Raw genomic sequence first — 144,179 nt, 5'->3', positions numbered from 1 at the left:
AGTGCAAGGTTGAGGGACATGTCGTTGGACATGCTGAGGTGAAGTGTCGTTCAGTGCAGAGGAACGTGAATTGCCAATTGAGTAGTGAAAGACAATTGCAGTCCGTAGTGGAAAGGTTAACAATGTGTTGGTGAAGAATGCATGTCACCAACTGTATCAACACTGGCATGTTGTCAAACACAGGATAAAGGAAAATCAGTGCTCATGTGGCATGGGCTGGTGCTGCCGGATACCCCTACAGGTAAAGATGATCTGTTCCACATCTTCATCCTCTGATGTGTGTGTCGTCTCCTCTGCCCTTGATGGTGGTGCTGGTGGGTTTGAGGGGGCCACACACACTTCAGTGGTTAGAGAAGTAGACACCAAATTCCCGGCAGCTGCCATCTGTGGAACTACATATGGCATCACTGCAGCAAGGAGGAGCTGCTGATTATTGAGTATGGCAGCAACATCCATGTGGTAGGCAGCCATGTCTTCCCCGAGGGAGGCCAGTTCCCGGTGCATGGAGTCCAGCTTGTTGTCATGCATGCAGCAGCAAGATTGGGAGGGCAGGTGTTGTGGCAACTCCCTCACAGCAGTGGGGATTGGTTACTTGTTTGGCTGCTGTCTGTTCTGCGGATGTCATCATGCACATGCGCATCCCCTCAAGGCTGGTTGCCATAGTTTGCATCCCCACCCGCACCTCATTGGCCAGCTCCCACTGTACTCCCACTACTGTCCTCTCAAAGGTGGCCCCTGTGTCATCAGAGTCCTCAGCTGTGTTTGAGCTGACAGGTTGTACTATTGGGGTGGTGGGTGGGTTCTCTAGGATACCTGCTACATGAATGCTCCTCCTTGCGACTGGAGGTGGTGTCTGGAGGGTTCCCAGGACAACTTAGAGGGTTTCCTGGCTGATGGTTGTCAACTGGTCATCCAGGCCTTCAGGGAAGTCCAGGACAGGCATATCCACAGGGGAGCCATCGTCCTCTGCTATGAGATATTGTACAATTAGTGTGTCTGTGTTGTGAGAGTTGTAATGTGACGTCACTGACTTCCTATTGGTGGTACATTGTCATCTTGGTTCCCATGCATTGTTCCTGTCATTAATGTTTGCAGTCTCTCAGCCCTATGCCCCACCTGCATGTCACTTGTAGTGTGGGCAGTTTGGGAAATTGTCTGCGTCACATCTTCTAGGTTTGGGTTCTGTCCAAATTGTAGGTTGCCACCTTCTGTCCTCATTAACCCTCCCTCTGCTTCCATTTGCATGGTGAGGCCTTGCAATGATTGTTCATGTGCTGATGCTACAGCACCACACATAATATGGCCCAGTCCCAGTCTATCATTTTTCACATACACCTATGTGGTGCTGAGACCTAGCACCACACCATGCATGGCATTCCCATGAGACAATACAGGTGTTACCATTGGTAGTTTCTCATGCTGATGTTTGCACGTGTCCTACATTGCATTGCACTGATGGACCTGGCAGAGTTCCATTTCCTCTTGTGACTGTGCGGGTGTGTTTGCCTTCCTACACACATATGTGGTGCAGTGTTGCATGGTGGCATTGAAGCTATTGTGACACAGGCACAGGAGTAAACCCAGCGATGGGCAGCATGGGTATGAGATTACTTCTGTGTACACCATTATGTATGTGACAGTGCCTGATGGTTATTGAGTCAATGGACATGACCAGTTTACAGGAGTTGCACTTGGAAAGGAATTGATGGGGATTGATCACGTAGTCATACTGAACCCTCATTTCGAGTGTGTTTGTTCCATAGGCACCTAACTGCCTTTATCTAATTGATCAGCGCACACAGAACAGGTAGTTGTGGTAAATGTTGTCACTGGTGAATGCCACTTGAGCCAATGGCCTGAGACTGGGCATTGTCCTCTAGTTTACATTCTGGCAATACCAGCTGTCCTGTGACACCAGACCAGTTTTAGGTTCTACACTACTCTCTTGGTCTGCTTCAGCATTTCCACCAGCCTTGGCATGGTGGTGTACCCCCATGCAAAGGTTGTTAGTGTCGTGTTGTGTTGTGCTGTGCCCCTGGATGCCCCTGCACAGCCCATCCACCTGGCATGGGTAGTGCAGAGAGTCCCGTGCCGAGCCCCCTTGCCCTTTCCACTGCCTGATTTGCAGGGCTGACATACATTGTGTAGTAGGTATGTGCCTCCCCCTTCTTGCACTTGACATTTAGCCATTTTGGACCCCCTGCCAACGTACCCTGCATATGTGTTGTTTCCTGATAGTCTGCGCTGTCCTGTCCTGCATTACCAGTGACGATTTCCTCTGGGATGACGGCTGCAACCATCTCCTCCATGTCGTCCGAGTCCTCTTGTGGTGCTGGACTCCCACTTCCGGTCTACAGTGCTGCCTTCCTGTTCCTTTCCGTTTTTTCCTTTGTCCTCCACTTGCAGTCATGCCAGTGTTTCTTGCACTCAGTGACAGCTCTCCTGACCTCTGCCACACTGTTAATCTTGTCCACAATCTGTTGCCAAATTGCCTCTCTCCTCCCAATTGGCAATTTAGAGGTAATGAAGAGTTGATGCTCGTGCTCCATTACCTCTCTCACCAGTATTTCATGCTCCTCTGCTGAAGCGACACTTCCTCTTCTTCTTGTCTCTCCCCGATGTCTTGGCTGTGTCCTCCTGGCTGGTTCCTGGTTGTCTGGGGTCTCCCTGGGGTCTCTCCTGGCTTCTGGGATCCATTTTGGGGCTCCTTAGCACTGTTTGCTCCGTTTGCGTCACTTTTTGACGCTATTGCTGTGAAAAATGGCGCATATCAGTCTGCGACATGTTTCCATGTCGTAAACTGGATTAGAGTAATTTTTCTTGTGTTAACGTCATTTTGCCTTATGACAAGGCGCAATGGTTAGCGTCATGAAAAATGACTCTAACCTATTCTTAGCGCCACCCAGCTTCAAAGTATAAATATGATGCAAGGGTGGCATTAAGAAATGGTGCTAGCCAGCGCTAAACTTTGTGACGCAAAACTGCGTTAGTGCAGTTTTGCGTCAAAAGGTATAAATCTGGCTCTTTGTGTGCTAAAATTGATCGTCCATTTTGTTTGCGTTGCTTAGCTTCATGCAGCACAGCTGAGCATGGTGCACAAGGTCGCACAAAATGTAAGTAAACCCCACACTAAATATTCCTCGTTGTAAAATGCTTGCAATTCCCTGCTCACAAAACTATTATTTACCACAATTCAGGTGATTGTGATTACATCCTTCAAGGAGATCAGATCCATTCTGGTATGAACCATGAATAAATTATAAAAACTTTACTGGTGTGATTTTGCATGCTACTGTGATGTCAAGAGAGGTCACTTAGTCTGCATTATTTTATGTAAGTATCTTAACTATAATATTTCAAAAGCATTGCATAAAATATCTCTGAAGGTCAAGGCTTAATGGTGCCCTGCGCTTCATCCTAACTAAGGGGGTACAAGGAGCAGTATTGTATACTTTTGTCACGTGATGCCCCCTCCTAATGAGCTAAAGCAGATCCGTATAAGTAGTTAAGGGAAGGGTTTCCTGTTCAGTAAACAACTTTGCAACCTCATTGTTTATTAAGAACCACACATACAGAACTGAACATTAGTCAACTGTATCACAAAGCAATACGATCGATGTATGAAGCGCTATAGAATTAAAACGTTATCATTGTTCATAGATCAAATAGTTTGTTATCAATGAAATGTTCTACTTTCTTTTAGCTTTGGTTGCCTCTATAAAACATATTTGTGACACTGAGAGACAAAATGTTCGGCATTGCTGACCTCTAGTGGATCCTAGAAGCAACAGCAGTCCAGGAGAGAAGGCTGGTAACCGAATGGATTCTTGTAAATTTACTGCATAAAGAATCAGGATTTTATTAAAGACAAGGAGGCTAGAATTATGCATTAACTTTTATTTACTCATTCTGAGCAGCAAACATCATTCAAAGCTTCCAATAGAACTTTACCAACATCATAATAGAAAAATAATTTTCAGTCTCATAAAAGCTGTGTGCCCTCCATTTTCTCCCTCTTTTGTTTGATCTCCTTGTCTCATGGTATATTCATTCTTGCACCAAGATCATCCTATTTTAAGACTTTGCAAAATAAAACATAATTTGTAATCTTCTCTTTAAACTCCTATTCCTAAAACATGAACCGTTTTTTCAATTTGCTATCTTGTTTCCATTACATAAACCACTATTGCTGGACATCGTTAACAAAGGTGATTTTACCCTTCCGAATCACTTCCCAGGGAAGGGTGGGCGGGATAGTGCTAGCCTCCTTGTCTTTAATAAAATCCTGATTCTTTATGCAGTAAACATATAAGACTCCCCATTCTATGTGAAGACAGGAGGCTAGCATTATGCATGTTTAAAGTCCTTCAAAACACATTTTGTAACATGATCTATAGACTTGAAATAACATTTCCTAAATGTTTCTGTGGAAGACCAATTGGCAGCTTTCATAAAATCTTCCAAACGTCCTCCCATCATACAAGCCTTACTCGCCATGGCTCCACTTACAGAATGTGCTGTACACTTTGACATATCCACACTAGCTTCTTTAATAGCAGCCTTCACCCATCTTGAAATAGTAGCATTAGCTACATCTTTAAAAGTTTCCACTTATGAAATGAATAAGTGGTCAACCCCTGCCACTCTCTTTTCCAGCATCATATTCTTGTACTCTTTTAAACATCGTACCACACAAAGTTTAGGGAATTCATCAAAGAATGTGTAAAATATAATTTCAGACATGGTCTTTGTGTGTTTACACACTTCGAACAACACACCTTTCAGTTGATAAAACCTATGTGACACCTCTAAAGCCTTCACATCTGATACTCTTCTGAAAGATATGAGACAAAGCTAAGTGGCTAACTTCTATGAAAGCTCCCTTACCTGTAAATATTTATTGGTTGGCCAGGTCTAAAACAACCCACGTACCAAGTCCACATTCCATAATATCTGATATTTCGAATTCGGTGGTCTCTTCAAACAAATCCCTTTCATTACCCTGCAAACTAAAGCACTCTTACCGATTGATGTACCCTGTGGTAGTGCATGGCCAGCAGCTACTGCAGATTTATAACAATTCACTATTCTATAACACATTCCCTGTCAAACAATTCTGCCAAAACAAAATTGCTACCTGAACATCATCTGCCTCCACAGTATCCAAATGCCTTTCCAAGCACCAACATGTCCACACTTGCCATGCACCTCTGTACTTTTTCTTGGTACCCAGTGCCTAAGATTCATCCAATAACTCTGCAGCTGACCCCATAAGCTATGTGAGTCCTCTGGAACACCTGATATCTTCCATACTAGAAGGTTCGGAGAACCCGATTCCATCAGAGGATGTTCCTCGCCATCTACACCTAACAATAGACCCTTGCAAGACTTTATTAAAATTGGTTGTTCCACTGCCATCTCCATTACAGTTGGAAACAAAAGGCTGAGTCGTCCAGAAAGGCGTCATCAAGACTATTTGACATCTTTGACGTCTCACCTGTACCAATACTCTCTGAATCATAGAGAATGGAGGAAATGCATAACCTTTCATTACCTTCCAATCCTGCAAAAATGTATCCACTGCAAACACACCTCGATCCGGTCTCCAACTGACACAGTTAGGTAACTGAATGGTTAGTCTGGAAGCGAACAGATCTATCTCTAAAGGTCCCATAATCTGCAAGATTTCCTCAAATACATCCTCTCTCAGTTTCTAGTCATGACGTGAATTCCAATCCTCTACATTATTTTGAACCCCCGGTAAATATTCCGCCTTGAAGCTTATTTTGTGTTCTAAACAGATTCCCCACATCTCTTTTGCTAATTCCACTAAGCTATGGAACCTGGGCCCATATGTACGAACACATTTCCCCATTGACACAGAATGGGAAAAACCCTTTGCTACATCTGGCCCCTGGTTCCTCACAATTTGTTTATGTATGCTACAGCTGTCACATTGTCCATTTACAGCAGGACCGACTTGCCCCTCAAAACTGTTTTAAAACTCTGTAAAGCAAATTGTCCTGCCTCCAATTCTAAACAGGTTATGTGTCTCTCCTTCTATAAAGATGTCCGCATTCCTACTGTCTTTTGACCTAAACAATGAGCTCCCCAACCAAAGCTGCTTGCATCTGTCTTTAATAAAAAATCCAGCTTTGAACCAAAAATTGCGCGACGGTTCCACATTTCCAAATTATCCCTCCAACAAACCAATTTCTCTTGTGCTTCCTTGTGCTTCCTGAGACAGAGGCACTAAGGGGCATATTTATGAAAAGTGGCACTGCACCTAGTGCAGCTCAACTTTTCTTGCGCCCCTTAGCGTACCCCTAATGCCACCATGGTAGCACCGTATTTATAATAATACAGCGCACCATGGCGGTAGTTAGGGTAACTAGCGTCATCATTTTTTAAAATTATGACGCTTATCCTGTAAACCATCTAGAGGCCTATTGTATTCAATGAGAGCCTCTGTTTAACGCCTTCACTTAGGAGGCATTAAAAAATGCCGGTAAAAATGGCACAAAGGAATCTCAGAGATTCCTTTGTGCCATTTTTACAGCCCACCAAGCGCCAGAACATCCCCCTTGCATACATTATACCTGGTGCAGGCATAATGTGGCGCAAGCTGTTACAAAGTGGCGCAATGCAAGCATTGCACCACTTTATAAATATGACACAGCATTTTTGGCCTCATTGGGCCACATTTGCGTAAAAATAAATGATGCAAATGTGCAGCAAGGAGGTGCTAGGGGCTCTTAAAAATGCCCCTAAGTCTCTCCGTACCATAATCCATTTCTTAGACCGAGAGTCTTCAAACGCTTTAAAACCCCTGCAATGCATACGCCATGGAAAAAGTGCCTGAATGGTCGAAAGCTGTAACCAAATCTCACATGCTAATTCTCTCAGTTTTACCTGCTCTTTCCCCAGCAAAAACTGAATTTCATGTCTTATTTTCTTCACTTTCTTCTCTGAAAGCTGTAATTGACAAAATTCTGTATCCACTATGAATCGTAAGAGCTACATTCTCTTTATCGAAGTTAACACAGATTTCTCCCGATTTATTATTAACCTAAATTCTCCAATAAATTATTCATCAAAAATAAATGTTTCATTAAATCCTCAGTATTCTGATTCAATATCAGTATATCCTCCAAATAAATGATCATCCTTACTCCTCTCTCTTTGAGAAAACCAACTACCGGCCTCATCACTTTTGTGAAACACCAAGGGGCCGAAGCTAGTCCAAAAGGTAGACTATGAAAATGATATAATTGATTTCTCCACCTGAACTGCAGGAATTTCTGACTGCCCTTCACTATTGGAATGGTGAAGTATGCATCTTTGAGATCCAACTTCACCATTCATTCCTGCTCTTGCAAAAAATCCCGTAAATGATTAAAACCTTCCATTTTGAAATGCTGGTAAGTTACAAACTGATTCAGTGTCCTTAGGTATATCACTGGCCTCCAGCCCTTGTCCTTCTTTTCCACCAAAAACAAAGTACTCACAAATCCTTTGTCCTGCTCCCTTAGCTTCACAATCACATTCCTTAACAACATGTTTGTTATCTCTTCTTGAACTATTTGTTCCAACTGATTTTGAAATACCAGTTCCCTTGTTTCTATTACTTGCACAGGTTCTTGATCAAACTCTATTACATATCCCTCTATAGTTTGTAACACCCAAACATCCTGAGTAACTGTCTCCCAATTTTCTCTGAAAAATCTTACTCTTCCTCCTACACTTGTCTGGATAAAAGTAGAAATAGTCCTCATACTCACCCTTGTTTTGAGCTTGCCCAAGGGTCTGACCCCTTGCTCTGGTGTTACAACTTCTACTTCTCCCATGTTGGGGATACAACTGAGATCCTTCTTGGCTTCCTCTGTAAGATACATTTCCTTGGTTTTGCTTTTTGGCTCTAAATCCTTCCCGGCCGGTAAGTTGTCCCCTCCTACCGGTCAGTCCATAAAAACTACCATTAGAAAACACTCTAGGCATTAAAAAATGAGCTGAATCAACGCTCATAAAGGTACGGACATATTTTGTCAAAGATTTGACCATCCCATCTCCAAAAAGTAGGCCACAAGCCTCCTCTGAGGGTTCTTTATTTGTCAATTCACTTAACTTAGGGCTAATAGGCATCAGGACTGTCTTCCTTCTTTCTGCTAAAAGCCCTGCATTTGCGTTCCCCAATAAGAAAATGGCTCTCTGACACCAACTATGTAATAGATGTAGGTCTATGTCTTTTCCCTTTAGGCAGGCCTCTTCCACCATATCAAATATCCTGGCCAATGGTCTGAGAATGTCAAGAATTCTATCCTGACATTGCTTTAAGGACTTCTCCAGTCCTTTCCTCTGATCTTTATCCAGTTCAAATAAGTAAGTTATAATCTCTGGGTCTAAATTCGGTGTTATGGATACCTTTTAATCAATGACGGTTCTAGAGCACTCCACCCTCATCACATTCCTTTAATCTTTTTCCAACGGCTTAGGTAGCCTTGCCTTTATATACTCAGCCCATGATCCAACGGCCACCATTCCTTCCCTCTTGAGTGTCTGATATGTTTCGGATTAAACAGCTTTTGGCCAAATGGATCCTTTATATTTTCTTTAATCTTTTCTCTAACATTAGTATCACTTTCCTCTTCAAGACCAACCTTGTACGTTAGATCTAGAATATATTCATCTAAATCACCATTTTCATTGTCATAATTTGCCATTCCAATACTCTCATCAGAGTAAGGATCTGTTTCAGCATCACGCTGACTTCCTTTTTTACTGCATAGCTTATCTTTCTTTTGTGAGCCGCTTGGACTCCAATCCTATTTGACGTCTCTTGTAAGTGTTTCCTTTTAGAAAGACACTTTCATCCGGGACCCCTTTGATGATCCTCCTCTTCTGATAAAGAGTAAAACTCCTCCTCATCGTTACCGTTCCTTTTGCCTAAAACCTGTTTCACAGACTCCGGTACTACAGCCTTTAATTCCTCAGACACAACTTTTCTAATTACATTTTCCTGATTTCCCTCTTCTCTGTTTATTCCTGACATTTCCTATAATTTTTATATATTGCCGCTTGTCAATATCTTAATTGATTGTATTTTCACTGTTCTGTCACCTTTAATACAGTTACTGCAACAAATCACTCAACGATGACTTTTGCCTAGGGAATGGCCTAGGAGAGCAACCCGCTCATGAAAAAATTTATTTTGTTTAAAACAAGAGAAATTTCCCTATAAAAAAAGCCCAAACATTTCCTTATGAGGAGGTGAATGTCGACCAATGTCCTGACATTCATTCCTCGTCATACTTTGCTGTCACTCAGCTCACAAGAGACCTGCAGGCTGCATCCAGGCTCTAGGCAACATCATCCGTCAAACTCGCACTGTGCTAAGGCCTACTCTATGTGCTTGGTGAGAGCAATGCAAAACATTGCATTTCAAAGTGCGCCTACAACCATTAGTGCTCAAGTGCTTTAGTCTTGTTCTGTTTTTTTTTTTTTTAAATACGTTAGACACGGACTGTGATACCTGTTTTCCAAAGTGGTCCAACGCTCACATATATATTGAAATCACCCTCATAACAAAAATATCAATGAAACAAAATGTACACAAAAAGCTAGTTCTATAATTAAAATGCTAAAACATATCACTTTGTTGTTGTGGACGTGTCAGCACTTCCCTTGGCATTCCACTGTGTATGAGGTAAACGTAGAATGTTGGAGGATAAGGATTCAAAGGTGACAGTTGGGGAGGAACGGGAAGCGGTCTGTGCCTGTACGACGTGTCTGGGCCTCTTAATAAAGAACCTATTTTAAGGTTTCCTGACTTGATCGCTACAGAAAATGGCAAAGAGTTGGCACAGCCTTGGACATGTAAAGCAGCATGTGGTGATTCATTCAGCAGCTGTGAGGAAACAATTAGAACATTGCCACCTGTTATGTAACGTAAGACATTTTGTGGCTATTCTCCCAAGAATTGATGTGTATACTGGCCTTCTTTGGTACCGCATTATACTTCAAAGTACAGGGGGTGAGTTTAAAAATTATACTTACTACTCTCATATTAGATGTGCAAAGCTGATCCTATTATATATTTATGTCAATTTCCCGCTGATCCGCACAGCTCTTAACAAAAGCGGATCAGTAAATTGCAACTATTAATTTTCACAACTCTTAATCAACGAGTTGCTTTCATGGTACTGTGATTTTTCATGGAACGAGACTAAACTGCTAAATTGTTAATACAAGTTCGCCACCTACTGGGACTTAAATTGCTTGCAGTGAACAGTACGTTTATTAAACACAGTGTGATTTCACACATGTTTTTTAAAGAATTAATTACAGGCCAACAATTGTAAAAGAGAATGCTTCTATATATTTTACACTGAATATTGTCACGTTATCACTTAAATACTACCAACTAATTTTGTTATTAATTAAGTTAACTACAGAGAGTATATTCAATTTAACCCTTCGTAAATTCAAGCTTCATTACAAGTTGTGAAACATATGTGCATTAAATACATTCAATTTAACAAATCCACAACCATTTTTACCTGCGAAAGGTGAACCCACTATGCCTTGGAAGGAATGGAAAGAATACTTTTGCAATTATATTGACACTTTTGAGGAAGAGGATTTCTCACCTGAGAAAAAAAAAAGAAGGTATTACTGTATTGTTTACATCCAGGAAGGCTTAAAACATACAACCAAATATAAAAGAAAGCAAGAGAGGGAGGAGATGCATTTATGCATGCATTGGAAGACCTTGGTGCACATTTTTCACCTATTGTGTGTGTTGCTGTGAATAGGTACAAGTTTTTCCAGAGAAAGCAAGGTAAAGCTGAAAGCAATGATGACTACGTGGCTGCACTTCGTAATCTAGCATTAACTTGGTGTTGGACCTCTTCATGAAGACCTCATTTGTGACCAAATCATTATGCATGCAAGCAACCCAAATATTCAGGATAAACTGTGGGTCAACAGTGAAGCACCCTTAAAGGAGGTAATGGCTCTGGTAAAGAAAGCAGAACTCATTCTAAGATGTGCCAAAGCAGTTATGTATGAGACACAAGAAGTAAAAGAAGTTAGCAAAATTTTCAGTACAAAATACAGGAAAGTTGATGAAAATAAGAAAGGACTACAAGAAGTCATGAATAACAAAAGTACATTTGTTGGCGATCTTAAAACTAGGAATGTGGATCAGAAAAAGATTTACAGGTGTGGGAGCGCTGACTATTTAGCATTCTTAAAGAAATGTCCTGCAAGAAATCAAAAGTGTTCTTATTGTAGTGTGGTAGGTTACTATGCAAAGGTTTGCAGGAGATAAAATAGTAACAATGAAATGAATGTTAAATGTATTAGAGAGGACAGTGACTCCAATTCTGATAATTCTGAGAACACCAATGTACACTGTGTATTTTGCATTGAGTATGACATCTGAAATGTAGACCAAGTTAGGAGGAAGAAACCAATGTGCAAATTGAATGTTGGGGGGTGATAATTAATGTCATTGCAGATTCTGGATCACCCTTTACCATAGTGAATGAGAATGTGTAAAAAAATTAATTTGGGGTAAAATTAGGCACACATCAAGAGTTATACAGGAAATAGAATAGAATTTATGGGTTTCCGAGAGCTAGAATTTCAGTTTAAAGATAAAAACGCCAAGTGCAAATTGTACGTATCCAAAAAGGACCTTCAGTTTTAGGTTGAGCTGACCAAGGTGAACTATGTATAATCTTGAATCCACACAACCCGGCCTATTCAGAATAATGTCAAGGTAAAGAAAGAAGAATGGTTTTATGCGTATCCGGAAGTATTTTCTGGTAAAATAGGGATGCTTAATTATTTTATACAGAAAATAGAATTAAAGTAATCAGCGATTCCATGTGTTCATAAAGTCAGGCACATACCTATGTCCATTAAGGAGGAGATTCGCCAAGAAATGGGAAAACTGGTGGAGGATGGCATTATTGAGCAAACTGAGTCAGCAGAATGGGTGTCTTCATTAGTAGTAGTAAGGCAATCCAATGGGAAGGTAAGATTATGTGTAGACCTTAGGAAATTGAAGAAAAACATCCTAGTTGATCAGTATCCCTTCCAATGCATAAATAAAATGTTTGCTGCAACAAAAGACATGCTGGTTTTCAACTATTGATCTAAAACCCGCTTATTATCAGGTGCCATTACACCAGGATAGTAAGAAATACACAACTTTCATAACACCTTTTGGTTGTTATCAATTTACCAGGGTACCTTTTGGTTTGGCATCAGCTGCTGCAATGTTCCAGAGGATTATGAATAACATCTTTAGTGGAATCCCGGAGGTGATGTTTTTTCAAGATGACATCCTGATTATGGGGAAAAATAATGAGGAGCATGACAATAAGTTGAAACAAGTCCTAGAAATTATCAAGAAAAAAGGATTGACAATAGAATAAAGTAAGTGCAAATTTGTTTAAAGAGAAGTGGGCCATTAATATCAGCAAGAATGACATTAAACCTACACGAGCTCTAGTGGAAACCATCAAAGATGATCCATATCCGACTGGGAAAGATGATGTAAGAGATTTTCTGGGTTTAATCGAATTCTATTCCATGTTCATTGTGATTTTTGTTAAAAAAACATACCATATACGAAAACGACTCAAAAACAAACAAAAATTTATTTGGTCAAAAGAATGTCAAAATGCATTCAAAAATTTGAAAATGGATATTTGTAATGCACCATTTGTAAAAGGGTTTGATCCAAAATGCAAAACCATTGTTACAACTAATGCAATCAATAAAGGGTTGGGTGCGGTAATGACCCAGTGTGATGATGAGAACACTGAATGGGATGTGGTCTTTGCATCACGCTCGTTGACTACAGCTGAAGAAAGATATTTGGTTATAGAACGATAAACATTAGCCTGTGGTTGGGCGTTGAATCATTTTTGGCAATTTGTGTGGGAACTCCATGTATTGTTAAGATCAGACCATAAACCTTTGACAAAAGTGTTAACAACAGCAGGTTTACTAAATGCATCCCCAACAATGAGCAGGATGTCAGTAAAATTGTTGGACTTTACTTATGATGTTCAGTATCGGTCGGAAGTCAGGAACAGAGAAGCGGACTTTCTAAGTAGAATGTTAATACCAGTAACTGATGACGAGGAACTGATGGATGATGAGAGTTGTGTGGCTGGCTTATTTGATGAAGGAATGGAAGGCAGTGAGATTACTGAATGAAAGTAGGGCTGGAATAAAGATGAGAATTTTAAAAGAATATCAAATTACGTAAATGAAGGTTGGCCTAAAAACAAAATCTAGGGACAGACGAAAAAGCATTCAGGGAAATAAGAAAAGAACTTGGTTTAGAATATGACATAATGTTCAGATGTGGGACAGCAGTACCTCCAGTGTCTCTTAGGAAAAATATACTAGATTTATGTCATGAAGGACATCTTGGAATATCTCAAACTAAACAAAGAGTCAAAAGCAAGTATTGGTGGCCGGGTCTTGATAAATAAATTGAGAAAAAAATACAAGTCTGCATGTAATAAGTCTGATAAGTGCCAGAAGATGTTTAAACCACCTTCATCACCCATTGCATGCCCCAACATGTCTTGGGAGAAGATTGGTTTAGATGTGGTAGGTCCTGTGAAATGTAATGATGGTGAATACAAATACATTCCGGTTGCAGTGGACCATTTCTCAAAATGGCCAGAGAAGGAAATAGTGCGTAAGGCAGAATGTGTAAGGATCATTACATTTTTAGATTACATTTTTATGAGAGAAGGTCTACCTAAGATTTCGATTACTGAAAATGGACCTCAATTTATAGCTGAGAAATGTATGAAATGTTTTTAAAGAAATGGTTTAATTCACAAAACAACCTCATTGTATCATCCAGAGGGAAATGGTTTAGTAGAACCCTTCAACGGGGTCATTAAAGGACGAATCCAATTGGCTAAGAATAATGGTTTGAATTGGGAAAGTGAATTATATAAGTTAATTTGGGCTCATAGAATTACTCCTAGTAGTGCCACTGAAGAAAGACCATTTTCTTTAATGAGAGGTCGGGAAGCAATTGGCAAAGATCTTGCTTGGTTATCTTCTGTACAAAAGGTTGAGCGGCCACCGGGTCAAGTGAGAAAGAAAATCAAAATGGCTCAACAAGCATTTAAGGAATGGTATGACAATAACATTGGAACCAGAGATTCTAATGTGAAATGTGGCGATGGGGTTGGAGTAAGAAAAGAAAGGAAAGTTTGGAAGGGAGAAAGCAGATTTTCTGAGCCACTCAGAGTGTGGGAAGTGTTCCATAACTCAGTTAAATTAAGCGATGGGTGAGTGTTGCATTTGGGCAGAATTTCAAAGTGCAGGAATGACATAAAAGCTGAGAGAGAGATGGTCAAGAATTATGATTGGATAGAAACAGATGAAAAACTGAATAGGGAGGAGGCTAATTCAGAAACGCAAATGGATAAGAGGGCTCAGACTCCACAACAGAACGGTCGAACCTCTGATACTCAAAACTTGCAGAATAATACAAACAAGAACAGCCAAATCAATACTGGAAGATCTGGTAGAATTATTCCCAAACCAAAAAGGCTTGATGATTTAGTATGTGTTTATATAACGTAACACCAGACAGGATAGGTGGTCTTGTTTGTCTGATAACCTAAGTTACAAAAACTATATTTTAATATATTTGCCACTTTGTATATGTGCTATGCACTGCATCGTACATGTGTAGTTAGAAAGATGTGGACACTTTTAAAAGTTGCTTCTCTGTTACACCTATTGCAGTGGCGCATTTTTTTTATTTTGGTACAAATGAATGTACACCGATATTAATAGCTAGGAGCTGGTTGCATAGGAACGTCCATGTACTACCAATGGAATGTGCCCTTGACGCAAGGTAGCACAAAGTAACGCAGTGGGCTACTTTACATTACTTTAGGCAAATTTGCAGCACAAATGTGTTGGGTAGAAATATCCCACAAACAGGAAGGAAAGCAACAAAGCAAACTGTGGCCCAAGAAAGGAGTGTGCTTACCAGTCAGATTCTCCTCTGAGCTGATATGCAATTGAAAATGAATACAGACCAGATTTTGCACATCTGTGTCCATGTCTGTGGCCTTATTGAGCTATCTAGCAGTTTCCTTTCAGGTAAGGTCTGGAGGAGAGCCGAACAGAAGTGTCAAACTGGGTAATTTGAGGTCTCACATCATTAATGGCACTGAATAACCTAGAGTGTAAAAGAGTATAAAACTGCATTTTGAACCACATAAATCATTGCTAAGCCTATGTTGATATGACACAATCACCCTAAGAAATATTTGGCGAGCAAGAAGATTATCAAGTGATATAGTGACGTAAGAGGTGTAGTTGTGAGGTGATAAATGGTGGTTTGTTCCTGTAATAAATAGACCAAACGATAAGGCACTAGAAAAAAGAATGTGAGTGTATGTCATTGTATGAAAATGAAGGCCCAAAGTACCCAAGAAGAAGGATTGTGCATAATGGATTCTTTTAATTGAAGGCAAGTATATATCAAACGAGATACAAAGAGTTGGAGCGGGACACCAGTTGTGTCTAGCCAAAAAGATAATTATCGTATATCTAAAGAATGGATTCAGGTTTATGACATTTATGTTCGAAACATGTCCTACAGGAGGAGGGGAAGAACTGTGATTCTACCGAAATGCCCCATTGACAGTCTTCTATTCCCCTCACATCTAATTGACAACAATATTGTTATTATGAGTTGTAATTAACTCTGTGTAAGTGGCAGAGAGTGTGATTTGATGTATATTTTCTTTTTGAATATGTGTGATTATAAAATGTTTTTAGAAATGTTTGTCTAAGGTCTAAGAAATGTGGGATTTTTTTACATCATATAACATTAAATCAATATACATATATTATACAATTTTTATTCAAAATTACAAAAGTGTTACTTGCAATGCACAGCATACAAAGTTATAGTAAAAATAAAGAATTATTTTGAATTCCTAAGGGTCTTTAAAGTCAGAGAAAAACTACTTTTTGTTAATTAGTCAGAGGATAGCGGAAACAGCATATTTAACTCAAAGATCCGGAACGATTGCAATTGTGGATGGTTCTCTCTTTGACGTTTCCCTGTTGAAAGCAATCACCTCCATCTTCCACTCTTCTTCACGTACTGAAAAGGTATCTGTGATCATGCAAGGTCAACCTTAACAACAACAGCATTAAAGGTGATAGGGATCGGTCTGCATTGATTCCTATGTCCGTAACAACTATATACAAACCAATGCTCAAAAGATTTGCGATCATTGACATTGGAAGTAACACCCTTGGAGCGACTCCATTTGCTACAGCTCACTACCCTAATTATCATGGAGAGCCTTGTAGGTATCAGGGTTTAGCTAGTGCACCTCCCAAACAACAGACCTGGGCAAAGGGATTGAGGAGAATAAACCTGAATGATGAGCTTAAATGAGAAATCTTCGACTCAAAACTGCTGAATTTGTTTTTTAAGCTTCACAAGCTTTGTGAGGTGTGAGTCTAACAAAATTAACAAAATAAAGTGATTGCTGCAGGGATCCTTTAGATCAGCATTAACTTTTCTCCCGCCCTGAGCCAGTTCTTCAGATGTGGTTGCCAGGAACCGCAGGCACCCACCATATGAAAAGTTTCGCATACCAACAGTGCCAAGTGAGCTTGGCTGCAGTCTGGGGGAAGATCAGACCAGGGGCCTGCCCATCTGCACCCATCAGTGATCGGAGGAGTGCAGGCTTGCAACCAGTATTTTATTTAGATCTAATTGCCATTTTCAATTCTGATGCTGAGAAGAAGTCTGCTGACTTTTCAAACAGAACTTCCATCTTGACACTTAGGGGGTCATTCTGAGTTTGGCTGGCAGCGGGCGCCGCCAGCCAAACGGGAACCGCCAGAATACCGCTGTGCGGTCAAAAGACCGCCGCGGTTATTCTGAGTTTCCCGCTGGGCGGGCGGGCGACCGCCAGAAGGCCGCCCGCCCGCCCAGCGGGAAACCCCTTCCCACGAGGAAGCCGGCTCCGAATGGAGCCGGCGGAGTGGGAAGGGTGCGACGGGTGCAGTTGCACCCGTCGCGATTTTCAGTGTCTACTATGCAGACACTGAAAATCTTAGTGGGACCCTGTTAGGGGGCCCCTGCAGTGCCCATGCCAGGGGCCCCACGACACCCGTTACCGCCAGCCAGGTTCTGGCGGTCAAAACCGCCAGAACCAGGCTGGCGGTAAGGGGGTCGGAATCCCCATGGCGGCGCTGCCTGCAGCGCCGCCATGGAGGATTCCCCAGGACAGCGGAAAACCGGCAGGACACCGCCGGTTTTCCGTTTCTGACCGCGGCTGTACCGCCGCGGTCAGAATGCCCATGGGAGCACCGCCAGCCTGTTGGCGGTGCTCCTGCGGTCGTTGGCCCTGGCGGTCCATGACTGCCAGGGTCAGAATGACCCCCTTAGTGTCCCTGTTAGAAATTAGGTCTCTGCTTGGCAGGGGTATGCACCCTTGTCATAGTTTGACTCTTGCTCTAGACAAGACTGCTGGTTTAAGCACTTATGTTTGTAAGTGACTATGCCAGTCGAAACTGTTGTCCCAACCCTCCTGGCTCACAAGCAGCACCTCACCAAAAACCCAAACAGTAAAAGGTAATTTGTGGCTGTCTTTTTGCATGGACTCAAGAGTGCGACATCTCAGGGAGTGTCATGGTTAAATGGAGATTACCCCTTTCTCACATGAACAACATGTCTCAATCAAACACATGCAATGAAGGAGATGCAGTAGAGTTTTCAATAGGTTTTATTAACAAGACTGCAATCTACAATAAATTGCATGGCCTGCAATGATTAGGATAATGAATAATGAAAGAAGCAGAATGGTAAAAACAAGAGTCATGAATACAAAGACCCCCACCATCTTGCAATAACATAATATAGTCCATAGTATAGTCCATAATGCCCTAGCATGATGAACCTAATCTCTAACCTAAAGAGAGCTAGTTGTATTAAACCTCATCTGCCAGTACCATGTCTATGAGAAGAGCCCCCCATCCCTCATTACCTTGGAATTAGGTCTTTAGATCAGACTCCGTGGGGACACGAAGACTGGGGCAGCATCAAGGTGACGAGCAGCATGGATAGCGTTGATGGCAACTGGTAGGATTCCCTCTGACTGTCTGTGTAAGGTGCATTTATGCACATCTGATCGGACCCCTGACGTAGGTCTGTTCCCAAACAATAGATAACAAGACATGCTTGGGGCGGCAATTATATAAACAATTCCCTCGAAAGCACAAAGTGGGAAAGTAACTAATGTGAATACCTACATATGATCATCTATCTGTGGCGCTGATAGTGACGCTTTAGCAGAGTGGCACTGATAGCATGAAACTGAAACATTGTCCTAACTAAAAACATCTTGGAAAGATATAACTAAAGAATTGCACTGAAACAGAGCAAGCTAAGTGGGGTAAAAGTCACCGGGTGACGGGGGCACAAGTCTGCAAGCCAAAAGGCTAAGCTAACTCCTGCTTCCCATTAAAACAAGAGAGGATTCACTACACCCTGTCCAAGTAAAGGCAAACCTAGTCAGGGTAAGTCAGATACACAAACTAAATTAACCTGTGCTCACCCTCTGGAAGGTGGGGCACAAAGCAGGCAGGCGTAACTTTAAGACGCAATATATAAAGTATTTGTGCAACACTTAATTACAGCAACACAGTAAAAGACACCACAAAAAGACTCCACTACAGTTTAAAAAATGGAAAATATTTATCTGAGCAAAGTTTGAACAAAATAACAAAAATCCAACAAGTAGTTCTTGAGTTATGAATATTTAATGCGCAAAAATAAATACAGTGCTCACAGAGCACTTGCTCCTAGTAGCACGTTGTGATCATGCTAGACCATGGTAAACAGACAAAGACCCCTGTTGGGGGATTGGCAGTTATGTGTTGTCAAAGTAACCCCAAATAAAGAGATCTCAACAGGTCCCGTTAAACTGGTAGATTTATACAATTTCCACACGCGGGTGCATGCGGACCGGTTACCGAGACTTCACAGGTCTTGTTACACCAGAGTGCCTTCTTTGTGGGAGATGCTGCAGAGTTGTTTATTTCAGTGCCGGGTTCTCATGATGCAGCGGTCTCCTCCCTCGGAATTTAGGTGGCGTGTGATGTTTTCCAGGCAACACTTGGGGCCAGGAATGCTGTGATTGCATGCTCTGTGCTGCTTCTGATCAGAGTCAGGCTGCAACTCTGAGTCATACACACAGTGATTCTGGGTCGGTGCACAGCACTGTCAGGAGTGTAGGGGGAAAACAGATCTAAACACAGCCAGCTCCTTTGGTAACCCTCACTGACACGTGCAATTGTAGATGGACAGCTGCAGGCACGGCAAGCTTGGTTAACACCAAACACAGACGTGTGCAGTGAGAGACAGCCAACTCTAGACATGGCAATTTCAATCAGTCCACAGCCACGAAGCATTGATCGGTGTAGGTTTTTAACTGCAGGGCCCTGTTTAGAGATCCAGGCCTGGATATCGCACCTCAGACAGGGGAAGGACTCACGGGTTGCAGAGTCCCGCAGTTGCTGTAACAAAGTCTTTGATGGCCCTGAGACTTCAGGACAGGGGGGAAGCCAACAAGCCCTTGGAAAACTTAGGTTCAAGGATAGAGAGAGCAGGTCCAGTCCTTCTCACATCAGTAAAGAAGCAGCAGGCCATCACAGCAAAGCAAGTAGCAAAGGGGCAGTCCCTTCTACAGCACAACACACAGCAAGCAGTAGGCTAGCACAGCAATGCAGATGCAGAGTGGCAGTACCACCTGGCAGCACAGCAGTCCTTATTCCTGGCAGAATGTCCTTGGTTCCAGTAGAGTTCTGAATATCAAAAGGTCCCTGCCCTTACTTCCTTCGTTCAAGTCACTCTATGTGGGGGATGCAGCCCTTTGTGCAAGAAGAGACCCAGCCCTAATCAGTTGTAGCTGTCAGCTCCTCCCATCCATCTAGCCCAGGAAGACACATCAGCCTAGCAATGGGCCATCAGGATGCAGATGTCACACCTAAACTCCCTTTGGGTGTGGCTGTCTAGAGGCAATGCACAAAACTCAGCTGTCATCTACCCCAGATGTGTATTCAGAGACAGGCAGAAGCACATAATGGTTAAAGTGAGAAAATATCAGCTTTTTAAAAGTGGCATTTTGAGACCTACAATTTAAAATCCAACTTCACCGTAAGTTGTGATTCTAAATTGTGAGTCCAGAGACACCAAACTCCCCATTTCCATATTTTTCCAATTGAAAATTAGACTTAAAAGGGGGTTCAAGGGAATCCCAATGTTATCCTACGGGCAAGACAGGCCTTGCAATAGTGAAAAAAGAATTTACGAGTTTTTCACTACCTGGACCTGTTAAACTTAAGAGTGTGTGTCCAAAGTTTTGAATACACTGCACTCTGCCCATGAGGCGAATTAAGGTCTAACTTTAGGGGTGACATATTTAACATAAAAGGAAGGTTTGCGCCTGGCAAGTGGGTTCATTTGCCAGGTTGAAATGGCAGTTTAACCTGCACACACAGGGTCTGGATTGGCAGGCTTGAGACATGTTTGGAAGGCTATTGTAGTGGGTGGCACATACAGTGCTTCAGGCCCACTAGTAGCATCTAATTTAAAGGTCCTGGGCACATATAGCACACTTTACTACAGACTTGTAAGCAAATTAAATATACCAATTGTGGAGAAGTCAATGTTACCATGTTTAGAATACAGAGCACCTGCACTTTAGCACTGGTCAGCAGTGGTAAAGTGCCCAGAACCCTAAAAGTCAGGAAAAATTAGTCTGAAAAAGAGGAAGTGGAGGGCAAACAGTTAGGGGAAACCATGCCAAGGATGCCAGGTCTAACATCTCTCTAGCAAAATTGTTATGGCAAATAAGTTACACTATATTTAAACATAGGGGAAATGGTAAGGTAACATAAACATATTGGGCAATATCTTCAAACTGCATACTTTGCTACGGATATTTCAGTTATCACTCGTTACTAGGCATGAGAGAAATTTGAATTACGCTAGAGTAATTGGAGTTATTTAATTAATTATGCATTACTCACGTGATGTGGAATTTCTCCTTTTCCAACAAAACTGAATTAGGTTTGTCACCCATCCTGATGTAGATCGGAGTGGTCTAGTGCTGCTAGGATGCTAGCTCTTTGGTCTGGATTACAGGCTGTCTCTTGGAATTTCAAACAAGCATTTGCAATGCAACGGGCCTCGCGTTTGCTCATGTTAGAGCCAATAGCGTTGTAAACTCCTAACCTGACTTTTCACTCGTAATGAAACTTATTGGCAAAAGTGCAATTATGTACGTAACCGGAAAAAGTGCAATTAACTGTGTAACAGGGTCGATATTATGCAAAGTACTCGACTTAGGGTGACCACCCGTCCGTAAATTTCACGGACTGTCCGTAATTTCGCCCTGCTGTCCGTTGTCCGTGATGAAAGCTTTAACGGACGGCATTTGTCCGTAATTTTAGCCTTTCACCTAAAGGGCAAAGGAGGCAGGGCGAAATTACGGGCAGAGGAGTTTCCCCAGTTGGGCTGGAAGGCAGGGGGTCTCCTGTGCTCTGAGGGAGGGAGGGGCAGACAGATAAGAAAAGGCCTTCTTGCCAGGGGGTCTCCTTCCCTAAAGACATGCAACTGTGGGCAACTGGTAAATCTGCAAATACAAAGGGGCTTGAAAACCTGCATTGACTTTACTAAAAGGAGTCACTTGAAGTTTTCTGGTGGTAAAGATATTTCTTTCAGAGAGGTATTTTAATGGTGTTCCAAGGTGAGCTGAGGAGTGTGTGGTTTTAATGGAGTGTTATAATTTTTTTTATCACTAGGTATAAACTGTATATTATTCAAATCTGTATTTGAGAAACACTTTTTTTTTAATTTAACCGAAATGTATTTGCACATTTTGTAGCAGCCTTTATTATGATGTAATTGTATTTTTCACAGTTCTTTCAGCTACCTTGGTACCTCATAGTACTAACAAACATTGGCAAAGCCAATAGGTCTCATCTACGAAAGCGTTATTGGCTTTGCTAATGTGTTTTAGCCATTAGCCATGTTATACACCAGAGTAGCTGCTGTTCAGCCTGGCTTAAAGCTAGTGGCATAGTTGTGTGGAGTGGAGTAGAGTAGCATAGGAGCAGTGGAGTAGATCCCAGTGGTGCAAAGTACAGTGCAGTGGGGTACAGTGCAGTTGTTTAGAGTGTGTTAGCGTAGAGTGCAGTGGTTTAGAGTGCAGTGGCATGGAGTGGCATGGGACAGAGTAGAGTGGCATAGAGTGCAGTGGAGTAGAGTTGCATACAATAGAGTAGCAGAGAGAGCAGTAGTGTAGAGTGGTGCAGTGTCATAGATTGCAGAGTAGACTCACATTGCAGGGAGTGCAGTGGTGTAGAGTGGTGAAGAGTAGGGCAAAGTGCTGTGGAGTGATGCAGAGTAGAGTGGCATAGAGTGCAGTGGCATAGAATGCAGTAGTACATATTACATTGGTGTATAGTACGGTGGTGGAGAGTGCAACACTGCAGAGTAGAGAGTCAGTGCAGTGATGTAGGGTGGAGTAGAGTGGCACAGAGCAGTGGCGTAGAGTACAGTGGTACAGAGTAGAGGGCAGTGGCATACAGTGCAGTTGTTTAGAGTGCATTGGCGCAGAGTGCAGTGACATAGAGTGGCATGGGGTAGAGTTACATAGAGTGCAGTGGAGTAGAGTGGCATACAATAGAGTAGCAGAGAGTGCAGTAATGCAGAGTGGTCCAGTGTCATAGAGTGCAGAGTAGACTCATGTGGCATAGAGTGTAGAGGTGTAGAGTGGTGCAGAGTGGAGTATTGTAAAGTAGAGTATAGTGCCTAGAGTGCAGTGGCATAGAGTAGAGTGGTGTAGAGTGCAGAGTTGCAGAGTAGAGTGTCAGTGCAGTGGTGTAGAGTGGTACAGAGAACAGTGGCATAGAGTACAGTGGTGCAGAGTAAAGGGCAGTGCAGTTGTTTAGAGTGCACTGGTGTAGAGTGCAGTTGCATAGAGTGGCATTGGGCAGAGTAGTGGCATAGAATGCAGTGGAATAGAGTATATTGGTGCAAAATGCAGTAGTACAGGGCAGAGTGGTGTAGAGTATAGTGGCGGCCAGAGCAGTGTTGTAGAGTGTCAGCTTGCAGTGGTGTAGAGTGCACTGAACTAGAGTGCAGTGGTCAGAGTGGTATAGAGTGCAGTGGTGTAGAATAGATTGTTTCAGAGTAGAGTGCAGTTGCATAGAGTGGAGAGGTGCAGGGTAGAGTGCAGTGGCATAGAATGCAGTGGCACAGAGTGCAGTGGCATAAAGTATATTATTTCACAGTAGAGTGAGGTGGCTTAGAGTGGAGAAGTGCAGGTTAGAGTGGAGTTGCATAAAGTGGCATAGAGTGTGATGGCATAGAGTAAAGTAGTGTAGAGTGCCGTGGCATAGAGTGCAGAGGTGCAGAGTAGATTAGAATGATGTACAGTGTATTGATGTAGAGTGCAGGGGCATAGAGTTGAGTGTTACAGAGTAAAGTGCATTAGCATAGAGTGTATTAGCTTAGAGTGCAGTGGCGTACAGTGCAGCGTTGCAGAGTGGCAGAGAGTGGAGTGTGCGGATTAGATTGGTGTTGCCTAGACTGGAGTGGTATATCGTGCAGACGAGCAGAGCGCAGTGGTGTAGAGAGGCGCAAAGTGCAGTGGCTTAGAGTAGAGTAGTACAGAGTAGAGTAGAGAGGCATAGTGTGAAGGAGCATAGAGAGCAGAGGCATAATGTGGAGTGGTTCCGAATGGTGAAGAGAACAGTGGCATGGAGTGGCGTAAAGTGGAGTGATACAGAGTAGGGTGCAATTCTGATATATTCTGAAGTCTATTTAAATGTTGTCATGTGATAGAAAAAACTCTTTCCTAACCCCAGTATCCAGCAAGATTGTTGCATAAATCCTCTCACTTTGAAGTCAGAGAAAGGAAAGTAAACACTAAGTTCCCCACGAAGACAGGGCCTGACATTTGACTTTGTTCTTTGAATGCACAGCAAATATGATAAGATAAGAACAAGATTTACAGACCTGTTTACAGAAAGGGAGCACTCGGCAGGATACTGTAAATAAGGTTTTGGCAAGGGAAGGGACGAATTCAAGCTGCATAGCCTAAAACAAATAAAGCCAGCAAATTGAGAGCAACAAATTGTGAGTTACAAACCACAAGGCCAATAGCAAGCAACGGGCAGAATGCATTCACAAGGAAGCAGTATGAATTTACTTAAAGTGACAGCTGTGGGGAAATTCCAGTATTTTAGTCCATATCTTGCAGAGGTTTGGCTACATCAATCACCCAGGTAGTATGACAAGAAGACCTGGAGTGGTTTCCATGTTGCAGGATAGGTCTGTACACCCATTCTATCAGTTTGCCACCATTTCCTATGGTACAGAGCTTCTGGCACACCTCTTGTAGGGTTAGTGCTAGGTAGCAGACATGAAATAGGGCATTTAATGATTATTTAAGGTGGTTGTAAGTAAGGAGTTGACCGGGGTGAAGATGATAGTCTGCCACAAGGGTTTGGAAATTTAGTAGCTCACTGTTCAGAAACAAAGTCCCTAATTTTAAGACACCTGCAACATGCCACTGATGGAGTTGCTCTGAGCACAGCCATCCTGTGCGAGTGGGAAGGCTTAGCAAAGGTAGTGCAGGAGCATAGGGTTTCTTCGTGAAAGTGAGTTTACAGGTTCTGGCAAGGCAAGAGAAAGCCATGCATGATAACCCCGGATGGTGATCCATAGATTGGTCAGTAGGAAACGATGAGCAGTGCATTAAGCCTTCCTTAAAAGTCTTTACTGGTAAACCCCATCTCATGCAGGGAGGTTGGCAGAAAGCCAGTGAGCCACCCATTGGACATCTGCAGCTGAATAAAAGCATTCAAAGTCCAGAAGATCTAATCCACCCGCAGTCACAGTTAGCTATAGAGTGGAAAGAGCTCCCGATGGCGCTGCAGCGACCAAATCAGATGTGTTGTCTGTCTGAAGAAGGAATGAAGGACGAGCAGGGGAAGGTTTGCAAAATAATACTATCACTGGGGTAGCTCACCATCTTCCCTAGTGCCACATGGCCTCTACAGAAAGCAGAAGAGAAGACCAAAAAGCAAACTGGGCTTAGAGGGACCGTTCGCTCTGCCGAGATTTTTATCCTGGAAATCAGTGTAAGAATGGTAGATATTAATCACTAGGTATCAAAAGGTAACTGGTTCCCAGTTCAATCTGAGATCTAACTGTGTATGAAGGCGAAAACAGTGCCATATGTTAAAGAAACACTAATTCAATTTTACAATTTGTAAATTTTGTTTGTGCAATTTACATCCCAAATATTTTGAAGATTCTATGTGTACTTGACACTTAGGGATAACCCAGATCTCTAGTTTGGCTTTTGCTCAATTTCAAAACCATATAAAGACATGGACTAAGCGGGCAATTGCCTTGCACAACCTTGCAAGGGGTCTGGCCCCTGCTCACCCTTCACAAGCACTAACAGCAAACCATTGCACCAGAAGAGTTTGCCAAGGTGGATGGGTGTTGATTCTTCAACCACTTGACAGTGCCTCTTCTGTTTCGCTCTTGTGTGCAGACAACTCCCCAGGTACCCAATACCTTCAAATAGTGTTGGTGGACCCATCTTGTCTGATTTTAGGAATTGTCCCACCTTGTTCTTCTCTTCTTTATTTATCCAGTTTTTAGCAACAACCCTTTGAATTACTTGCCGTGGATCTCCCATTTGCTCTCGATTTCATCCTCCTCTTTTATTATCTTTGATTGGTAGTCCGGGCTCCCATTTCTGAGATAAATGTAGAGTCCCAGACATACAGTACACTCTAGTGCAGTGAGACTACAGACAAGTTATGGGTACATCACATCCTGAGATTAGGTGTGAGACTGTCACCCACACCATCTGCCCTGCCTCTTTAAAAAAAATTAGGTTGAAAGTCCATGGGCGGTTGGGGTAAGCCAGATGTTTTTGTTCAATTTGTTTAAACTAGCATAAGGTTAATTACCTTAATGTTTCCCAAACTGTTTGCCAGGGGTTTTGAAATGTTCAGAAACATAATCAAAATGTTGCTGTTACTTTCTCTTCAGGAAAGATCGGGTAGATTTGGGTAGGGGTGATGGCCTTGTCGTGAAGGGGATTAATTTACTACTGAACAAGGACGTAATGTGACACCTAAATGTAGCACACCAGGAGGCAATCACAAAAGGTCCACAGTGAATAAATTGTGCTGTGTTAAAAAAGAATACATAAGTGCACTGACAACATAGTGAGGCATGGCCTCTCTTGCGTGTGTCTGTAAAACTGACGTTTGTTCTTGATTTTTTGTCCTGAATTTTGACCCTTTGTCCTGAATTTTTGTCCTGAATTTCGACCCTTTGTCCTGAATTTTTTACAGTCCTGTCCAGAATTTGCCTCAATGCCAGGTGGTCACCCTAACTCGACTTCTGCCAAGCGAGATCGTGCTGCTAAAATAGAAAAAAAGTAGTCCACGAAAGGGACGGAAAACAGCAAGCCTCGTTTGTTTTCTGTACTTGGTCGATGCGCTCGAGGAGGGCTAACCACCGGAAAAGGCATGACGTGTGTGCCTTCCACTAATTAAATCAAGCAGATTCTAACAGGCAAGCCCACAAACCAGTGAAAGACACTGACGTGACGTGGACGGGGCCCGAGACCTTTTTAATTCCTAAAGCTGCTCGCTTAGCGAAACGCATGCGCAAGCGTATGCGACGCAGGTTCGACCCTAATAAACTATGATTGGTGAAAGAGAGTGGCGATCCGCAGCCCACTCTGTAATTGTATCTGTACATTAGTGCAGCTGGACACACACACACACGCAGGTCTGGCCTTTAGTGTTGGCGAGCTGGGTCCACGACCAGTGCGTCAACCTGTAAGGGCCACAGGAGGTGCCTGCAGCAGTCTCCCTGTCACCTGGCGACAAGGAAAAATGTGCACTGCTTTTCTTCTCATGGCCCTCCCTTCTTGTAAGCCCCTCACCCTCCCCCCATTTCTCCAACACAGATGAGTGGGGGCGTCAAATGTAATTTTGCACAGGGTGCTAGCTGTCCGAAGAACACCTCTGTTTGTACCTTTCCTTGTGATTTCTAACTTTGCCCTTTCTTATAGAAATTGTATTTATGTAGCGCTTACTGCCCCTGACGCAGCGTTCAATGATCAAGAGGCGCACATGAGTGTGCGTGCACAGGCGCTGCCTGCAACAGAATTCTTCATACATGGTTCCGATGAAAAGCTCATTTTTCAACACTGTTTACGGGAGTTGCAGATGCCCCTGCTACATTTTGACTGCTTTTCTTCTCATGGAAGTGGTGTTACAAAACTTGAGGGTCCGCCCTGCGAAGTACACGAAGGAGGCCCCATTGACCCAGTCAGGAGCGCTCAGGCCAGGCCATAGTGTACCATGCTGAGGGGGCCCATGGAGCTCGCCCCCCCCCCCCATCTCCTCCGCAGGGGGTGCGTGCGGTACTGTTACACCAGTGTCTCATGGCTCTTCTTTCTCTAGCCCCCTTACTGCACTCTACTCCGCCCAGGTTTTTTCAACACACAGACATATAAGAGGGGAATTTGGGGGGGGGAGGGGTTGAGTATTTGGTTTCTCCCTGGCGCTCTCTTAACAAAGGCAATCCGAGGGCACTTTACACAGCCACACTCCGGATGCCTTGACACGCTCTGCACATAAGATAACCAAGAGATAGGGAAATGAAAACGTCACGCGCTCTCTACAATTTACAAATGGTTTCCAAACTAAATACTTGTGATGATCCCAGAACAGCTAAGCGAGATAGCAGCAAATGTTTGCTGCCTTGTATGCTGCATGCCGTCTGAATAACAAAAATGCCTAGTCATTGCACATTAAGTGTTATTAACTATGCCCAGGGCCACTCGACCTATTTGGCAGGGGAAGACCAAATTATACAGCAAGATATACTAAGTTATGCAGCAAAAAAAGGAAAATCATGCAACATATTGTGCCATGTTTTGTGATATTATTACCCCATTATGTTGTCATTTATACATGTTAACACTATCAGGGCAAAAGTTTCACCGCATTAGAGCCAGTCTGACACCCAACTAAGGCAATAAGCAATAGAAAGGTGACCAGTCACTTTTGGGAATGATCTTCCAGTGCTCAGCAACATGTGTTGCCACATTTTTGTTATCCTTTTGAGCTAGAATCATTTGTTCTTGTTAAAATCTGATGATGGATTATGTGGCAAATGTGACAAATTCATAATTAAGCAGAAAATGCTTCAGACCTAAAGTCACATAAATCTAGTCGCCCTTACTATGGCATTGTTGTACAGGCAGGCAAGCAGGCAGGTCCTGAGTTTGATTCCAGGGAAGATCACTGTAGGCATTCATCCTTCCCATATGGGTAAAGTGAGAACTAATAAACTGGGTAAAAGTAACACCTCATTTTTTATATGCAATTGAAAAAAGGGGGGAGGATGTGGTGTAACGGCCAGAGTTACTCACTGTGGAACTGGGGAACCAGGCTTGAGCCTCAGCGTTGGTTCAACAGCCTGTGATTTTGGGCCAATCGGTTATACTCCAATACCTTCGGGTCGAGTTTGCACTCTATAAAACTACAAAAAACAAAAAAAACAGGAGAATTGCAATGGTACTTGCTAACCAACATATTGATTTTCATTTCATTGACTTCAGAATAATGAATCTTTTGAGTTTTTGACAAATTTGTGTATTTCTTCTTACATGCAGATATTTGCAGCAGAGAAATAACTCACTGAGCTAATAACCCATACAGGACATTGTGATCTGCTGGTTGCACAAGAATCACTTACACAACATTGAAACCCACTGAACTATGCAGCATATGTGTCAGATTGTCACGCAGTGCAATGCAGCAAGTAACCTTGCTGTGCTGCTCTGCTGACAGGGAGAGGACAGATAAGTGCCATATTTAAGGAATATGGCGCATTCTTGGCTTTTCCCCTAAGCTGGCACACAGTGGGCTGCCTAGAGCCAATGCAGAGCACCCTTGCATCGTGGTGCAAGGACGGCTGTGTTGCATGCAGGATGTTTTTGTGCAGGAAAGGATACCTTCCTGCACAAAAATAATTCTGGGAGGCATATTCCTCATTCTATGTGTGCTGCACAACGCAGAACACATAGTTAAGAGGAAGAAACGAGACTTTGGCACATCCCAAGGTTTACAAGTTCTTGTAAACTGGGGATGTATCCATGGGAGTTGCATGGGAACACCCATACAACACCCATGGTGACTTTGCGTGGCTTAAAAAATCTGACTTAAGGTTTGCTTCGCGTAAAAGCAACACAAACCAGGTCATAAATATGCCCTTCTATTTCCAGGAGTTGAAAATGTAATCTACAGTTTACACACACTGCTTTGCAGCGGACACATTAACCCTGTAAGATATTTAGGGGCATATTAAGAGTCCCTAGCGCCATTCCGATGCCACATTAACATAATTTTTTTACACTAATGTGGCGTTAGAAGGCCAAAAACGCCACACCGTATTTTGCACTTTGCACTACATTATGCCTGTGCCAGGGATAATGTATGCAAAGGGGGTGTTCACCCATTAGGGGGGCAAAAAAATGGCGCAAGGAAATCTAAGATATTTCCCTGCATCATTTTTTTGTCACTTTTAACACCTGCTAAGAGAAGGCATTAAAAGGAGGCTTCCATTCAGTACAATGGGCCTCTGTGTGCTTTGCAGGACTAGCATCCAAATTTTTGATGCTACTCCTGCAAAGCACCGGACTAGTGGAAAAAATTCAGATGCTAGTCCCCTAACTACCACCATGGTGTGCAGTAGGTATTTTAAATACGATGCACACATGGTGGCGTTAGGAGGGGGCTAAGGGGCGCAAGAAAAGTGCTCTGCACCATGTGCAGCGCCATTGGGCCAGATGTATCAAAGGATTTTGCATTCGCAAATGGTGTGAATCGCAAAATTCCAGCGTTTGTAAATGCAAAATCTGCTTTCATGATTTATGAAAGGAATTTGCACTGCAATTTTAAGGAATCGCAAAAATAACAATTCCTTAAAATTGTGACTGCGATTAGGGAATCGCAATTTGCGATTACTTATTCACAGGTATCATGCATTTCCTAAACTCAAGTTTGGTGGTAAGCATGTGCCATTTTTAAAAATGCATTACAAATGCATTTTAAAAAATGACATGTAGCGCACACATGTCCCTTGGGAATGTGTGCGCTTTACATGTATACAAATAGTTTTTTGGGGTGCACCAAAGGGGGCCTTATGCCCCCAGCACCCTGGGGTTTGCATTACCTAATTTCTAAATTCCAAACAGGAATTTGCAAAGTAGGTAATGCAAAACTATTCACACCTTTGGGCCTACAGGCCCATAGGGATGAATGGAGTCCCATTCCCTAATTGCGATTCGGTAATAGCGATTGCGACTTTTAAGGAATCTCTATTACCGAATCACAACTTTCATACATCCCATTTTGCATTTCTTAAATAGTGATTTCTTAAAAATTGCTATTTAGGAAATGCAAACCGGGATGATGATACATCTGGCCCATTGTTCTTAAATATGCCCCTAAATGAATAGTCAACCTGTTGTCATCAGATTACACACAGATCTCTGCAACAGGTGCCTTGATCCCATGAGTCATTTTACTAGTGGATACGCTTTGCCAGCAGACATAGTTACTCAGTGAACATTGTTCCTGAAGTATTTAGCATCAGCAGAAAAATGCAATTATGCAACCGCTGTTGGTGGTTGTGTCAATTTGTGGGCACAGGCATGCATCACTATAAATGTGTGTGCCTACAGAATGACGTGGGTGCCATTTTCTTTTATTATTTATTGACTGATCTAACATGGCAAATGCCACTTAGACCAGTCAATTAAAAAAAGAAATTAGAAATATGATAAAACACTTTTGAGAAGGGCCTGTCCAAGTTTGCTGCCTGGACCTCCAAATATATTTAAGGAAATAACAGGGAGGAGTTGAGGTTGACAATGGAAGAGCATGTAGTTGGAGTGGGTTGGGGGAAGCAACAGGGCGTGAGTAACACTGGGTGGTGGGAGAAGTCCACGAGGGAGACAGCAACAGGGGGCAGAGGAAGAAGCACATGAGGAAGACAGCAAAATGGAGTACAGTGTGGCAGGGCAGAAGTATACATAACAGAGAGAGAGTGAGCAGCCAGGAGGGAGAGAGCAAATACAGATCATGGGGGTATTTTGTAGGAGTAGGAAGGGAGAGAATCAGAAGAGGGAGGGAGCTGAGAAACAAATGCACTCTGATGGAGTGCTTAGCCAACAAGGAAAAGGATTTGAGGATGTTTATGCCAAATATTAAGGCCCTCATTACAACCCTTACGGTCGGTGATAAAGCAATGGTAATACCGCCAACAGGCAGGTGGTAAAAAAAATGGAATTCTGACCACTGCGGTAATCGCCAATACAGACAGCCACTTTAACACACCGATGGCCATGGTGGTATCAACAAGCACCGCATCAGTAACCGCCAACAGCCAGGCTGAAGACAATGTACCGCCCACACAATTACAACAAGCCAATCTGCCAGCTTTTCCGGGGCGGTACCAACGCCATCAAAAGCACTGCAGAAACAGTACACAGAAGGGAAACGACTCACCTCTGGACACTCAAGGAAGAACCACAACGCCATGGAGCCAGAACTACAGGTGTTACCCATGCTGGTTTACCTCCTCCTAAAACCAGGAATACCGATGGTGGCGAAGACGACCACGGTGAGTACAGCACCTAGCACACAAGGGAGGGGGGGGGAGGAAAAAGGGAGTGACATACACACATGCAACACGCAACACCCCCACCGCCAACATCATACACACAAACAGATGAAACAACATTACATTTCCACCCCGTACCCCTCAGGAATAACACAATGACAAAAGGAAGTGAGTAAAGTCAGTGTAATAATATAAAGTTCTAGAAATATGTCCTCAAAGCACAAAGCAGTATCTACAATATATACAAATGGATGGGCACTGCCCAGTCCATGATGTCCGTGGGCCACAGGGCCATATCACATAGGCCAAGGCCCCACTTGACTCCTGCCTCAATACGGAGAGAACACTGCTGGGGAATCAGGTCGAAAATACACAGCCACCTCAGGGGGAAGGGGGGCACCTCAGCCGGAAGATGGTACAACACCACTTCTCCTGGAGGAGGCCACATGCCCAGCACTCTGTCCTGGGGAGTGCAAAGCCACAGTCTCTCTAGTGGGTAGTCTGCCCACTGCTTAGTCCTGGGGAGTGCAAAGCCACAGTCTCTCTAGTGAGTGGTCTGCCCACTGGTTGGTCCTGGGGAGTGCAATGCCACAGTCTCTCAAGTGGGTGGTGTGCCCACTGCTTGGTCCTGGGGAGTGCAAAGCCACAGTCTTTCTAGTGGGTGGTCTGTCCACTGCTTGGTCCTGGGGAGTGCAAAGCCACAGTCTCTCAAGTGGGTGGTCTGCCCACTGCTTGGTCCCGGGGAGTGTAAAGCCACAGTCTCTCTAGTGGGTGGTCTGCCCAGCACTCTGTCCTGGGGAGTGCAAAGCCACAGTCTCTCTAGTAGGTAGTCTGCCAACTGCTTGGTCCTGGGGAGTGCAAAGCCACAGTCTCTCAAGTTCGTGGTTTGCCCACTGCTTGGTCCCGGGGAGTGCAAAGCCACAGTCTCTCAAGTGGGTGGTCTGCCCACTGCTTGGTCCTGGGGAGTGCAAAGCCACAGTCTCTCTAGTGGGTGGTCTGCCCACTGCTTGGTCCTGGGGAGTGCAAAGCCACAGTCTCTCTTGTGGGTGGTCTGCCCACTGCTTGGTCCTGGGGAGTGTAAGGCTAAAGTCTCTCGAGTGGACTGGTTCTGGAGGGGACTTTGTGCCCAGTGTGCTTCATCCTGGCAAGGATGGGGTGAGTGGATGCCTTCTTCCACTGGTTCTGAAGGGGGCTTTGTGCCCTGTGATGCAGATCTTGGGGAGTGCAAGGTCACAGTCTCTCACCTGGGTGTCACACCTACAGTTTTTTCAGGGGCAAGGACGCACTACAGCCCATGGAGGCACAGCTACACACTGCTCGCCGGCGGTGATGGCTGCTCACTGGTGACAGTGGCGGGGCTGGCGGCGGTGCTGCCTGTGGTGGGGGGAGGCTCCAGCCCTTCCCCTGCAGCCTCGGCCGGCTGCCCACTGGGGCTGCTGCTGCTGGCAGTGGTGTTGCTGGCAGTGCAGGCGGCAGTGCTGGCGGCGGTTCTGCCGGTGGTGGGGGGAGGCTCCAGCCCATCCCCTGCAGCCTTGGACAGCTGAAGTGCCATGGCTAGTGTTGTTTGCTCAGATGCTGCTCCACCACCAGGCTCCATATCCATCCTGTCTGTGACGTCGGTGCCTTTGTCATTGCCCTTGGCAGTTGGTGGTCCCTTCCTGCCCTTGGCAGCTGGTGGCCCCTTCTTGCCTTTGCTAGCTGGTGGTGCCTCCTTGCTTTTGCCAGCTGGTGGTGCCTCCTTGCCAGCTGGTGCTCCCTTTTTGGCTTTGCCAGCTGGTGCTCCCTTTTTGCCTTTGGCGGCTGGTGCAGGCACACTGACTGTGTGGCCGGGTGTCTTCTCGGAGCCTCTCACAACTGCAGTGGCTGAGGTGCTAGCCTGGGTCCTGACCACCCTGGCCCGAAGTGAAGGAGATGCCCACCCTCCTGGGTGAGCGGGCATGGGAAACACGCTGAGGGGCTGCTGGGAGGGCGGTACTGGAACAGGGGGTGGCGGCTGTACCTGTAGTTGGGGTGGCCACAGAGGTGTCTGCCACCACCAGGGAGCTTCCATTGGAGGAGGTGTCGCTGTCCGAACTGTCCGCTCCAGTCTCCGCCGTGGTGCTTCCCTCGCCCTCCGTCCCACTGGTGCCCTCACCGTCGGTGTATTCGGCCTCATGGGCCATGTGGGATGCAGCTCCCTCTGTCGCTGGTGCCTCTGCTCCTCTGCCAGATGATGGTAATGCACACAAGGACAGTGTGACAAAACAAAAAGGGGGGGAAGAGACAGAGGATACACTTGGTCAATGCAAGCAACAACACCACCGTTGGCGTACACAACACACAGGGAACAGCCCTGTGCACTAGGCCATGCACTACTAGTCACCAGGCCATGGAGTAAAATGCCTAACGCCAATAGCAGCACACCTGAAACCCACAGGACCCTGCCCAGTAGTAGATGCCCACTAGCATATTTGGGGCTGGAGTGCATCAGAGCCTGCCCTACATGGGACCCACAGTGACATGTTCGTCCTGACCTAGGGGCACCCACAGGCCCACATCCCCCACCCAGATAACACCTCACCACGCGCAATGTTCAGATTCTGAAACTCTACTCACCCCCTTGTGGATGCTGTGATGCCTTCAAGCGCCCATCCAACTCTGGAGAGGCCACCTCCAGGATACGGAACATCAAGGGGGTCAGGGTTCGACGGGCACCCCTTCCTCATTGGGAGGCCATCCCCAGCTGGGCCTCCTCCGTCTTCCTTGCCCAGGAGCGCAGGTCCTCCCACCGTTTGTGACAGTGGGTGCTCTGCCTGTCAAAGACCCCCAGGGTCCACACCTCCTTGGCGATGGCACACCAAATACCCTTTTTCTGATGGGCAGTAACCTGCAGACAATGATACATAGGAAATGGGATCAGCCATACTGTCCGGCCCATTACACTCATGGCCCACCATATCCCTCCCATCCCCTTACGCACAGACATTGACCACCATACATGTAGCACTCTGCCCAGGACCCCTCAGCCACCCCCCCTTACACCAGGCTTAAACACACAGCACTCCATGCAATCATGCCCCATGCATCATGCTCACAGTGTACTCTCCTGTTGGTCTGCAGGACCATAAAGTAAACGGTACTGGGGTAGGACCCCATCCACTAGTCTCTCCAACTCCTCCGAAGTGAAGGCAGGGGCCCTTTCTCCAGACACTCGAGCCATGGTCGCTTCCAGACAAAGGTCACAGCAGCACTTGCAGTGTAGGTCCTCTCCTGTTGAGAGAAGAAAATGGCGGTCTCGTCCGGGGTGGTGCGTACCGTCACCGCCGGCGTACATCACCATTGGCTACTAGAACCCATAGGGCCCAATGAGAAACAATGAGGTGTTGCACGGCCGTCCTCGACCGCCTCCCGCAATGGCGCACAACGTCAGCGGAATTACCTCATTTCCACTTGTTCCTCCACACAGGTCAGGTGGCCGACATTTCAGGGGGGGAACAGGCCATGGCACCCAACTGCGTCACAGCAGACATAGGCACATTTACGGGACTACATGTTAACATACTGTTTCTGTCACAAAGTGCAAAGCATTTTACTCTGAGGATATGTTTGAATATGACCATCTGCTCACCATTTTTCACCCTAGAGTTCAACTGCTCAGGATGAATAGGAGATGGAGACATACCCCGTGTACAGACCCCTGGTGGACCTGCAACAATGGAGGACAGGCACATTATCCTCACATACAGACTTGAAAGGGCCACAAACCAAGAGCTGTGTGCCCAATTGGAGTCAGACCTGATCTCAGGTATCCGTCACCCCACTAGGACACCCCCCCTCTTGTGCAAGTCCTATCAGTGCTCCATTTCTTGTCAAGTGGCTCCTTCCCAGTGACAGTGGCCATGGCAGCAGGGATGTCACAGCCAATGTTCTCAATAGTACTGACCAGAGTGTTGTCTGCCCTGATGAAACAGGTACATTGTTTTATCCCAGTTAGAGGATTTGGCCACAGTGAAGGCTGACTTCTATGCAATGGGACATATCCCCAACATCATGGTACACATATTGCCTTTGCCCCCCCCCGCCCGGAGAAATGAACAGGTGTACAGAAATCAAAAGAGCTTTCACTCTATGAATGTGCAGATAGTGTGCCTGGCGGACCAATACATCTCCCATGTGAATGCAAAGTATCCTGAGTCTGTGCATGATGCCTATATCCTGAGGAATATCAGCATTCTATATGTGATGGCTCCAGTCCAGAGGCACCTGGTGTGGCTAATACGTGAGCCCATGGTCCCCAGCCAGTGTATGTTGGTATATGGGTGTGGGATTGGGCCTAAGGGTGAGTGGCCCTAAGGGTGAGTGTCTGGCTAACAGGTATCCCTCGATATTTGTAGGTGACTCTGGTTATCCCAACCTCTTGTGGCTACTGAACCCAGTGAGGAATGCCAGGACAAGTGTAGAGGAACGTTACAATGAGGCACATGGGCGAACAACGAGGATCATCGAGCGCACCTTTGGCCTCCTGAAGGACAGGTTCAGGTGCCTCCATCTGACAGGTGGATCCCTGTGCTACTCACCCAAGAAGGTCTGCCAGTTCATCGTTGCATGTTGCATGTTGCACAACCTAGCCTTGAGATGCCAGGTGCCTTTTCTGCAGGAGGATGAGGCTGGAGATGGTCGTGTGGCAGCGGTGAATCCTGTGGACAGTGACGAAGAGGAGGCAGACGAAGAGGATGTGGACCACAGAACAACTATAATACAACAGTACTTCCAGTGACACACAGGTAAAACACTGTAACCTCACTTTCCATTGCTGTTTTGTGAAGTGAATTTTCTCTGGCTGGTTTCTGTTCCCACTACAAAGACCACTTATTGTACCCTTTAACATGTCTATTTGCAGATATACAGTATGTGCCTTCCTGTGGCTCCTGGTGTATTTACTGCTGCACATTACATGTCATATCTATGTATACATCACTGTGCTGTCTACTTGCAATGTCTACAGATTGTTAAACACCTACATCCTTAAATCATTTGAAATACTCCATACTTGTTTTTTCCAAGGGTGTTTATTTCAGTGCTGAGAAGTAAATAGGGATATGCAATGGGCATGGGTGATGGTGGAGGAAAGTCCAGGATAGAGTCCAGTCTATTGGTATCACAGGTGCATTGACCAAGGGGGCATAGGAAGAGGAGCAATGTCAGTTGAAGGTGGACAGGGTGACAGAGTGGGACACAAGGGTGACAATCAGGAGAGTCGTATTTCCTGGCGGGGGTCTTGGCAATGCTCTCTGGCTTCTGCCTCAATTGCAGGGACCGTTTGTGGGGTGGTTCTCCATCTACAGGGGGTGGGGTGCTGGTGGCCTGTTGTTCCTATGGCGGGGCCTCCTGTCCACTAGCGTGAGGGTACGTGGAAGGCTGTTCATCGGTGTGGCTAGTGTCAGGGGACCGTTGGTGTGCCACTGCCTCCCTCATGGTGTTGGCCATGTCTGTCAGCTCCCCTGCAATAGTGAGCAGGGTGGTGTGGATGTCCCTCAGGTCCTCCCTAATCCCCAGGTACTGTCCCTCCTGCAGCCGCTGGGTCTCCTGCAACTTGGCCAGTATCTGGCCATGGTCTCCTGGGAATGGTGGTATGCTCCCACGATGTTGGTGAGTGCCTCGTGGAGAGTTGGTTCCCTTGGCTTGTCCTCCCCCTGTCGCACAGCAGTCCTCCCAGCTTCCCTATAGTCCTGTGCTTCTGTCCCCCGAACCGTGTGCCCACTGCCACTGACCCCAGGTCCCTGATCGTCCTGTGTTTGTGGGGTTGCCTGGGGTCCCTGTAGTGGTGGACACACTGCTGATTGACGTGTGGTATGGGCCCTCTGAGTTTGTGCTGTGGTGGTGTTTCCTGAGGGGGAGGATCTGTGGTGGGATGGGACTGTGCCTGGGTAACCGACTGTCCAGAGGTCCCTGATGGGCCAGGGTGGTCATCCTGAACCAGGCGTGCAGAGCTGCTGTCATCACTGTGGGCCTCTTCTGTGGGGGGACTGGATGTTGCTGGCACCTCCTCTCCGGTGACGTTGTGTGGGGGTCCTCTGGGGATGTAAATGCAGTGTTATTGTTTTTGTGTGTGACATCTTGTGCATGGGTATGTTTCCCTCTATGGCTTGTGTGAGTTGGTATTTGGTTGGCTAAGCGATTGTCACTAGTGTGCATGCTGTGGTGATGGGTGTCCATGCAGGGCTGTGAGTGGTGTCCATGCATTGTTGTTGCATGCAGTGCTGGGTACTGGGATGGGTGGATTGTGATGGTGGGGTGTATGTGAGGTGGTGGGGTGATGGGGGTGAGGGTAGGGGTGTGGGTATGTGATGGCATGTAGGTAGGGGGGGTGAAAGTAGTAAAGATTTGACTTACCAGAGTCCTCCTGCTACTTCTGCCAGGCCGTCAGGATGCATGATTACCAAGACTTGTTCCTCCCATGTTGTTAGGTGTTGGGGGGAGGTGGGGGTCCACCGCCAGTCCTCTGTACAGCTATCTGGTGTCTTGCAACCACGGAACTCACCTTCACCCATAGGTTGTTCCACCTCTTCCTGATGTCATCCCTTGTTCTGTGGTGCTGTCCCACGGCATTGACCATGTCCACGATCCTCCGCCAGAGCTCCATCTTCCTTGCAATGAATGTCTGCTGCACCTGTGATCCGAATAGCTGTGGCTTTACCCGGATGATTTCCTCCACCATGACCCTTAGCTCCTCCTCTGAGAACCTGGGGTGTCTTTGTGGTGCCATGGGTGTAGTGTGTGTGGCGTGTGTGAGTGTGTGTGGGGTGATGTGTTGGGGTGTGTGCTGTGAGGTGCGTGGATGGTGGATGGGTGATGGTGTTCTGTGGCTCTGGTTCTGTGGGTGCTCCTGGTGTGCCTCTCTCTCTCTGTTGTAAATTGTTTGTAGTGGTAAGGGATTGTGGGTAATGTGGGTGTGTGTTTTATAGTGGTTTGTGGGTGTGGTGTGTATGTGTGTTAGGTGTGTGTAGGTTGAATTGTCCACTGTGGTGTTGTTTTGTTAGTGTGTGTGTATTTTGACCCCAGCAGTATGTACCACCAATGGTTTACCACGGTTGAATGTCCGCTGCGGTGATTCGTGGGTCATAATGTTGTGGGCGTAGTTCTGTTGGCATAACGGTGTGCGTTTTGGTGCCGCCAGTTTATCACTGACCTTTGGTCTGGGTACTTGTGTGTGTCTCTGTATAGTGGCGGATTTCTATGTGTGGGTCATAATACGGGTAGCAGTATACCGCCGCAGTTGCGGTATGTTGGCGGCAGTCAGCATGGCGGTAAGCGGCACTTACCGTCAATGTCATAATGAGGGCCTAAATGTCTTGCATTAACATAACAATAACACATAGAGATGCAAATGTTATTTGTAGAAGATAATTCATGTTAAACCATGTTTAAATTTACTACAGTCTATGTAGGCCCGATTTTAAAATGGCCAACGTTAATTGCTATCCTTGCTGTGTAACACATGAACATTTCATTTCTAGGTGAGCTGGAGTTTTTTTTTTTTCTCATCTGATTTCTTTTATTTGCGATGATCATGGAATGTTATAATGAATAGTATATTTAAGTAGATACCTGCAGAGTATATCTTGGTACGTGTATCTTATCTTGTTTCAGATAGTGTATGAAGGACTCTGAGAGAAGCCTGTATTATGAGGAGGCCTGAGAACCTAACAAGCACATACTTGTGGCATCTTACTTTAACCTGGTTTAATAGCCCTTGTGTGTAGGTGTGCAAATGCTAGAATTGTGTGTTTTAATTTAATGCAGTGTAGATTAGAGTTTAAAGTTATTGTATGCAGGTTAGAGCAGGGCAGACTAAGAGATTTAGGCCCATATTTATACTTTTGTAGCGCCGCATTTGTGTCATTTTTTGACACAAAAGTGGCGCAAACTTACAAAATACAATTGTATTTTGTAACTTTGTGCCACTTTTGCGTCAAACAATGACGCAAATGCGACGCTAAAGAAGAATAAATATGGACCTTAGAGTGCTTTCCCAAGTAAGAGAACTGATTTTCTTTGTCCTTTCTTCTTTGAGGTGATCCCATACTGAGTCTTCCCCCGAATTATATGATTTTGATATATTTTGATTTGCGTATTATTTGAAACATACACATTTGATTGTTGATCGATGCTAGCCTGATTTTTTCACCTTTTGTAAATCAACCTTCAATAAAGCTTCTTGGTTTGAAACTTAATCATGCTCTGTCCTTATTGTGGAAACTATTATGTGTTTCCACCCTCTGTGCCAGACTAAATGACGCCGACATCTGAGACAAAGCACTGAATTGGATCAAGTCCTTCCTCACCAGAAGAACACAGTGCCGTTCACGTCAGAACCCAGACACATGCTGCTCAGTGCCCTAAGGATCATCACTCAGCCCAATGCTTTTCAACAGTTATATGGCCCCGCTACCCAAGATCATCAAATAACACGGGCTAAACATAATCTCCTATGCCGATGATACCCAACTGATCCTCTCCCTCTACGATGACTCTGCAAAGGCCAAGAGAAATTTCCACAATGGGGTGAGAGCAGTCGGCGCCTGGATGGAAGCCAGCTGCCTCAAACTCAACTCAGACAAGACAGAGATGCTTGTAATTGGCTCTACCCCTTCCGCCTGGAACGACTCCTGGTGGCCCACTGCACTGGGAAACGCCCCCGCTCCCACAGACCAGCAACGCAATCTGGGCATCATCCTGGACTCCTCTCTATCCATGACCCACCAAGTCAACGCTGTCTCATTGTCATGCTTCCATACCCTCCGACTCCTTCGAAAGATTTTCAAGTGGATCCCCTCAGACACGAGGAAGACAGTCACGATACACTCGTCACTAGTAAACTGGACTATGGCAATGCACTCTATGCCGGCATCACCAAGAAACTACATTCAAGACTAGAATGATTCCAGAATGCAGCAGCCAGACTCATTCTGGACATCCCCCGACACAGCCACATCTCCTTCCACCTCAGAGACCTACACTGGCTCCCAGTCAACAAGCACATCACATAGAAACTCCTGATCCACACTTACAAGGCACTACACAACATAGGACCGGCATACCTCAACCACCGCTTCACTTTCTACGTACCCAACAAACATCTCCGTTCTTCCCAGCTCACCCTCGCAGCCATTCCCAAGATCCAGAAAAGCACAGCAGGAGGAAGATCATTCTCCTACCTTGCAGCCTGGACATGGAACAAGCTACCACTCAAGCTCAGGCAGACCACATCACTGAAGCAGTTCAGGAAGGACCTCAAGACCTGGCTCTTCGATTAAGCAGCATGCCCACAAACAGCACCTTGAGACCCTATGGGTGATTAGCAGAAATCACTGATTGATATCAGACACCGTTGTTTTCATTCTTTGCCCTGTTTCCAATTCCAGCACCTCTGTTTGAGTGTGTGAGTGTAGCTAACAACAGGAAAAGTGTCAAACTGAAATGAATAATTCTGGAGAATGTTGTTCCTTCAATAGACACAGAGGTGGTTCTAATACGCATGTACCATTACACAATGATAGCAAATTAGACAGTAAAAGCAATTATGTTATGTGTGTTTGTAAAGCACACTATCACCCTTGAAGATATCCTGTCACTGAGCAGGTGTGTGTGCCTAACCCTGCCTATGGTAGGCTGGTTAATTGAAAAGCCAGGCCTTCAGCTTCTTGCTGAATTTAAGAAGGGAGGAGGAGGCTCGGATGTGGAGTGGGAGGACGTTGTATGCTTTAGGAATGATGTAAGAGAACTCCTGTCTTGCTGAAATGGTTCTGTGCATGTGTGGGATGTGTCTGAGTAGAAGTCCTGCAGAGAAGAGGTGTCTGGGTGGTTGGGGAAAGAAGATGTGACTGTCCAGGTAGGTGGGGCCTTAGTTGTGTAGTGCCTCGAATGCGTGTGTTTGTGTGTGTGTGAGGAGTTTGAATGAGCGTGTTTGTGTATCCAGAGCCAGTAGAGATCCCTTAGGTGTGGAGTGATGTGAATTCTATGTGGTGGGTTTAGGATGAGTCTGGTGGCAGAGTTCTGGATAGGTTTTAGTCTTCTAATGAGTTGCTTGGTAATCCTGGCATAGAGGGTGTTCCCGTAGCCCAATTTGCTTCTGTTTCGGGCATGAGTCACAGTTTTTCTAGTGTTGCGTGGAAACCATTTGAAGATCTTCTTCAGCATCTTCAGGTTATGGAAGCAGGGTGCAGTGATGGTGTTCACTTGTGAAGTCCTGTCCAGTTTGCAGACTTGTCACTAACCCTGTCATTCATGGACTCATTTCCAGATGAGTGTATAGTGCTGGTCTGCTCACTGATACAGAGGGTTCAAGCAATAGCTATTGAAGGAGAAAAGTGAGAGCAGAAGACACCATGATTTAAAGGTGCAGGACTTACAAAAAATGCTTAAGGTCGAAGAATTGGTCTGGGAAGACAAACATTCATGTCTTAGCTCAGAAAGTACACAATTCATAAGAAGGTTTGCTGTAATGATCCAGTGAACTATCACCCTATCAGCCTGACATTATTAAAAACTAGTTCTGGGAGGTTGATTTTTACCGATATTAGATGTCTTGGGAAAATGTATTCACACTCTGTAAAACTGACATTATGAAAACAATAAGCACAGCTGACAAGATATTTAGGTTGATGTTAAGGATAAAGAACTTTGTAACTATCAGAAAATAATCTCTGTAAGAGGTATTTATATATCTGAGGTGTGAGTTCATTATTCCACATCATCTGCTGCTGTGGAACACCCTGAAACTCATGGGTGTTTCCTCGCAGCTGCAAAATGTGCTAAATCCTGTACAGGATGACATCTGTGCCAAGTCCAGGCAGATGGAGCCTGGATGGCAAAACTACAAAATATTTTAAAGTCAAGGAGTTGAACTGGGATTTGCTCCCATCTCAACGTTGTTTACATTGTGCACCAGTTAAGCTGTAGCCTTTCTTGAGCATTGCATAACCGGTGGACCAACTCTGGGAGGTCATAACATTTCGATCTTTTGATTTGCAGATTATATTGTTTCATGAATGCCCGCGAGAATGCAACACACGTTTTCAGAGTTTTAATTAGAGAGTTTAATGTTAATAAATAAATTAAAGACTCAATTTACGGCACGTAACTGGCACAAGTCAACCAAGAACAAATGATATCTAGAAAAATGCCTTCTGAAACTGGTGACACATTGATTACCAGGGAATCAGACTAGGAACAGATATCAACAGTCCTAAATAGTTCCCTAAAAGCACCACCCTATTGATACGGTGTGTCGTGTCACAAGAGGGGTTCTCAAAAAATTGGGTGGAAGAGTTGCATCTCCACCATGAAATAACAAAATGCCAGCACAATCTCCAGCTCCCTGTTGGTCTGACATTTTTTAAAGACCTGTTGCAGATGCTGTGAGTGGTCCTAACAACCTTCTACAACTGGAATTGGGTTTGAAAAACATTGTCAGTAGTCCAATTGAAACTACCTTTATATTGACACGGGTCTGGTGTACTAAAGAACTGAGTGCAATAGACATCTCCTGTGTGGTGTATTCCGTATGAGGGTAGGGGTATACTTAGAAGGTTTAAATAATTTAAGTAAATACATGATGCATTGCCAACAATTTGTGGTTAGCACTCAAGCAATATATAGTGCAACTTCATAAGTTATCAAATCAAACCCGCAGGGATTTGGCTAACATTAAACGTTTGAGGACCACTAAGTGTTAGGTTGATGGAGCCTTTCCTTCAATTTAAATGTATGCCTGATTTTGAGTATGATTCGTATAACATAGACCTTCAGCTGACTGGGATCCTGTGTTTCAAATTCCATTTTCGACACTTGTTAGACCTGTCACCCATAGGGTGGCCTTCACCCAAACGTTTTGCCTGTTTACTGCAATTTTTTGCTGATTTCTTTTTTTGGCCTTAGGATTCTGAGCACTTGACCACTGCTAATCAGTGCTAAAGTGCATGTGCTCTCTCCTCTAAGCATGATTTGATTGTACATCCAAACTTGGCATATTTCATTTACTTATAGGTCCTTTGTAAAGTGCACTACATTTACTCAAGGCCTGTAAATTAAAGGCTACTAGTGGGACTGCAGCACTGCTTGTGCCACCTACTCAAGTAGCCCTTAAACATGTCTCAGGCCTGCCACTGCAGAGCCTGTAAGTGCAGTTACATTGCCATGTCGACTTGCTATTTAAAACCTCTTGCCAAGCCTTATACTCCCCTTCTATTACATATAAGTCACCCCTAAAGTAGGGCCTAGGTAGCCTACAAGCGAGGGTGCTATGTCATTAAAAGGCAGGATAAATATGTTTAAGTTTTACATGTCCTGGTAGTGAAAAAACTCCCAAATTCAATTTCACTACTGTGAGGCCTACCCTTCTCATAGGTAAATTATGGGGATTCCTTATTGCATTTAATAAGCTGTAATTCCTAATTGAGAATTAGTAGGTATGTCATGATTAATACCCATAGAATTGTAATAAGAAATCATCTTGAATGGTAAAGTTGGATTTATTGCTACAATTTTGCCACTTTAAGGAGGTTTATTGAACGAGAAAAGGGGTCAGACCCATCAATCGGAAAGGCTAGGCCATATAAATCAAACAAGAAACAGTATACCAATGCTGATACCAAATTAACAAAAACTCATTCTTGGAAAAACGCAAATGTGCAAATCAATCGACGCAGCCACCATTTACTTAAGAAATATCATAAGAATTCAGTCAAACATGTACATCAAAATATCATACACAGTAAGACAAACAAAAAAGGTGCAATACTTTTTTCACATCAATTATGTTGATCTACGGCACATAAATTATTTCACAATAATCACATCGATACAATGAAAAAACAATCATCCAATGCACGTTGTCCAAATAAGCAAAATTAAATTTGTATCCAGATTCTGAATTAATCTGTATGGAAATGCAACTTAGGTATTTCCTAACGTTTAACGGTTCGTATCTCCAGAACCTAGCCCAGAGGCTGAAAATCCTAAGTCGCACTTATGGCAAATTACGTGGGTAATATATTTCTTTAAAGTTATTTTTATTTTGCCCTGTTGCGCCCAACCAACTTCACTTGCGCTCTTCTTTTGACACGTTTTGAACCCAAACCATTTGGGGGTTCTCCTCGGGACTCAGAACACATGGATAATCTTCAGCCCATAATAAACGGGAAAATGTGGTTGATTCATATTGAAGGGGTCATAAATTATTTCCAGTATAAGGGAAGCCTTTCTTCAATTTTATCTATGCGCCATATCCTACAGCAATCCCAATGCCACTTTTTTGACAAATTCCAGGCTGTGGATCTGATGTGGTTCACCACATCATATTCCACACGCTTCGAGTGGAGGCATGGAGAATACATACGAATGGGTGGAGTGAATAATGAGGCAGCCAAGTGATTCCAGCTATCTTTGTCTTTTGGCCATCTATTCGATCCGCAGCCCGGAATGTGTCAAAAAAGTGGCATTGGAATTGCTATATGTATTAAGTTGAAGAAAGGCTTCCCTTATACTGTAAATGATTTATGACCCCCGTCAATATGAATTAACCAAGTTTACTCGTTTCTTATTGGCTGAAGAGTATCCATGTGTTCTGAGTCCTTAGGGGAACCCCTAAGTGGCTGTGGGTTTGAAACACGTCAACAGAAAAGGGCACAATCCAGAGAGTGCAAATGAAGTAGGTTGGGTGCACAGGGAGAAACACAAATAGCTGTTAAGAAATATATTATCTGTAGGAAGCTGGCTCTGTATATACTGTATCAAAATGAGATATAATGTGCACAGAGTCCAGGGGTTCCCCAGAGGATTAACAGAGGATAAAGTAGATAATACTAATGCTCTCTTTTGTGGTAGTGTGGTCGAGCAGTTAGGTTTATCAGAGGGTAGTGCATAGCATTTGTTGTGAACACACTGACAATAGAAGAAGCACACACTCAATGACTTAAATCCAGACCAGTGGTTTTTATGTAACAAAAATATATTTTGTTAATTCATTTCTAGAACCTCAAGATTCATGTTGCAGGTAAGTACATAAATTAATAAGTATCTCACATATATATCAATATCACTTTGATTGGAATTGGTAAATTGTACAGTTTTTTAATAAATGGCAATAATCTGGGTTAAAATTTGACTGCCATTTTCAGAACAGTTCCTGGGGAGAAGAAAAGTTACAGTTCCAGACTTTGGGGGTTAAGATGTCCACAGGTTAGGGTTCAAGTTAACCCCAAATACCCAGCACCAGCAACAGGGGGCCGGCCGGGTGCAGAGGTCAAAGTTGATGCAAATTTAACATGGGCTCCTATAGAGACTAGGGGCACTCGGTTTCAGATCTGCTGGCAGGTAAGTACCCACATCTTCGGAGGGCAGACCTGGGGATTTAGAGGAGCACGGGGAGGACAAGTAGGCACCAAAGTTACACCCTCAGCGGCACAGGGGTGGCTAGTTGCAGGGTGCAAACAGAACGTGGGACTCCCAATGCTTTCCTATGAGGGGACCTTAGGAGTGACTTAGATGAGGGAGAGAACAGGTTAGTTTATGCTGTGTATCTGATTTGGCCCGACCAGGATTGTGGTTCCTGCTTGGACAGGGTGCATACCTCTGCCAGCCAGAAAACCAATTCCTAACAGCAACATACCTTTAGCTTCATTCACCGACTCCACAAGTCAATCAAACTTTAACTAGTGTTGAAGGAACCATGAAGAGTCCAAGGCACATTTCAGTTCAGATGAGACACTACTTAGCACTCCATTATGGCCATGTGCCATATGCACAAGTGGGGCAATGTCCTTGGGTTTATTCTTTAAATAACAATATAAGATGTCCCTCTCTATTCAGGGGTTGGGTGGAGAAAACCAGTTCAGTGAAGGCCCCAGCACTCTTCTGGGCTGGATGCCAGTGCTCAGCCAGGGCGTAAAGCTTGGGCAAGAATCCTATTGGTGCTCCAGGAGGCTGATTTGCACTTCTGAGGCACAGTCACTAGGTTTGGGCTCCAGACATCATCAGGAGGCTGGCTTTCAGATCTGGGGCACAACCACTAGGTTTGGGCTTCAAGCACCAACATGAGTTGTTCTTACAAACCCAGATCAGTGCTCCACAAGGCTGGTGATTACTCCTTGGTACTGTGTGCTATCAGGCTGTGCCAACACCCTAGTTAGAGATAAAGCTCCTGTAGTCCTGTATTCATGTGTAGTGCACAACCTCCTGCATAAGCTACCTTGAGCCGTTGGGCAGATTACACACATCTTGCATGGATGTCAGTGCTTTTTCTGGGCATCAGACTCAGACAAATCCCAGTTAGAACTCCAGAATGATAGCTTGAATACCTGTGGCTTAGCCACTAGACCTGGGCTTCCGGCATGAACCTGAGGTGTCGCGCTGAATCCAGGGCAAAGTTAGACAAGGCCAGTTTGGACTCCTTAACTCCAATCCTTGAGCCTGAAGAGGCTCAAATACAATTCTGTGACGTAGCCTCTAGGACTGGGCTTTAGGCACTGAACTAAGTTGTTCATCTGTACACTGAGCAGAGTTTCACATTCAAACAGATGTGTAATTTAATCATCTGCCTGACAAGTCTGTCAATTTTAACAATAATGTACTTTAGGCTTTCCCACAAAAAGCAGGTTTTGTCTAATTGTTTAATCACTATAACATGGTAATTAACCTTGCATGATTAGCTTTACACACCCTACATAACAATCACCCTATAGAACCCAGAAAAGCCTGAAGATGGATATCAGCACTCCGCAACATGACCGAATACCTCCAGTTAATTCTTAGTTTATAAACATGGAGGACAATGCACAAGCCTAATAAACCAGTTAGTATGTAAGCATCTTGGCCTTATCTTCAGCCACACCCAACAGGCTTATAATGCATCTAAATACCAACAGCAAAACATCAATTAAGTTCACAGACTCTGGTACTAAACGTGACTTTCTAACCGGAACAGGCTCTAGTCTGCCATAGAATTCTCCAAACCAAGGAGAGAAGGTACTGAGTAAATTGACCCTTCAAAGTCTTACTCATGGTAGAATATGGGCAATATAAATATCTATAACATTGTAATGTCGATGGAGGTGCTAAGCAGCAATACTGCCATGCAGTACAGCTTAATCACATGCCTCTCCAATCTGCAACTCACTCTCACCTACAACATTAGCATTGCATGGACGAAGTCAATGTTAGTATTAAGTGTTTCACAAATATCAAAATGAATCTCTTGCGCTTCCAATTTCTAAGAATCTGTGGGGTTCTTTAGAAGTTGCTAGAAGTGGTTTGCCTTTCAAAAAACATAGTGGATGGAATTATGCCAACTTTGAGGTTCTGCAGCATCTTTAAACTTGGGAGAGCAACTGGGTTTCTGCTGGTGTGCCTCAGCTGGTTCTGCTGGTGGAATCCGTGGATCGTCTGTTTGCCACTGGACTGATAGGTCACAGTCATTTTCCCTGCTCAAGTCTGCTCTGCACGGCATGGAAAACACAGGAAGAGAAACAATTATTGCCCCACCGACCCCCCACCCCCATTCTCAGAGAGACTACTCTCTGAGGATCTTTTGTTTTCCAGGAACAAGCTGTACTTTAAGGTGTTTGTTTCTAAAAAGCAACTGTGCCCCCACTCTCTCCTTCCTGTTGCTTGTGTTGGCTTGTCTCCACCCACCCTCCCACTGTCCATGCTGACTTTTCCCCTTCTTCCCTGTCAGTGTTGGCTTTACCCCCTACTTCCCTCCCTCCCACTATCTGTGTTGGCTTTGTCTCCCACTGTCCTTGTTGCCTTCTCCCACCCATCCTCCCTCTCGTGTGGCCCCCATGCCCCATAAAAAATGCTCTGCGAGTTGGAAGACTTTGTCTGCATTATAACACTTTTTTAACCCCCAACCGGCCTGTGTGTTACCTCCTATATTCATCTGTGTTGCCTGTGATGCTACATCGCTAAATAAATACTGACAAAGCCAATAACTCGCGTAGGTGAAACCTACGTGGTTTGCAAATTTGTGCAGCATTTTTTGCCACTTCATGGATACGAATGAGTCCTGTGCAAACCTGGATGGATTCAATGTAAAAGGAGGCCTCTGGACACATACATGTAACTGAACTTAATACATGTAAGGACTGATGTTTTAAGCTAATGGACAAAAACACAGTACAGTATATCAAAGCCAGCTTCATTATTGTTTGTGGCACAGCAGTTCTGCAGCGCGGCCTGTCCATCATCCTTACCTTTTATCTGGTTAAGATTCACAAATGATTTCATGCTTTCTCAGTTGTCCTCAGCACTGCTGTTTACCTGGGTCCTCCTGCGATGCCTACTCAGTGTTGCCCCTACCCTGGCATTCTTGGGAGCTTCCCTTTCCTCAGAGCCCTGAGCCACACACTATTCCATAGGCCCGCACAGTGCATGTCATTCAGTGTGGTGGAATTTGTTTCCTGTTGGCTCAGCCCAGCCCACCCGACCCAATCCAATCCTAATTCTGTTATTTATAAATCAAAGAGTATTAAACTTTCATTAATGAGTATGAGAGCAGCATCGGGATTGGCATGAGCAAGGCAACCCTCTGGCACAGGTGCTCTTATATGGCACAGGTCGGAGGCCTTTAGAGTATTCATGTCAGACTGGGTTCTTGTTCCTAGCTCTTGTCCAGCCCAACATGCTCACTTTAATTCACTGCAGCCATGTCATCTATAGGCATCCAAGAGGAGGACCAAGCCTCTTGCATTATGCAACTGTAACAGCAAAATTGTTGCACAGCATACATAGCATTTTATAAGTTCAATTGAATCGAGAAAATTTAAATTTGAAGAAACAAAGCTATCAGATAATGTGTGGTAGCTCCAAGGTGGATGGGCAATGGCCATTTGCCTCTATCAATGAGTTGCCGCTGCCCTGTAATTGTATCAAATTATTTTGTGGGGTAACATTTCTTGATTAAAGCATACCATAGAGGACCAATATATATTCTAGTGGAACAACTGAAGTGAACCCGCAGCAGCCCACTAAACATTTGGGGCGCAAGGGTGAATCCCTCTATCAATTGACACCTAGCAAAAGTCACTAGCTAAACATTGCAAAAATCGCTACGTTGTTACATGCCGTGCTATTAAAACTCTGAAACAAAAGTAAATAAAATCATCGAGTGTAGTCGCGGTGTGGCCCTTGTTCTGAAGAATGCTTCCATGTGTCTCACTGACTGGCAGACATCTTGTATAGTAATGGCAGACATCTTGTATAGTTATGCGTTAGAGGCTATTTTGTGTGTGGTCGTACTGTAGGAGGCTTTCTGTTGAGCAATCTTGGGTAAATATGTGTTCTAGGAATAATATGTTCAAACAAGCTTTACCTTGAAAAATAACGAGCGGTGTGCATTCTTGATAAAACAGCAATGATTAACAACCGGGTCGGAAGAACGCATTTTGAGCTGCAGCCCGAAGGCTGAGACCCTGGCATAAAAAGGCAGAAACTGTGAAATCACAAAAAGTTGAAACGTTCCCTGGTGTTCATTCATCTGTGGAATAGTTTCATTTTGATGCTGAAAAAGTGGTGGCATGCAAAGGTGACCCAAGCTTTTGAGGGGCTTAGAGCATAATATTTTGTGGAGTTCTCCCGACCAGCTAACAAAGGAAAAGTGGCAATGAATCTTAGGCCCAGATTTACAAGAATCTGGAGCATCAATACTGATGAGCTAGATTTCTTGTGTCCCCCCCACCGACACCTAATAACACCATGGGTGTGCCATATTTACAATACTGGGCACCATGGCACACGTTAGTCCAATAGTGCCCACATTTTTTATGCTATTGTGGTGCTTTGCTGCACTAGCGTCAAAAATGTTGACGCTAGTGCAGCAAAGTATAAGGAGGCCCATTGATTTCAATGGGGGCATCCTTTTAACACCTACTTTGAGCAGGTGTTAAAAATGACACCAAAAATGGCGCAATTAAATCTTCTTCTAGATTTCAATTAGCCATTTTTGGGGACTTTCTAAAGCTGGAATGCCCCTCTTGCATACATTATGCCTGGCACAGGCATAATGTATGCAAGGGTTTGCAAAGTGGTGCAATGAATGTATTGTGCCAATTTGTAAATATGGCCCTGCGATTTTTGACGCTAATGTGGCACAAGGAGGTGCTAGGAATTTGTAAACCTGGCCCTTAATTTTTCAGATGATGAATTCTGCATCCATCTCTCTCCATGATTCCCTTCTCTCTCAACGCACTTTCATCTCTTGGACAGACTCTCTCTTATCTCGTCTAGCTTCCACAACAATTAGCAAGTGGCCTAATGTCATGCCAATCCTGACTATTTAGGCTTGGCTTTTCACTTTCCACAACTTGTAGATTTGCATTGTTCATCATGAAAAAAGGATTTAAAATATCAGCATCCAGTGTGCTTGTTGTTGGTTTAAAACACAGGAATTTGCTGACTTTGGCACAAATGTAATGGGACCACACACGCCTAGTTCTTATCTCTTCCGTGAACCACACGCTTATTGTGTCTTTGACCTCTTCCCTAACGACCTCCCATGACCCCGATCCAGGCCCAAATATAACAATAAGCACAGACATCAGCTCCTTCTCAGTCAGTGAACGATAGATATATAAAATATAGGATTCTGTAATTCATGTATTAATGCCTGGCTCTAATTTCTTAAGAATAAACGACTCGTGGCACACCTAGTGGCCGATTATAAAGAAAAGGCATTAGAACTCATACATTCTTATAATCGAATTATTTCATCACAATGGCTGCTGCCAGAGCCAACAGCAGAGGTGAAAGACATGTCAAGTCACAGAGCAAAGCAGTGAAAGGGAACATTGCTTTTCTTTCTTCTGCTATATTTTTGAGCTTACAAGGACAAGAGGAGAGAAGGTTTGCTTCTGTACTCAGATGGTTAGGGAAAGTTCTCTCTTTCTACAAGTTTCTACACATTTTGAGTTACTGCAACGATTTCTTTTTTTAAACTGACTTGTATTGAACTGTTTCTAATATCTGTTTGTAACAAATGTCTAATAGGTTTTTGATTTTGAATTTTTCACTAAAAGTTTTATTTGTTTTCTTCATGTTTGCAAACATGCCTACTCTTTCATCTAGCCGAGCTACGCTCCAGGGTTTTAAATGGTTTGTGGGAAGGTGATGGTGTGACCATGTATTATATGGGGAAAACACCCCCTGGCATACATGATAGGGATACCGCACATCACCTCAGAGTTTCATAACCTTATAAAGGAACTCAGCCTTTGTCCTTGTTCTTCTACATGGTTATAGAACTCCTTGGTCACTTACAATATCCTTTCAATGTCAGTCAGGTATCTCATATACTCTGCCTTGCATGCCCAAGCATCACCATCTCAAGGTGTGGGTGTCCAAGATATACCAAGGTTACTACCTTTATGCCAGGGCTCATATTAGACCAGGGATGAGCATCTTCATCTTTTGATTTCCCACATTATGCCAATATTTTCCATACTTGTTTTAGACACTCAATACAAACACATATACAAGAACACACAAACTGACACTCACAGATATAATCATGGCCTTTTTTACAGATACAAGCTCAGTAGCACTAATCAAGGCTACAGGGGTCAATACGAGTTTGGCGGTAGCAGGACCCCCAAGTTGGCGGCACAGTCGTACCACCAACAGGCTGGCAGAGAAGACCGCCAAATTATGACCATGGCGGTCTTCCCAACAGGAGACAGCCATACTACCACCAGTACCTTCAGGCCAGTGGACACCATGTTCCTGCCAGACATATTGTGAGGCTGCACACCGCCAAGGTTTCCGCCTCGGTCGCACCAGCAGGGAAACCAACTCGATAAAAGGAGACACTCACCTTCTGGAACATATTCCTGTCCGGAGCTGCCATGGAACCTGAACTGGACAGCCTACCACTGCTCCTGCTCGCACAACAACTCTGGAACCAGCGATGGCGACGGAGGCAACAACAGTGAGTATGCACACCTACTTGGCACTGTAGTGAAAAAGTACACATGCACACACAGCATACCCATCTGGGACGGCTGGCCATGGCGACACACACGTAACCACACACTCATATGCACACATCCACATACACACATGCACACCCATACTACACACACCACAGCCAACACACACGTGCTATACACACACCGACCCGCAGACACACAGCACCGGCACAGTCTAAAACAATAATACACAACAGCACCTTTTCACACAACAACACCACAACCGCAACTATACAAATGCTTTGGCAAGCTGATTCATAACACACCTCCACATGACACTACATACATACAACAACACGTAACAACACCTGACAACCAATATTTACACTCACACAGCCATACAACAAAGCATTTGTTATACCACACTAACACAGCACACAACGTATCTGACAGATCCATCACTACACACATGGACCCACACACAACAAACACACAAGGACACACAACACCACCATTACAGATGTTAACACAAACAATACACATTTTATCAACACACATGCATGTACCAAACACAAACATATCCTACAAACAATACACAGCCATCACAGCGGGACAAACACCAGGGCCACACCCACACATTATAACCAGATACAACAGCTAGCACAACCAACACACACACATGTCACACACAACCAAACCAAAGCTGTCAAATACAAAACAGCCATGTGGAAAGAAAGGCAGGACAAGGATGTTACCATCAAATCCAAAAACAGGTTGGGCCAGTTCTAACAAAATATAAATATGGCAATAACAGTATTTCTATTTACAAAGAGAAGGCTATTGGCCAGTCCAAAGCCCAAAGTGCCAAAGGCACACATGGCTCTTCTGTGTGCCCCTACTTCACTCCTGACTGCTACATGACCTCCACAGAGTAGGAGCATCAAGGGGGCAGGCAGGCAGCTCAGGGATTGGGAGGGTGGAGAGGGGATTTGGTCTTGGGTTTAGAGGGGGGTCTATGGGCTTCGGCTTAGGAGGGGAGGCCTAGGGCGTGCCTTAGGGGAGGGCTGGGAACACTTGGGTGGGGTTGATTTCTTGGCAGGGGGAGGGGCATGTGTGCTAGCGGGGGCAGGGGAGGACTTGGAGGTGGAAGGGCTGGACTTGGGGAGAGACACAGACCTTTTGGGAGTATCACGGGGTGGGAGAGGAGTAGGGAACAGAGAAAACTCCTAGAGTAAATGCTTCTTAGACACATGGAGTGGGCATGGCAAAAGGGTTTGGGAGTGGTGGTAGAGAGAGTGGTTGTAGGAGATGTTGGTGTGTATGTCTTGTGTGCAAGTGCTTACGAGGAATGCTTGTGGGTGCTTGGTGTCTGTTGCGTGGGTAAGTGTGGGCATTTGTATCTTGGGAGAAGAGGGGAGGAGGTGCTGGGAGATGCCATGCTGGATGGGTGAGTGTCTGTTGGGGTGGTGTCTACAGGTATGGAAGATGTGCTACATGTGGGTGTATCAGTGGTTGTTGTATCTGCGGATAAGATGACTGGGGTGGATGTCTGTGGGTCTGATATTGTGGTGACTGTGGGTAAGATAGGATTTGTGGCTGGATCAGAGAATGTTGGTGTGGTGGTTGCTGGTGTGTCTGGTGTAGTGTGTGTGAAGAAGTGGCTTGCGGAGGAGTCTGTGCAGGTAGTGGATGTTGGTGTGTCTGCAGGTGGGTTTTGTTTGTGTGCATGCTGGTGGTGGGTCTTGTGGTGTTTGTGTTTGTCTGTGGTACCCTAGGCTGTTGAGGTGGATGCATGCTTGTGTGTCTTTGTGCTTTGGCTGGGTTTGAGAAGAGGGGTTTGGGATTGGGAAGAGGTAGGTGTAGGGGGGACAGTAGACAAAGGGTGACTTGCTGCCATCACTGTGGAGGCCAGAGCCTGAAAGGATCTCTGTAGGCCTGCCAGTGCAATGTGAATGCCCTCCAGGAATGCATTGGTCTGCTGGACTTGAGCTGCCAGTCCCTGGATGGCATTTCTGATGGTCGACTGACCCACAGAGATCGACCTTAGGAGGTCAATAGCTTCCTCACTGAGAGCAGCAGGGCTGACTGGGGCGAGGCAAAGGAGACGCCCACCCTCTTGGGTGTGCGGGCACAGGCAACTGGGTGTTGGAGCTACAGAGAGGGTTGTGGTGGTAAAGAGGGTGGTGGACAATGAGGGTGCTGGGGTGGTCCCAGAAGGGTCCGCCACCGCCAGGGAGTGTCCACTGGAGGAGGATTCCGAAGGTGAGGTGGAAGATCCGGTCTCCCCCATGGCACTCCCATCGCCCTCCGTGCCACTGGGTCCCTCGCTGTTACTGGTAGTAGCACTCTGGGTCCCATAGCCTGCAGCATTCCCACTTGCCTGTGCCCCTTTTCCTTCACCTGCCATTGCTAATGCACACAAATAGAGAGAGAGAGGGAGGGAGGGAGGGAGGGAGAGAGAAAGATAGGGGGAGAGGGTTAACATATACCTCACATACACACATGCAAACATGCACATCTGTAACAATATATATCCTGGCTAGGCTGTCTCAGGTGTCAATACACATATCCTACATGATGTCACAACATGTCACCACTACCCACCCCTGTATGCTAACCCTCACACCTACATCTACATCCAAGTAAGTCAGCATGCCTGGAGTCATCTACATGATCACCACCATAGCCCATGCCCGGGATGAAGTACAAATGTTGCTCTGATTTCACATCCACCTTCCTCCTATCACCCACTAGAAGTGCAGCTGACTGAACCAAACACATCTGGCCTGTACAGTTACAACAGCTGATCAGTCCATGTACTTAGTTAAACATCAATGACAGTGAATATTACTCAACTCATGCACCACACAGCATCTGACTGTCACATTACATGGATGACCTAACATTCTGCACAGTAACGTCAATATAGATCTAAGAGCTGATGAAGCCACTTCATGATAACACCACCATCACTCACACCATTCCAGATCTGTGAATCTTTGTGCCTAAGTCCAGACAACACACATCTCAGATGGTAAATACATGTAAGCCTAATGCACACATGGACCAACACCACTGCCTTTGCACTGACACATCCCATTATTACATAGGGCAGTCACAGGAGAGTAAATACAACATTCATTTCACATCAGCATCTCATAAGCAACAGCAACTCTAGCAAAATAGGTCTGGCTGGGAACCTTCCATTTTGGGCAGATGGCCACCACAAATTCTAAAAATCTCACTCCTTCCACAGATAAAAAGGAGTACATCTAGTGCTAACATTTTTGCCAGCTCCCCATTGAAAAAACTTGCAGTTGGGTGGTTGCCTTCGTAAGGCCCCTCGTGCCTAACCATGGCCATAATAGTAACTTGCATTATTTCTTTTGTGGTGCCACTCACATAGGCAACTTCTGAAGGGGACCATAAGGTGGTAGACTCAATGTGCATCTTGGGGTAGTCGTCACTGTATGTGGGGGTGTCTCCAGCTGGGTCTTCTGCCATTTCGAAGTTGCTGATGCGGGAGATGCTGCTGGCATACTGCTGGGGAGAGGGCTACTTTATGTGAAGCTGTCATCCCTTTCTTCCTCTTCACCTCCCACCCTGATAGGAGCTTATTCCTCTCTATCATCACCACAACCACCTGCAGCAGTTTTGTAAGGTAATGCTTTTTTTACATGGGTCGTTTGGCCTCCAGTACCATAGTGAGAACCTGCCTTATCTCGACGAACACTTGTGTGGCAAATGGAGCATATTGAAATATTATCCTCCTGCTTGCTAATCATAAAGAAGCCTCAACCTGGTGAGGGGAACTTTTTTAGTGTGCGACTGCAAATGGCAGAAGACCTGGAGGCAGGTGTGTGTCAGGAGGATTGCCTCTTTGCAATGTGTACTTCAACTGAGGTAGTGGTGGATGGAGGTCTCAGTGCGGGTCTTACAAATATGGAAGCTGGCAGTGGTGGTGGAACCAGTGCCACATCCCTCTGAGCAGGTTGAATCGGAGAGGTAATGTTGGTGTTCTCTGATCCAGCTTCCATGACAACATCTGGCCCATCCTTCTCTTTCCCTTGCATAATTCTAAGGCTTTCAGGAACTCTCCTTTTCCCCTGTCTCTTGTGGCAGGTCTCGGACTCAGCTGGGGTCCAATCCATGTTGAGATCATCTGAGGGGGGGCTTGGAGAAGATGGTGGAGTACACTTTCTTTTTCTTGCTGGAGATCAGGATGCCAACGGTTCAACAAGAGGTACATCTTGCTTAGCAGGAAGTTCAACCTCCTGCTCTGCTTCTACTTCAAGAAGAACAATTGCTGGCTCTGTCTGCTGTTGCTGTACACTTTGCTCGGTTTCCTGCAATGGCTGGGTACTAGTTTGCAGCTGAGACAACTTCAATTCAGACTCACTACTGGGCACCATGATTGCAGTGCCTGCCTCGCTGATATACATTGGCTTAGATTGGGGTGATGCCGTCATTGATGCAGGACTACTGCTCACAGCTCTCTGCCCAGAGGACAGTGCTGCAGGCACACAAAGGTTTCTGAAAAAGGAGGATTGTAGCAAGCCAGTGTTGGCAATCTGCTTCTTCTTCTCCTCCTTACTGGCCACTTTCTTGGCCGCATCTTTCTTTGGCGCCATCCTCAAGTTCTGTCAGTTGGCACTTAGCTGTACAAGCGAAAGCAGAGGTGTCACTTACTGTGATCATGTCAATTTGTGATGGCCGTCTGTCTAGCAGTACAGTGGGTGGTCTCTTGTGTACCTAAAAGCAAACAAACAAAACAAAATTCGTGAAACATGGCATTTTTGCAGACAATATAATTTAGTGAGGTTATCCCAAATAAATAAATGATTAACAATAATAGTGGATTGATTCCAATTCACATCACAACATAGTATTTTAAACAGGATAACAACATGCAGAGCTGCTGAGTGTGTGTCTAAGGGTGTGTGCGCATGCACCTATGGCATCCAGAGGGTGCAGGGAAAATGGAATTATCCTTAGATGAATGCTGGTGCTGCCTATGGCAGACAAGGAGTGCAGGGAAAATGGAATAATCCTTAAAATTAATGCTAGTTTGTGCCTATGGCAGGCAGGAGATACAGGGGATGCAGGGAAAATTGAAAAATCCCTAAAATGAAGGCTGGTGTGCACCTATAACAGGCAGGGGGTGTGGGGAACGTGGAGCAATCCTTGAAAAATTCATCCTAGTGTACATCTATGGCCTAAAGGAAGAAGAACTATGGCAGCAGGAGATTGAGAGAAAATGTTAAAAAAAAAAACAATTGTTGGTGTATCACCAGTGACTATGAGAAATCCATTGGGAGGCAAGGCAAGAGGTGCAGGGAAAAATGGAAAAAAATGCATATAATATTAAAAACATGGTTCGTACATATGCTACAATGATCATGAAATGCATTTAACTGATATCAGGTGAAAAAAAGTAAAAATGAAAATAGCATAGAACTCTATCAATGTCACTAGAAAAAGGCTTTGAAAACTGGAAGAAGGGATTAATAATGCCCTAGGTAGCTGGCTGAAAATCGCCGCTGGCCATGAGGTGAAACAAAAACAACAACCAGCACGGAGGGATTGAGAACAAAGAACACATGCAGGCCTATGGCAAAAGCACACTGACTGCCTATACAAAATGACCACTGGCCACATGGCCTAACAATAACAGCAAGCACAGAGGCATGTAGAACAAAGAACACATGCTGGTCTATGGCAAAAGAACAATGATTGGCTAGAAAAAAAGGCTACTAGACACATGGTCAAACAACAACAGCAGCAAGCAAGGAGGCGTGGAGAACAAAGAACACATGCAAGTCTATGCCAAAAGCACACTCACTGGCTAGACAAAATGGCTGCTGGCCACATGGTCATAAAACAACAATAGCAAGCAAGGAGGCATGAAGAACAAAGAACACATGCCCACCTATGGCAAAAGCTTACTCACTGGCTAGAAAAAATGGTAATCGGCCACATGGTCAGATATCAACAACAGCAAGCAAGTATCCATGGACAACAAAGAGCACATGCAGGCCTATGGCAAAATCACAATGACTGCCTACACAAAATGGCTGCAGACAAAAACAAAGAACACATGCAGGCCTATGGATGGACACTGACAACACAAAATGGCCACTGGCCACATGGCATGTAGAAAAAAGACAAAATGGTAGCCTATCTCAAACACACACACACACACACACACAATGCTACAATTAATACAGCAATGCCAAAAATGACAATTAAGTCAGCTATGAAAATATCTAAAACAAGAAACATCCTCATTAGCATTATATCATATTACTCCACCAAAATATACTTTTTGCAGAAATAAAACGTGAAATACAAAAGAAAATTAGCATTTAATCCAATGCCATCCCTGGCCTAAATAATCATAGATACGACATGTACCACAGAAAATGTGGCTTCATATTCCCAATGACTAGAACTGGCTGGATGGCCCGTGTGCAGAATAGGCCTCATGGTAAAACAAATGTGCAAATTAAACAACCTAGGAAAAATTGTACTTAATTGTGCGACCCTTTTCCTTAATAAAAGATAAATAATTAAATAAAAAAATACTATGCCCCTATTACAACTCCAGGCCACCCAACACAACCACAATCAAATTTAAAATTGGAATAAATGTACAAATAAAATATTGTGCATGTACTTTATCAATTAACACCATTATCCAAAGGTTTTTGAACTTACTTGTTGTGCTGCCACAAAACAAAGTCCTTAAAAATCCTAGAACATATGCAGCAGACAAACAGAGTGATCCTTTTATCTTGAGTTCCAAATGAAGAGTGACCAGGAGATGGGCATAGCACTGGGAGGAGCCTTCTGGATGGGAAGAGGAAGTTGCAGTCTCTGGGGCACTTCCTGTTGAACAAAAAGTAAACTAAAAAACCCTTTTCACACTAAAAACAACTTGAGCTTTCTGTTGAAGTAGAATTTCAACTCAAAACCATAATTTTAAGTTGATTTACCTGCTTCTCAAGTTGAAAATCTACTCAAGAAGCAGAGACATGACTGCTTGCAGTTGCCAGCATTACAAACAGCACTAGAAGGCTCAGTGGTGTAGTGGGCAGGGTAATCTCATTCATGCTCACAAGTGTGTGATAATAGAGCCAGGCACGCCAACAAAGCCTCACATGTGCCAATGGAAAAATCATTCCGCCATGCACAGGATGGCGGAATCACAAAGGAACTTTGCATTACACGTGTGGCAAGGAGTTACCTGAATTATGCCAACTTTGCAAGCGGAATGTATTTTCCTGCCCTGGCCTACTAAGGAGGATGTCTTGAAAGCTAGCACACTCAAGGGGGGGGGGGGTTCTGTGCATTGTTAATAACATCAAAGAATGCCAATTGCAGAAAAGAGTAAGGAGTCACCTCTTTTTGTAAGAGGCACTCAAAAGGAGGAGTGGAGGGCTGCTGAAAAACAATGCAACGTATATATATATATATATATATATATATATATATATATATATATATACATATGGGGACGATAAATATGGTGTAAAAGTCAGTGAAGCAGCATAAAATGTTTTCAGAGTTTCCCGTCAGGACATGTCGATAAGGTCAGATCGTGGCTGCCGAAGGTCATGCTGAAAGGGCTTCACATGCTTAGATATTCAGTCCAAAGGATGAAGCACTTACTGAGTCCAGGTGGTTATATCTTTCTAGGCCTGGAATGATAGCCCAATTATCTGCAAGAACAAGTATCACCAGGTCTTTAAATATACACAGATTTTGCACAGCTATACACAGAGAGGTATGTCTCTCTAACCTCGTGCTACTGGAATTTTATTGTATCATTTCACTGTCTAGAAAGTAATTCCTTTGGAATATATAGCAAACTATTTTACATCTAAAAAGTACACACAATTATCACACTTTTTGTAACATTCAACTTTTTGCATTTTATGTGCATTGTGTACAAACAGAAATATTTTTAAGTGCTCAGCATTGGCAAAGCCATAGGCCTGATTTTAATGTCTCAAACAGCATGACTGCTTTTGGTTACATTTGTTAGTACTTTAAAGCCAGATGTATTGGCTTAGCCAGTGCTTATTTAGAGGAACAGTGGCAGACATAGGCCCAAATTTAAGAAGGGGCTAGCGCCAACTGTCGCCACATTAGCATCATTTTTGTAAAGCTAGTGTGGAGTTAGGGGCATATTTATACTCCGTTTGCGCCGAATTTGTGTCGTTTTTTTCGACGCAAATTCGGCGCAAAACTAACGCCATATTTATACTTTGGCGTTAGACGCGTCTAGCGCCAAAGTATGAGGAATGAGTGTCATTTTATTGCGTGAACGCCTTCCTTGCGTTAATGAGATGCAAGGTAGGCGTTCCCGTCTAGAAAAATGACTGCGACGCAAATGCGTGGTATTTATACTCCCGGGCAAAAATCACGCCCGGGAGTGGGCGGGGCAAAAAACCCCGCATTTGCGCCTCTTTTTAACGCCTGGGTCAGGGCAGGCGTTAAGGGACCTGTGGGCTCAAAATGAGCCCACAGCTGCCCTCCCATGCCCCCAGGGACCCCCCCTGCCACCCTTGCCCACCCCTGGAGGACACCCAAGGATGGAGGGACCCATCCCAGGGACATTCAGGTAAGTTCAGGTAAGTATATATATATTTTTTTTATTTATTTTTTTGGCATAGGGGGGCCTGATTTGTGCCCCCCTACATGCCACAATGCCCAATGACCATGCCCAGGGGACATAAGTCCCCTGGGCATGGCCATTGGGCAAGGGGGCATGACTCCTGTCTTTACTAAGACAGGAGTCATGTTAATGGGGGATGGGCGTCGTAAAAAAATGGCGCAAATCAGGTTAAGTCGATTTTTTTGACTCAACCTGACTTGCCCCATTTTAAGACGCCCATACGCCATTTTCCCCAACGCCGGCGCTGCCTGGTGTACGTGGTTTTTTTCCACGCACACCAGGCAGCGCCGGCTAACGTCATTCTATAAATACGGCGCCCGCATGGCGCTTCAGAATGGCGTTAGCCGGCGCTAATTTTTTTGACGCAAAACTGCGTTGGCGCAGTTTTGCGTCAAAAAGTATAAATATGGGCCTTAGTGTGGCCAAAACAGTGCACCATATTTACAAAGTGGCTCAATGCATGCGTTGCGCCACTTTGTAAACCCTTGCGCCATATTGTGCATGCGCCAGACATAATGTATGCAAGGGGGGCATTCCCTTTTTAGGGGGCCTGCAAAAATGGTGCAGTGGAATCTCTGAGATTCCACTGCACCATTTTTAGCTGCATTTTTAACACCTGCGCAGAGCAGGATTAGCGGCAACATTTTTGGCGCTAACCCTGCAAAGTACAACAATAGCATAAAAAATGATGATGCTCTTGTCCCTAACCTGCAAAATGGTGCGCCATTTGTTAAATACTGCACACACATGGTGGCTTTAGATGGGGTGCAATGGGCCACAAGAAAAGTGGTGCTTCATGACATCGAGCGCAACTTTTCTTAAATCTGGGCCATAGTCGTTTAATAGGTTCTTACACATAGACAAAGTTTTCCTCAGAGGTTACTTTACCACTGAGCTGTGCCTGACTGGTATTAAGAATATTACATAAACAAGACTTCAGAAATATTCAGGATTGGGTTAAAAAAACCATTCTACATTGTAATAACTTTCAGAAAATGATCACATGTTTTGAATGTAGGCACAGAGATGATGTTAACCCATCTGTCAGACCGAGCCTAGGGCAAACAGATCTGTTCTTAAAGGCTCTTGTAGCATATGGTTCCTCCATCCCCTGGGCTGTGCAGTTGACTGCAAGACACTGAAGAAATCAGGCACTTGGGATTCAAAATGGAAGCAGTTGGACTAGAGTTTTCACAGAGATTGTGGCTGAGTAAGAAAACTAGTTAGCTCACTTATGGCATCTACTCTTTACTGCAGGGTACTAAGTAAATGAGAAAAAGTATCTTTTAATTTTTAGGGCTTGCCTAAGACAATGCATGCACTGTCTGTTGCAAGACATAATGAAGTTTACAGTCAGCCAAGAGCCACCCATTGCTTATGACTGGTTGGCTTTATTGTCACTCTTATTTGCTTTCTTCTTATTTATTAGCTTCCATAGGCTTTGCTTCCTCTTCTTGTGTTTGCCCCTACCTGGAGCATCGACACATATGTGTTTCCTTCCACTGCTCGCTTTTCGGGCGCTACGTTTTTAATTTTTGTTTGTGCTCTCTACCAGTTTTCAAGCTGGCTCCTGTCTCTTTCTCACCCTCCCTGAGTTACCATTCTTGCTTCTCCTTGCACACCTTCCCTTGGTGTTTTTGCTTCCCCACTATCTTCTTGTCTAGCTCCCACAGCCCTGCCCGTCATCTGTTATCCATTTGCTTCCACAGCCCTTTCTGCCCACCTTCTGTTGTAAGTGTGCTTCTCAAGCACTGACCACTGTCCCTCTGTTGTCCATGTGCTTTTCCAGATCTTTTGGCCAGATGCTTAACACAGCCCTACCCAACCTCCATTATCCATTTGCTTCTCCAGTCCTCGCACACCCTCCCACCCTCCATTGTCAGCTTGGCTTCCCACCCCTCCCTCCTACCCTCAGATGTAAACTTGCTGCTTGAATCCCTCCTGGGCCCTCTCCATTGTATGTGTGCTTCCCAATTTCCTGCCTGTCCAACCTCTATTATCAGTTTGCTACCCGAGTCCCTACCACGCTCCGTTGTCAGCTTTCTAACTTGTCCCTTCCTCCACCCTGTGTCTTTAGCTTGCTTCCAACATCCTTTCACCCACTCTTTATTGTCAGTTTGCTGACCCATGCCTTCCTGCCCACCCTCAATAGTCTGCTTACTTCTTCATGCCCTTCCACCCACCTTCTGTCATTTACTTGCGTACCTCTCCACTACCACTGACTCTGTTATGAGATTTCTTCTGCAGCTCCTCCTGCCCACCCTATGTTACCTGTGTCCTGTCATTCCCTATCTACCCCCTTGTTGTCTGTGTGCTCCTTAGCCCCAGCCAACCTTTACAATGTCCATTGTCAGCTTGCTCCCACAGTCCCTCCTGCCCACCCTCTGTTGTCATCTTGCTGGTTGAGCCCCTAGGCCCCACCCTGAATCATCAGCTTCCCACCCCCTCCTACCCACCCTCCATTGTTAGCTTTTTTCCCCAGTCCCTCCCATCCACCTTCTGTTGTCAGTTTGCTGCCCCATCCCCTCCTGCCCACCATCTGTTGCCAGCTTGCTGATCCATCCCCTCCTGCCCATGCTCTGTTGTCAGTTTCACCCCACAAACCTGCACACTGACCTTTCATTGGCAGCTTGTTCCCCATGACCTTCCACCCACCCTCCATTGTTAGTTTACTCTCCATAACCTCCTGCCCATCTTCCATTTTCATTTGCTGTCCCATGCCCTTCCACCCACCATCCATTGTCAACTTACTTTCTCATCCTTTGCCACCAACCATCCAATGTCAACTTGCTTTCCCATCCTTTGCTGCCCACCCTCTGTTGTCAGCTTGCTTCTCTATCTCCTCCTACAGACCCTCCATTGTCAGCTTGCTTCTGCAGCCCCTCCTGCCCACCCTACATTGCCATCTTGCTTCCCCATCCCCTTCCATCCACTCTCCATTGTCCATGTGTTTCTCATTCCCTCTCCGCCCACCCTCCAGTGTGTGTTTTCCCCAGCACCTCCCGTCACCTTCCATTGTCAATTTGCTCCCCCAACACCTACTTCCCTACCTGCCTGATGCTCCAATCCCCCTCCCCCCACCCCCCATTTCCAGCTTGCTTCCCCATTGCCTTCTATCCACCCTCTGTTTTCAGCCTGGTTCCCCAGCCCCACTTACCCACTCTCCAGTGTCTGTGTGCTCCCACAGATCTCTCTTGCACACCCTCATTGCCCAATCTTCCAACCCTCTGTTCTCAGCTTGCTGACCTGGATCAATTTTCAGCTTGTTGCCCCAGCTCCTCCATTGTCTGTGAGCTCCCCAGCCCATCCCACCTTCCATTGTTCATTGTCAGTTTGCTGTCTTAGCTTCTTCTGCCCACCCCCTGTTGTCAGCTTGCTGTTTCAGCCCCTCTTGCCCACCATCCAGTCTGGCATCCCCAGACTCTAAGCCCATCCTCCGTTGTCTGCTTACCTAGCCGCCCTCGCCCACCCTTCATTGTCAGTTTGCTTTCCCAGCCGTTCCTACCCACTCTCTCTTGCCCAAGTGCTTCCTCATTGTCTCTCCCATGTCCTCTTGGATCACCTGCATTCTTCTTTCTCGCCCCATGCCCTTTGTGTTGCCTCATCCACCCAACCTACTCACCCCCTTTTTTTAAATTAAAAAAACAAATTAGAACTGGCCACATTATAGCACATTAAAAAGAAAATGCCATGCTGCACAGGAGCCACACTGCTGTCCAACATGGCTAATAATCATTACCACGCCAATAGCTCTAAATAGCGAGACCGGTTGGCTTTGCTAATGCTTGTTTTAGCACAGGAGCAAAATGTCTTACTTGTGCAAAAACAGCCTTAACCGATTTGCCCCTCAGAAGAGGATAGGAGCCCGTATAGGAGTTACTGTTTCAGCAAGAGTAACTCTGATGCATGATTTAGTGGTTGAGTACTGTGTAGTCTAGGCAGCATTCACAGTAGAATGGCATTGTTTATAGATTAGGAGTTTCATAACTCCTATATTTAACTTATACTTTCTCTGTTTAACATGTGTGTATTAGTACTCTTGAAAAGACTATTTCAGTGTCAGGCAGGGATCAAGCATTAGTAATGTCATTAGTGGAATGTTGATGCTGGTGCTGAAGAACTTGAGAGTGTGTTTTACGTGGAGCCACAAGAGAGAATTGCAAAGAATAGGAGTCATGAGTTAACCAGAGAGGGGTGAAGGCCAGGAACTGCAATTTATACAGGTGACCCCGCTACACGCCTTTGTACGGGTAGCCATGAGTAACAAATATTTGGAGATGTACCCAGGGCTTTTCTTATGCTTACCTGAGAGAGGTCTCATATTCAAGAAGAAACAAATGGTTTTCAGTGAAGCAACCTCCATACCTTAGAAAGATGGCTGCTAGATGAGACACAGAGATAAATATTATCTCAGGTGAACTGCTAAGCTTTCATGTGTTTACCAGCATTGAGACCACAGGCTTCTTATTACCTTGTGGGCCTGAAGAGTTCAGAGGACTATCACGTGGAAGTGAAAGAAAGTGATGCATGAATGTGTTTATGGATACTAGATGTGAGGCACATATTGTGTCCGAAAGAAAGCTAGAGTAGGGAACTACAGCAAAGCTTACGTATCAAAAAATATTTGAAGCAAACATTCAGTACACCAGGTGTGTTTTCTCACCAAAATATTATGTGACTAATTTCAAGAAGACTTACAAATCTGAGAATGTAATCAACAGAAGTTCTATTTATGTTATTAATTAGCTAAGTGTTATTGCAAGTTGGGTAACGTGAGAGGTTTGCCAAGTGAAACAGGTGTAAATAATGTTTGGTCCAACAGAGTGTGAGATCTGTACAAGTTCAACTACCTGTTGAAGTTCCATTATACTCAATCCCCTAGTGTGACCAGCTATTTAGTATACTTATGCAATACATCCTGTTCACCTTAAGTTCAGCAATTGCTATCTTGCGTTTTACCGAATAATTAACTTAATGAAGTTAAACGTTAAGAAAAATATTGGATTAACAGAAAGGTATCTATCTATCTAGCTATCTATCTACCTGACTCTGTCTGCCTGTCTATCTGTCTGCCTCCCTATCTATCTATACTTTTGTATGTTATATGTGATTTTGATTATGCATGTATAGGTATACAATTTTACACACAGTTACATACAAATCCCTATTTGTATCGTTGGGAGTATGGGATTTTCAAAGAGTTAAGGTCAACTTCACCACAATAATATCTGTGCATGTGAGACTCCATTTCCTCTAATAACAAGCACATTGGAAACAACTCTCCTAATAGTCATGACATTACTTGAGTGCACAAGTTGAACCCCTTGCATCCTTGAGTTGGTTAAATATATTTGTTAAAACAAATGGACAAAAAGTATGCCATGACATAAGCCATTTATGCAGATGCGCAGAGTTGAATATGGAGAGAATCAGAGGGACATCATCATTCACTTAAGGCTTTGGCTCTCGTGAGTCATAGCTCTTGTACTCAATCAACAATTGTAATAAATACCTTCTTTGAACTTTGTAAATATCCATACTATAAACCTAAGAAACACTATTATAGCACCTAGAAGATGTTATGGAATAAATAAGGGAGCAGATGCATATTGTGTTAAATCATAAGCCCAAAATGTACCAGTTATAACATTTTATACAGCATGGCATCTCATAAATTTTAGAAAGTTTGTTTCTGGAAGACCAAATCTCTCAAGATCCACCCTATTACATTAACTACTTGAATACCTACAATAGTATAGTTCTTTTAATCAATTTTTAATTTAACAGACAACTCGTTATAAGACCTTCAATATTAATCTCATCCTTATCATGTACATTTCATCCCTGTTTCAAGATTAACATTGAATATCTTTTCTATTCTTTTACAGCTTTTTCATTTTTCGTAGCCCTTTTCTTCATCTCTGCATCTCTATTTCAGTCCATGTAAACCTTGTTTTTATCATCTCTGGATTTTGTTTTGAAATTCCCTCCATTTCTGAGCTCTTTATAGGTCTACCTCGGTAACTAATCTAGCCTCACATTTAATTGATCACCTTGCCAGTCCGCACTTAACTCTTTCACACGCTAACTGAATTGCAATGGAAGCTTAACACACCGTTGTCTCATTTGCTTTACTTTCCTTAAATTGCTAAACAATGATCTATACTTTGTCACAGAAATCATCTATACATGATCGTTTATGCATTATGCTAATTAAAGTACTAATAGTTTGAATGTAGAATGATACACTGAAAAGCTATGTTAGTGTGCATTTGTCTTAGACTATTTACTGAAATCTAGGTGGTATTGAGATTAAATTACATGTCTGAAGAATTTAAGTGCCATGCTATATTTTAGAGTCTGAACTAGTAGTCTGTATTGGAACAATGTTGAATTTCTTATGGTAAATGTTTTAAATACATATGCAAAAATAGAGAAAAGTAGTTTTGCGTCCTACTAACTGAAATGTAACAGAGTAATTTCATTTAAAGTTACTGCAACATGAATGGTAATGAAGAATTATTAATGCAGAAGTTATAGTTTGCGTATCAAAATGTGTTCCATTTGAATGTGTTAATATTATGTTTAATTCATTTGCAGTAGCCTAAGTGAGGCCTGCTAGGCTCTGTATTATGGGACTTTGCAGAATATGTCAAATAATCTTGCTAACGTGTACCTTTCTTTCAGACTTCATTCCCATGAGATGACTAGTTTGGTAATAGATGTTTATTGTTTTACACACAGAGAGCTGTAAGAAACTGACTTTGGATGCAGAACATCCTACACTGTGGACTGACAATTTAAACATTTGTTTCAATGTTGTGGGGAAGTATGCAAATGGCAGATGTTCTCATGACAAGCCTGAGAACACATGTGAATGTTTTAAGCTCGAGTCGCATGATCTGTTTCTATTGAATGATGCCCTTTCAAAGTCAAATGAACTGTTGCATTGATTAATCAGCTTCCCTTATGAACTTTAAATTATTGATTCCTAGCTGGACTTTGGAGAAAACCCTTGCAGGATCCCATCTTCTTTCCTGTTTCCTGAATGATGATCCCCTTGGAGAGGTATCTTCCTCTCTGTCTTGTCCCTTTGAAATGCCTTGCTGAGGCTCATAGATTTTCTCCCTAGCCCTTGAAGAAGACTCTTGAGTTAACTTCTGATATGCTGACGTTTTCTCTTTTTACTTACTTTTTGTCTCTCTTAGTTAGTAACCTGTTGCCAGAGATTACCTTTTCATAAATTCTTTTTGCTCTTTTTGTTCCTTTTTTTCTTTTATCTGCATGTGTTCTTCCCCGCATATGTTATTTCCTGATTGGGTAATTTGTAGGGATTTCCTCTTGCCCAGCTAAATTGAACTTTGAGTATTTGAGCTACTTGTTTTCCATCCTTCAGGTTACCTAATTGATGCTCTGCATTGTCTTTGTTGAATGTCTAGTTCTCTTAGTGTTAGTCCGCCTGAACTTATTTCATTGCCTTGGTCAACTCTTGGTGATACTGTGTCTTTATTACTTTATCTTGAGAATTGTCTACATGACTCTGAGCTTAAGTTTACAATAAACCCCCCTAACTTTATTCCTGACTGGAGTTTTGTCTCTATGGCCATGTTGGCCATACTGTGTAATAATTGAATTGGTTTGTATTGGAAATGTGTTGCTTGTTTCAACCACTTCTTATCAGGGATCAAAGATCCATTGAACTTGTTGGAAGGATGAAAATGCGTTAGCAGAATTTAAGCTCCATTTAGATTCATTGTATATAAAGGTTCCTTTTTTGGATAGCCTCAAAATGCCTTACTTCGGCCACTTCTCAATCAGCATGATAAAATTACATTTCTGGAAGATTGCACGTTTTTTAGCTGTTTATCTTCCCTGGTTAGTTGTGTTGCCCCCCCCCCTCTTTCATTGAGTAGTGCTTAGAAACTAGGGGTCAGAACTACAAAGCGACAAGTCCCAAATAGTGGTCACAAATCACACTGACTCTTTGTGACTCATGTCTGATTTTGTGATTAACCTACCTTTAATCGGCCCAGTCACAAAATCTCTAGTCGCTGTGTTGCAAAACAACTCACCTAATGGATATTACTTATTATTGCCTATAAACACTGTTCCTGTGTTCACATTCCCAAATGGGAAACTTTTTCAAAGTAACCCGTGTCCCTTAAAGAAACTAGTTATGCTATCAAAAAATCATGTTTTCCATGTGGAAAAAAGGGGGGGGGGGTGTAAGCTACAGTCTTCTGGATAACTGCTTACCTTTGTTCCCTCCTCCCGAGGAAGCCAACTCACTTCACAGAGAGAAGGTGCCCCAAAGAAAACCAAAAAAAAAAACACTTTGCATAGCTGTCACAACCCCGACTCAGGATTGATAGCTCATTTTTGATTTGCAACTGCAATTGCAGTCACAACTCACGGATAAATTTCTCTTTGATTCAGAAATAGGGGAACACCATTTTCACACTCTTTTCAATTTGCAATTCAGAAAGGATAGCAAAAGCCCTTTTAAGATCTTTGTACATTCTAAAAAGCCCTTTTGCAGTCTCAAACCCAATCACTTTGTGAATCACAGGGTTTGCAACTGCAAAAGCTTGTCGTGTATCAAGTTGTTCCAGATATGAGTCTGCTCTAAATAAATAAAAGCAAAAATAATTATCTAAAACATTTGTTTCTCTTTTGCTTCCAAGTTGTTACTCTCCCCTTTCGTGAGTCATGTGACCTGTGACACAGCTCATTGCCAGAGGTAATGATTGTCTCGTGCAGCTTGTTTGGTGATCCCCAGGTCACTTACCTCTTGTTCATCTTCAAAGCAGCAAAGAGCAAGGTTGATGTTTGAGGATGTTCTGTGTATGTGCCCTGGAAATCCAGGTATTGAAGGGCAGTCCCTCACCTCTGCCCTGTACAGAAAACCAATAGTCAGGTCCGGTGCAGGTAGGCAGTGCTTCTGTGGAGAGCTGACTTGCTCGGACCAGGCTTAATATCAGTATTAGCAACATAAAAGGATGATGGATGGAGTGCTGAACAATGCAAACACTCACCCCCAGTCACAGATCTGGGTTTATTCTATCGTTCTTTTGCTCACCATGCCACCTCAGTTTGGACCCAGCCATATACAAATCAGTCATGACCCTGTTCCTCATGGGAAGAGTCCAGCCCGAACTTTCTGGTTCAGGGAGAACGTGGCCTAGTAGTTCGGGCTGGACTGTTCCCATGGGGAACAGGGTCAAGACTGATTTGCACATAGCTGGGACCAATCTAGGGTGGCATGGTGAGCAAAAGAACGATGGATTAAACCCAGATCTGTGACGGGGGTGAGTGTTTAAAAAAGTTTCAACACTCCGTCTCTCATCCTTTTGTGTAGCTTAATATCAGTATTCACTGATTGGAAGTATCTTAAGGTGGCTCGAGTAACTCTCATAAACACCCAGCCCGGATCAAACATCTATGAAAAAACAGTGACAGTAAACAATTAAAGCTCAACACACAAATAGTGTTTCATACCCAATTTATTACTACACAACAAAAGTCTCTCTTTGCAACATTAAGAAAAAATAAATACATTAATAAAAAAACCTCAACCTATTTTACAGTTTGAGCAGTCAAACAACTGCATTGACTGCTCCACAGCAAGAGAAAATGTCCTGTTTTGTACAGTCCAGTGGGAAAAGAAGAGCATTCATGATGAGTTTCAGAGTTTGTGTGCATCTTCAAGTGCAGGCTTCTCAGAGGGTGGAGGCAGGAATGCCTGGGTGCATTTTTGATGAGTATCAGATCGAATGTATCCTGAGAAGATTCCATTGTCAGAAGAAGTGATTTACAAACAGGTAAGAAGTACATGTGTTGGTTGTGAGATACACACAGTCCATTAAAAATGAATAGGAGTTTTCAACAGTTTCTCTGTCAATCTCCAAATCCATTGATCAATGCTGCACAGTTCTGAAATATTTCCATATAAGCTCTTTTAAATATATTCTTGTATCTGCCCCCTACAGCTTAGTTGTGATCCTATTTATGGTTCCATATCTTTGTGACCTTAAAGTGTTGCGCAATATGAAGTATGTGGCTCTGTTTTAAATGTGAGCATCCTCAGTAGAAATTCACTCAGGTTTTAGGGTAGAATTCGGGATTTGGGCTAAATGTTCGAAAAGTCTACTATGATCAGTTTTCAGCTATTTGAGATTATCAGATTGCCACTAAAATGTTGTATTTGAATCCCAACCAAGCAAATATATTGAATCTGGGCAATTCCAACATTCTAATGCTCAGCACTTCTACAGGAGGGTGTTGTAAAACTCGGATTTGTTAGTTTTGTGTCATTCAAGGGACCGAGCGGATGGACAAGCCCTACGCAGCGTATCAACATGATTAGGTAGCAGAAAAGTAAGTCTCCAGCGCATCTTATCATTGTTTAATTCTTCATGCCCTTTGCAATCAACCACAGATGCTTTTTAAGAATACATCTCAGAACTTGGGATTATTATCTTGTAATATTTACCAAATGCCTACTAGGGCACGTCCATCTTTGTAATCTGAGCATCCATTTCTAATATATCCGACTCATTGCGCCCGTGGGTCCTATACACTCGGAAACCTTAAAGAAAAAAAAGTGTTGCACAAAAAAAATATGCCGGTTCCCATAAAAAAAATATGTATATTATTTGAAGTGATTTATTTTTCTCTCTGGGGTATTGAAGGATAAATATTAGCTCATCATAAGGAACATCTACATCTCAAATTGATCATTGCAAATCAGCATTTTTTGTTGCAATGGGGTTCAGTTCAAGTTTACACAGCCGCATGCAATACTCTGAAAAGCAACTCTGCTCAGAGATAACAGCTATACATATTCTTGAAGAATTGTTCACAAAGCAGTTCTCAGCAGACAAAGAACAGCAGCAGGGTTGTCGAGTGTGGTTCTAACAGTGTCGAATCCTTGTCAGATTTTCAGAATATCGTCATATTACAAATGGACCTGCAATAACGCTAAACAGAAGTCATCAATATAGGCGTGGTCATCCCGAAAACTGGTGTGCATCTGGTTGTCTGGGACCTAAATTGAACATCCCTGTCACATACAGGTCATCAGCCCTGGTCAAACATGAGACAGAAATACTCACAATTATATACTTTATCTTCAGCCAAAGCTTTGGTGCCAGAAGGGTGCTGTGGTGCAATGTCACAAATTTATATCTTGACAATTACCACACAAAAATTAAGAGCAATTTTAGTGTCTGGTTTATAAAGCGTGGTCAAACATGAGACAGAAATACTCACAATTATATACTTTATCTTCAGCCAAAGCTTTGGTGCCAGAAGGGTGCTGTGGTGCAATGTCACAAATTTATATCTTGACAATTACCACACAAAAATTAAGAGCAATTTTAGTGTCTGGTTTATAAAGCGTGGCTCAGAAGTTTTAAGAAAGTACGTTATATTTTCAAAGTAAAAATGCCTGTGAATTTTTCTGTCCACTGTAAACCAACATTTAGGGCCGTATTTATACTCTGGTTGCGCCGAATTTGCGTCGTTTTTTTCGACGCAAATTCGACGCTAAACTAACGCCAACTAACGCCATATTTATACTATGGCGTTAGACGCTTCGGGCGCCAAAGTGCCCGGAATGAGCGTCATTTTTTAGCGTGAACCCCTTCCTTGCGTTAATGATATGCAAGGGAGGCGTTCCCGTCTTAAAAAATGACTCCCAGGCCTTTACGTGGTATTTATACTCCCGGGCAAAAGAGACGCCCGGGAGTGGGCGTGGCCAAAAACGGCGCATTTGCGCCGCTTTTTAACACCTGGGTCAGGGATGGCGTTAAAGGACAAGTGGGCTCAAAATGAGCCCAGAGTGCCCTCCCCTGCCCCCAGGGACCCCCCCTGCCACCCTTGCCCACCCCAGGAGGACACCCAAGGACGGAGGGACCCATCCCATGGACATTAAGGTAAGTTCAGGTAAGTATTTTTTTTTTTTTTTTTTTGTGGCATAGGGGGGCCTGATTTGTGCCCCCCTACATGCCACTATGCCCAATGGCCATGCCCAGGGGACAGAAGTCCCCTGGGCATGGCCATTGGGCAAGGGGGCATGACTCCTATCTTTACAATGATAGGAGTCATGTTGATGGGGGATGGGCGTCGAAAAAAAATGGCGCAAGTCGGGTTACGACGATTTTTTCGACGTAACCTGACTTGCCCCATTTTAAGACGCCCATACGCCATTTTCCCCCTACGCCGGCGCTGTCTGGTGTACGTGGCTTTTTTCCACGCAAACCAGGCAGCGCCGGTCTGCTTGCGCCGGCTAACGCCATTCCATAAATACGGCGCCCGCATGGCGCTTCAGAATGGCGTTAGACGGCGCAAAATTTTTTGACGCTAAACTGCGTTAGCGCAGTTTAGCGTCAAAAAGTATAAATATGGGCCTTAATCTTTCACATTGTGTTTTATTTTAGCTCTCATTAGGACCTTGGGGAGGAGGTACTCGTGTTTTCAAACGCTCTTGACCAATCGCTGTACACCTCCATTATGGAGAGGAGACTGCTGTGCTTAAAGTATTAAATGAAATGTGAGGTGGCCCCTGGATGTTTCAAACTGGTATCCTTAACACATTATGGGCCAGATGTAGCAAAGCTTTAGCGAGTCGCAAACGGCGAAAATCGCCGTTTGCGAGTCGCTAAAGGCCCTATGCCATGTAGAAATGCATTTTGCGAGTCGGAACCGACTCGCAAAATGCATTTCCGAGTCGCAAATAGGAAGGGGTGTTCCCTTCCTATTTGCGAGTCGCTATGGTATGCATTTTCATTTGCGACCGCAATTGCGGTTGCAAATGAAAGCGCAGTTACCGTCCAGTTGAAGTGGATGGTAACCCAGGCGCAAATGGGAAGGGGTCCCTATGGGACCCCTTCCCCTTTGTGTCTGGCACTAAAAATAAATTTTCAGAGCAGGCAGTGGTCCAATGGACCACTACCTGCCCTGAAAAATACCGAAACAAAAGGTTTCGGTTTATTTTTCAAAGTGCAGCTCGTTTTCCTTTAAGGAAAACGGGTTGCACTTTGAAAAAAAAAAACTGCTTTATTTAAAAGCAGTCACGGACATGGTGGTCTGCTGTTCCCAGCAGGCCACCATCCCCGTGAGTGCCCTGAATCGCTATGGGGTCGCAAATTGCAACCTACCTCATTAATATTAATGAGGTGGGTCTTTGCGACCCCATAGCGACTCGCAGAAGGTGTCTGAGACACCTTTCTGCATTCCAAATTGCGAGTTGCAATTTGCGAGTCGCTGGGACTCGCAAATTGCAAGTCGCAATTTGGAATAATGCTACATCTGGCCCTACGTGTGAAATCTTACCATTCTACATCGCCACTGGTCTTAACTGGTATAAAAGTTACTTTGCTTCCCTAGAGGATTGGAAAACAAAACAAAACATAGGCAGGAAAGGTAAGAAAGGCAGTGGTACTCACCGTAGGAAACAATTTTACGGCATAATCCCATTTTTACTTTGGAGTGGTGATGTTACCAGACTTACTCCAAAAGTCTTTAAAACAGATATTACCACGCGTTACTCTCCAATCCAAATGGTAAATCTAAACTAGTCTAAAAAATTACCCATAGTAGTATAGCTAACATTTGTTAACTGTATTTACCCTGGTGGTCTTTGTACCCAGTATTTTGGACCTACGTATATGTGTACTCTCTTCATTTAAGATCTGCTGTTACTTTAGAATCTTAGAAGCACATTTGTTACAATGGTGCAATTGCAGATTCAATAACAGAATGATAAGGAAATTGCTATTTTATTTTTTAACGTTTGGAGTCAAAGTCCTAACCTTCGAAGCACTGAAAATAAATAGGGGCATATTTACTAAGGTTTTGTGCAGGTACTCCTGTTGTGCATTCCTTCGATTTACTTACCACGCCACCAGCCCCTCACCCGACTGTATCATTATCACCCGTTACCACTCATCCTGAGGATCTGGGAAGGATGAAAGTTTGAGAGGAACTAATGTGATCCAAACCTGCAATTTGAAGCTTTCATGCTGATTTCAGTAGCCATCTCCTTATCCCTTAAACAAACTCACAGTTATAAAGACCCTTTCCCGTGTTCCTTTCTTAATGCATCATTCTGGCTGCTATTCGGTGCCTTACAGACATCAAGATCGAAAGATCCACCAAGAAAGCCATGTCTGATTGAAAGCGGTCTTTCTGAACCACCCAACAGTTTGCAAATCTCCTAATTTTTCAATGAAATACACTGCACTGACCCAATTTTATTGGTGAAGTTCATGTCTTATGTACTGAGATGAACTCGTTGTTAAACCTCTCCATCACCAGGATAATGGCATGGTGGTCACCTCCATCAAATGCTTTAAGGACCACCCTCTGCAGGTGTAGAGGCGCTTCTCTAAATATTATCAAATTCATCCATATTAGCATTTCTGAAGTATTCATGTTTCTTTAGCTAGTTTCTGAACCACACTTCTGTGCTGCAGCTCGTCCATCCCATGATTGCATGTAAACAACAACTTCTTCTCACTTGATGGCAGTTCTCCACAGCTCATGTGCATATTGTGTTGGCCTGCGTGCGGGAAATCCTGCCAAGCAGCTCGAGGCATCCCAGGTCACTGCAGATTACCAAGTCACAGTCTGCCCTGCCTGCTAGTAGGAACCTGCAATGAGGATATTTCAGTCACTTGTATCTACTTAGGGACACAATCAGACAACTATTCCTATAATTCATCAAGCAAATGTAAGGGTCCACATGTGAGGCATTCCCTAAAGAGTTTGTCTACGTTTTTTGCATAAAAGAACAATAATTTTCTTCACACTCTCAAACAATCTCATTGTCCCCCGATGCATTATCAACTTTATATCTTCCCCAAATCAACTTTTAAAGAACTATAACTAGGGACTAATGCATTTGCAGGTAATTTAGTAATTCTTCAGGAGTATGTATCTGATGTCATTGAGGATGTTAATAGGCTTGTATGATGTTGCAGAAGTTCTTGAGTGTGGTCTGCAGTGACATAATGCAAGTGAGTGATATCACTAGCGTGACTAACTTTGTAGAAGTCGTTGGTTGTTGCCCTTAGTGATAGCATAGAGATCTTAAAAGTGGATGATTGTGCTCTAGAATGACCGTCTTGAATGTGCTGGTTGTGGTCTCAAGAGAATGCATTTTAATAGTTGGTACTGCCCTTGATAGGCAGCATGCAAGTAGTGGACTTTGCATTTGAATGACATCATGGAACATATTGGGTGTGGTGTTGAATGAAATTGTAGAAATGCTTGACTGTGGTACTGAGTGGGATAGCGATAGTTGGCTTGGTCCTGAGTGGCATCACGAAAGTGGTTGGTGCAGCTCTTAAGTGATGTCATAGAAGTGGTCGATTGTGGGCTTAAGTGATATAACAGAAATGGTTGGAGGTGGTGACAAAAGACTCCACAGAAGTTGTTAGTTTTGATCTTGAGTGGCCTTATACAAATGGCTGAGTTTGCTTAAGAGTGGCATAATTGGAGTTGGTTGTAGTATTGTGTGACATCACTGGTCTTCAATGACAACATAGAAGTGATGGATGTTGTTTTGAGCAACACCACAGAGTGGTTAATTAGATTTGTTGATTGTGGTCTCGGGTGACATTAGTGAACATAATAATTTGTGGTCTTGACAAAATATGCACAGTATATGATTCAATTGTTCATACAGCTACAACATAATACCATGTAGCTGGTTTGCAAAGCTGCATTGACAAACTTAGGCGAGTCAACAGTAATAAACAAAGGTAAGGCGCATAGAATGGTGCTAACCCTGAGAACTTGTCTTTGAAACCATAAAACTAGGCCTATATCCCTGAGACTCACTGTGGACAAAGCTTGAGAGTTCCCAGGTATGCAAATAGTCATAAGTTGGAAGGCAAGATGAGGCCAGTGATGAAGTGTCAGTATAACATTATGAGATTTGAAGTTTTAAGACTGTAAGCACGTTGAATCCCAGGCCCAGCAGAAATCTTCTGACGAGGTAGGGAACCTCAAACTAGGCTGCCCGGTGTTGCGGGTAAGCAAAGGGGTAACTCTCCGAAGTGGATGTGCTGTACCCAACTCAATTTCCATTCTCTCAGCAGAAACATTGAATGTGCTTCGTCCTTCAGCATGCTGCAATTTCTGACACCACTTTCTTGGGGAAAAAATGGTACTGTAGCACGGTGGGTTCTAGAAAGAAAGAAAGAAAGTTCATGAGAAAAGAGAGGTATTTCACATTTTTAAGTGCGGGAGAAGGCAAATGCGCATGTTAGACTATATTCTGGAATGCACAAAGTCATTGCGCTAAAAACATCAGAACTCGCAACTAATCCAATACAATTGTAGCATAAAACGGCTGTCTATCAAGTAACTTTTGAGGGTCACATAGGCAGTGGCACCGACTGCTGTTACTTTTAAGGAGCAAGCATGTTTCCTCTCCTGGGATGACCTAACGAGTGGCACACTGCAGCCAAAAACAATATGGAAACTTTATTTCCAGAGCATATTGAACAGTGGACTCATTAAAATTTGATTGCTGTCCCCATATGTACCATTGCAAGCAGCTAAATTCTGGGTGTAGAGATTGGGGTCTGTCCATAAAAAACACCATAAAAGGATGGGTGGAGATTTACAGCTTCCCCTGAACGCACTTTTTACTTTTCATCAACACTTCTGTTAGTATGCCTGGAAAGCTTCACCAGACACAGGTTTCCAGGCTTACTGCTTTTGATGTCATGTTAAAATTACCACTGTCCCAGATTACTGCTTTGAGAATTGCAGTAGGATAGAAATTCGAACAGAGGAAAAGGGGCCTCCTGTGCAAGTGCACCCTATTTTCTCTGGTGGGAAACCTTTTGACCAATAGAGAAAGCTCTTGCCCTAGACCCACAGCAATTCTGTGGGTGATCCCTTTCCCAGTCCATACTTCAAGGGAAATTACTTTGCCCTTGTCTGGAATAAATCTTCAACCATATCCAGTCTGGAAATGGCTAGGATCGACGATTAGGAATGCCCACAAATGGACATGTGTAGCTGCTCCCAAACCTTTAAGTCAAGTCATGCCTTTGAATGCCTTCTACAACCCATTAAGTGGAGTTTCCCCCTGCAGCTTTTGGCACAATTGTTGCCCAGAAATCTGTAGCAAAAAATGCATTTATGCCCATCAGGCAATGCTTAATGTATGCTGGTGTGTGCAGGTGCTCAACATCGGCACTTATTTTTAAACACAACACTCATCAGAGTACACCAAATTGTGGTGCTCACGGCCTATTTTGAGCAATCCTTGCCAGGTTGTTTAACAATTCAATATACTGCAAACATATACAGAACGAGAACTTCCAGGCCTTCCGTAAAGAGGGGGGTTCCTGGAATTGTCCAAAATTGTCCATATTTATTTAAGTGTGATGATTCTTAAGATGTTAGCACTGGCTTTCAGAAAAAATGGGTGGAACTGTGGATGGTGCCAGCTGCAGTGGAAGCAGGGCCGGCTCTAGGGCGGTGCGACCGGTGCCACCGCACCGGGTGCTAACTTCGGCTGGGGCGCCATGTTTGAAGGTATATTATGGCTTTAAAAGACACTGCTGCGGCGTTCCTTGCCTCCAAAAGTTTTCAGGCAACAATAAATATGGCAAGATAACTCTGGTGATTAATGTCCTGCCTGAGGAGAGCTCGGATTCTCTAGTGGACGTTTTAAGGTAGCACAGGGGGGTTAATATGCCTGCTGCAAAGAACGTGTACCAGGCAGATGAAGTGCATATAATGCAAATAGGTCAGTGGGTTACTAGAGAGGTCCTTTTGCTACTTGCAGTTTATAAATTAAAATCCTAATATAGAACAGTAATCTGTTAACTGTCATCAAAGAAATGTCAGCATTCTGCAAGGTATAGATTAGAGCGTTATGATTTTTTATTCAGCCTTTCATAATACTAATGTTGCAAAAAGGGTTCATTTGGGTAGAAATCAATGCTTATTATTAAAGAGAACCCCCAATCACGGTGTTACATTTTAAATTCAGAGTTTGTGCTTTTCCAGCCCAAACACTCAAACTATACTGCCTACTAGTATTGGTGAGATGTGACTCCAACATCATGTACTCCTCTGTCTTATGTCACATTTCTTATACACTGATTTACACACCTATGAGTGATTATCTCTGTGTAATGTCTGTGCAATGTAAAGTGCTCTGACACCCTACACTGGCATGAGTGGGTCTATAAAACTAATTAAATGTATTTAACAGAGTGTGGTTATGGAAACTTGAGGGGCACTGTTAAAGGGTGGTAGTGAGGGAATTGGTGGCGGAGGTGGATATTGGGGTTGGGGCAACAAACATTGTCACACAGGGTGCTACCAAGGCTAAGGCCAGCCCTGAGTTGAAGACCTTGGGACCTGACACTTATATTGCCACAAATAAAGTACTTCCACCAGGCATCCCATACTCATACTGTTTTCCACACTGACAGAAAAAGAAACTAAAGTCCAGTGAACTGTTCTCACTTCCAGGTACAGGCCAGGTCTCAACAGAGACACCCGAGAGGCAGCTGGCATAAGTATTTGTGCTGTGTGACAATGGAGGGCCCCATGGTGAGCAGACACAGTCTAGTCTCTCCACGGGAGTCTTCGGGAGGGAAGTGAGGACAGGAGGGCTGGGATTTGTGGGGTGGTACGTGGGGGAGGGATAAAGGATGGGTATATATAGGGGGAATTGGGGAGCGAACGGCCTCTTCCGTGCCTGCCCATCACGCAGTAGGAGGTTCGTGGCTGGGGTTAGTTAGGAAGGGGACGGGTTCATTGCAGTGTTAGGCATAGCGGGAGGCCCTGATGCAGAGGCGGTGAGGGCCACGCTTCACGTCCTTGGCGAAGCCGGCCGGGCCGACCTCCTGAGGCTTGACGTCCTCGACCAGGCCTGGGTCGGAATGGTGCACCCTACGCGTACAGCAGTAGACGGAGTAGCGGCAGCAGTTGCTATGTACCGCTCAACGGGTCACGCACCGTGCAAAAGTCAATGGGGGTAAGAGGGTGCAGCGCTTCCCCTCCCCCGGTGTCAAAAACGGGCCAACGTGTGGGGCCCGAAGCAAAGAATAAGGCAGGTGAGGTGGGGGCAGTGCCCCAAGGTGCCATGGGGGCAAGGCAGGGGATGCAAGAGCAGTTTGGGGAAGCAGGCACTAGTGGTGAGGTCTATAGACCTTTGAACCCTGTAGGCAGTGACCATCACTGGGTGTAGGGGGAGGGTGGGACTCCTGGCAGAGGAATGGCAGGGGAAGGACCAAGCAAGGTAGGGGGTCTAGCCAGTTTAAGCCGCAGTCTGGGGGCAGCAAGGAGGTTGGTAGGGCCATGGAGGGGCAGAGACAGGCAGCTGAGGGCAGTGCAGGCCACACAAGGGGGACTACGTGGGCAATCCACCGGGGGCAGTCAAGGGGCACAGACTGGTCCACTGTGGACATAGAGGCCAAAATCAAGGAGCAAAGACAGACGGCTGCAGAGGTGGGCCCAGCTCTGTAGAGAGAGGGGGTAGTCCTTGGGCAGGGAGCATCAAATGAAACAGAAGTCAGGTGAGGAGGTCTTTAGGGGCAGTGAAGATACCGGGGTAGGTCAGGGTAGCTGGGTATAAGTTCCCCACAAGGTGAGATGTAGGAATCAGGAGGCTGGTGTGGCCGGGGGATCCTACTGAGCGTGGGGTAGGCCAGGAGGGGTGGGGAGAGTCAAGGTCTGTGGTGGAGGCTGGCAGATGACGGCGTTGGACAAGGAGGAGAGTGGTCACAAGGCGGCAAAATGCGAAATGCTCAGGGGCTGTGGAAGCCCAGCTGAGAGGTAAGGGTGAATGGTGGTCTGTGAGCGGTGCAGCGCCAGCCCAGTTAATGGCTTGTACGCACAAGTGGGTGGAGGTAGGGGATTCTACTGTTCATGAGGATCCTGGAGCAAGTGTAGCACAGATGGGAGACAGTGCAAAGGCGACTGACAAGGGGACGTCGATGGCTGGTGAGGATAGGGCAAAGACCAGGTAGAGGGGACTGAGGTTGACGGGGAGGACAGTGGGGAGGCATTAGAAGAGGCTCCAATATATTGGTTTAGCGATGCTCTTAGGTTCTCAAGTGGCCGACAAGACCGAGGCTAGAATTTGGCACCATTAATATGTGGACGTTTTCAAGCTCCTGCACAGGGATATACAGGCAAAAGAGGGATCTAAAGAGGTGAAATGGGAATTGGCAAGGAGGCCCCAGGTACCAATAACCATGGACAACTGGACCTCGGCATTCTTAATATATGCCAGCATTTATTGCGAGAAATATCCAGGTAGGGCCATAGCGTAGTTTAAGTTTATGGACATCATCGGCAAGATCAAAATGCATTTTGGGGGTTTTGTGTGGCTCAGTTATAACAAAGAGTTCAGGGCGAGAGTGAGCATTAATCCGGATAAGCCTTGGTGGGACGTGAATCCCGAACTGTGGATGCAAGGGATGGCATCCTCACACTCGGCGACATCAACGCATACTGCTAGCATTCTGCCTGTAGTGTACAAGTCTTTTCAGTCACTTTCCACTCGAGGGCTGGTATGACTCAGCAAACCCAGGCTCCTACCTCAGGGGCATGCTGGAATTTTAACAAAGGTTTCTGCTCCAGACCCGCATGTAGATTCAAACACGAATGTTTGAAATGTGGAGGTAGACACCAGGTCATGCAATGCTTTTCGCTGTCCAGCCCGGCAGAGCAGTGGAGATCGGCCAAAGGTAGGGGGATGCCTGGTGCTCCTGTGCCAAAGGGCTCCTATGCCAATCAAGTTGGAGGGACTGTTACCTTGGTTGCGCATGTACCTGGATGGGACATAGTGCGGAAATGGGAATGGGGTTTCAAGGATGGGTTTCGCAAGGGTGAACAGGGGCCGAGAGCGAGGAGGTGGGTGGACAATTTGCAGTCCACCAAGGAACTGCCACAAGTGGTGGCTGCTAAAGTGTTGAAAGGGGTGTCTGAGGGCAGGATTGCTGGTCCATTTTACAACTAGCCCATGGAGAATCTGATGATTTCGCCTTTGGGAGTGTTACCTAAAAAGAGTAAAGGGGAATTCCGCCTCATACACCATTTTTCCTGGCCAGAAGGGCGTCGGTGAACGATTTCATCATGCAGGAGGATATGCGGGTGGTATTTGCATCAGTGGACGATGCCATTCGGCTTGTTCGTGGATATGGCAGAGGAGCTGACTTAGCTAAGTGTGACATCAAACTGGCTTTTAAGCTGCTGCCTATCCATCCTGAGGATTTTACCTTGCTGGGGATGGAACTGGACGGGGCAATCTATGTGCATTGAAACGGTTTCAACAGCTGGCTCAGGAGGTGGGCGTTCCTTTGGCTCTAGAAAAAACAGAGGGCCCCAGGCGGGAGTTGACATTCCTAGGGATAGAACTGGACACTGAGGCATTGGTGACTAAATTACCGGCTGGGAAAGTGGATGAGATTCTGGCCTTCCTGAAACTAGTCAGATCCATGCATAAAATTGAGTTGCCTATGGCTCAACAGCTCCTGGGTCTCCTTAATTTTGCATGCAGGGAGTTTCAGGGAGGGGCAGGACTTTTTGCAGGCACATGGGACTGGCAATGTCGGGAGCATCTCTCCCACATCACAGGATTCACATCTCAGTAGACGTGCAGGAGGACATCAGAGTGTGGGATAAATTCCTGATGAATTTCAATGGGGTCTCAATGACTTTCCGGGAGGAAGACACGATTTGGCAAGTCCGGATATTTTCTGACACAGCCAGGGCCTCTGGTTTCGGACTGTTCTGGGACGGTAGGTGGTGCGCAAAGGAATGACCAGCACAGTGGCTTGCTCAGGGAAGGAGCATTGCCTTTTTGGAATTTTTCCCACTGCTGGTGGCATTGACAGTGTGGGGAGACGAACTGGCCAACAGGACAGTGGTATTTCATGTGGATAACATGACAGTCGTGGACCTGGTCAACAGACAGAGGGGAAAAGGTCTGAGGGTATTGAGGCTACTGAGAAGTTTCATGCTTTGATGTTTAACTTTCAATATCGTTTTCAAAGCGGCGCATATTCCAAGGGTGAACATTGCTATGGCAGATTACGTGTCTCGTTCACAGTGGCTGCGGTTTTGCAGTTTGGTGCGAGGAGCAGAGCAGCAGAAGACAGCGGTCCCGGCACACATTTGGGAGTGGAGGGCGTGATGATCATTAGGTTGGTGGAGATGTCCTTAGCAGAATTCACTTGGAAGAGCTATGGCTGTGCACAGTTTGAGTTTCAGAATTTTGAAAGTTTCTAAGGGGATTTTTGGGTACAGGGTAGGAGCACATTGGAGTCCCGGGTTTTGCATTTTGGATTGTTTCTAATACAAAAGGATTTGTCTCCAGCCACAATTGGTGGTAAGTTGGCAGGTGTTTCTTTTTATGGCCAATTGTTTTTTTGCAATGATCTGGCCAAGGATGATATATTGGGAAGAATGTTGAAGAGCTGGGGTAAGGTTAGGTGGGAGATTGGCAAAGTTGTGATGGAAGCTATTACTTTTGATTTGTTATTGGAACTGCTGCATGTTTTGCCGGTTTGTTTTGTGGATGCGCATGAGCTTGCATTATTCAGGTTGTGCATGGTGTGGATGTTGTTTGGGGCATTCCGGGTGTCTGAACTTTTGGGGGTAGGAAGGGCTGTGGGCGTGAGAGGTGTGCTTTCATGGGGAGCACTTAGGTATCTGGCTTCGAAGGTCAAAGACTGATCAAATGAGGAGGGGGAAATGGGTGTGGTTGTGCTGCATGCCTGGTTTCGGAGTGGGTTGGTTTTAGGTCCCGGAGGGCGGCCATCGGGGTTGGCGTATTTAGTCACGCAGATGGGACAAAGCTCACAGCATTCCAGTTGTTGTCGGTACTGCGAATGGCATTATGGTGGATCGGGAGACAGGCGCAGTGCTATGTCACTCATTCTTTCCGAATAGGGGTGACAACAGCGGCAGATCATTTTGGTTAGGACTGGGCACAGATAAGGGGCTTTGGAAGGTGGTGATCTAAGTGTTGCGAGCGATATGTGCAGGCTTGATTGTGGTACCGTACTCAGTTGTAGGAGCTTGGGGGGTTTGTTCCAGGAGTGGGGGGAGCGGGGTTGGTATGTTTTTCTATTAACATTTGTTCTCTTAGTAGGTTGTGTGAATGGCCCCAGGAGTTCGAAAATGGTCACTTGGTAGGTCGGGCATTCATTCATACACTGGGTGGCGAAGTATGCTAAAAGGCAGATTTATGGACATTCCAAAGGAATGCCGAGTAGCCGTCATGAGGTGTTGCGGTAGGGGAAGAGCAAAATGAGATGGGGTGCCTTACTTCCTTTCTGAACATCTATGATGCTGAACAGGGAATGCCCGGATCTTTTATTGTTGCACCTGGGGGAGAATGATCTGGTGCGGCTCTCTGGGCTCACCCTACTGCAACATATGCAACGTGATTTGGAGTTGTTCTGTCAAAAGATGAATGGCACATGCATAGTCTGGACTGAGTTTGTGCCCAGGGGGAAATGGAGAGGGGCAATGAAACATAGGGCTATGGAAAAGGCTTGAAGGAAGCTCAATTGGGCAATGATGGTTTTTTGTTGGGTACATGACATTAAAGTACTGAAGCATGAAGGGATTACAGAAGAAGAAGCAGGTCTATTTAGGGATGACGGTGTGCACCTGTCTGAGTTGGGTAATGCATATTACCTTAAGGAGCTGCCCTTGATTGTGGGGGACTTGTGGGGCAAAAAGATGTGGCTCTGAGAGTCTGTGTAAGGGTGTGCAATGGTGCAGTGCATTCACTGGTGGGGCAGCAAAATGCCTAAAGGGTTTGTGCTGGGTGGCAGTAGATGGGGGAAGGTGGAGAGTCAGATGCAGGCCTGGCCCCCCTTCCAGGGGGGGAAAAGAAGTAGGTCAAGGATAGCAGTGTGGGTGATGCCCAGCAGGCTGGAGACGAAAGGAAAAGGGGGATGTGTGGGTGTATGGAAGTGGAAGATGGATGAACAAAGAAAAAGTGAGGGGAATGAGTGAAAAGGAAGATTGGGGAAAAGTTTCAAAGGGTGGGGCTTAAAAGTTAGAGTTCATTTGATCATGTTAAAATGTTATGTTGCTAAATGTAATTCTGTCCTAAGTAAATGGCCTTTTACACTATAATAAACTTGTGTCACTGACTGTGTCCCGAAGAGTGAGACATAGTCTAAAATGTAAACCGTATTTCTGATAGCGACTCCCACTGCAGATTCCTCACCTTGCTGTGAATTTCCCCAGGCGCCAGACTTGATTGGGACACTTCAATAGCAATTGGGGAATTTGTCATCATCTTCAAATATACTAGATCATGTTCAGAAAAGCTGTACCGGCGTTTTCTGGGACGGGTCGAGCCTCTGAATTTATAAAACTGTTGGATCCGGGTTTGACATCAGTGATATCACAGTGCTGGTGTGGAGCTCAGGCCTGTGGCATTAGTCTCTGTGCTGTGAAAGGCATCAGACATTGCACCAGGGCAGTACTCAGTGGCAACGTGTTCAATGAAGGGGCCAATCCCGGACGGGGGAACAAGGGGTGCAGGCAACGTAGAGGATGAATCTGTTGACAGGCTTCCGGCAGGCTGCCACATCAGATATTTGCCATTCGAAGGTGCTCCAGTGGAAACCGGTGGCTACTAAAACTGTTGCCCTGAGCCTCTCTCAGCTGATGGAGTTTTGCGCTGTAGCAGTCCCCTTGACGCGAAGTTGGAGCACAACTACTGGTGGAGTCCGTTATGAGGAACTTTTTCCTGAGGGAAACCTGTCTGTCAGAGGCAGCAGTGTTGGCTGTGGATCTGCATCGGAAGGTGCAGAAAGGCACTGATGTCAACGTGTGGAGTTATAGTGGTCTCAACATCACACTCAGACCTGAAGGACCTGTCACAGGGTCAGACGACGCCATCTGTCTGTGCGTAAGGGAATTGCTATTAAAAGTTCCTGGACCGAGTGCTGTGCCTGGGGAAATTCACAATGTGAGAAATCTGCACTAGAGTCTCTACCTGGAAAGGCATTACCAAAGGTAAGTGCCTGGTTCTTCAGACATAATGTACGAGTGTTTTAAATTAGTTGGAATGTTTTCCCCTCTGGGAAACTGAAGTAGACATGTTCATGCCACGAACCATGAACTAAATAGAATGTATTTTCTGCGATACAAATAGTAGGCATTTATTTATTGTTCAGGTAGTCGTAGATTAGACCTTTAGAAGCAAACCAATAAAATACATCAATAAGTGTACTTAGGAGCTCCATAAAGGATGAGCTGTGACGTCAGAACTCATAATCAAATCAAATAAAAGCTCACATCAACTAATAGTGCGAGATAAGATTTCACAGTAAATATGTAATTTGTATTTGCTCTTTTCAGGGGACTGCATTCCGCAGTCGCGCAAACGAATATCTCCTGAAATATAAACATGTGTCCTACACTGCAGGTCTCTTACCATCATAGCATGCCGGCAAAGGGAGCTTGCCGTCAAAGCATCGGGATGGCACCTTGTAGCTACAGCTGCTGGTCTGGTTGCGACAGAAAAATGTGACCGTTTCCAGGTGATGTACTAGCCCCTCTGGTATCTCGGTGATCCACAGCTTCTTCCCCTTGTATAGCACCCGGCTTCGCTGAGCTGTGATCTTACACCGGTCTGTGGGAGAAGGGCAGAGAGGGAGAGCAGAATAAGAACAGTGTGAGTACACCTGGGAATATGTGTCGCTGCGTCCACTCAGCATCCACCCATACATAACTGCACAATATGACATTGTAGCTTAAAGCTATCACTGGACTGCGCATTACCATATTATATTTTGGTATGCTTTGTTACACAAAGTTATGGAATGGTATGTTGTTCTATGCCCTGTTATAATATGGTATGTTAATAATATTTATTCAAACTATTATGCTAAATATGCTATGTTATGGACCATGTATAAAGTATGAGATTCCAAAACCAGGCATATTATTAGTGCCGGAGTCTCAGGCTGCCTAACATAACCCAGGAATGAGTGACATCACGACCTAGGCTCGAAAGATAAAAACGTTCAGGGTGCGCCTCAAAGAGAGATACCCATCAGCTGATGTGACCTGGAGAGTCTTTCAGCTGAAGCACTGGCTGCCTGTACAAACTGGGTTCTACCGCCAAGGCTCTCATTCGTAAACCTGGGAATCACGAATAAGAGTGGTCTTGTGCTCCTGCAAGAAATGCTAGGCCATACAGGCAGCCGTGAGGGCTGTCTTCTGTTGGACAATCAGTGCAGTGCCCACAGGAAAGGTGACATATGGTCTCTGTAGCAAATCCACCTTTTCTGCATAATCAGCCCAGATTGTTTACCTTTTTTTAGACCCTGTTTTTGTTGGCTTTAGGTCTCTGTGCATTTTATCAGTGCTAACCAGAAGCATAGTGGGTGTGTTGCCTCTCTAAAATGTACTGTTTATTGGCATTCCCTATTTGGACTATTTAACTTCCCCAAAAGTCACTTGTAAATGGCCCTTAAGTGCAACTATGGCATGGAACGTTAAATGCCTTTTTTGGGCTGCAATGTGTACATACACCACCAATAGCAATGACATAAATTTGTTTCTGCCAATAACACGATTGTACTCTGTCTAGACTAAAGTTAAAATGCACTGATGTGACATATAGCAGGGAAAATGCCTTTGCCATGTAGCAAAAGCTTATCTTTATATATTTATAAGTCACCTTTAAAATGTAGTTTGTAGGCCCACAGGGCAGGATGCTAAGCGAAAAAAGTAGGACGTAGTACATATTTAAAGGTTAGTGTGCCCTCACAGCGACACCCCCTTACCCCTCCAAAAGGCTGTTTTAATATATAAGCAAAGTTAGGCTTTTTGGGGATAGGTGAGATTTAAAAGTTTTACTTTTCACAGCCGCTTACGAAAGGGCTAGAAACATTCTTTAAAGTTATTTTGTACTTTTAAATCTGACTTCATGGAAGAGCAACATTATAAAAATGAAATTTAGGTTGCCTGAGCCAGAATTGGCTTATAACCAGTTCTGCAATCCATCACACCTCGAGAGCTGGAATACATTTCCTTGGATGGGAGATTTAACAACTCTGGCTCAGAGGACGATGGTGTGCCTCTGGGTCCAAGAAAGGCCAATAGGTGTTAACTGGTGATTAGCTAACTAGGTGTGGGCTGGAACAGTTGGAAAGAACTAAGCACAGTTTTATCTCTACCTATTTTGACTTGGAGATGCCAGGGAGGGGTTCTCCAATTAATTCAAGGACACCCCTTGACAGCCAATCCCTTGTTACAATAGGAGGGAAAACCACGTTTGCCACCCATCTATCACACTTTTAGAACTGGAATACACACCTTTGGCTGGGAGAGATAAAGGTTCTGGCTCAGAAGACAATGGAATGACTCTGGGCCCAGGAAAGGCCAATGGGTGTCATTATATTATGTGTATTTGTAAAGCACACTATGAACCACTGCTGCCCACTTACCAGGGGTTAGCTAGTGTGGAGTGGTCAGGAACAGTTGGTAGAGCGAAGGGCAGCTTTAGCACTACCTAGTTTGACTTAGGAATGCTGAGGAGGGTTATTCTGTTCATCTCTAGGTATTTTCATCCTCCTAGTCAGTTAGGCTCCTGCTACAAAAAGGAAAACTTGGTCTGACCCTATCAGAGATGGGAGTGGCCAAGAAGCTGACAGGCCTGCCTGGTGGCAGCCAGGTCCCACCAGCTTGGTACAGGGGCACCTGGGTCATTTTAGAGTAAAGCAAAGAGGAAGTGTTGCAGGATGTGAGGGACTACAAGACAATTGTTAGGAGCGAATTCCTCCAGTCTCTAGCTAGTGCACAGGATAAATCTGGCGCTTCCATGACCATCTCCTCTGAACATTCCTGGATCTGGGAAGGCTCCATCTGAAGAAGAATACCCTACTGGGAGAAGAATCTTTACTTCTGACTCCTGGCACCTACTGAAAAAAGCACTCACACAAGGACTCAAGAATTCCTGAATGCTGCTGGCACCCAGAGGCTAGAATTGCTCTTCAAGTTTCACTTTGTTCACCTCCTGCTTACATGCCTTAAGGACACAAAAAGCAGAAGAACTCTTGTCTCCAATGGGGCACAGCTGACTAAAGAGTAGTCTAAGGGCCTGATTTATATGTTGGCAAAAAGATTACACCAACCCTTCCTGCTAACATAATGGTCTGCCCTCCAAATTTAAAAGTGAGCAGACCTCAGTAAGGTGACGGTGTAGAGTACTCCGTTTCTGTCATGGTCAAACTTCTCTGACACCCCAAAGGAGTAACGGCCATTGGAAAATTGGTTATATATCCAGCCAACCAATTTATATGACATGTAGCACTTTTTACTGCCTGTCACCACCAGCAAAACCTTGGTGGTAAAGGGCAGTAAAAACATAAATATGCTCCCCCTTGATATAGGAGATGTCTCTCCCTGCGAAGGGGCATTGTTCTCAATTTGCGGTTTTGTGTTTGAAAATAAAAAAAAGCACTTTGTAACTTTGATGTATTGCTTCATCATATTTGAAGGAGCTTTTAGTCAAAGTTACAATGCATTCACTGGAACCGCCTTGATGGTGGTTCCTGTGAATACTAGAAATGTTTGCTGGCCCGATGGACATTTCTAAATGTGGCTTTCGGGACCTCTGCACGGACTCGGAGTAAAATACTCAGTTGCAGTGCTGGAGAATGGCTCAACCACTTATATTTAAATCAGGCCTAGAAGTCTGAAGGTAAAACTTTCGACTGGAGCAAACCGTTTGGTGTCTCTGACCTCCTCTCCACCACAGTTGGTTTGAAATGACACCTAGGTACTGGTATACAGTGAACTGTTGTTTTTCGATAGTGCCTAAAATTTTCTAGGTGCTTTTGCCTTAAACTTCAAAAATGCACATTGCTGGTTCCCCGTTACCAATTTTGATTAGCTTGGTGTTTTTGTGCTCTGAATTTTTCCTTTAATTTTCTCATATGGTTTGGGAATTTTATTGGGTTGTGTTCCTACTTCAAAATTGTTCCTTCTGCCTGAATTTAACATTCACTTCTCTGGGGGTTGCCTGCTGCTTGGGCTTATGCTACAAGGGGCTGCGCTGAGTATCTCTGTTTTCACCTAGCCAGAGTTAGTTTATTAAGTTGGTAGGGGTAGCCCTCTCAAATTAATAACCCCATTTCTGAAAGTCTTGCTGTTTCAAATGAATACGTTTCTGCCCGCCGGCCCAGCGGGGATCTCGGCTGCAACACGGGAGCCGGCTCCAAATGGAGCCGGCGGTGTTGCGGTGGTGCGACGGTGCAGTTGCATAGCAGACAGTAAAAAGCTACATGGGGCATGGGCAGTGCAGGGGCCCCGCGACTCCCTTTTCCGCCAGCCTTTTCATGGCAGTTCATACTGCCATGAAAAGGCTGGCGGGAGGGGGACTCGTAATCACCTGGTCGTAATCCCATGTGAAGCACCGCCAGCCTGTTGGTGGTGCTTCCGTCAAAACAGCCCTGGCGGTCTTTGACCGCCAGGCTTTTAATGAGGGCCTATGTCACAAGTGTGTCTGAAAAAGGATTAAATAGATGGAAGCTTGAGACTCACAAATTGTCAAACTGCAGCTATACCTCACTCTGGAAAGTTCACAACATGTTTTGCATGTTGTGACCAGGACAGAGGACTAAGGGTCTGTCATATGGGGACATAATCCAGGACGCTCAACAACACTCACCTGGAGCGTGTAGCACCAGTTTCTGCCTGACCCATGACCACTAGATCCTATGAGGTGAAGGAGATAACTTAGAAGGAGCAAGATCCAGTGGGGACCCCGTTGTGTGGATCTAGGGAGCTGAGTGTGAGGTTCTGGTCCGTTTGGCTGCTGGCCCATGTGACAAAGTCTTCAACCCACTTGCTGGGTGTAAGCTGCAGTGAAGAATAAGGGTTACCACCTGGGCGCTGCAAGAGAAGGAGGGTCGGTATTCAATACAGAGCTGTGACCTGAAGAGGGCCGTCACTGTATTCATGCCACCCGCGACCCTACTATGTCAGGTGGGGGCTGCGGTGGAGATAGAGAGCGCCCTCGTCCTGTACATGCTGCTGCGATTCTACCTGCATGGCAGGAGGAAGGAGGTCAAAAAGAGGAAGGCTATCATCCTGAATCCACTTGCAGCTGAGAGGACACTGTGGGTCGTGACCCTTGAAGAGTGAGATCTGGGAGCATCAGATACCTGCTTCCGGACCCTAGGAGAGTCTTACCACATCGGAGGAGCACCGAGATTGGCAGCGACCATGATCACAACTTCCCGCCGTCTGGGTGCATTCAGGATGCTGAGGTGCACCCGGGGACTATGAACCACCACTTTGCAAGTGCGGGTAAGATTGATAATCAGGCCTTAGGGTCCTTGTGAACTTGCTCTGATTGATGCGCTCCAGCGCAGCAACCTTTGCAACAGAACTCCCATAGAACTTCTGAGAGTTGAACACTATAGCAGGGTCTAGCTTCGATATCACCACATTTGAAAGGGGAATTACCATCACCCATACCTGTAAAAGTTGGACTGAAAGGCTGACCTGGGTAACACTAATGGGCTTTCCTCAAGCAGGCTAAGCATATTCGTTGCAGCATGTTGTATTGTACATTGTGTAGCAGATAAATACTCCTTTTTATATAAAAGCATGTATTTGACTTGACAATCATTTAATGAATTTTTGAGTTGTGAACCTATGCCTGCCTTACACCTACCTCCTCCTTGAGATGCCTTGGGCTACTCAAACCGCACTACCACTCAGAGGCAAGTGCTGAAAGGGTACTTGGCTCAGGTGCTTAGAGCCCATAGTTGCTTGGGCCCCAGAACATCAGGAGTAAAAGGCCTCAACCACCACAGTTGGGCCCAGTAACGTCTGCTTGCCCAGTGACCTTCTGAAAGAATTTTTGACATTGAGGGAAACAAACAGGTTGCTCTAAGCACTAGCCTCTGATAGGCACCTTCTCCTGTCAGCCTAAGTAATTTATGTTCATCAGTGTGGTATATTATGGTGACTCTGTTTACTGGTGCAGTTCAAACACTGTAGCAACAACTAAGGGCCTGATTTTGAGTTTGATGGATTTAATTTACTCCGTCAGGGCAATGGCGTAAAGTACCCACCCACCAAATTTAGAGATGTCTGCCAGTCCTGCAGACATCTCTTGAAAAGCCTGGAACCGCCATCACAGCAAACTTTCAATGTGTTTGAAGATACAAAATACAATGACCCCATTTCCATGGTAGTATTATTCCAATGGCGTTGGTGTTATTTTGAGGTTTCACTGTCCTTACCAACAGGTTTTACATGGCAATGACCGAGTGTGAAAACTTGACATTTGTTTGCCCACTCTAAATAGCAAGGCAGACAAAGGGAAAACATCTGAAGGCCCTTACTTTGTCAGGCCATTGGAGGTGTATGTCGGTGATGGAGGCAGAGTCGTCTCAGTTTCTGACATAGTTATGATCCACCTGACTCTAAGTGAAGCAGGCAGATCTTCCATTTGGGAGAGAAGGTGCTCTGTTGCGTTTGCAACAGAGTACCCCCTCTGCCAAACTATAAATATGGCCCTTAGTCCTTAAGTAATTTTACTCACTAACACAAACCTCAATCCAACTCTGTACAGTGTAAATTTGCTCAATTGTTGGCCGCATTCTTCTAACTATTAAGTAGTATCTTACAATCTTCACCCTTTCCTCGTGGCCACTTAAGGTTCAGACAATGAGGGAATCTTCTGTCTCGGCACGGTGGAATGTCATGTACAGCATGTTTCACTTTTAATGTTTTATGGCAGTCTTGAATCAGTAATTTGCTGAAGGTTTCTTACAGATGTTCATCTATAAAGTGCCCATGTTTAAAGCTCAGAGGCTTCACATGTTTCGCTGAGGCTTCTTGGGATCGACATACTGCAGGTATTGTTGCTGGCTTGAGTATCCTAAGGCCTCTTCTGGATCCAAACCCCAGTCAGAAACTCTGTAATTATCGACCATGTTGATCAGACAACGGATTATTTAGATCTATTTACCAAAAATGTGGGTGGTGTTATGATACATCCAATTGTTTTGTCCTACATAGGCTTGTCCTGCTGAAGCTTGTGTAAAAAACTCTCCTCTTATTGGTTAATGTCATGAAAGGCCGTACAAATTCTGATTTAATTTGATTGTAAGAGTTGTCGGCTCTAATGGTTGGTGGCGGTTCAGAGGCAATCAGCCATGCAGAACTCAAAGAATGGTCATCGTATCGCTGTAGAAATGAAATCTAAGAACCACCCACCCCTGTCCACACAACACTCTTTGTTACCTCTACACGCTGGCAGCGCTGACCACTGGCCATTTGCTTGGCAGGACACTTTGTTGGGCCCGTCCAGGAAGAAGTTCCTCTTGCACAAGTAGTAGATGACCTCGTACACCCTGTACTGCAACTTCTCAACTGCTACTAGGTACCCATTGGTGATCTCATCCGGAGGGGGGCAGAAAAGCTCTAAAACAATGTGCGGCAATATATGAGAGAGAACCAATGACACTTTAATTTGTACAACTGTGACCAAAGACATTAAACACAGCACTGACTCCTCAGAGGCCATCCTTATTTGCTGCAGTAGTCCAGACACCTATAGAGCATGCACCCCCTGTACTATCCGCAGGCTTTCAATAACCTTTGTTATTCAGTTCAAGTTTGATCGATTGGCTATAGGTACTTCAGTGGTAGGGCTGGCTACTAGAGTGTATCATTCCATAGGCAGTGACTGAATTTGAAATATGAAAATGCCAGCACTCACCATCCCAGAGTACTTATTTGTAACTGAAAAGTTCCGCTACACTCGCATTGACTGTATTGCATCACCTTCATAGAAGTGTTGGTGCTCATCCTTTCGAATTGAACAGTTGCAGGTGTTCAGTACCTGACCGCACCACCCCATTTAAAGCACTGGGTATAGGGTCACAAATCATGTCACAGAAAAAGGCCTAGTTCCTTGTGCGCATATGTTACAAAGCTTTTTTTTTTCTAATTGGACCACATGTGATTCACATGTGGGCCCATTAGAAAAAGGGTATATTTTAACACATATCCCTTTGTTTATTTGGGAAAATGAACAGTGCTGAAAACATGCCTAACAGACCACGTTTATTGTATGGAAAAGGTAATGGGCATTTTCAAGATGAATGAAGAAGCCAATTGCATTACAGTTTCTATAGCTTCATCTATGGTAAACCAGCACAGGACCTGGGAATGGCATTTTTTAAGCAAGAAAGGTTCCTTTTGCCTTGCCACCAGCCAGATGGGAGGCCCTTTGCAAAGCAAAATGTGATACAGCATGCTGGATTTTTATCACCTTCCAGGCGAGATTTTGAATAACATACCGACCAGTCCAATATCCAAGTACACAAGGACACACCGGCTGAAAAGCTCCACATTGGCATTGTTGACGGAAAGCCTTATCCTCGCCCTAAACAAGTCCAAAGACAGGAGAAACAAAGATAGCTCTATTGCATTTTGAACTACCCAAAGCTTTGGCAAAATACGACCCAGAAAGCTCTCTCCACAAATAAGAGGTCAAAAGTCCCCTTGACATGGCACTTAAAGCTGTCTCCTTCATAAAATTCACTATTATTACCAGTACCAGTAGAACAGTTATAATTCCGGCCAATGATAAAGATGTGCCAGCCTTTGATTAACTTTCCATAATCTTAAACAAGCCAAACAAATCCCTGCTTCTCCCCAGCACCAACCTCTGTATGAAGTGTTAGGATGGGTGTGGCGATTAACACAATACCGGCTCCATTAACACCAACCCAAAGCCTACAACCTCATTCTTATGTTGCTTCCCTGAGTTTTCTCCATGAACCACCCTCATAGCAAGCTTACACTCAACCCCTCCTAAGCACCACCTCTTATCACCAAGGTAACCACAATCAAGTGCTGGAATGCTCTCAAGAATTTGATCAAGAGCAACTCTTCTCTGAAAAGCAGCCTTCCCACAGAACAGGATCTCATTAACATCCTCTCTGCCCAAAAGCACACCCTGCTATGAGCCAAGGTCAACTGCCATACAATTGGTTTTGCACCATTCAACATTAATGCTGCCACAGTGTATGATTACCTTCCCCACAGATCAAAAAAATATCTATAGAAAGGGTAATAGGAGTAACTCAGTAAAACTAGTCTACACTGTTAAGTTAACCTGCACAGGACTATCTAACACAGGAGATCCTGGGATCAAATATTGAGTGGCTCACAGCACAATCAACCACAACAACATCTTCATCTCAGTGGAGATCTAACACCTTTAGGATCCTATACTGCGTTCTTGGATCAACTCCTTGAATTGACCTCCAACTGCAGACTGTGGCCAAAAAAAGCATGATCAGAGAAGACTTTAACTTGTGACACAATGAAGCTTTGCCAAAATTAGCAATGTATAAAAATATGTAGGATCTACAATTGTGCCAAGTAAAGAGAGGCACAACATACAGAGTAAAACACACTGTCATCAAAGCGCACACACAACATACAAACCTTGGACATACTGATTCAGTTACAGATATGGCTGGAACATTTGCTTATCACCATCCACTTCCGAGAGCCCCTATACTACTCTGTACTGACTGAAGGATGGGCACACAAGATACTCTACTTTGATACTTTTAGAAATTTCAGCTCTGTGGCATGTGAGGAAGCCCACATGGTAAGACAAATCCAGTGATGATGCAGATTCTGCAGCCACGCTAAAGAATCTTGACCACAGTATTCATCACACTGGCCTAGCTTACCAACAGAGATCAGGGAAACCAAAGCTGAGCACGAAGTTCAATAGCAAACTAAGTTGAAACAAACCTGTCACAACTTGGTATTCCACAAGTCAGTGACTGAAGAAGAAATGATTTCCTATTAGACACAAATGAGGGGGCACCAAAAGTCAGCCAGGGTGGCAAAAAGGCCCACACATTTGAGAGAAAGACGCAAATTTGATAAAGCTTAGTGTATTAATCAATGGCCCTTTACATTTAAGTGGACCCCAAAGTCAAATGTTCAGATCCTGGCAAGTATTATTGATTTTTTCATATTTCTAGGTCAGTGACGTATACCAGGTGAAGCTGAGTTAAAATAATTGCATCACAAATGTTCATCATGGATAATGGAGCTTTGTAGTAACAGGTATACAATATTACAAATGAATGAGTCTTTCTCTCAGATCTGAAGCAGGAACTATAATACACACTCTCTGACATGGTAGGATCCAGATTTTGTGGTGATGGAGTAATACACCAGAACAGAGTATCATAATAATCCAATTATTATCTCACTACCGTCTGAATTAACACATGTAAATCAGAGGTGCCTCAGAAATAAGATTCCCCAGTAGCTGACCTATTGGACTTCCAGTTTCTTACTTGCAGGTTACATATGAGGCCAAAAAATCCTTCAATGCATTAGAAAACATTCCTGTTTCACTATAGCATGAATACATCAGTCAAAAGATATATATTGAGAAGTTCTCTATCTTTAAAGTTAAGAGTTCCAAATAGGCCTGTCCTCTTGGATCCTTATAGAGATAAAGTGTACGATCCTTGAGGTGGTCAACAGGTACAATAGGCCCACTCAAAGAGTATGTGCCGGCTTATAGCAGAGAGGCATAATAACAGTCATCATGGTGGAGAACCAATTAAAACCACTGCTGGCTGGCAATAAAGTGGACACTTTCCTCTCATCTCTCTGACTAGACAGGAGCATCCTCCCCCACCCCCCCGGCAGCACAGCATCTGCAAAACTTTTACAAGAAAACGATAATAAACTATGTTTATTATTGTTTTCTTGTAAAAGGGGCGGGGCCACAGGTGATGACAGGGACGGAGGGGGATTGCACAGCACTCCCCCTCAGTGCTCATGTATGTTTGGACGGCCGTCTCGGGCCGGCCAAACACACATGCGCACTAGGCTCTCTCCGACCCAGCACTGTGTTGCGGGGTTGGAGACAGCACGCAGAGACTCACACTCTGCAACGGAGTGCCCTGGCTGGGCGCTCCATCGAATCCTAACTCTGCTTTCATGCTGCCAGCAGCATGAAAGCAGCGTTACGATTGGACGTAGTGCAGGCTGGGAACCTCTGCCTGCAGTGGAGGACCGAGGAGCGGATCGGAGCAGCGTAGCAAGAAAGGTAAGTTTAAAAAAAAAAGATTATATATATTTTTATGTCGTCCCCTCCCCCTGCCACGTTTCGCCCCACCCCACCCCTTTTTCCTCCAGTGAGCTGCCACTGTAACTATAGGGAGTTGTGCCCCTCCTCCATAAACATTAGAGAGGCTGATGCTAACATAGTGATATTTGCCATCATTTGTAAAAAGGAGGAGTCATGGGCATCTATGGAGCCAAACACAAGAGAGTTAGAAAGACTCCTGTGGACGCAGGGCATGACTGAAAATCAAAGTAACTTACGTCTACAAGCGGGTGCAGCAGGGGACCATGTCAGGTTTTCTTGACATGTTCTGACAGCAGATCCTTCCAGGGCATATCTGTGACATGTGAAAAGGGTGGCATATGTTAGTAAGTACCTTCACGTGCCTGAAGACCAGAGATAGACATGAGCTGTACGGTATACATTTGAACATCACACCTCGCCCCGCACTTGCCATGAGGGCATACACAACTCCTATGCACCACGTGAGAGCAACCTTTCCAGCTTTTCCACTACCCTTCACGGACTACTTTTCAGCACCTGAGGAGCACTATGATGCTGCACATTCATTTGTGGAACATACAGTGTGCTGGGCAGCAGCTATCTGACCTACTGTTTTTTACTGTGCAGACAACTACTACACCAAACTAATTACTAATACCACACATCGACATTGCCATGTTTAGGAATTGATCTTTAAGGAGCAAGGGAGTGGGCACCTCAAAGTGTCTTCTTTCGTTTACAGAAATGAGTTGACTGTAATCTCAACACACATATAGACATTTATGGTGGATTTGGTTCTGCTCTTTTGCATTTATTGGGATTTTGTTTACGTCAGGATCAGGTTTTGGGGTTTAGGCTCATCTGAACACAATCAAGGGAAGAGTTGTGATTGAACTGAGTGTACTGTATAATAGAGATACTATGTCCTGATCCCTGATTTGTTGATCCCTGTCCAACAAAGTGTCAAAGGCTATTCTGCTTAGCTCTGTTTCCAGCCAGAGGCAAGTAATAGTCGAATCATCACAATTGTGTTTGGGCTGGTTGTCCCAAATCTCTACTTCCGCCTTACGCCATCTATATGAGGTCCTCCCAATGCCCTCTTTATCTTACCACCTCCTCGTCTCTTGAAAACGCTGTCTGTGTCCATGTCTACCGTGAATAATTTCACTTCTAGTACCAGGGTTCACTCACCCTTCCTTGCAGAAATACTGGACAGAACTTCCAACCCGGAAGGAGAAGCCGTTGTAAAATCCACTCTCAATCCTCTCAGGCGGGTCGCAGGAGGCGGAGGCATTTAGATCTTCTGCAAGAAAAATACACATATACCATCATAGGACATTGAATCAAAGGACAGGCAGACTCTTCCCTCCTTAACAATAACATGTTCTCTTAACACAAAGACCTAGAAACACATGTAATGCTAGATTTGCAATAATGTGTTCTGGAAGGAGGTACTTTCTGGAATCCTACACCTCACTGGAAAAGTAAACAACATTTGCTTGTTCAATAGCATCAAAAGTAATTAGGCTCCGAAATATGCAGGCATCACATCATTATGCAGACATTCCCACAACTAAAGTGAACACAGTGTGGTCATTTTGAAGATGAAGGTAAGGGCTTTTGTCTGTTTATAATGGGCCATGAAGTATGTCATAATGTAAAGTAAACGGGGCATCTACTAAGTGGAAGACAAGAAAGATTACCGATCACTACTTGTTTATACTGAAATATGGCATTAAAGAAATTCGTACCTTCACAAGGCATTGCCTGACTCCATTTTCTGTCCCCTTGACAGCGAATGAGTGCTGCGTCCTCTCCGTCAGCCATCTTGAATCCAGAATGGCAATCCACTTTCATCTGAGCTCCAAAGAACTTGGATTGGGTCACCAAACTTGTGTCTGCATTTTCAAGTGTCAAGGGCCATGGGCAGCTGCGAGCTAAAATGCAAACAATTTCACGCGATATGGTTCTGTTTAACAAGTACACTTGTGCAGTGACATCTGTGTGCCTCTTTGTTTTTGTTAAGTACTGCATCACCCACCAATACACATATTTAATCAATTACGCATGCTGTCTTTTGCTAACTCTGAACCATAAACAGCAAATTATTGCTTTATTTTGCTTATAAGTAAGATAATTTGTCAGTAGATAAAATATTAGTCTCTGAAGGCCTTTAGATGTGCTGCCAAAAGCTCAGGCTGTGAGTATCCTTCTCATACATTTAAATTCGAGGTTGCCATTTACCAAAATCTTCATGATATCGTTTTTGGTAGTAGGGAAAGAGTAGTACTGAAACCACCCTCCTAACGATCATGAAGGAGCTAAAAATGGTGATGGACCAGGGAGGAGTCACTGCTATTATCCTCCTTGAGTTGAGTGTGTCGATTGATCAGGTTGACCGAGAAATACTTATACAAAGAATGAGTGAAGCTGGAATAAAGAATGTCTCTCTTAATTGGCTCAACTTCTTTTTAAAAGACTAGTCATATCAAGTGTATGAATTCACATGATTTTTGGACGTTTTTCCTCTGAAATGCAGGGCACTGCAGGGCTCCCTCCCTTAGCTCCACACTTTTTAACTTATGCATGTGCTCGCTAGCTGACATTGTGCAGGAATTTGGGTTGTCGATCATTTCGTATGTCAATGATACACAACTGGTCATCTCCCTTACACCTGGGAAAGGATTACATTACCAGCAATTGTCTCCCTGCCTAGAAAATGTTGCCAGATGGATGGCAAACTGCTGTTTCAATCTTACTGCAGAAAAGACAGAGCTGATGATTCTGGAGAATAGACCAGACCCTCAACCATCTCTAGAAAGGCCATGGTGTTTGGGCAAACCACCTACCCCTTCCTCAGCCATCAAAAGCTTAGGTATGTGGCTGGACAGTTCCCTTTTTATGGATGCACTGGCAAAAAATCTTGCAGCAACCTGATTTAGCATTCTTATAACTCTTACCAAAATGTGAGATCTTTTACTCATTTTGCCCAGAAGAATTTCAATCCAATCTCTAGTTCTCTCTTGATTGGACTATAGGAACTCTATACATTGGTTCCCCCAAATATGTTATGAAAAGACTCCAGGTCATCCAAAATGAGGAAGCAAGGACTCTACCCAATATCCAAAAACATGCTTTGGCTATAAATGTGTTGGATTCTCTCCATTGGCTGCCCATCAAGGAAAGGATCAAATTCAAACCGTTATGTCTGGCATTGTCTGGCATGGCACCCTTGACACCATACATCACTAGTAGGGCACTAAGATTCTCTACCGCCTGACTCCTGACGGTACCTCGCATTCACAGAACTAGATGAGGCAGTAGATCCTTTTCATATCTTATTCCTAAACTTTGGAACTCACTGTCCATGGAATTACGAAGTTTAGACAGTGAGGCATGGCTTAGGAAACAGCTTAAAGCCTGACTCTACCCTTACTAACCAAGACCTCTTCATATGGACCCCTGTTAGCTCAGGTGCAACGCTACGGATCATTCAATGCTGGGAAGCCTTCAGGTAGCCATGCGGTCTAGAAGTTAGAAGAGAATAGAATAAAATAGAATAGAATGATTAAAATGTTAGTACAAGTTGTAGTCCATGGCAGAGATTTGGGAACTGGACAGCTTAAGTAGATTGAAACTTGTGATAGAGTGCTTGTGTTATCTTGCTCAAACCTATGAGGAAAAGCGCAAAAGGATGTCATAATGTCACATGAGGTTTTAATTTGTTTTATTATTATTTAGTACTGTAAATAGTGTGCACACTTAACTCAAATCCATAGTCACATTAAGACATGTTATGAAGGGCCACTTCAAGCCTTAAGGCACAAGACCAACAAATAGAATGACGCAATTCATGTTTTTGACAGTAAAGGAACACCTACAATGCACCATCGCTATAATTCATAGTGCAATACAACTCTCAAATCAATAAATATCCCTTCAGTGCCAAAATGAGTACTAACAGTCAGCAAGACCGTGTAACCCTTACTAGGAAGTCATCACAATTCACAATTCTTTAGTTTGCTTAAATGGCATCAGAAGCGTCAGCCTCAATCCCTCCTCTGTGGACTAGAGTAAAATGCTTGAAGCACATTTTCTTGCCAAAGGAATCGCTAGTAGTATGGACTGGGAACTTGGAAGGGTGTACTGGTGTGTACAGATTTCAAAGTTACTAGTTGCATAAGGAGAAAGGGCCCATGTGACCGATTTCAATAGAAAACAGGAACTCCAACTCAATTTGTGTTGGTAATGTCAGCAGCTGACCCTCTCATTGTACTAGTGCTTAAACTTCCCCAGTCCTGGATGTGCCTACTGGCTGACCGTAAGGCAGCTTGTTGCCAGGGACAATGGCTGGCCTTTAGCATGTGCAAGCTGGGCTCACGCCCAGGGCGCAGTAGTCCCACCATGACTTAGGTTCAAATAAAAGTATGTTTAAACACTTTTTCTGAAGATTGCTGGCATCCTTGTCTGCCTTGGCTGTGTGTTTTTTTTATGGCTCTCCTTAATCTTTCCACCACTTACCTTACTCCTCTAAAATGTGCAGTAGATAGACAGCTAAAGAGGACAAGTGGAAGGGGGAGACACAATTTGGTGTCGCCCACGGCGCTGTCTGAGCAAAGATCAACCCTACCACGGAGTTTCACCAGTAAAAATGAATGCATCTGATTGAAAGCCTAAATTAAGGACCACAAAATAGGACTGAAAACAGTATAGTAATCAATGTTTTCATATGGATGACTCTTCCTGTTTAGAAAATGTGCAATTTAGGACTCATTTGGGAAAGAAAAATCAATCCTAGCTGAGGAGACACTCCATTAATGGCAAACTATTTTCGGCCTGGACAGGTTTGCAAAGAGATGTCCAAGGTGGTTGACACAAACAGCAAGAATTTGTATTTTCATTAATCTGCAAAGAAAATGCTTACATTTACTCTTTGATCCAGCTGCTCAAATATTCAGTTAATGACCACCATGGAAGACTTCCTTAGACACCATTACAAAATTTCTCTTTATTCTACTCAAATGCCTCTCACATCCTCTAGGAAGAACTGGGTGAGATTTTCTTTTTACAAGATTTCCTGGGTTTGAGCTGCATTCCCCTTGAACTTTCTGCCTCAACTTCTGTGAGATACAAAAGACATGCTCCTCTTTCACAAAAATATAAACACATGCTGCATGCACAAAAGTTTTGTCTACTCTCTTGTTTTTTATTTGTCGCCTTCTATTTTGGTAAGTTGTCACAGTGTCCCCACCACAAAAAGGGGCCCTGGGTTTCGAAGGAAATCAGCAGTGAAGGCGGTGAATCAAGCAAGGAGCATAACAAAAGAACCATGATCGATCAGCAGGTCCATACCCCTTCAATTCAATTAGATATTTTAGTATTTTAAAGGATAACTAGTCAGATTGGATACATTGATTGGATTCCAAATCAGGCAAAAGGGTTAGAAGAAGAAACATAAAGGCAGCAATTAGTACCTCTCTGAGCCACTAAATGATGACCCCCATCTAAATGGAGGGTGTTGCACAGTGATACAAAACTGCATTTTCATGGGCTGTGCACTCAATTTGATTCTGTGGCTAGAATGTTTTTGAAGGACTTAACTGTGAGTGGGGAGAAGGGATAGGATGGTGTCTGGGTAGTTATAGGAAATGTGGTATTTTACTGTCAAAAACCTGACAGTAGCTATGGTTTTTGCAAAGTATCTTCTAGGGTTCTTTCACACACTGGCAGGTGAATTCCAACCAAGCCCTACAATGTATCTATGTAATTTGTAATCTTATAAAGTTAGAGTGCGATTGAGCAATATCTCTTATACAACCCCAATCACAAAACTTCTCCAGAATCAATAAATCAATTAAACAGGATTTATAAAGAACAGCTAATCACTCGTAAGGTTATCCAGGCACTGAGGTCCAAGCTGCGCAGGTGGCATCAGTTGACTAGCCAGGTCTTGAGTCCCCTTCTGAATTTCTGAAGAGAGACTGAAGTCCAGAGATGGAGGGGGACATTGCTACGAGGTAGAAGAAGGAGTGCCTTCCGCTGGTGCTTCGGCGAATGCAGGGCGTGTGAGCAAGGGAGAGGGAGACAGATTGCAGGAGTTTGGATGGTTGGTGGAAGCTTAGGTGGTGGTTGATGTATGCAGGTCCTTGGTTGTGCAGGGCTTTGTAGGCCTGAGTCTGAATGTTGAATTGGCATCTCTTGTGGACGGGGAGCTAATGGAGTTTCCTCAGGTAAGGGGTGATGTGGGTCCATCTGGGGAAGTCGAGGATGAGTCTGGCCGCTAAGTCCTGAAGATCTGCAGTCTTTTCAGGAGGTGTGTGGTAATTCCTGCATATAGTGCATTGTCTTAGGAGGAGCTCCCTTTCCAACAGGCCACCAGGAATCATTCCACGGAGAGGTGCTGTTCCTGAAGATCAGTACTTCAGTCTTGTCCGTGTTAAGCTTGAGACAGTTGTTTCACATCCAGTTGACATTGCTGGTCATGCACCGGTGGAAGTTGGCCCTTGTGGTGGAAGGGTCTTTGGAAAGAGAGAGGATGAGCTGGGTGTTGTCTGCGCAGGAACTGATGTGCAGTCCATGATTTTTTTACAATGTTGGCCAGGGGGGTCATGTAGCTGTTGAACAAAGTAGGGCTTAGGGATGAAGGTTGGGGATGCTGCAGATGATGTTCTTGGGCTCCTAGGTGAATGGTGGATGTTGGATCCTCTGTGTTCTTCTGGTGGCGAAGGATGCAATCCATTTGAGGGTGTCCCCTTGAATTCTGATTTGATGAAGACTCTTGATCAAGGTGTAGTGGGACACAGTGTTTAAGGCTGCTGAGAGGTCCAGGAGGATCAGGGCAGCCACCTCTCCATGGTCTAGGAGTGTTCTGATGTTGTACGTGGCTGCGATCAGGGCAGTTTCGGTGCTGTGGTTCGTGCGGAATCCGGATTGGGATGCATCCAGAAGATCGTTGTTTTTGAGGTATTCTATGAGTTGGCAGTTGGCCTTTTCGAGATTTTGGTGGGAAAGGGGTGCAGGGAGATGGGGCAGTAGTTTTTTAGCTCCTCGGTGTTCACAGGCAGTTTCTTGAGGAGGGGTTTCACTTTTGCATGCTTCCACTCATCTGGGAATGTGGCCGAGGTGATGGATGTGTTGAAGATGGCTGTGACCTTATTGCTGATGGGCTTGTTGCTGAGGATGAACATGTGGTGGGTACAAGGGTCGATGGGTGCTCCTGAGTGGTGCTCTGTGTGGTGAGCTGGTCCCAGGAGGTGAAATGGTGGTCAGAGGTTGTGACTGAGGGAGCAAGGAGGCTGCGGATGTGTGCGGCGGTGGGCGGAGGTTTGAAGTTTTTGAAGATGGTGAAGATCTTGATGTTAAAGAAGTCCGCCAAGGTGTCGTAGAGTTCCTAGAAGGGGTTGATGGTGTTTTCAGTCACTGAGGATTTGGAGAACTCCTTGACGAGTTGAAGAGTTCTTTGCTGTGGTTGACGATAGCTTTGATGCAGTTGGCTAGGGCGTTCCTACTCGTCTCTTCCAGGGGTCATCGAGCGATGTCCTGAAGGTGGTCTGGTCGGTGCACAATTTTCTTTACAGTTGCTTGTATTTGTGTTTTGAGGTTCTCAGTTCTGGGGTGTACCAGCTAGTATGTTTGGTAGGTCTCTTGAGTTTGGTGGGTTTGATGGGGGTGACTCTGTCAGGTGGTGAATAAAGTTCAATGAGTACAATTATGATCAGATTTTATGAGTTCAGTTTTCAGGTTTTTGGTCTAAATCACATGTACTTTGATTCATCTCTCAGGTTTGAGTTTAGTTGGTTCTAGAGTCTGAGCACAAAAGTATCGGCCTCTATTTTTCAAATGTTTGATGGTTGAAATATGTGACTGGCATTGATTGAAAACCCAAACCGAGTGAGTGTGGCCACTTCTATAATGCGACACTGGTCTCTTGACACTTACTTTCTGTTCTATTTTTTCCCAGACAGCATAACACTGGTGTTCAGTTTACCCCTTAAATTGGCAAGGAATGGATGAAGAGTGGTTAAGTATTTTTGCCAGGGTCAAGTGATGTTGATATAGTGGGGACAGCTTGGAGCAGAGCTTTCCAGGATCAATGGGCAGCAACATAGGAGCTCTTGACACACAGTACACAACACTGCTCGGGTTCCATCTGCCCTCCCTCTACTGCAATGACATTTCTCACCACATTTACAGCTCTCTGTCAGCAGCCATGGCCCGTTCTCAGCCCTTTGGGGCTGAGGGGCCATGCCCCCTCACCTTTTGCCCCACAATAAGAGTGTCAGCCTGACAGATACTCCTCATTTTCAGGTCAGGCAGCCAGGAGCTAGACATGCACTATTTGGGCAGGCTCCTGGCTGCCTGAGCTGAACTTTGCTGGGCTGAGGAAGGCACAACTCCTGTGGGTGTGACCTCTTCAGCTCAGCAAAAGTCCTTGAGGCCCTCCCCCTCAGTGAGGAAGGATAGTGTCACCCATTGACTGCAACCTAGGCTCTTCAGTTTTAAGACCTGAGGCGCTCAGGGCGAGAACCAATCAGTGACACATCGTCACAGAGTGGGATGGGTTCAGAAGTCTCACTGACTCCATCCCACTCTGTGATGAGGATGGGCCTGCTGCCTTCCCTCATTAGATGACCTAAGGTGAGTAGCCCCATGTAATGGCAGTCATTTTTGTTCTTCAGAAGCAAACTCCTAAAGTAATTTATGTGTAATATAAAAAAACAATGACCTTGACATCTATGAGGCTTTTCACCGTGAGCATGTCACTGCTTTTTTTTTCTTTTCACGATTGAATTGGTTTGCATGATGGTCACACAAAGGAGAAAACAGGGCCGGATGTAAGGAGGGCCTTCTAATAAGTGGGATGAAGCGGTCCCCTGGAGGATACCCCCCTACAAGCGATTACCAACACCTGCTGAGGCTCTGCCATTCAAAACTCAGGGATTTCCTCAACTATAGAAAGGAATCTATGGAACAATGCGTGATGCATTATGAGACATTCTCTGATTTACAGCTAAATACTTGTTTCTGCCCCACATTTTGAAAGAGGCGGTGAAAGGGTTGGTTTTGGAACAACCTTTGGCAATCATTAAGGAAGGGAAGGGATAAAGTTAAAATGAAGCACACCATTCATTTCACAAAAATAAATGAGTAAAGTCTCTTTGATGGCATAAACAAGAATCTCCTCTATGCATCAACGTATCTCACCAGTCCCAGAGATCCAATGGTTTCTCGGTCGCTCTGCTTTGCCCTTTGCATGCAGGGACTTGTAGTGATCAATGCGAAAAGCAGACTTTTGAGAACGTAGAAGGTAAAGCAGGACTGGATGAGTGACACATACTTGAGATGGAACACCTTTGGATTCTTTTAACCAATGTCCCATTTTAAAATTGTACTTTACATTTACATTTGTAAACAATTAAAAAAATACCAAAGTTCCCTGGTTCATGAGTTTCAAGTTGCAGAACTTGCCCGTCATACTGAGTAGACTCAGTTGGGTATGTCCACCACTCTGGCCCTACCTGGCAGGACGCAGCTCATGCCGCAGTCGCCATCACACATGCAGCGTCTCTTTCCCGAGCAGTCCCTGTCCTGGAGGCAGGACCTCAGGCACGTCTGACCTCGCCCGGCAGTCAGGTCCTCTCTTCTTGGCGGGCAAGTTTCTGGAACCTCTGTGGGGAAAAAGAGTCACCTTCCATGAGTCCATCCTTGATATTGAGAGAAGTGACTTCGTAAATGCTTTGTTGTAGTCAATGCAAAAAGGTCCGGTTACAATTAGAAAATTGGTGAATATTTCTACAGGTGAAATTCTGTATAATCGACAACTATACAGTTTCGTGAAATAGCAGCATGAACAAACGCTGCACATTACTCCACTGGCAATAAATGCCTCATTCAAACTTAACTTAGGTGTAAACTCTATTACAAAAGTAAAAGCAGATCGATTTGTTTCTGCAAAAGGAAAACGATTTAGACAAAGTATAACACAATTCATACTTCAGTTTAACACAAAAACTTTACTTAAGGATATGAATGGTACAAGGGCAGGAAACTGTAGCTTCCATAGCATTGACCCCCTACGCTGCCACTGTTGATCACGCAGTGTCCCTCAAGCTCACACACTGTCCCAAGCTTCACTGTAGCTCACACATTGTTGCCTGGTCTGTCACTCCACCTCACTCACTGTCCACCCCATTTCAGGAGTCCACTTTCACTTAGGAAAATATAAAATCCTGAGCTCCTTCAAAAATACTTCCTGTTCATAGGTTACCTGTAATGAAAAGTGAATGACTTGGTTCTCAATACCTTGTTACATCTCATCATCAGGCTGGCCAGCACCTGCCTCTTGATGGGATCCTCCCTCTTCCTTCAGGCATGCTACCAGGGCCCCAAACTAAAAAACCCTTGTCCCACCCTGACAATATTTCCATCTACTGACCTATCTCAGGCCTCTCCTGTGAAACAGATGAACTATTTATTATTTTCTTCACACCTGCAATTAAGTGGCCTTCTCGGTGACTACTAATTGTTTTTCAGACCCCACAGGATAATCACTTTATTCTTCTAAATATCAGAAATATCATTATAATCCATGGTCGAAGGCTTACCCTGTTCTTTCATTTTATTTGACATCATTGACCAGAAGGGGCTATTTGAAGGTCTGTCACATTCAGCAGGTATCAGAAGAACAGCACTATCCTTTTTCACCTCTTTTCTAGAAACACACGCCGGCCAGCTCAAACGGGTTTATTCTTCTCCAGATCTTGCAGCATCACATGTTGATACCCCAGGGATCTCCAATTCCCCCAGCTCTATAAAACACTTAGGGGCATATTTATAATTTTTGATGCAAAACTGCACTAACGCAGTTTTGCATCAAAAGGTTTACACCATTCCTGAGCAACAGCCGGGCGCCATATTTCTGGAATGGTGCACGACGGTGCAAAGGGTGGGCTAGCATAAAAATAAATGACGTTAGCAGGGAGGTGGGTGGCGGTACAGGAGAAGGGGGTTTTGCACCAAAAATGGCTTTGGCTGGTTATAGGGCAAAAAAATGCCTCTAACCAGCCTAGCATCATTTTTTGATGCAAAACCATCCATACCACATGAATTCTGTTTTAGAAAAGACAGGAGTCATGCCAACCACCCCAATGGCCAGCTCACGGAACCAGTCTCCCCTAGGCATGGCAATTGCACCCTGTGCCATGCAGGGGGCCCCAAATTGGGCTCCTGAAGGCACTTTCATTAAAAAACAAAAAAACGTACCTATACTTACCCTACTTACCTGTGATGGGGTCCCTCATCCTCCGGTGTCCCTCTGGTTTGGGTGGGGGTATTCCTGGGGCTTGAGGAGGGCACCTGTGGACCCATTCCATGGTGTTCAACCATGGAAATCGGTCCACAGGTCCCCTAACGCCTGGTCTGACCCAGGCGTTAAATAATGGTGCAAAGCGAGCTTTGCACCATTATTTTGCCCCTCCTTCCACCTGTGCGTTATTTTAGTATGGGTGATAAATATGGGGCTATGGGGTTAGCATCATTTTTTAGATGGGAACACCTACCTTACATCCCATTGACGCAAGGTAGGTTCACGCATCTAAAAAATGGTGCAAACTCCAATATTTTGATGTTAGACGGGTCTAACATCAAAATATAAATATGGAGGGGCATATTTATACTCTGTTTGCACTGAATTAGTGTCATTTTATTTTACTCTAATTTGGTGCAAAACTAACTCCATATTTATACTTTGGTGCTAGACGCCGCTAGCACTAAATTTATGGAGTTAAAGTCATTTTTTGAAAGTGGAGACCTACTTTGCCCTAATGAGATGCAAGGTAGGCGTTCCCGTGCAAAAAATGACTCTATGGCCTTAACGCCATATTTAGGGGCATATTTATACTCTGCGGCATATTAATACTCTGTTTGCACCGAATTAGTGTCATTTTTTTTTTACTCTAATTCGGTGCAAAACTAACTCCATATTTATACTTTGGTGCTAGACCCATCTAGCACCAAGGCCCTGATTTAAACTTTTTTTGCACCGCATTAACGTCATTTTATGACACAAAAGTGGCGCAAACGTACAAAATATTGGCCCTTATTTATACTTTTTGTTGCAAAATTGCACTAACTCAATTTTGCACCAAAAAGTTTAGCACCGGCTTGCACCATTTCTGTGCACCAGCCGTATTTATGGAATGGTGCAAGCCGGTGCAAAGGGTAGGCTAGAGTTTTAAAAAATGACTTTAGTCGGGTGGGGCTGGCAGTATAGAAGAAGAGGGTTTAGCACCAAAAAATGGCTTTAGGCAGGTTAGAGTAAAAAAAAATGACTCTAACCAGATTAGCGTCATTTTATGGTGCTAAACCTACCATGCCACATGACTCCTGCCTTAGAAAAGGCAGGAGTCATGCCCACCACCCCACTGGCCAGCACAGAGGACAGGGGTCCCCTGGGCATGGCCATTGCACCCGGTGCCATGTATGGGGGCCCATTTCAGGGCCCCCTATGGCACTTTAAAAAATAAAATGCACTTACCTGTACTTACCTGGGATGGGGTCCCCATCCTCGCAGTCCCTCTAGTGTGGGTGGGGGTGCCCCTAGGGCCTAGGGAGGGCACCTCTGGGCTTATTCTATGGTGTTCCACCATGGAAATAGGGCCACAGGTCCCCTAACACCTGCCCTGACCCAGGTCTTAAAAAATGGGGCAAAGCAAGCTTTGCCCCATTTTTTGACCCCTCCTCCATCCCTTGCACCATTTTTACATGGGAGTATAAATATGGTGTTAAGGCCATAGAGTCATTTTTTTGCAAGGGAACGCCTACCTTGCATCTCATTAAGGCAAGGTAGGTTTCCACTTCTAAAAAATGACTTTAACTCCATAAATTTGGTGCTAGACTGGTCTAGCACCAAAGTATAAATATGGAGTTAGTTTTGCACTGAATTAGAGTTAAAAAAAAATGACGCTAATTCAGTGCAAACAGAGTATAAATATGCCCCTTAGCGTCAAAAAATGATGCTAATCTGGTCAGAATCATTTATTTTTACTCAAAACTGCCTAACGTCATTTTTTTTAAAGCTAGCCTACCCTTTGCACCGGCTTACACCATTCCATAAATATGGTGCCCAGCTGGTGCTAAAAAATGGTGCAAGCCGGTGCAAAACTTTTTGGGGCAAAACTGCCTTAGTGCAGTTTTGCACCAAAAAGTATAAATAAGGCCCGGAGTTCGTTTTACACCAAATTTGTGTAAAAAAATGATGCAAATTCGGCGCAAATGGAGAATAATATGCCCCTAAAGTCCATATTTATACTTTTCTGTGCCACATTTGTGTCATTTTTTTGTGCAAAAGCGGCGCAAACTTACAAAATATAATTATATTTTGTAAGTTTGCGCCACTTTTGCATAAAAAAAATGACGCAAATGCAATGGAAAAAAAGTATAAATATGGGCCTTAGATGGCACCAATTGCTTTCCTAATGGCTTCCCATTGGAACAGCTGCCAAATATCTGCTCAGAAGGGTCCTAAGTCTCCTGCAATTTCTCAAAGAATTTCTTTAGTCCGTGCTCCGGTTTTCTTTACTACTGCAATGGCCTGTGAAACAAATCAATCTCGCTATCTCATGCTTGGTTTGAAATGAAATGACCAGAACATGCCTGCACTGGTAACTCTCCACTGCCTCCTAATGAAGGAAAACTTGAAATTCAGATAGTCTGTCTTGTCCAGCAAGCCTTCCATGATCTATTTTTTTAAATAAAATCTTTTGATTTTCTTTTCAAAATCAAACTAAAACATTGAAATGACACAGTCGACAAGTTTAAGGCATGGTACATTACCCTTCAGAGGGTATACATTATTTGATCAATTAATCAGAGACAACAGATGCATTAAGTGACTTAGATTGTGTGCCTCCCCTTAGGACTCTCATAAGGGCAGGGCTCCAAATACCTTGATGTCAGTCCTCTATACTCACTCCAAATGAACCACACCTTCTCCCATTTCTTGGGACAGCCCCTGCTTTGATAGATCATTTTTTTCTGCCAGCATGCACTGATCCATGTCATTCTTCCAATCATTCCCCTTCCGAGCCAGTATCGCCCCCCCATTGCTGAGTTACATTTCTTTTGGCCACTGCCAGACCAAGCAAAAGCCACAATTTGCTGTACCTAAGCAGGGGCTCCCCTCCCCAGATGTTTAACAAAGCAGCACTTATCTGTATTGGCTATGGGAGAACAAATCACAGTCCCCATAATCTCTCTAAGGTCAGTCCAATACTTGTGTATTCTGTGGCAGTTCCATACTATATGGAAGAAGGTAGTACCCACTTGCCCGTACCCTCTCACACAGGTCTCAGTGGGGCACCTGCCCCTTGGTGCAGAGTGCAGTATGCGAGTAGTAGGAGCAATTTTGTATCCACAATTGCACCAGCTATTACCCTGTCTTGATGGCAATTTTATTGAAGGCACATGTGGATTCCTTCCACTCCCCGTTGCTACAGTCGCCCAGACCTGCCTCTCATTTGGCCTTAAGCTGCTGCAGCATATCATGGGCATTGTTGACCAGCTTCCTATAAATGAATGAAATTGTCCCTTTATGCAATGGCTCCAGTAGGATTTGCTCCTTCAACGGGGAGGTGTCCTCAAGCACCGTTGCCTAGGGATGTGCACCATTACAGACTGTTTGAATATTATGTATTTATAGGTTTTGGATTGCAGGGATTGTTCTTTCATTTCAGCCAGTGTGAGTAGTGCATCTCCCCTCCACACATCAACCAGTCTGGATATCCCAAAGAGATCCCATTTCCCAAAAACCTGGAGCCTCCTCACATCAGCCAACATGTTGCTCAACCTCAGGGGCATCATTTCTGCCAGTTGCCCCATCCATCCCAATTAGGCAGTCACCTCCCTCCAGATGAGTACCGCGGTCTGTGTATGCACCAAAAGTTTACACAAAGCTTTTCCCTGAACAGTTCCCCTTTGTAACCGTCCTGCCCCCAGGCTAGTCTCTTAAGCCTCCCTGCTGGCTAGTCCCAGTCTGCAACACCCAGTTATTAATGACTGCTAATTGTGTGGCACAATAGTATTTCTGTATGTCTGTCCTATGTAGAGTTCAATGGGAAGCCCACTGGGTCCCATTGCCTTCCTTAAGCTGGATGACCTGAGGACCAGGTCAATGTCACCGGGCTAGATGTCCTCGTCTCGTGCTCTTCTGAGAACCTAGGGACCTTAATGTTGTGGAGAAAAGTGTGGATGTCTTGTATGGTGTGGAGCCCTCTCACTGAGTACTGTTTTGCATAATAGCTGGCACATTTTTCTACTATCTCGTCAGGGTTCGTTTTTGTCTCCCATCTATCATTTGTTATCATAAGCACCCAGTTCAGAGTCTGATTGGGCTTTTCCAGCCATGTTAACAATTTCCCACTCTTATGCCCTACATCTCCTTTGAGACATTATGTAAGACATTCTTGCACTCTCTTTGGCTAGGTCCCTGTATTTTTTTTGCTTCAGTCTTAGCATATGGGTGGTGGACTCCGTCTGGCTGCGTGGGGTCAACGCATTCAGATCTGTGATCTCACCCTCTATCCACTCAGGTTCCCCCCTTTAAAGTATTTTTCTTCCCTCTGATGAGGGAGCAGGCATGGACCCTAATTACTATTTTGTAGGCTTCCCACAGAGTCAGTTCCGACCAGACTGACCCTATGTTGTGTCAAAGTACGTACCTGTTATTTGCCCCAATGCTGCCATGATTGTACGGTCTTTCAGATGCCAAGCGCTGATGGGTCGTGGTCCTGCATTACTCCCTGAGTCCCCCTAAAGCTCCAACCACACCAGTGAGTGGTCTGAAATGCATCTAGCTAAGTGATTAACTGCAGCAATATGGGCCACATGAGATTGTTGCGTAAATATGTAATCAAGATGTAAGAAGGTGTTGTGTGCCCCAGACAGGAATGTGTATTGAAGGTCCTTCGAGCGGTGGAGCCTCCACATATCATCAAGGCCAAGAGCCTTCACAAAGAAGGCAAGAGTGGTTTCAGACCCGGCCTGTCGAACAGTTGAGAGTTTGTCCATGTCTTCCGACATTAGTGCATTATAATCTCCCCCATTATTAAAAAGCCTACCAGCAACTGCAGCATCAATGTAGTCAGTGCTGGGAGAGTCATCTGTTGGTGTCTCGTGGAATGTATACTGAGCATATGTTAATAGCTAAATCATTCCAGGAGCCTGATTGGGCTGCATATTTGCTCTGAGGGTTGGTCAGGGCCCATGTGGTGTGAATGGGTCAGTGTTCTTTAGTAGTATACCCACCTCCCGGGAGTTGGATGTTAAGCCCGAACTGGCTGCCACCTTGTAGCCTCATCTGGACATGGCTTTGCATGAGTTACCCAGGAAATGGGTCTCCAGTAGTAGAATGATATTGTTTTTTTTTTGCTTAATATATTGCATTACCATCCCTCTTTTCAGCCTGCCCACAAGCCCATTCACGTTCCAGGACAACATTTTCAGGCATTGGTTAGCACCTGTGGGTACCTAAGTCTCCTGTATTCTCGTGGTCTTTTGATCACTCCCTGTTTAGAAACCCTAACTCGCTGAATGCAATTAGCATAGTGTGACATCAGCCTGCCTGTAAACATAAATATCACACATTTCCCATGAACAAAATCCCCCCACCCTACCACCCTGCAAAGTGAGCTCAGAACTGCCCACTCCCCATGACTTGCAGAGCGCCTGTCGACCATGAAAAAATAGTAATGTAACTTTAAACTGGGGGAGGGCACTCAGCCATTCGGGTGAAGTCATTAGTGTATCTAACCCAAAACATATTTTACATTTGTGGGTGCCCCCTCTCAGGGCTTATCATACAATCCTTGATGCAGTTTAAAGAAGCTCATCCCCCCCTCTGGATTTTGCTTGTGCTAGGTTGATCTGTGACTACTTACAGACCTCTCAGACATCTCGTTCATCAGAGTTCAGTCCCAGACATCCCTGATGCGGTCCCATTCCAGCCTTACCGGACACCTGGTTCTTTTTGCATCCAGCCTCATGGCTGCTGCCTCCGCCTGCACCCCCAGTGTCTGTCCGTCTCTGTTTGTGGGATGCTGGGCACCAGCCCTCTAGTCACCCCCAGACCACCTCAGGGGAAGTGAGAGAAGTGCCATGTCTTGCCCTCTGCTATGACATGCATCTTGGCTGGAAAGCTCATCATATATTTCAATTCTCTAGCTTGGAGGGCCTTCTTCACCTCCATAAAAAATTTCTTTTTTTGTTGTACCTTAAGCCTGAAGTCATAGTCAGTGTTCTTAAATTTCAGAGCCGGTTTCAGTTGGGCAGCCTGGAGGATAACTTCACTGTCTTTGTATTTGTGGGCTCTCTCAACAGAAAAGAGCATTGATAGGCCCACGTTTGCAGCATGTTAAGGAGGAGGTCCCCCACAAACAGGTCAACAGTGGGGCCATCTGCTCTCTCTGGCACCCCCGCTATGCATAGGTTGTTCCTCCGTGACCTCCCTTCTATATTGTCCAGTTTGGCCTGCATCAGGGCACTGTCTGCAGGTGATCCACCTGGTGTCTGACAGCTGTTTTGAAGTTCCCAAGCTCTGCTACTGTGGTTGCAGTACATTTAACCTTGTCATTAAACTTAGTGACATCCGCTCATAAAAGGGACATTTCCTTCACAAAGAAGTCTATTTTCTGTTCTAGAGTGTCTTTTATCTCCTGAATGGCATTCATTATCTTTTTAAGGGGGGTTTCTAGCACCACAGCGCTAGCATCTAGTTTAGGGCCCTGGGGGGCAGTCTCTGACTCACGCAGGGAGGCCACTGGGATCGCTTACTTGTCCATTTAATTCTGTTAGGTTTGCTTAGTCCCTTTGCCGCCCACCATGTTGATGTCTAAAACTGGGACAAATGTCCACCATGGTGGGGCCTGGATGCTGTGCATGATGCAGCACTACACACCGCTGCCTGCCAGGAGGGTGGGGGAAAGAAGGAACACCCCTGTATCTGCGGCCTTTCAGTGTTCATGTGTCCGTTGTTTCCTCAGTGCAGGTTCAGCCTAGGCTGTTTCATGGTTCACAAGGCAAGTCAAATGGACAATTTTGGTGCCCAATCCACCGTTGAGTGTCGTGGGTCACTTCCATTGGCGTTGTGTGCTCATTGGCCATGAGAGCGTCTTGGCCGATACCATCGTCTGCAGAGCTGGGCTCTTCCCCACGTGTCAGTGTCTCAGCTGCTCCCCAGTCTACTGGGGGTGAGATGAGGCAATGTTGGGCGGACATAGAGGATTATGAGTGCCCCCTCTTGGGCGAGGTGCAGTTCAGGCCTGTGTTTCATGGTCCTCCACGTTTTACCTTGGGCTCTCCCCGTCCTCTGTCGCATCAGGCCCAGGGCTGTAAGGCCTCCCTGGGTTCCAGCATAGATATGGGACCCGTGTCACTCTCACTGCTCCCAGCCACAGGGTCACCGCTCCCAGCCACAGGGTCTAGACAACACCCAGAGGGGGGCACCCTCGCTTGTCTGTCCCAGGTCATTCCCTCCATCTCACGATCTCTCAGGGAGGAGGCCTCCGAACACAGCATCACCTCCAGCTGTGAGGTTCACAGCCAATGTGGGGGCATCCCTCGTGCAGGCCGCTCAAGCTATCCCTCATCCCTGTGGCAAGGATTCAGTGCGGGGAGTCCTTGGGAGGGTGTCACCATGGAGCCAGGCACTGTCTGCTCCAGTGTCTGGTGTTGATGAGCGGGTGCAAGTGCGGATAGTAAACAAATGGCTGGGCGATTGGATTATGGAGCTGGATCTCCTCTAAAGAGCGTCCATCATGCTTGAGTTTAAGCCATGCCCTTAAGCCTTACATGATCAAGTGCTAAATTACTTGGCCAAGTTTTTGCTCCCTATCTTCCTACGCTCTTTTGCTCCCTAGATTCCTGAGGGCTGGCAAACATAGCTTCCTGTTTATTTGTCCGACTTGCAACAAGACCTTCAGAGAAAAGACCCTCTATATGCAACGGTCGTCTCTGTGGCACTCTTTACTACAGTTTTTGAGACTGACATCTCTTGTAATCAAATTGAGGAGGTTGGTGAAAACCCATATGCTTGAGCAGTCTTATGGTTAGCGATCCGTTAAGTCCCTGCAGTCCAGTCAAAATTGTTTGAACACTTTTTACTGGACAGCAGGGACTGAACACATCGCTACTAATGAAAGTGAGGGTCACTTTGCTATTAAGGAAGCACCAATATCTACTACCTAAAGATACGATTAGAACTGCAAGGAAAGCCTTGAAAAAGCCTCAGGCCTGTGTGCCACTGAGGGAAGAAACACGTGTTGGCTGGCCTAAGTTCTCTGCTGGCTCACAAACAAATAGTGGCTTTTCATTTGTTTTCAACTGCATTAAAATAAACATATGTGACGATTAGTGCATAATTTCTGACCACTATTTTACTCAAGGAATATCAAACTTTATGTTTATTATTATTATTGAGAAGTGCTTGCTCTACCTTACTTACCTATATTTCATAGTCGTAGGCTTAGGGGTATTGCTCTCTTAGGGTAAGCAATCAATATTACCTACGAGTCAGCAGAACTCTAGAACTATTATCCCCTTCCTTGATAACCCCATCATTTAGGTACCTAAAATCAATAATCGTCCCTACATTACTGTTCAATCATGCTTTGTTTATTTTTCTCAAAGGCATTCATAGTTGCTAGATTTATCCTAGGCCGGACTGGCTGTACTGGGCATCAGGTAGTTCCAGAAGGCTGGATTGGTGAGAGGCTGCTTTTGTTATTGGGTGCCAGGTTTGTAGCAGTGCAGCACTTTTAAAAGATCTGCAAATGTCCTTGTATATCCAACAGTTTTCAGGCAACAATAAAATTGCCATGATGACTCTGGTGATTAATGTACCTACTTGATAGGGATTGGGTTTTGTCTAGTGGCTGTTTTGACTCCTCTAAGGTAACACAGAGGGTTAATACACCTGCTGCAAAGAACGTTTACTATGCAGATCACAGGACAGTATTTTATTTGCATAGCTCAGTGGGATATTGCTTTTGTCACAGAGCTTCTTTTGTTACTGTGTAGTTCGCAAATTACAATCATAATCTAGCACAATGAGTTATGAGCTGCCATCAAAGAGCTGCATGCAAACTTCATGGTACAGGTTAGAACCTTATGTTTTTCCCCCAGTCTTTGATCATCCTAATTTTGCTAAAAAAAAGGGTTTGTTTGGATAGAAATAAATTGTTATTAGTAGAGTCAACCCTAACCACTGTCACGTTCTGAATTCTGAGTTTATGCTTCCCTAGAACAAGCACTCTTACAAAAATGCCTACCAGTATGGATGATCTGTGAATACTACACCTTGTAGTTCCCTTTGTCCACAATTTCTACAGACTGATTTACTAACTTATGATTTACTGTCTCTGTATGTGTGTGTGATGTAAAGCGCTCCAACACCCTACACTGGTAAGAGAGGCGCTCTAAAACAAATGAAATACATGTGAGTAAGGGGCAATGGAGAGATGAGAGGCACTGTTAGAGGGTTATGGTAAAAAAAATCATTAAAGAACCCAAATAATGATTGCCGTATCCTGGTGCACTGCAAGTTCATCAGATACTATGCTTTAAAAACTAATGCAACTGAATATATAATGAAAACTGTTTTGTAGAATGCACCCTTTTTGCCATTTTTCCACACATTTTCTTGGGGTGGGAGAACCCCCAAGACCCATTGCAGTGGTCTGTGTCCAGGGCAAAGCTCAGATTAAATAAATAGAAACGTCAACTGCATGTGAAGATTATCCCTGTAAATGGCCAGACGGTGGCAGCAGCAGCTCGGAGCTCAGCTAGGCCTTTATTTGCAGCTTGTTCCACGGAGCGCATTCCTTAAGGACACTTGGTAGATAATGAAGCGCACATTTTCTGCTGACTCTGTAGACAAACTTTGTCTAGCTTTAATCATCACTTAGGAATCTTTGCCTTATGAAACCCCGAAAAGTGCCTGGAACAGAGGAGAGAAGGAAGGGGGTCGGAGGCAATGCAATACCTCGTGGGTGTACTGCCGGGGAGAAGGATAGGATACATGGCGGTGCCGTTTGCGCATTACAGACGTAATTACATTAGAAGTGAAGACAAAGAGGATAGATGTAAATGGGGCACTGAAATACTAGAGGGCTGTGAATACAACAGAGAGGGTGGAGGGGAGACGTGGCAGACATATTTATATGAAGGCTCACTTGATATAATAACACCAGAGGAGGGATGGAGAATACTTACAGAGGGGGATGAGGAGAGATGTCGTATAGACATTTAAATAACACAGGAAAATGCGTGCACTGGAGCAGGGGCAGGGTGGAGAGGCCAGTTATATGCAGATATCAATGAGGTATGAATGCAGTAAAGGTGGTGCAGGGCTGCTCTAGCGCTGGTGGCACCAATGTTTCTTGGCACCCCCCCACCACCAAGAACACCCTCCACCACAGATCCCCTCACTACCACCCCTCAACAGTGGCTCTCAGGTCTCCATAACCACTCTGTATCAAATGCATTTAATTCGCTTTATAGCGCCACTCATACCAGTGTAGGGGTTTCGGAGCACTTGACGTCACACGCACATTACACAGAAACAATCAATCATACATGTGTAAATCAGTGTATAGGAAATGTTAGGCTGTCACTCTGGCTCACACATTGTCTCCTAGTCTGGCAATCTATTTTGCATATTGTCTCCTAAGCTGTCACTCTATCCCACACATTGTGTCATAGGTTGTCACTCTGTCTCAAACATTGTCTCCTAGGGTGTTCCTCTGTCACACTTACTGTCTCCTAGGCTGTCAGTCTGTCTCACACATTGTCTCAGACGGTGTTGCTCTATCTCGCAAATTGTTTCCTAGGTGGCTACTCTTTCACACGTTGTCTCCTAGGCTGTCTCTCCATCTTACACATTGGTGGTCATTCTGACCCTGGCGGTCTTTGACCGCCAGGGCGGAGGACCGCGGGAGCACCGCCGACAGGCCGGCGGTGCTCCAATGGGGATTCCGACCGCGGCGGTAAAGCCGCGGTCGGACCGGCACCACTGGCGGGGTCCCGCCAGTGTACCGCGGCCCCATTGAATCCTCCGCGGCGGCGCAGCTTGCTGCACCGCCGCGGGGATTCCGACCCCCCCTACCGCCATCCAGATCCCGGCGGTCGGACCGCCGAGATCCGGATGGCGGTAGGGGGGGGTCGCGGGGCCCCTGGGGGCCCCTGCAGTGCCCATGCCACTGGCATGGGCATTGCAGGGGCCCCCGTAAGAGGGCCCCTACATGTATTTCACTGTCTGCTGCGCAGACAGTGAAATACGCGACGGGTGCAACTGCACCTGTCGCACAGCTTCCACTCCGCCGGCTCGATTCCGAGCCGGCTTCATCGTGGAAGCCTCTTTCCCGCTGGGCTGGCTGGCGGTCTGAAGGCGACCGCCCGCCAGCCCAGCGGGAAAGTCAGAATTACCACCGCGGTCTTTCGACCGCGGAACGGTAAACTGACGGCGGGACTTTGGCGGGCGGCCTCCGCCGCCCGCCAAGGTCAGAATGAGGGCCATTGTCTCTTAGGCTGCCGCTCTGTCTTGTACGTTGTCGCAAAGGCTGTCGCTCAATTTCAACCACTGTCTTCTAGGATACTAGTCTCTTTCACACATTATTTCCTGCTACTCTAGTCCACATATTGTCTCCCAGGCTACCTCAAAGCCTCACACATCGTCTCATATTCTGCCACTGCAGCTCACACATGATCTCATAGGCTGCTTCTCTGTCTCATGCATGGTCTCCCATGCTGGCACTCTGTCACACTGTGTTCCCTAGGCTGCCACTCTCTTTCACACCTTATCTTCCAGGCTGCCACTCTAGCTCATGCACTGCCTTCTAGACTGCGGAACCAGTGCACTAGTTTCTAAGCTGCCCTTCACGCATTATCACCTCGACTGCCAATCAGGCTCACACTCTGTTTTCTAAGCGGCCGCTCCCTTTCATGCAATGTATCCTGGTCTGCCACTCCAGCTCACACTATACCTTCTAAACTGCAATTCTTATTCACACTTTGTATCCCGGACTGCCACTCTGTACCAAACATTACCTCCTGGGCTGCCACTCCGGCTCAAATATTGCCTCCCAGGCTGCCACTTCAGCTCACACTGTGCTTTCTACGCTGCCATTCTTCCTCACACATTGTGGACTGCCACTCCATCCCACACATTGCTTCCCAGACTGCACTCCAGCTCACACTGCACCTTCCAAGCGGCCATTCTTCCTCACACATTGTGGACTGCCACTCCATCCCACACATTGCTTCCCAGACTGCACTCCAGCTCACACTGCACCTTCCAAGCGGCCATTCTTCCTCACACATTGTGGACTGCCACTCCATCCCACACATTGCTTCCCAGACTTCACTCCAGCTCACACTGCACCTTCCAAGCGGCCATTCTTCCTCACACATTGTGGACTGCCACTCCATCCCACACATTGCTTCCCAGACTGCACTCCAGCTCACACTGCACCTTCCAAGCGGCCATTCTTCCTCACACATTGTGGACTGCCACTCCATCCCACACATTGCTTCCCAGACTGCACTCCAGCTCACACTGCACCTTCCAAGCGGCCATTCTTCCTCACACATTGTGGACTGCCACTCCATCCCACACATTGCTTCCCAGACTGCACTCCAGCTCACACTGCACCTTCCAAGCGGCCATTCTTACTCACACATTGTGGACTGCCACTCCATCCCACACATTGCATCCCAGACTGCACTCCAGCTCACACTGCACCTTCCAAGCGGCCATTCTTTCTCTCACATTGTGGACTGCCACTCCATCCCACACATTGCTTCCCAGACTGCACTCCAGCTCACACTGCACCTTCCAAGCGGCCATTCTTTCTCTCACATTGTGGACTGCCACTCCATCCCACACATTGCTTCCCAGACTGCACTCCAGCTCACACTGCACCTTCCAAGCGGCCATTCTTCCTCACACATTGTGGACTGCCACTTCATCCCACACATTGCTTCCCAGACTGCACTCCAGCTCACACTGCACCTTCCAAGCGGCCATTCTTCCTCATACATTGTATCCTGGACTGTGACTCCTTCTCAAACATTACCTCCTAGGCTGCCACTCGAGCTCATACCGCACCCTCTAAGTGGCCATTCTTTGTCATGCATTGTGGACTGCCACTCCATCTCAACATTGCATCCCAGGCTGCCACTCCAGCTCACACTGTGCTTTCTATGCTGCCATTCTTTCTCAAACATTGTGGACTGCCACTCCATCCCACACATTTCATCCCAGGCTGCCACTCCAGCTCATACTGTGCCTTCTATGCTGCCATTCTCAGTCAAACATTGTATCCTGGACTGTCACTCCATTTCATACATTTCTTTCCCGGCACCCTCTAGCTCATGACGTCCCTTACCAGCCTCTGCACTAGTCTATACGTTGGCTCCTGTGCTGCCATTCAAGCTGTGCCTATAAGATAATGATTACATCTTCTTCTGAGCAGAAGTAAACCACGCGTGTCTCTGCTCCAGCTCTGCTGGCCTTTAGAAGCAATACCCTGCAGGTCAGCTCATCTCCATGCTCGTGCCTTCAGCTACACCCTTCTTTCCATGCGTTTGTCATGCAAACGCCCCCTATATGAGGCTGCAGCTTGGCTGAAGTCTGTACTGCTGGGCACAGTGCCTCCTTTGCAAACAGATGGGAAGGAAAGAGAAGAACACTCTTCCTGTGCTTCTGATGCGGCGGGCTGGGGGCGGAGTGGCTGATGAGATGCTCCATGTCTCCATGGAAGAGGAAGGGGATACGTTACTTCTAAGTGCTGTCTTAACCTCAGGGATAAAGGTTCAACCAGGGGAGACGTGTGGAGTTAAAAGGGAATACCCTAGCAGGTATGTTCTTTGGATGGTAAATCCAGGCTAGGAAGCAGGGCTAGTGAAGTGGTGTTGCATCACAAAGTTAATTCATATATATTTCTAATTTTTATTATTATTGCTATATTCACTTTACAGGATGCCTAACCTGAGGTGAACTCATAGTGAGAGCAAGGGAGTACTGGGACAGAAGAATCAGGGGTTAGCAACTCATTTTACGAGGTGCACATCAGTCTTTTAAGAAAACAAAAGTGCCACAAACTACTGCAGAGTTTGTTTACGGGATCAACTTTCCTGTGCAAATCCTTATTTGAGTTGGCAAGTAGCCCTAAAGTGATGTATGGTAGCGCTTTATGCTCTTTTGCATCAGAGGTGAGTTCTATAGTTGGAGCAAGGGCGCTCCCATACAACCACCAGTGATTTTTTACCCAAAGCCCTATTTATTGGACTTTATGCCAAAAATGAATGCCTATTTGAGACAGGCCTAAAGCTTGATAAAAAATATTCTTTTCTCAAAACTGTTCCATATTTTCATGCGTGCTGCACTGTACAGTACACACACAAAATGGGAAAAGTGTTAAACTTTGTCTAAGCATAGTATTTTGCAGTGAATGGATACCCTTCAAGTACAAAACCCATGCTTGACATCACACAGATCTTTGTTCTGTTCTCTCTCCTTTGCATGCAATGCAGCACAGCAACTTTTGTTGCTGTTCTGTGTTGCATGAAAAGTTAGTAAACTTATAAAACTTAGTAAATTTTACCCTGGACCTATAACCACCAATACCATGAACAGTTTGTACAACATATGCACCAAGATAATAAATTGCTTTGCATGGACCATATCCCTCCCCAACATGTGGTTTAAATCCCTGCACTGAGTTCAACCTTTGTGCGGCATCAGCGGCGGCGGCTGCAATTCTCAAGGAGGTGTGGGGGAAGGGTGACGAGGACGGGGGAAATAAATAATAGTTTTAAAAATACTTACATTTCCACCACCGCGGCCTCACTACTCTGCTCTCCTGGTGTCCCAGCAGTCCCTGGGACACCAGCACAGGCTCCCCAGGCAATCCTGGTGCTGCTCTCCTGGTGTGCCTAGTATGAGAGCAGTGCCAGGATTGGTCTGAGTGGCTTGGCCTACCGCTCAGAAAGAGCACTGGGGTATGTGCAGTTCCTCCAAACCGGCTGGGCAACACAGCCGGGTTGGAGAAACCTAAGTGTGCATGTCAGTTTGGCTGGCCCAAGGTGACCGGCCACACTGACATACACAATTAGAGCACTCCACTCCTCCTCCCCCCTCCCACCTCCCATGGCCCAGCCCCGCCCCTCCCTGCACATGCTGGATGAGCCAGCAGTTGTAAAATAAAACGATAATCAAATATTGTTTTATTTTACAGCTGCTGGCTCTTAGCCAGTAGGGTGATGCCCCTCTGCCAATGCGGAGGTGCAGCCCCTGTGTGGCATATAGAAAATTGTTGTTCTATTCAACACAGAGATGTCCCTAAGCCAGATAAATTTAGTGTATGACTCAAACGGTTATGAGCTTTGAGATGTCTGCTGCTCCCTTGCATAGTCCCATCTTGATTTGCATGATTTCTGACTTCTACGCAGAGGGCTTTGATCCATGAAGCTGTTATGACGACACCATGATACAGCTGCAAAGATATCGTAAGATGACAACCAAAGCTTTATAAAACATCAAAATAAGGAAAAAACCTATTCCCAGGAAGCCCAAGGCAGCCCCATGGGCAGGGTGAAGTGTATTTAAAAGATAGGACATGTACTGGTGTGTTTTACATGTCCTGAGAGTGAAATACTGCTAAATTTGTTTTTCACTTTTGCAATGACTAATTCTCCCATAGGGTAACATGGGGACTGCCTTGATATGTCTTTTAAGTGTGTAACTTCCCATTGGGGACAGATACAGAGATGGAGTTAGTGGTCTCTGAACTCATAATTTAAAAATACATCTTTTGGTCAAGTTGGTTTTTAAGTTGGAAGTTTGAAATGCCACTTTTAGAAAGTGGGCATTCTCTTGCTAACCCATTCTGTGCCTCTGCCTGTCTGGAACACGCGCCTGGGTGAGGATGACAGTTGGGCTATTTGTGAATTCACTCTAGACAGTCATAGAAAGGAAGCTGAGGTGTGCCCGGCATATCCTGATGGGTCTTCCTGGGCTAGAATGGTGGGAAGAGCTGACACTTGCAACTGAATAGGACTGTGCCTCTCCTTCCACAAACCAGCGTCTAACCCCCTGAAGCGTGTCTGGGGCCAGGGCAGGAAAGGCAGGGTCTTGTGCACTACAAAGACTTTTCTTTGAAGTTTGCCTACTTCAAAGGCAGAAATGGTTATAAGTACCACTGACCCCACAAAGTTAGAATCCTTCTGGACTGAAGACATTCTGCCAGGAAAAACAGCTGGATGCTGTAGGAGGGACTGCCACTATGCCTGTTGCTTTGCTGTGCTGGCCTGCTGCTTGCTGCTTTTGTCCCTGGAATGAAATGGCTGGACTTTGCTTTGTACATCCTGCTTCCAAAAGTTCTCCAAGGGCTTGGACTGAACTTGCCTCCTGTTAAGAAGTCTCAGGGACATCAAAGTCTTCATCTGCTAACACCTGGGCTTTCTTGTTGAGTTGCCAAGTGGTGCCAAATCCAGTTCCTGGGCCCTTGGAAGTGTGTTTTGGTCCAACGAAGAAGAAACCAGACACAACGATTTCAGAGCGACCTCGAAAGTGGCACTGCTGACCGACTTTGCGCTGCTGCCTGCACTTGAGCCATGGTCCCTGCTGAGTGCTTTGACCGCGACCCATGCTGCAGGCCTAACGCCACCGCAGCAACTCCGAAGTCTTGCCACAGCGCGAGTCTAGAGCACTGTGTTACCGACGTCCGTTGCACCTGACTCTGCCACAGCACCTGTGGCCCCATGGTGTGATTGCGACACCGCAAAGTCAACCCCACATGACTTGACCTGCCGAATTCTTTGACCCCGCGTTCTGCAGGACTTATCAAACTTGCCAGGCGAGTGGCAAGTCTGGGAAGAGGTGCAAGGCTTCTCTTCAACCATTCCCTGTCGTGAGCAACCCTTTTGAGCAGGTGAGCATTGACTTTGTAGGGTCTCTGAATCCGAGGACAGCCATGGCCAACAAGCTTATCCTGGTCCTAGTGGACCATGCCACCTGGTATATGAAAGCTATCATTCTCAGGACAGTAACTGCACCCACATTTCCCAGGGCACCTATGAGGATCGTTACCCATGTGGGTTTCCCCAAGGAGGTGGTACTAGACAGGGTACCAAATTCATGTAATTGTACATAAAAACCATGTGGAAGGTATGTTGTGTTACCTACAAGTTCACCATGCCTTACCACCCCTATGGCAATGGGTTGGTTGAAAGGCTCAACCATACCCTGATGAGTATGATTATGGGTCTTTCAGAACCTATGAGGCATAAGTGGGATGTCCTGTTGCCATGCCAGCTGTTTGCTTACAGGGAGGTACCATAGAAGGGGGTTGGTTTCAGCCTCTCAGAACTACTTTATGGGCACCCTGTGAGAGGGCCTTTCAGTTTGGTGAAGGAGCGCTGGGAGCAAGCTCCCAAGAGGACCTAATTGTGTATTCAGTCACATGCTGGCCTTCAGGAACCAGGAAGTCCGCTGCCGGATGCTCGCCCTGGAGAATCTGGAAGCTAGCCAGGAGGATATGAAACAATGGTCCGACCAGAATGCCACTCTGGTTAAGTTTCAGCCTGGCCAGAAGGTGTGGGTAATGGCCCCCGTACAGCACTGAGCTCCCCAAGGCCGTTGGTCTGGGCCGTTTGAGGTGAAGGAGCACAAGAGTAATGTCACCTACCTGGTGGACATGCAGACTCCTAGGAACCCTTTGAGGGTCCTGCACGTGAACTCCCCTTAAACCGCACTTTGAGAGGTCTAAGTAGACCATGCTCTTGGTCACGGATGATGAGGTGGAAGAGGAGAGTGAACCATCACCTAGACTGACGTGCACCCCATCCCCCAAGCTGATGAGCTCATCGACCGGCTGGGAGCTGCCAAGTTCCTCAGCACGTTTGACCTAACGTCTGGGTACTAGCAGATTGCCTTAGCCGGGGGCCAAGGAGAGGTCGGCGTTCTCAATACCAGAGGGGCATTACCAGTTCCATGTAATGTCCTTTCGGTTGAAGAACGCCCCCTGCCACATTTCAGATGCTGGTCAACCAGGTTCTGGCTGGGTTGGAGAACATAAGTGCGCCTACCTAGATGTCATTGCTGTCTTCAGCTCCAGCTGAGAGGAAAACTTGCACCACTTCCAGGAAGTGTTGAGGGTACTGCAGAGTGCAGGCCTCACTGTCAATGCAAGTAAGTGCCAGATAGGGCAGGGGTCTGTGGTGTACTTGGGACATCAGGTAGGGGCGGACAGGTGGTGCCCCTACATGCCAAGATTGACATAATTCTGGCTTGGGCACCCTCTAAGACACAGACATAGGTGAGAGTCTTTTTAGGTCTCACCGGGTACTACAGTAGATTTGTCAGCCGGTTTGGTACCATTGTTGCCCCCTTGACAGAGCTGTCTTCGAAAAGGTGAACTGGACAGAGGCATGCCAGACCACTTTTGACACCCTGAAGGAGGCCATGTGCACAGCACCCGAGCCCAAGGCTCCTGACTTCTCCAAGAAATGTGTGAAGACAGATACCTCAGAGCATGGTGTGGGAGCCATGCTTTCACAACTAAATGAAGAGGGCCTAGATCAACCTTTAGCCTTCATTAGTAAGAGGTTACTTCCTAGGGAAGAGAGATGGAGCACAATAGAGAGGGAAGCTTTTGCTGTGGTCTGGGTGCTGAAGAAGCTAAGACCACACTTGTTTGGGACTCACTTCCGGGTCCAGGCAAACCACAGGCCCCTCAGATGGCTATGAGGCAGATGAGGGCTGAAAAACCTAAACTTCTGAGGTGACCTATCTCCCTACAGGGAATGGACTTTACGGTGGAACACGCCAATGCTGATGGTACATCCAGGTTCTTCCGCCTCAGAGAGGAGAACTACCAAGAGGTTGGGTAGCTCTCCCCACTTTCAGCTGGGGGGACACGTGTTAGACTTGTCAGCTCTTGGCGTGGTTTCCCCTGTGGTTTTGGCATTTGACCTCCTGTTTTTGATCCTGTGCTGAATTTCGTTTTTGCTGGGTTTAGGACTCTGGACACTGATGACCAGTGCTAAAGTGCAGGTGCTCGCTGTCTAGATTGTATTGGTGATTAGTTTAACCATTATTGGCATATTTGATTTACTGGTAAGTCCCTAGTCCAGTGCACCATGTGTGCCCAGGGTCTGCAAATCAAATGCTATTAGTGGACCTGCAGCACTGATTGTGCCACCCACACAAGTAGCCCTGTAAACATGTCTCAGATTTGCCACTGAAATGTCTGTGTGGGCAGTTTTAAATTGCCATTTCGACCTGGCAAGTGCACCCACTTGCCAGGCCCAAACCTTCCCTTTTTCTAAATGTAAGTCACTTCTATACAGGCCCAAAGCAGCCCCATGGGTAGGGTGCAGTGAAATTAAAAGGTAGGACACGTACTGGTGTGTTTTATATGTCCTGATAGTGAAATACAGCTAAATTTGTTTTTCACTATTGCAAGGACTATCTCTCCTTCAGGGTAACATGGGGATTGCCTTGAAATATTTTTTAAGTGTAATTTCCCATTGGGAGCAGATGGCATTTGGGGGTGTCTGAACTCACAATTTAAAAATACATCTTTTGGTGAAGTTGGTTTTTAAGTTGTAAGTTTAAGAATGCCACTTTTAGAAAGTGGTAATTTTCTTGCTTAAGCATTCCGTGCCTCTGCCTGTCTGTGGAATACACATCTGGGTCAGGAGGACAGCTGGGCTGTTTGTGAATTCACTCTAGACAGTCACACAAAGGGAGCTGAGGTGTGCCCTGCATATCCTGATGGGTCCTCCTGAGCTACCGAGTGGTGGGAGGAACTGACACTTGCACCTGAAAGGGCTGTACCTGTCCTTCCACAAAGCAGTCTCCTACCCTCTGGAGTGTGTCTGGGACCAGTTCATGAAAGGAAGGGTCTTGTGCACTACAAAGAGTTTTTTTTCAAGTTTACCTACTTCAAAGGCATAAATTGGTATAATTATGGACCTCTGACTCCACAAAGTTAGAATCCTTCAGGACTGAGGACATTCTGCAAGCAAGAAGAGCTGGATGCTGTAGGAGGGCTGCCTCTTTCCCAATTGCTTTACTATGCTGCCTGCTGCTTGCTGTTTCTGTCCCTTGAATGAAAGGACCAGACTTTATTGTGTACATCCTACTTCCAAAGGTTCTCCAAGGGTTTGGACTGAGCTTGCCTCCTGTTAAGTAGTCTTAGAGACATCAAAGACTTCATCTGCCATCACCTGGACTTTTTTGCTGAGAGTCCTGACTTGCCAAGTGGTGCCAAATCCAGTTCCCAGACCGTTGGAAGTGAGTTCTGGTGCAACCAAGAAGAAACCAATTCCACATCGCTGCCTGCACTGGAGCCGTAGTCCCCACTGAATGCAATGACTACGACCGACGCCACAGGCCCGATACTACTGCAGTGCCTCCGAGGTCCCGCCACAGCGCAAGTGCAGAGTGCCTTGTCACTTATGTCCGAGGCATCTGACATCACCATAGCAGCTGTGGCCCCGTGGTGTGATCGCGACATCGCAAAGTCGACACCGTGTCTTGACCTGGTGGATTCATCGACCCCGCCTTTTTGTAAGAAACTGATGCTGCATCACCTCCCCTGCAACCATAAGGAACCGACGCCTCACCTCCCCTGCCTAGCAGTAAGGAACTGACACCTCACCTCCCCTGCCTAGCAGTAAGGAACCTATGCTGCACCAGCGACTCCTCACCTCCCCGACTCCATGCAATGTCTTTATTTCCTCATTGTTTACTGAAGGTATGTATCTAGGGTCCTTGTGACTCCATGACTGGCCTGAACTCTCTAACAATTGACTGTTGGAAACAACTTCGTCAAAATGTCTTGATAGCCCCAGTTGGATCTATTGTGTGTGCTAAGCACATTACTAAGATTTGATCTTTGAAAATTCGCATCTTTGCTTGTGTATGCTGGATTTCCGTCATTTTGTTTTACTCTGATAAATATTAGCTATTTTTCTAAACTGGTATGGAGTACATTTGTGGTGTTTTCACTGTGTTACTCTGTGTGTGTGTGTGTGTGTGTGTACAAATACTTTACACATTGTCTCAGAGATAAGCCTGACTGCATGAGCCAAGCTATCAAGGGGATGAGCAGGGGTTGTCTTAGCTGTGTGAATCCCTTACCCTGACTAGAGTGACTGACTAGAGTGAGGGTCCCTACTTGGACAGGGTGCAAATCACTGCAAGACACTGCCAACTAGGTACCCCATTTCTAACAATAGTGAAGTCTGGCTTTTAAGGAAAAAGGCATTCTGACACATTGCTGGAGTCCACATCCCCGTGGTCTGATTCCAAGCCTGGAGCAGGCTTTTATTTCATGCAATGTTAGTGGGACATACTGGGGATGCTGAGCATCACTGTTTAGGCCATCATTTGCCAATAATAATGGCTGTCCCACCTCCTATTCTGGTACTGACTTGCAGCTTTTATGCCCTACCATGCCAGCTTGGTTTGAGAACTTCATTCCATAGAGGGACACATTTTTGGGTCTTCATATAAACCAGGACAAACAGCTAATGTCCTGTCCATCCATTCTGTGAGGGTCTGTGCAGACCTGATGCAGGGGGAGACTTAATAAGACCATCATGAAACAGGAGAGATGGCTGGTATGGCTCTGCTGCCTTCTTCACCTGCTCCTGTATAGATCTTAGTCTTTGTGTGCTTGATTCAGATAGACCATGCACCTCGCAAGCCAAAGGGTCTTCCTTAAATGTAAGCATTGGCCTTACCCAGCATTAACACGTTAAGGAGTACATGCAATGTTATCTTTGAATCAGATTCTCGAAATATGTCCCAGACTACAACAGGCAACTGAATTAAACCTCAGCAGACTCAACCTCAAGTGGTTATTTTTGAGGAAGTTCTTAAAAATTATTGTTCTGGGTAATCTTCCAGGGATCCAGTTGTAATAAGTTAAGAATACCTCAAGAAAACCACAAAGAATCCTTTATTAGGTGGTATCTTAGGTACGGATAAAAATATTGAGAAGCACAATCAGAGGATGTTGTTGGGTATAATGGCCATTATATACTCTGTTGTGCCAACATATTTCTGCCCTTCAATAGCGTAGCCTGGTCTCAGGCATTTGTCAGGGTACACACAAGGATCCCTAAACTATTCTATAAAGTGAAATAAAATGAAAGGGAGAGGAACTACACTCCTTAATGCCTCTCAGGTATTTTTTCCTAGAGTGAAAACATTTGCGCATCAAAGGAGGCAATAATATCTTGGAACCGTTTCATATTTTGAAGAAAACATTAAAAACATATAGTATATTGTGGCACATGTGGCACTGCGAAAAGGAACTTACACACAACATGCAGAACAAAGTATAGGCAATCATGCGTTCTTCAAGTGCCGGTTCTACAATCTTACCTGAAAAGGGACATCCCTGTGCCTCGTGGTCTGATCCGGGGCTGGGGATGACACCCAGTTCAAACTACACATCCCATGATGCATGCTTTCTGCGTCCATAACTAAAACGATGGGAACAGCAATAACTTTACACCGGGAGTCTCCCCTGCAACACATAGAAGGCAGGTGTTGGCGGCCCCCTCCCAATATGGAAATATAGGACTCTCATACACATTTCCCTGAGTTTTTAGAAGGTCCCATAAAAAGTAGTATCCACAGGATGGCCGGCACCCAGTTCAAACTACATATCCACTGATGCACCCTTTCCGCATGATTGCACACTCTGTGGATCATCTTCACGTGTCTTTCTTAGTCTACATTTTTGGCATTTTGTGGGTTCAGTTTCAGCCATTCACTTCCATCAACAAGATCCTTTTTGCCGTGCAGTTTTGCAAGGAAACTGTGCTGAAAGTGTATAAGAATGAGACATCTTCTGTCTGCCATCAACATTGCTTCAGTATTGATGTTGGAAGGGTGCACGGTCAATGGACGATGCATGAGTTTGGCCATCTTGAACACAAGCTTCTCATGAGCTGAGACACAAGAGAAAAAGCAAGAACACCGAAGGGTGGCCACAGACATCGTGCCTCATGTGACCACCAGGTATGGAGTGAGGATTCCTACCACACTTTGCAAAGGGACTTTTTACTTTAAAGCACTCTATTTACCTAGATTCAAACTCATCAAATCTCAAATCAAAGGCATTGTGGAATGCCCCAATGGTGTTAATGTCTAATTTCAGATTGATGATCAGATGGACATAATTTTTTACTATGCTGGTGTCCATTTGGAAGCACTGGTAAAAGGCCAGGAGAGTGACATTTTGAAATAGGATGAGGTTAAAAGTTGAAATAGGAGAAAGATGAGGCATTGTGATAGAAATGATCTCCTTTCTACTTAGGTTACTGATTGAAATTTAAAATGTTTATTTTGTTTTAAAAAAACATAAAACAATATCCTGCATATATCACATATTATCATATTATATAATAATCATGGTTTCTTTCAGGAATGACTGAAAATCTCACCTCTTCAAAATCTACCGCCAAGGATAACTGCCTCAATAATACAACTTACCTGCTCTCTCAAGTTTATCTAATGTATATTTCGCTGCAGTTTATAAAGTGCTTTGTTGCACATGTGGCCAATTCCGCTCTAAACAAGCATTGTCAACGCCAATAGGTCTGGCTTTAAAGGAATGTTGTATGGGAATGTGAAGCATTACAAGTTGACAGCATAGGAATGGAGATGTATTTGTGTGGAATAAAAGAACTGGTATTGGTTAAGGTTGAAAAGTCAGATGACAGTTGCAGTGTCATGTCAGATCTAAAATCCATATAGGTTAAAAACTACCCTACTCCCATATGTGCTACCACCAGAGAAAAACACCATATTTTTTCTAGTTACTGGCACTTGAATAGCATTCCGGTGCCATACGTGTGCCCCTATTGGATCAAGCTCAGAAAGCTGGATAAATAGATAAAATGATTAAAGCGGCGTGAAGGGAAAGCACGTGTATTTGGTGGAAGCACATGCCTGCCCAATCAAAACAAGTATTCCTGGCTCCCAACATTGCGAGGAGCCGAAGTCCCTCTCTAGTGTTCCTCGCATAATTGTCTGGCGACAGCTGCACTGTCAAGCCAGCCTTTAAAAATAAAACAAGTATATAAATACATTTCACTAAAACATTTTTATGAACACAATCCGTCTTCTACAAATGTAAGTACCTTCTACCATCATTAGCAGAGCATAAGGTGCTTATAAACATTTCCAATTCTAAGAAGACCAAGGTGCTGCCAACAGCCTAATATGAAATTACAAATATTATGGCACATCCATTTCATCTTGCAGCCCCACACATACAGACTTGGAAACTGCTATCGCACCTCTGTGTCTTACTCTTCATAACACAAAAACACTAACTCCAACAAGAGACTACACAGGTCCTGGCCCAAGGTGGGTACTAGCTAAAGAACATAAAGACTGGACTGGCAATTAATAATCTGAAGTGAGCGCAGAGCCCCCTCCCACTCCCTGGCCTTGTTCCACTGGACCCCTATAGATATGCCTCTTACACAAACATGCACACCATTTTTTTCTATCGACAATTTCAATAACTGTGCATTTCTCCTTTACTGTTTCCAATAGAATGCTGATTACAGTTGCACATACATGACCATTGCTCTGTGTGCCCTGCAGAGGCCAACGATTGGATGAGTATATTCTAAACAACTTATGACACATTGAGAGGCACCATGAGAAAGTCACACTCCTTTCAGCCTCAATGCCAGAGCACTCAGTTGTCCCCCGTCATGAACACTTATCCCCAAACAGGACACACCCAGACACCTGGAGGCAACTCGGTTATCTGTGTGCACTGTACAGGAGTGCTTACTGGATGGAAAACAAAACTGAAGAAAGCAACATATGGAAAAAAAGGAAAACAATGTAGAGATTGCAAGATGAAATGAAATGTTTGAAATGTAAACAGGGATTTAATCACTGGCAATGATTACCCCAGCAAAGGCTTTAACACAAATTTCCTGGAAATCGATTGGTGTATTCACTTGTAAAGTTAGGAGTTGGGTCCGCCCAACGACCCACTTCAAAGTCGCTTTTTAATTACTGCCAGCGCTGAGCACTAGAAAAAGTGTCTCCATCTAAAGCTCGGTCTCGTTTGTGCACATGGGTGCCCACGCTGGCTAGCCACCAGACATCTCTGCAGTCCCAGGTGCCAGCAGTCTCTGCTCTGCCTCGTCCTCTTGGAACTGAGCCTCGGTGCTTTCATGAGCCGCACTGCTTTTTAATTGGATGACTGATGGTCCAGTCATCCTATTATAGAGCAGCTTGACCATTGACAATCAGGAGCCCACGCCTGCATGGAATACGGTCTTTGAATGCCCTGCTCTACTGCCTGGTCCGCCTGGCGCCGGTCTCTGCTGCTTTTCCTGCCAGGCCTCCCATGTTCCCAAAAGTAAGCAGCCACAGTCAGACACTGGCACATAAAAAGAAGGTAGGAGCATGAACGCTTTAAAAAATCGTTGCGACGTGTGATGACCTAATGGTCCCCTTACTCTCTGGACCCTGTTATTAGTACATCGGTTGCACCACTGGTGGCTACACTCTTGCACCTGCATCCGCAGAGCTGACAAGTTAACACCCTGACCTCTACCTGCAGCACCAGGGCTGACACAACTCCTTGACCAAGGAGCAGATTATGTACTTAACTTAATTAAGAAGGTTTATCCCTTTAACAAGCATCACTCATGACAGCTCTATTAAGGAAGGCAGCCATAGGTCAGAGAGCCTGTTCAAAGAAATAGGTGAACATACTCAAGAAAAAAGAGGGCAGCTAAATTTTGAAAACGTACTTCTCAAAACATTGAGCCCAACCGGTCTCCACCTCGAGACTAATGAACCCTGTAGGTAGAGTTTGCACTAAATGCACATTTAGGGCCTCATTTAGAGATGATGGGGAGGTAGGAAAAAAGTGTAAAATGCCCAAGAAGCATTTTCTGTTTTTAGAGAAAAATAGTATTTTTGTGATACCTCCAAATTTATGGGGTATATTTCCTATGGTCCAAAAGGAGCGCGCTCGCGCACACACACACACACACACACACTTATTTTACACTATATGGTAATTTATCATACACTACCGTCTATACATAATGTAAATAATAATGATTGTGAATATTGTAAACAGTTCAGCAAGTGGCATACACATTAGGACAAATGTTAAATATGCTGCAAGTATATTTGATCACACATCCCTTATATGTTAAACCCCTACCTGAGTTATAACCAGCTGCATAGCACCGTATATTTATTAGTTTATTTGCATATGCCAAGTGGTATACCACCGCGCTGCATTCCTTATTGAAACCACAGATGTGAGCATCCCTCCAGCAATGGCTCTGTGTATCTACCGGCCCCAAACACCAGTATCTTATATATCCTTCTTATGCATGGTTCTCTATGGTGCAAGGAGGGGATCAGGCCAGAAGTACACAGAATCCTAATGATAATACATCTCTTCTTCAAGATGGAACTTACAAGGTCAAAACTACTCTTAGCCACTTTTCAGTTGCTGTGTTTATTAAAGAGGTTCAGAAAAATAAAGGTTTCCCTTCTCCTATCTGTTAACTTGAGCCGCAGAAAAGAAAACAAACATATTTTAGTCACTGGCACAGTTAGACTGGCTTTGGTATATAAGTAGGCATGTTTTCTAGGTCTTATACTTCCAACAGCCCAGGCACTCAATGGATTCAATGCCCTGTTAACATAAAGCAAGGTCTGTGACCTCATAGGAACACATAAAAAGACATGTCACTGTTACTGCATCGAAAAATGTGGTAATGCAACTTCTTTGCAATGGAAATCCATATCCATTAGCACCAGCAAAAATATAGCACTATTTTTTACATCTAGAAATGTAGAAAACATGTGTGAACACTTTTTGTGCATGTTTTATCACGTTGAATTCTAAAATTATAGAAAAATCACAATTAGTGGTTATGGAATGCAGTTACTGGAAACGTGGTAGAACTACTTAGTTCTAGCCACTCTAAATGAAGTATTTAACCTCTTACACTGGTAGTGATCCCGCTCCAGGGTTGCGAAGTACTATGTTGTGCTCTGTTCCACACTATGATGTCTCTCTGCCTCTAACATCCAGCCTTGGTACCTGTCAGGCTTAGTACCTTTAAGTTGTGAATGCTCCTACATATGAGCAGTAGCCGAAATTAATTATCATTAAAACCTACTACAAGTATTAAGGATGTACTTTGAGGAGGGGGCTTGCAAGTAGCTGTGCGTATGGTTTTGAAGGGGTAGTTCGGTTTAGTAGCTGTTCAGGATTGGCAGTGGGTGGTGAGGGCTGGGATCCAGGAACAGGAGATAAGGTAAGCCAATAGCCATTACCTGAACGGTAATGGTGGGTATGCTATGTCTTATTTGTGCGGCGTTGAAGAGTCCCGGAGGAAAGGAGCGGCTTTTCCGAAAGTGCAACCTACAAAATGAGTTTGTATGTCCTAGGGGATGGCTGGAAACGGCAATGATTTTACAAGGGTGTGATTTGCTGAGTGCGACCAGTTGTTGAGCAACCAAGGATATAATGTAGTTTGTCTCTGTATAGAGTGAAATTTCTTTAAAATGTAGATGGGGACTGTTTTATTTCTGTGCACATTTAAACCCCCTACACTATCATATACTCAGAGCATTCTGTGTAGAATTATGGTGACCAGTAAGTGACAGGGTTCTGAATTCATATTGCAAGGGTTCGTGGGACATAGCATCACTTGTAACAGCTTGAACACGTTTGTGGCTCCCATGAAACCAAAGGATTGCTCCGCAGGTCTATGATATCGGCTCAATCTGGATAGTAATGGCCTTTAGTCCACCTTGACAAGACATAGCCATGTGCAATAGATTTGATGGTCACCTTGACAACATGGATCGGAATAAAGTTTGTGGACAGGTTTCCCGATGAAATTATTATGCATAGAGGTATTCATTAACCATCTTCTGAAATAAAAAGTTGTTCAAGAGAAACACGCAAGACTACAGCTTTATGTCATCTTAAAGCTAATGTCCAAGTGGAAAGAGTCAACGGGTCACCAAAGTGTACTTGCCAAAAAGTACAACATACTTATAATTACAGTTGACAAGAGGTAGAAAGGTTGGGTCCAAATTGTGTTGGTGGGAAGTGCAAAAGAAAAAGGTTGGTGTGTTCTCTATAATAGATTAGGAAGCAGAAAAACCAGACCACCTGAGGAGTGAATAAAAGTTAAGGAATATAATGAAAATAAACCGTGAGCAAAGGAACGAGTTCTCAATGTTGGTGAAATGGCCATGATTCAAGTTCCAGTTTGTGGAACAAAAGACTGGAAACAGGAAGTAGTGGCAATTGAAAACTAATGTAGACCCTATAGAGGGTTAATAATGACGTGCTAACATATTTCTTATGAAGGGAAGTAGTTGGGTGTCTTTATCTCAAGCAGGTTTATAAAATACTAAAAAGAATTTACATCATTTAAAATAGTCATATTTAACTTCCTGTGCTTGGAACAGGAACTCATTTGGAAGTGAGGTATAACAATGTGCTATGAATTAAGGAAGATGTCCCATCGACTCTCTTACATCTTAGGGATAGCATTAAGCACCTCTGGATCCCTGTGGCATCACTGGGTCACCCTATTGCGTCAAACTTGGTCCTGTTTGATTCTGTAGTGCCTGGTGGATCGCCAGGTGAGAAAACCACAGGAAGTAAACAGCACTTCTGGAGGCTTCTTTCTTTCTATCCCTGCTGCTTCCTTGATGCCAGCTCTGACCGGGGGAGGGGGGGGGAGGGGGGAGGGAGGTAGCAGAGTCAGCGCCAGAGCCCAAAATGGCAACTAAGTGGTAGCAGCTGCTACACCTACCTCTAATTGATGTTGATGCAAAAGATGTGATCTACCTTTCTTCACAGTGGTGAATAAATCTACAAAGCAAGGGGTTTATATGTGAGCCAAATGTGTTACTGATTACATTTAAGATGCCAACGGCAACAGTTTTGCACCCTCTCCCATTGAACAAGGAACTCTACAAGGGTGTCATCCCACTTGTTTCTCAAGGACTGTAACCACTATTGGCATCACTTGCAGAAAATGTATACTTTAAAAGCCTAGAAATTGTACACAAAATATAGAGTCTTGCAGTTTACGTGGAAGTGGAAATCTTTGTTTCAGATATTGGAGAAACTAACCCATCAATATTAAATTCTAACGTGAGAAATTCTACTGTTTCTAGTTATTCAACTAGACCTTAGTACAAATTGCTGTTATAGGTTACATCAAACCGATGTCAGAAGAAAAAGCTATTAGTTGGACTTAAAGGCCATTAAAATACTTAGTTATCCTCCTCAAATCAGGCAATAAAGGCACCATCAGCATTCAAATAAAACACACAACTCAATACCTTACTGTTCTGACAGAATCTCAGTGGCCAAAATATTAATCTGGAGGGGGAAAGATAGAGGCCATTAAAATCTCAATGACATAATTTGTCATCTTTTCCATGTCAATTTTCTCTCAGCTGTTCCTCCAATTTTCATCTGAAATTGCAAAACAATTATATAAACAACTCCCTCTAGGAAGGCTAAGAACTAGAGTGGCCCTAACCTGACTTTTTATAAGCAAACCAGATAGTCACACTGGCATTAAATGATTTCAAAAACACAACTCTTTAGAGCAGTGGTTCCCAACCTGTGGTCCAGGGACCCCTGGGGGTCTGCGAAGCCTTCTAAGGGGGTCCGCGAGAGCTTAGAAAATTAAAAAATATTAACAAATATTGACAAATTAGGTCCCCAGCTTCCAGTAATGACTCAGGCGGGGGTCCCCGGATTCGAATGATGATTCAGTGGGGGTCCCTGGGTTCCATTAATGTTAAAGTGGGGGTCCACTGAAATCAAAAGGTTGGGAACAGCTGCTTTAGAGGAACCCCACAGACTCAAAAATCAAACATTACCCTACAAAAAGTTGGTGTACTGGATAAACTAGATAAAAAAAGACCACTTTGCCTGGATCATAAAATGACCTACATCCTCTGTAGAGCCCAAAAAATGTTTAAGGATTTAAACACATGACCACGATTGGAACAATTGATGATCTCATGGATAGTGGTTTTAGCATATTTATGGGGAGATGGTTACACTCTGTCATTTACCTAAATATGCCAAAACAAATAGTACTCTCAACTGTGAAGTGCATCACGTCCTAATGTTAACATCAAACACGCCAAAGAGAAAACAGGAAAATAGCCATTTGTAACTTTTACAAATCTTATAACCTACAGTTACAGTTTGGTCATGCATTTACAAAAAAAATGGGAATCTGGATCTCTACATTTTTTTGAGTAAAACTATCTTCTAAACTAAAGTAATCTCAGTAATCCAAATGCCCATCATGGGCCTTTGACAAAATAGTTCAGCACAAATATTGAAACGAAGCCCAAAAATTAACTAACTTCAATTTTCCAAGCTCTGGTTCCGATTGTGGATGCTTCGTCATGTGTCAACTCTAGTAGCCAAAATGAATCTAAATCAGCCTGAGGTATCTTGCTGTTGAACATAGCTTCCAATAAATGTGCTTCAAATGTAAAGAAAAAAACTCTGATAAACGACCTGTTGTGTCTATATATATCACCTTAGAATAATACTTTGTCTGAAACTACAAGACACGCTATGTCATTACAGAAATCCAAACTGACATGAACTAAAGAATTCGGAAAGACTCACAAACATTTTATTCACCAGTGATTACACAGTCCTGCGTACGTTCTCCTGAACATTACTCCTACCTAACTCTTCTTTCTTGTTTTTTTAATCCTCTCTCTTTCTTCTACCAGACAGCAGAAGCTGTGTGGTTGCAAAGGCCCATTTATAATCTTACCAAAAACTTAGTGGGATTAGGTCCCGTCCATTGCTTACCTTTTGACTGACGGACTTGCACCCTTCCAGCCAAACCCCTCCACATTCGGTTACCCTCTCTCTCGTGTGAGACTTTCCTCTTCTCCTCGACCACCTTTATATTTACTGAATTTCCCCCCTCACTCCATTTGGCTCCCCCTGCCTAAGTGCCCTATGGGCCGGTCTGACCCTGAGTGTGCGCAATGCAGGGGGAGAAGGGGAGGTTACATCACAGCCCTGCTTTGTCAGGGACAAAGACCCAAGGAATGCACTTCCCTGCAGAGCTCTCTTTGCGGTTTTTAATCTGTTTAATGGTGCTTCAAAGACCAGGGAGCATTCGAAGTGCTGCAACTGGAAATAATCTGCACAGCTTGAGGGGAAGACTCAGCTTTGTTGCTGCTGTGCGGGGATGGTTTGATGCGCAGGCAGTAAAGGAGGCTGCAAGGCTCTTCCGATGCACAGCCCAAGTTCAGGCAGAGCCTCTGCCCTGCTCCACATCAGAATATCAGAATTATTGCCTCGTATAAAAAAGCATGTCCTACATGTTGTTAATCAAAATATCACCCCTTTGATTGTAGATTCTATTATTAACTCCAATGGGATGCTATTTTTTAAAACAATCTTTAACTCATTATATTTAAGCCAATCTTATTACATCAAAATGTTGGTAGCATACCTCCAGGCGCTCATTTGCTGATGAAACAGTGTACTTGAGCATTCTGGCCCTTTTCAGGGTCTGGGCGACTTCAAACTGGGTAAGGACAGGAGACCGAAAAGGTGGAAGCTAAATGAATATGAAGCGCGTGAGAGAACCAGACCATGCTTTTAGTCAGAGTAACAGCCCAAAACTTTATCCCATCTATCTCTGAATACCTAAACTGTTGTGTGTGCTGTTTTCACATGTATTTGTCCTTCCAACCTCCTGCTCCCCTAGCCTTGAAAGCAGGTTGGTATTGTCTTATCTTGAATGCTATGCTGTTGTTTATCAGTGAGAGTTGGCAGTCAGATACCGCCTAGCTCTTGCTGAGTAAAGTGCCATTTGTTCTGATGGCATTGCCAATAAAGCATCATAGTCCACTGCTGGTGCTTATAACAGTTATTATTGGCCCTGAGGCAGTCCGCTTTCTTCACTGGAACTTCCAACATTACAATGGTCTAACAGCTTGCGGGCCGGACCGCACAGCGGACCAGTTACGGGCACACAACAAACGCCTTACAAGGGCACGACCAATGCCCACAGGAGGCCCAAGCCCCAAAATTCTAGGCATACGATTTGCTAGCGTGCTTTGAACCGGCCAGTCAAACACAGGCAGCGGGCTTCACGGCACATAAGAGGGATGCAGGTGGCACCCCGGTCATTGTGAGCACCAACCTTGACCCACGCCAGCAAAGTGGGCATCACAGCCGTGTAATTCTGGGCTGGGACTGACTCAGAGAGAGCTAGTGGAGAGAGCTCAGCAAAGTGGGCACATTAGCCTAAAGAACCAGAGCTGCTCAGGTTGTGTCCTTGGGATGCCTCGTGGAAGGGATATGTGGTAGCAGATAATGGCCAACCACGGTTAGCAGCAGGAAGACAGGGCGCTCGCGGCACGAGCAAGGCCTAGGGGCCGCCCACTGCATTTGGTAACAAGAGAAGCCTAGCCACAGCAGCGCTGACTAAGGGCCCTTGGGAGGAAATGCTGTGTTAAAACACTGGGGATTAGTAACATAACCACGGAGGAAACTGGAAAGACAGACTAATCCATTATCATTGTGTGTGAAATAATTTTACAGCCTGCATGAGATGTGTTTTCATATGCATCATGTACATTGAATAAACTGCGCCCTTTTGAATCACAGCAACATCTCACTTTGCTTTGTTGATGGGTCAGGAAGGGGCAGCATAGGGCAAAAGCAAGAACGGCTCTTCTACATATCAATGTGATTGACAGCTAGGGTACCACACTTTAGCAGACACGGTCACATCTCCCCCTGACTGGGTCTGGGCTTAGATCAGTGAAGGAGGGTTCTCCAGCTTTTACAGCTGGTGAGATAACTCCATAGATTTGGTCACTCCTACAGAGTGTGCAGGGAACAGAGACGGACACAAACAGTACTAATTAAGCCTTTCACCCTCGCAAATTCATTAAAATGAGTACAGATAAGCCGAGTAAAATAAAACACCTGGAATTAAAGCAGAAAGTAACACATCACTTTGTGGATGATGTTATTTAAGTAGGTAAAAATATAAGAACAGGCCTGTTAGGAAATTAGACTGGAACCCCAAGAAGCCAGTGCCTCAGGAAGGGTTGTCGCACTGGGGAATTGTCAGTCAAATATCGAGAGCCAGCTTTAGGTGTCACCTCTAGCAGGTGCCTTTGGGATAATTTCGGGTATTCGTTTGGTACACATCTGCAAAAGTGTTGCTTATGTCTGGTGCTCGTGTAGATTAAGGGCGCTGCAAGTCTGTAGCAGCCACAGCAAGCTCACCAGACTGACCAGCAGGGATAGAAATAAAGAAGACTCCAGAAGTCCTGTTGACTTCCTGTGGTTTTCTCCCCTGGTGATCCACCAGGCACCACAGAACCAAACGGGAGTTTGTGCAGGACTAAGATGCAATAGGGCGACCCGGTGATGCCACAGGGATCAAGAGGTACTTAATGCTATCCCTAAGATGTTAGAGAGTCGACGGGGCATCTTCCTTAATTCATATCACATTGTTATACCTGACTTCCAAAAGGGTCCCTGTTTCAAGCACAGGAAGTGAGTAGTGGGCTATAGTTAAGTATGACTCCCTATGTGATGTACATTCTTTTTAGTAATTTACAAACCTTCTTGAGATAAAAACACCCAACTATTTCCCTTTGTAACAAATATGTTATCATGTCATTATTAATCCTAGATAGAGTCTACATTTGCCATTATTTTACAGGATCTTTTGTGTGGTCCTGTGTCCCTCTGTCTGTCTCCCTCTGCCTGCTCTCTGCACACTGACCTGACACCAGCTGTCACCAGCTACCCGTTCGCACAGACCAAAGGTCCGGACTGGGAACCCAAAGCAGCCCTGGCACTTTTGTCAGACCAGCCCCTGGGTCTTGGGGGAAATTAGGGGGCTGGGTGGGTGAGGTTGCAAGTGCGAAGCACTGCTGCTTGTGTTCCTGGGGACAGATATTGCAGCATCACTGGAAAACCGGCACCCAGTAAGAAAACCGGCACCCACTACTGGAAAATCAGCCCCCACCCTTCCAGCCTCCAGGGGAAATGCCCAATGCTCGCTGTGGCCATTTGGGCCCTGAAAGCCACACATCACCAGGTGAAAAAACTTGAATGCTGGTCACTTCAGACCTGCCACTGAAGTTAGATTTTAAATTGCAGCTCAGACAGTAAAAAAAATACTCTATCCGAGCCTATCAAAGAATAAAAGCAGAGGGGGCCACATCATCAAACACTCCAGCCTTGCCAGGGGGCTTTATCTAGTCATATGCACTCACAGTAAGAGACAGGTCGGTGTGGGGGGGTTTAACGGGGATGGGAGATCGTCTTACAGTTCACCTGATGGTTCCCTGCGAGTGCAACTCGCTATATGCTATGACTGCATGGCATATGGGATGGTAGTAACAAAGTTAAATACAGCAGTTTTCTGACCCATGTCTTCCTTCGACCTATGCCTGCTCAGGGCCATAAATGTTAAACAAGATATCTCGGACTGGACAACTCAATGCAGTAACCAGCTAAGTAGATTATGAAAAGCCGGTTTACAGAGAATCAAAAACTGCACACCTTTTCATCCATCACACTGGTAAACACTGCATCCTACACGATAACCCCACCCTCGTGGTCATCATGCACGATATAGAAACATTTCCTTTATAGGATCAAAACAAAGACACACCTTACACAGTGTGGGGTGCTACCCATGTGGGCAAGTGCTTCAGCTCCCCTCATAGAGGTAGTAAGCGCTATATAAATGTTGCAAAACAATACAATGCAAACTCTAATGCCTCAGATGATGTTTTTCTGAGTACCAGACAAGCATCCCTTACCTTGCCCGTTCATTAAAGAGATGGTGAGAAGGATGGCGCTAAGGTGAAGAAAAAGATTTATGCAACGAGACATGCTCCTGGTTCTTTGGGATGAGTAACAATCTGAAGGACTTCACAATCCCCACATCTGAAATGTGGAATATTTCTAACGGAAGATAGTTAACGAGTAACTGGGAAGGGGGCTAGCTGGAGCGCGTTGAGGCGGGGTTCATTGACAGGGCTGGACAGGGAGACGTGCCAAAGGCCATGCTGACTGGTGGGCGGTATGTACGGTTTCCTATTGACCCTTGGATCCACGTAGGAATGTTTTTGGTCAGTGTGTATTCAGAAACATGAGCAGGCTGCCCACGTCACGTTGCTGAGTCCAGGGGAAAGGTCACGGAACACCACGGGCTTCTTGCAAGCTGTGGAACGGACTCCCCCATAAAAGGGACTGTTATGAGTTTCAGGAGGCTGTTTACTGCATGGCATGCTGTCTGCCTTAACTATCCTAGTGTGGCGTCATAAGGGTCATGTACGGCGGATGTGCCCGCCTTTAATAATCAGCCCATCAGAGACATTTCCCAAAAGGCCGGTGCCTCTTTAACTCCTATAGGACTCACGTACCA

General features: G+C 44.9%; 1 protein-coding gene across 2 annotated transcripts; it reads right to left on the bottom strand.

Annotated features, from left to right (window-relative positions):
• Nucleotides 1-73,586: 73,586 nt before the first annotated feature.
• On the bottom strand, nt 73,587-143,714 carry LOC138246252 (beta-2-glycoprotein 1-like). Of its 2 annotated transcripts, none has more exons than XM_069200669.1 (8): nt 143,572-143,714; nt 107,132-107,281; nt 99,365-99,550; nt 98,805-98,916; nt 97,871-97,947; nt 93,737-93,916; nt 86,901-87,098; nt 73,587-77,644 (listed from the first exon to the last, which is right to left on the bottom strand). In XM_069200669.1, exons 1-8 carry the CDS (start codon nt 143,642-143,644, stop codon nt 77,580-77,582), a joined length of 1,041 nt encoding a protein of 346 aa, XP_069056770.1. In that variant the 5' UTR covers nt 143,645-143,714; the 3' UTR covers nt 73,587-77,579. The 2 variants fall into 2 exon arrangements, with proteins under 2 accessions (XP_069056770.1, XP_069056771.1); XM_069200670.1 differs by lacking the exon at nt 143,572-143,714 and adding an exon at nt 139,571-139,660 and having other exon boundaries at nt 73,589-77,644.
• Between the last annotated feature and the right edge of the window lie 465 nt (nt 143,715-144,179).

This window comes from Pleurodeles waltl, chromosome 7 (assembly GCF_031143425.1).
Source record: "Pleurodeles waltl isolate 20211129_DDA chromosome 7, aPleWal1.hap1.20221129, whole genome shotgun sequence".
Classification (NCBI taxonomy): domain Eukaryota; kingdom Metazoa; phylum Chordata; class Amphibia; order Caudata; family Salamandridae; genus Pleurodeles; species Pleurodeles waltl.
Note: the sequence above shows the minus strand (reverse complement) of the source record. Positions and strands in the feature narration are given on the sequence as shown.

Excerpts from the sequence above, each read along its gene's own strand:
- LOC138246252 (XM_069200669.1), bottom strand. The coding sequence starts at position 143,644 with ATGTCTCGTTGCATAAATCTTTTTCTTCACCTTAGCGCCATCCTTCTC. Across the intron at positions 107,282-143,571 it reads CTCTTTAATGAACGGGCAAG|AGGTTCCAGAAACTTGCCCG; the intron begins GTAAGGGATGCT and ends TTTTCCCCACAG. Across the intron at positions 99,551-107,131 it reads CATGAGCTGCGTCCTGCCAG|CTCGCAGCTGCCCATGGCCC; the intron begins GTAGGGCCAGAG and ends TTTGCATTTTAG.